Source organism: Phalacrocorax aristotelis, chromosome 8, assembly GCF_949628215.1.
Source record: "Phalacrocorax aristotelis chromosome 8, bGulAri2.1, whole genome shotgun sequence".
NCBI classification, from domain to species: Eukaryota; Metazoa; Chordata; class Aves; order Suliformes; family Phalacrocoracidae; genus Phalacrocorax; species Phalacrocorax aristotelis.
In genome coordinates this window covers 16644669-16763602 of record NC_134283.1, presented here as the reverse complement: position 1 = coordinate 16763602, position 118934 = coordinate 16644669, and the positions used below count along the sequence as shown (strand labels likewise).

General features: G+C 38.7%; 2 protein-coding genes and 1 long non-coding RNA gene across 5 annotated transcripts in view; 1 reads left to right on the top strand and 2 right to left on the bottom strand.

Annotated features, from left to right (window-relative positions):
* The window catches only part of LOC142061055 (uncharacterized), a 104260-nt gene extending 99188 nt beyond the window's left edge, over window positions 1-5072 (bottom strand). Inside the window, exon 1 of the long non-coding RNA XR_012662035.1 lies at window positions 4929-5072. This is a non-coding gene — a long non-coding RNA (uncharacterized LOC142061055). The remainder of the gene's footprint in view (window positions 1-4928) is intronic.
* A 20508-nt stretch (window positions 5073-25580) lies between these two features.
* On the top strand, window positions 25581-43196 carry BRD7 (bromodomain containing 7). Of its 2 annotated transcripts, XM_075101578.1 has the most exons (17): window positions 25581-25741; window positions 26147-26355; window positions 27120-27249; window positions 27632-27689; window positions 29318-29462; window positions 33198-33308; window positions 33656-33840; window positions 34719-34842; window positions 35483-35558; window positions 36463-36570; window positions 37127-37259; window positions 38161-38272; window positions 39456-39512; window positions 40377-40488; window positions 40632-40775; window positions 41877-42020; window positions 42997-43196. In XM_075101578.1, exons 1-17 carry the CDS (start codon window positions 25693-25695, stop codon window positions 43059-43061), a joined length of 1962 nt encoding a protein of 653 aa, XP_074957679.1. In that variant the 5' UTR covers window positions 25581-25692; the 3' UTR covers window positions 43062-43196. The 2 variants fall into 2 exon arrangements, with proteins under 2 accessions (XP_074957679.1, XP_074957680.1); XM_075101579.1 differs by lacking the exon at window positions 39456-39512.
* Window positions 43197-44761: 1565 nt separating this feature from the next.
* On the bottom strand, window positions 44762-109657 carry ADCY7 (adenylate cyclase 7). Of its 2 annotated transcripts, none has more exons than XM_075101576.1 (27): window positions 109572-109657; window positions 78510-79040; window positions 77072-77269; window positions 74884-75048; window positions 73926-74075; window positions 71456-71604; window positions 71027-71138; window positions 68313-68440; window positions 67936-68094; window positions 64245-64377; window positions 62757-62942; window positions 61783-61826; window positions 60866-60946; window positions 59766-59838; window positions 58867-58964; window positions 58057-58141; window positions 56311-56448; window positions 55062-55124; window positions 54424-54462; window positions 52852-53015; window positions 51538-51619; window positions 50845-51000; window positions 49981-50127; window positions 49428-49535; window positions 48494-48608; window positions 47754-47878; window positions 44762-47638 (listed from the first exon to the last, which is right to left on the bottom strand). In XM_075101576.1, the coding sequence occupies exons 2-27, from the start codon at window positions 78678-78680 to the stop codon at window positions 47492-47494; spliced, it is 3216 nt and encodes a 1071-aa protein (XP_074957677.1). In that variant the 5' UTR covers window positions 78681-79040; window positions 109572-109657; the 3' UTR covers window positions 44762-47491. The 2 variants fall into 2 exon arrangements, with proteins under 2 accessions (XP_074957677.1, XP_074957678.1); XM_075101577.1 differs by lacking the exon at window positions 109572-109657 and adding an exon at window positions 105964-106004.
* Between the last annotated feature and the right edge of the window lie 9277 nt (window positions 109658-118934).

Sequence of the window (118934 nt, the reverse complement as noted above, 5' to 3'; positions counted from 1 at the left end):
TGACATCTTTGCTGCTATTGTTACTGAAGCTTAAAGCTAACTTGAGTATACATATTGGGGCTACAAAGGCACCACAATTTTGATGTGCTGGTGTGGGGTAAATCTCACTTTCTCAAGCAATATGAGCACTCACAGGCATAAATGTTTCATTGAGAGTCACTGGGACTGGGACATGTGGGCAGTTTACAGAATTTTTGTTCATACAACCAGTCCACATTTTCCAGTTTCCTTAGGTGTTACATGCTGTTTTACTGGAACCTGTCCTACTTATTTGTTAAAGTAAGCAGAAGCAGTGGTTGTAAATACATAGAAGTTTGAAAAACAGCTAAATATTTCCTCTGTTGATGTCACCCTTGGTAGAGTCACTTTTAAGTCAAAATATATGGAACTTCAGAAAGCAGAAATGTATTCAGTATGTTAATACACCAGAATTTTCAAATTCTCTCCCTCAATAATAAAGCTGATACTGAAAATCTTTATATGATGCATGTTATCCTAACTAGTACTGTATACAATATATGTCACAAACAACAATGCAATTAAGTCTTACTTCTTTGTAGTGACACTTGGAGACTATTTGGATTAAATACAAATTTCCTAATCACCACTTCAGTGAAAAGATTTAGCCACTGTTTTGACATGGTAGAGCATATCACAAAGTATCTTGATCCTCACTTACTAGATTTACACAGCAATGTAGTGGGTAAGAAATCACGATACACAGACATCTGGTATCCTCCTCATTCAGACAACTCTAGAGGGAAATTTTCAGAGCAAGATTTTCAAAGGTAGAAAGGGAGTGAAGTATTCAGTTAAAAATTAATTAAATGAATTCAGTTAATTCTGAATACTTCTAACTGCCCTGTGTAGCTTCAGAAATTTGCTCATACATATGGTATTTTACAAAACAATGAAACATCCTCATCTGAGACAGTGACCCATTCTGGCCAGTATCCAAAAAAGATAACAGATACATGAGGAGGTTCAATGGTATAACAACAGGGTCATGGACACAGGTAAGAAAAGAAATGAGGGGATGACTCAGAATTTGTTTTCAAAAGGAAACAAATATCAGCTAACATGACAAAGATTTTAAAGTAACGTGGAAAGAACTCATTCACTGCTCTGTACCCTTTTCTTTAAACAAAAGCACTGTCTCACCCAATGAAATGGAAAGGCAACATATCTCCCAAAGGCCATATTTTTTCCAGGCGTTTTTTTCACAGTTGTGAATTGATCAATACTTTCCCCTGACAGTGAGAAGCTTAAACTTGGAACCAAAGACAGTAACATTATTTCATGGAAGGAAATGTGTCATTATTTGGTTTTAGTACCACTGTAGCAACCACACATCAGGATTTCAATAAGCAAGGAGCTTCAATTTTCTGTACCTTTTTGTAACCTGTCCCCAAAACCTTACACCCTACAGACACATCTTTAATAGCAACTCTGCAAACATAACCAACATTGCTTTAAACTGGTTAGATTGAAAGCAGAAGATCTACCAGTACAAAGCACAGTACAAGTTAACAATGAAAATATTTACCCTGAACCTCAGCAGGTGCTAGAGCTTCCCTAAGTTTTGTGACTGAATTAATGCCCCAGGCCAGCCAATTTGGACATATCAACACCACACCAAAGTCATTAGTCATTATAAAAAACAATTGCAACTGTATAACACTACTTTGTGCCTTATCATATTTTTTGTAGTTATTACAAGAGGGCGTTTAGCTGAATTCTAAAAACCAAAGCAGAAAAATTTCTAGATGTTTACAAGTCATACATATCTCCTAATCACAAGGTAGTTTGGAAGAAATCATAAAGGTTACATCAGTTTTACTTAAACTCTTTCTTTTATGAAATAACAAGTTTGGTTGATGAAGGTGGGAGGTACAGACACAATGCACTTCCACTGCTGAAGATCTTTGATGAATAACTGTCTTAATTTCAATTAATAATTAGTGAGAAAAAAAAAACAGGCAAACATAAATTATTTAAAAATTGAATCATTATTAGGACAAGATGAATCTGTGGTCAGTGGTATTTCATCATTCCAACAGCAACAAAAAAGAAAATATATAAATATTGATAAAGTTTGCAGGTAACAATTGATGGAGATCTGAATCATAGTAAGATTAGGTCATTTATATCCAATTAAAGAACATATAAAAGAAAGCCAAATTTGAGATCATATATCTGTGAACATGGATGAAGTATTCTGGGAAGCAGTAACCCTGAAAAGAACCTTACAGTCATAACAGGTAGCAGATAACCTAGTAAGCACGGGCTCCCTGTGTCATGCTGTGGCTACAAGAGCTACTGAGATAGCTCTTCAGGTGCATAAGCAAGGGGTAGGCTCATTTTTTTTTTTTAGATCACTACTGGAATACAGATCTTGAGGACCTCCTCTTCAAAAGGATTAAATACTGACACACTTGTCTCTTTTTATTCCTCCAGAGGACAGCTAAGTGTCCTTATTTTGAAGCAAGCAAATGAAAATTTCCATATAAAAGAACAACAGCACTTACAAGAGAAATACATGTGATTACATGCTAAAAAGCATTGTGGAATTCTGTCTTTTGGGCTATTTCTTAAAAACAAAGAAACAAACATGCTTTTACAAGTAAAATTAGTAAGTGGAAGTTAAGATACAATTTCTTTAAATAAGAGCAAAACAATTGATCCAACTTATTTTTCACATCTTCAGTGCAGACCAAGAAATGTAATAGTTTGCTGGAGGTCACAGACCACCTGATATAATCATCTATATAGAATACTGTTGGGCAGGGTGATTACTACTATATGCAGATCTAGAGGGTTCCCTGTTGTCAGGCAGATTGTTGTTGAGAATTTTAGGATGCTTAGAGTAGTTAATTAAAGAGAAGCACTGGGAGCATTGCGAGGCTATAAATTCCTCCCTCATAGCTTATGGGGCTCAGTGCTGGAACTTTCCATATGTCTGTTTTTAACTGGCATAAACTTGTTTTGACCTTAATCAGCATTTTAGACTAACATTACAGAGGGAGGAGAGAGAGAGAAAAGGAGGGATGAAGTTATTATTTAAAGAGGCTTGATTTAAGACATATATAATGGGAACATCAGCACTCCTGATTTATCCACTGGTATGTTAAAAGATTCAAAGCAAAGACAACACGGAATTTTATAATCTAACTGTTCTACAAGAACATAAATTAATACACATTTTGCAATCAAACCAGCAAGCATTTGAAGAACAGGTTTGTTGTGTCTGTGGGTATCAAATATCATAAAACACATAAATTAACGAGTCTGTAGATTATTAAATGACAGTTGAGATGCCAGCTTTCCTTTTTTTATCATGGAAGATATTCCCAGGATTTGTGACATCTGTGGAGGCTAATCCCCCATAGAGAAACTGACATTAAAAGGAATTCACACTGTGGTAAAGCCATACACCATTACAATGCCAGCTATGGGTTTCCAAAGCTCTCCTGGATTCTAGGCTGTGGAGCAGAGCATGAATGCAAAATGACAAGGTTCGTTTCCATATTTGCATTGCAAACAATAGCTTTATAAACTGTGACTTTGAAGTACTTCACTGGGGTGAAGATTTCCAACATCTTTCACATGAAAAAAAAATATTTCTATATGCCACTGTTCTCATCTGGTATCCCAAACGACTGGCATCTTTCAAGAAATATTTCTTTCCAATTGCTACCCACATAATTTTCAGCATATGAATTAAATGTGATTTTTAAAAATTTATAAAATGGGAAGATATCACTGTGAAAGATCACTGCAATCTCTTCAAACAAATTGTGTAGTTGACAAATTTATGTATTATTCACAACTTTTCAGAGAAAAAATTACTAAGAACAAGGAAGGAACAAGTCTACTTCCAGCCCCACTTCATCCAAGGTAGTTAAGAAGTATGGTCTTGTTTCCATTCCAAAGTCATGCTCTGCTGGTCTTCCATTCCTGACCTCATTTCTGTTCTTGCTTCCTCTCATAAAACCCTCCATTTTAACCACTTTTTTCATTCAATTTCTGATAATGACAGTATCATGATTTTTCTTTTTCTATCTTGTGCTTTTGGGCTGCAAGTCTTATATCTCTGCATCACCTCATTCTGACTTCGTCAGATCCTTGCTGCACCATAAGCGTTCCGGTACAAACTAGCTCAAAGAGTGACTCTTCCTTTTGGATAGAAGGTTCATGTCATTCAATGATTCCATCACCATTCTCCCAGAAATACAATCTATATAATCAATGTAGTTCAAACTATTTTTCACTATCACAGGACCACAGAGAAGAAACACAGAAACTAGCAGATCACTTAATGAAAGACCAGTTTCAAACTGCAACGTCATTTGTCATTTCTTCGCATCAGGTGTAAACAGCCATCTGCTTGTAAGCAGCTGGGATAGCAGCTGTAAACAAGAAACTAGATGGGACAGACACTGTGAAGGAACTACTAAGGAACCCAACTGAATTTGCATTCAACATTTGCCTCTGCTAGAAAGATTTCAAAAAGGAAGCTATTTCTGCTCCATTACTTTTAGAAATAAAACTCCTAAAAGGGTCATGACCTTTAAACATGTCATACAAGGAGCTGTAGGGCTCAAGCTCATTTACAACCCAGAACTAAGTCTTCATAGTGGTATGGCAGTATTGCCACACATAAAAACATCCAAAATCATTCATTTCTAAAGCATTAATCATACTTTCCACTAGCCTTGAAACACAGCATTCTTTCATCCAAAATAACATCCCCAAAGTAATGTTACATATTTTTACTTTGATGCTATGATGAGAATACTAATTACTGACTATGCACATAGTTTCCGCTTATATTAGTCAAAATTACTCTCTTTTAAAAAAAAGCATTTTATACTAGCTTATATGATAGTAAACATATAAATAAGAACTTTCTATAGCATAATACATACCTCTCGTATAAGTTAAATCACCCATTATGTTCATCTGAACTGCAACACTGTCGCACCGTTATATACTTATATCTCACTAGACCTTCATCTCTCCTTCAGTACATCAAATAGCCTTTCAATGAGTGCTTCACTGGGCACTGTATAATACCTAGGATAAAAGAATAATTAATTATCACTGGGGAGAGAGAATAAACTTGAGTAAAAAGCCCCAAATAATTAATTAATTAAAAAAAATGTTCAAGTTACATTAGAAGAATCACATTTAAAGAAAGGCTGACATATGTCATTCCAAAAGAACAGAAACAACGTAAATAAAACACTGACACAATTTCTCCCCCCTCCCTCGCCCAATCATCTAAGTCATCTAAGAAAGGAGACACTTAGTCATTGGGTGGTTAACACTGTAACAACATCAGATTTACAGCTCAATCCTAGCAGTATCTTTTTTTCTCTATTCCCAGATACTGTTTCCTTCAACAATATTCTGTCCCATTACCCTGAACTCTTTAAGTAGTATAAACAAAAAATGAGCACATTCAATGCTTCTCAACTACATCTGTTGAGTACAGCGACAGTCCCAGTGAATCAGTAGTCCCTGAAAGCACCTGTCCTACTGCACAGAAACACAACAGCAACCCCATGCAGTACTACAGGTTCTGTTTAGTCTTTCTGTTTCATTTATTTTTAATCCAGGCACATATAGATTACACAAGTACAAATCTATAAACAAATGAAACTGTGAAATGGAAATTCTTCCTCAGTTTTAAAAGCTTTCAGTTTCTAATGGGAGCTGATGTATATCACATTTTGAGCCACTCAAAATATGATTAGCTAAAGGTATAGAAAAATATTCTGAGCCATAACATCACCAAAAAACAAAAAGTTGCAGCTCCATTCTGGTTCGCATTTAGATGGCAAGGTATTTTGCATAAGGACCATGTTTCTATAGGTACCTCGCACAATGAAGCCTTGACCTCTATAGCAACAAAGCAGCCACCAAGAGTATATATAAACAGACAACCTTTTAATGTGTTATATTCTAAAGTTAATCAAAACAAAAATGTAGGTCTAAGGCTATCAAATTCCATAAAAAAAGAAGTAGCAGTTGTCACATGAACATGAAATCCAACAGGCTGCTAGTATCAGTTTGATAATCACAGTGTATAAGAAAATTTCTGTTATATTTCTCTGTGAGATCAATATTGATATAGATCCACAAAGCAGATTCTCCCTACTGTTAAGCAAATGTATAGCTGATTGTGGAACTAAGACAATGAAATATGGAACTTCAGATCCATATAGAAGCAGGAATTCCTGTACTATCAAATCTGCAATCATGTCAGATATCCTTGCATTTATATCCACATCTCAATTCTATGCAGTATTGCTGGAAAACCAATGCTGACTGAAATGCTGAATAATATGTTCAAATAAAATGAGTCAAAAAGGAGGTAGCACAACATTGGCATTCCAAGTGGTGTAAGCCGTACACAAAAGCCTTCTAGTTGTCTTCCCGAGGTCTTTTGGTGCATGAAATAGGCATGCATTCAAGCTTTTCAATGGCTTAATGGCTAAAATGTTATAATGAAGATCAGGCAGCTCCCTAGGAATGGGGTTTTCTGCCCCATTAAAAAGTAGTCTAGAAGACTACTGGTAGTCTTGTAAATTGACTTCAGGCTAGCAGGTACAGTAGCTACGTGCTATTATGAGAGCAGCTTAATGGCCGTTTTTTCACAGTAAGAGCTGAACAAGGCAGCCACGATTCCCAACACAGTTTCTGCAACCCTAAAGTTCTATAAGTTGAGCCAGGTGGACTGAGGCTTTCCTTCATATTTGAATGCTAAAATCCACCTGAAGATTTCTCGCAGAGTCACACACAGCTATATAAAGCCAACTTGAGGCAGCCAGAGGCAAAAAAAAAAAAAAAAAAAAAAGTAGTCAAGGACACAGGAAGAAAAGCATGGTAATACACCCCTGCAAGAAAGCTTGAGAGAGAAAGAAAGGGAGCAAGTGCACTTTCTAAAACAAAGGACTAGGAACTATAAACAATTATAAGAAATTATTTGCTGCCATTTGATCCCAACTATGTTTAGATAAACAGTACTGTCTGTGAATAAGGAACTGCTTCTATGTGTCTTTCCACATAAAAATTTCTCTCTTAACAGAAACAACCTGTAAAATTTTGAACAAGTAATAAAGTTGTTCTGCTCTTTATATCCTGCATTTATGAAGTACCAGTTGTCATCAAGAATACTCAGTGTACCAGTCACTCCCAGAGAAACGAACCCCATCATAAAGTGATCAGCAAGTGGTTGCATGATTTGTAAAGGACAGTGAAACATAAATCTACATTTGACTAAAAATAAATAGGGAAGAAAGTACACAACCAAATTTGCTACGGACACCAGAAACTCCTACAACTCTGCTTTGGAAGATGTTTTTCCTAAGCACCCAAGTAAATGGCCAACAATCTACATGTTCTAATATATTTAGATAATTTATTTTTTAAAAAGGCAATGTGATTCATCATTGCACCTGCAGTAGATGTAACACAGAATTCACACTGAGAGGTCACTTTAGCATTTTCCTTCAGGAAAATTCTTTTATCCAAAAGATATGATATGCTCACTCTCATAACTCAGATATTTAAGGGACTAGTCACTAGCAGTAGAACTATGCAGAACTCCCCCTTCCACGCAAACACTGCCCAGCCTTCCCTCCTCTGCCTTTACATTACATTGAGCCCTAAACAATGGCCTTGTCAGAAAAATTTGATTTTGGTGGACATCCTTATAGCCTCTGCATCATGCAGTGCTTGGAGTGTCTGGAAATGTTCTTGTAAATGGAAGTGTTATCTTTCTTTTTTTTTTAACTATGTGAGTCTTCTGTATTCTTAGGGAATCATATTCCCCTGGTCAAATAAAAAAGGTCCATCACTTGCAGAGTTCTACAGATGCAGTCCCCATTAATAAATATCCTTCCACCCAAAAGATTATCAGTGGGACTAACCTGAGAAGGAAGGCTGATGTTATTCAAAAGTATTAACTAGAATCTGTGCTAAAATTAAAAAGGAACACAACAACCCAGAGGTCCGATATAGTTGCCAACATTTTTCCCTTTCATATGTCCTCTAGAAAAGGAATCAAAACTGAACTGTAACCAGGAAACCAACATAATAGCATGAGCTGTAGTTTCTTTCATCTAAAATGACCCAAAATGCCCTCCTAGGGAAAAAAAAAAAAGCTTGCCTTGCCACACTACTGCTAAATCTCTGCGTTAAAAACCCATGCAAATCTAATGCAATGAAGAAATACGACAAAAATGAAATTAATGTACTTTTGTACATTTGAAGATTTGGAAGAATCCCCCTTTCTTTTGAACATATAAAATGAAAAGATCCACAACACCCAGAAGGCTGTGAATAATTATTTTTACTAACAGGGCTGCCAGAAATTTTTAAACACTTACTAAGCACAAGATTTCAAGATTAAAAAAAATTAACTTTTAAGTTTTTTTCCCCAGATTCCTTGCCTCAACAGACTTCCCATAAAGACCTTATTTCAATTTTCCCCTCTATTAAAAATAAATGACATTAATATAGCCAAGGAGGCGGCATTTCTATTCATCTAAATTCTGCAAGGCAGTCTATTTATGCAGATGGATGTGGTAGTGAATAGTACAAATTATTCAGAATTGTGGCTGGAGCACTTCAGTTTTGGCCTTCCTCGGAAATAAACAGATCGATTCTGCTCTGTTGACTTACTGATTGCAAAGGGGTCGGTCACTCAACATCATTTTTTCACAGCTGATACAAAATACATGTTCATCTTATGTCTTCTGACCATTCAGTAGCTGAAGCTCTGCATCAGTCAGTAGCAAACGGAGACTATGGAACAGAACTCAGAACTATTTATAATGAAAGCAAACAGGGAGCTCAAATTTGTCTGTTGTCTGCACTGAAGTGATCCTAAAGTAACTTGATTTCTAGAACAAAATTGAGTTTTGAATGGATTTTGGCTAAAATACTCCAGGAGTTGCCCTAACAAATAACTGTAAAACAGACTTTTTCCACTCATGGGCTAAGCTAAACTCTTCGAAGAAGGCAGCATTTTGCTGTTTATGAACTATAGCTTTCCTGGAAAGAAACAGTAGTCCTGCCTATTTTGCTCTTCTCTCTTCCTGGTCAGCCAATATTACTATCAACCTCTGATCTCTCGAACATGTCAGTGTGGTCTACGAAATCCCCACCAAGCCTGACATCAAAATTTAAGTATTTTTAACCTTTGTAAAACCTGCTCTCAGTTCTCCTACATGGTAGCCAAGATGGTAGTATTACAAAAACAGAAGCTCATCCTGGCTGCCAAGTGCCTTGAACCTTACATTCACAGAATAAGCTTTCTTGGTTTAAGGAAAATAACATAAAGGCTACAGTCAAAGCATGTTACAATCTGTTTCTAACACAAAGTGGCTTGAAATCTATTAACAGAGCTCATTAGAAGTCTAACCTTATTTCAAGGTGTGAAAAAGCAAGCATTTAACTGAAAAGTTTATTATTTAATTAGCTGCCTGTTGGCTAAGAGAAGTCATCACATTTACACCTTTACTCCCCTATTTAGCTGAATTAGATAGGAGCACACCCTAGCCTGGTTAAGCCATATATGCTTTTTTCCTTTGGTTATAAATGTAAAGGCTCCAGATATCTAGCTGGGTCATACAGCAAAACATGCAGAACTTTGTCAGTGAATAACTGCCAAAGAATTAAAGCAAAAAGTGTTGCCTGTAGTCAAGAATAGCCCATGCAAGTCCTTCATTATAAAATGAAATGTACTTGAATGACATTCAAGTCAACTATTCACCTGTGTAAACCAGGTGAAAATATCGGCACTGTCATCTGGATTTCAATCCCAAATTTACCCTAGAAAAACAACCAATGTTTTTTTAAATCAGTTTGTTAAGGTGTATAAATAAGCACCCTTCACAGAATGATATAGTTCTAATGAAAGTCTGAAATAGCCTGGGGAGACTGCTAAATATGTCATTGTGCTAAAGAAGTGCTGTATTTTTGTGACATGCTTTAACACTACAGAGATATTGACAGGACCATGAGAGCGTAAGGTAAATAAATATTGTCTCCCTTTTGAGAAAGCTGTTTGCTTCATGTTATCTTCATCCTTAATAAATGCTCAGACTCACTTCATGTGTTACACCTTTTTTTCACAAAATAAAACTTATTTTAATCACTTCAGTGGAATACATCATGACACCTCCAGGCAGGTGGGAAGGTGTTCAGGCACTGTTGAGTGAGGCATCAACAAGCAGCTGTAGAACACCTGCATGTTAGTTATAAAGACCAGAACTATATGTAATCTTTACACATCCAAAGAACAGGATAAACCAAGAAATTGAGATTTATGTATCTAGCATTTTTTTTCTGTAGCTCTCCTGAACATGTTATTTGTATAACTGGGAAGTGGTAGTAAAAGCAGAAAATTATTTAAAAACAACTAGAATAAAGCTATTCTACTTCACATCCTTCAGTTTTTAGCATTTCACAGAACAGGCTGTTACTTTTTATTTAGATTTAGTGTTAGAAATCTTTCAAGACTGTGTACTGAGCAACAATCTAAAATAAATTAATATATGCAGCAAGAGATGACAGGAAACAAAAATAGTGAAGAGGAAACATGGTGTAGTACTAGTTCTAAAATAAAGAGTTCATGAGATTAGAGGGAGAAAAAAATCAGTGTAACTAAAGGTTTATGTGAGATTCGGGGTCAGACTATACCTCTCCTTGAACTGTCTTTTCTGGACAGACCTGTGGCCCCACTATATAATGTGTGCTTAAGCCAACCAATCTCTGTAATTAGAGATGCTGTAGTCCACCCAGGCTCCCTATCCATGCTAGGCCTCTGTCCCTTAGCTCTTGACTGTAAGTCCTCATCCCACCACTCCTTGACAAAGTTGATTAAATACATAGCACCTTAATGGATTACTGCATAAACACGAACTTCATTTTATTGTATTGCATACAAAAACATGAATCAAAATACCTAAAAAGCATTTTTTTTTTCTGTAGGAAACATCATTAAATATTCCAGCACATGGAAACCGTTAAGAATTCCATGTACGAAATCTCCAAAATTGCACAGCAAAATTGCACACCCTCCTTTCTCCTCCTGCCCCAAGAAAATAACAGCAACACCATAGCCAACGTTGCATGTACAATTCTACTTCTTAATTCGGAACCCTGACTCTTAAAGTTATGCTTAAGTGCTATCTTGAGCTGGGGGTAGAGGACCTAAATTAAATATTATTAGTTTTGTCTGCGCTCCTTCACCGTTTATCCCCAAAGCAGCATGCCAGTTGTAGCTGACCATCAGGGGATGAGGGTGGAAGCTGTTACAATAGAAGCTGTTGTAAATCTTAGGTAGAGTGGCTCCTAATGTCACTATGGTGATACAGCAAAATAAAGATGTGACTGCAACACAGATCAACAAAAAACTCTGCACAGACACAGGTTCATAGTGTCCACATCATTTCTGTCTTCATTGCTGCCTTAGATATACCAATACAGAACACATTTTGGGAGAGGTATTTATAGATACATAATATCCGTTCAACTTTTGTCATGTATGTGTACTCACACCAAGTGCAAAGTTACTAATTTCTGTTCCTTTTTGGCTATGAGGTTGGCTTAGCAATACAACTCTGGAAAATGTAGTTTCAGCTCTCAGTGTACCACTTACTGCTATACTAGCATTATCTCTTCCCATGTTATACATCATTAATTATGTCAGAATAATAATGGATCAAATCAAAACAGTGAATGACAGTGTTTACTTGATGTGAACATGCTCTGAGAGCAGAATTAGACTTGCTAAATGCACATGCATAAAACTATCATCATTTATATATATCATTTAGTATTCTTAAAAATATGTAACTACATATTATGAATGAAAAGTAGTTCAGCACAAAATGAATCAATGTTGGAACTGCTAAAATTTCAGTGTCTAACAAGAATCAGTTTTTACATGTGTGCTGGTTTTGGCTGAGAAGGGGTTAATTCTCCCCACCGTGGGGGGTCAGCTACCTTTCCAGCCTCCTGCACTCTGCCCCGTGGCAGGGGGGCTGGAAGCGGCAGGGCCATGGTGGGGGCGGCTGACCCCGACTGGCCAATGGCAGGTTCATTCCATACCATGTGACACCATGAACAGTATATTGGGGGGGGCAGTTTACAGCTCAGGAGTGGTGTGGCATCAAGTTGGTGGGTGGTGAGCAGCTGTCTTGTGTGTGGTTTTGTTTTGGCAGTAATTCCACCACCCCACCCCCCGGAGGTTTTGCGCCTCTCATTGTTCTCCTTTACATTGCATTTCTGTTGTTGTTTCTTTTAAGTTTAGTTATTAAACTGTTCTTATTCCAACCCATGAGCATTACCCTTCTGATTCCCTCCCTCATCCCACCGGTGGGGGAGTGAGTGAGCAACTGTGTGGGGCTGAGCTGCTGGCTAAACCACAACAGTCTTTTTTGGTGCCCAACGTGGGGCTCAAGGGTTGGAGATAATAACAGCTGTGGGTCTGGTGTTGGTTTGTTTAGTCTGCTGTGTTCTGCTGTGATTAGTAACGTTTTGCCAACAAGATTTGTTATACAAACACTCGTTTTCAGCTTTATCTGGTATTTGGGGTTTTTGCTGAAACAGTTACTGTACTTTGGATACCACCTTGTTGAGGCAATTAGCAATTATACCTCCTCCTCTGAGAGACTTTATATGGAGGAAATACAGAATAGTATCTTTGCAACTTTGTTCTATGATGTCTGTGCCTTTGTTACAACAACGTTTTTGTATCTTGAACATCCTTGGGTGGTTAAGGTGCACTTGTTGTTAGTTTTTGGGCATGTTGTTTTGGTTTTGACTGAGCAACTTAAGAATATCACCCAGAAATCTCCCCAAGGCTTGATAGTTACCAGTGGCAGGGCATGTGGGATAGCATGGGCAAATACCTAGGGCAGTGGGCACCCCCAGTGCTTTGGAATTTCACCCCTGAACAAGCGCAGAATCCTGAAAAACTAGTAGAATATTTGGAGAAAGTATGTTGTTATGCTGGGAACTCCAGAGAGACACAGACCACTGTAATGTGCTGGGGCCTGGCCCATGCGTACCGAGCCCTGCTCAACAGTATTCAGTGCTCCCAAGGGGAAGAGAAGGTCTCTGGATTGAAAGGCAAAGTGACTGGCACTGCGGCCACTCAAACCCCCACGACAAGTACTGGAGCTGGCTCAGATAATCAACCTGTGCCAGTATCAGTTGCCCCATACACAAGACGAAATATTGGAAACGGACATCAACTCGTTTAGAATGGGATGATGAAAAAGCAGGGCCATCACGGGGAGAGGAGGAAGAAGTAATAAATGAAATAGAGACCACCTGATCCCTGTCCTTGGGTGAGTTGCGAGATATGCGAAAAGATTTCAGCCGTCGTTCAGGTGAGCACATTGTGACCTGGCTGCTCCGATGCTGGGATAATGGGGCCAATAGCCTGGAATTAGAGGAAAAAGAAGCCAGACAACTGGGATCCCTTTCTGGGGAAGGGGGCGTTGACAAAGCAATTGGGGAAAAAAACACAAGCCCTCAGCCTCTGGAGGCGACTCCTGTCTGGAGTGAAGGAAAGGTATCCCTTTAAAGATGATGTTACATATTGCCCAGGAAAATGGACAACCATGGAGAAAGGCATCCAGTATCTCACAGAATTAGCTGTGCTTGAGGTGATTTATGGTGACCTGGACGATCAACGGTCATCCAAAGATCCAGATGAAGCTGAGCGCACATGACCCACGTGGTGGAAGTTTGTAGAGAGCGCACCATCTTCGCATGCAAACTCATTGTCAGTGATGTCCTGGAAAGATGACGAGACACCAACGGTGGCGGAGGTGATTGATAGACTCTGGGATTACGACACAAATATCTCTTCCTCGCTAGTCTCTGCTGTGGAGAAACTATCCCAAGAGGTCCAGCAACTCAAAGAAGGTATGTCCTGCTCCCCACCTCTACAGAGTAGTGTCTCAGCTATTAGGAATAAGCATCCTTTGGCTCAAAGGAGGGGATACACACCACGGGCCACACTCTGGTTCTACCTGTGTGACCACGGAGAGGACATGATGAGGTGGGATGGCAAGCCTACCTCGACCCTACAGGCACGAGTGCATGAACTGCAAGGAAGAACAGTCACTCAGGGAGGCTCTTCCAGCAAAGCTGCTGCTCCAATTTCCAGTGATCCAGTCCCCAGACAGAGGAGTAGAAGCGCAGATTTTATTTCTGAGCGTAATAGAGGGACTCTTGATTCACATTTACAGGAAGTGAGTTGTGACTGCCATGATCAGGACTAGAGGGGCCCTGCCTCCAGCCACGTGGCGGAAAGGGATAACCGGGCTTACTGGACTGTGTGGATCCGATGGCCTGGCACGTCTGACCCAGAGGAGTATAAAGCTTTAGTGGACACCGGTGCACAGTGCACCTTAATGCCATCAAACTATATAGGGGCAGAACCCATCAGCATTGCTGGAGTGACAGGGGGATCCCAAGAGCTAACTGTATTGGAGGCCGAAGTCAGCCTAACCAGGAATGAGTGGCAAAAGCACCCTATTGTGACTGGCCCAGGGGCTCCGTGCATCCTGGGCGTAGACTACCTCAGGAGAGGGTGTTTCAAGGACCCAAAAGGGTACAGGTGGGCTTTTGGTGTAGCTGCCTTGGAGACAGAGGAAATTAAACAGCTGTCTACCTTGCCTGGCCTCTCAAAGGACCCTTCTGTTGTGGGGTTGCTGAAGGTCAAAGAACAACAGGTGCCAATCACCACCACAACAGTGCACCAGCGGCAACACCGCACCAACTGAGACTCTCTGATTCCCATTCATGAGCTCATTTACCGACTAAAGAGCCAAAGAGTCATTAGTAAGACCCACTCACCCTTTAACAGTCCCATGTGGCCAGTCCGGAAGTCTAATGGAGAGTGGAGACTAACAGTAGACTACCGTGGCCTGAACGAAGTCACTCCACCATTGAGTGCTGCTGTGCCAGACATGCTAGAACTTCAATATGAACTGGAGTCCGAGGCAGCCAAGTGGTATGCCACAATTGATATCGCTAATGCATTCTTCTCAGTCCCTCTGGCAGCAGAGTGCAGGCCACAGTTTGCTTTTACTTGGAGGGGTGTCCAGTACACCTGGAATTGACTGCCCCAGGGGTGGAAACACAGTCCTACCATTTGCCATGGACTGATTCAGACTGCACTGGAACAGGGAGAAGCTCCAGAACACCTTCAATACGTTGATGACATCATCGTGTAGGGCAACACAGCAGCAGCAGTTTTTGAGAAAGGAAAGGAAATAGTTCAAATCTTCCTGAAAGCTGGTTTCGCCATAAAACAAAGTAAGGTGAAGGGACCCACACAAGAGATCCAGTTCTTAGGAATAAAATGGCAAGATGGACGTCGTCATATCCCAATGGATGTGATCAACGAAATAGCAGCCATGTCTCCACCAACCAGCAAAAAGGAAACACAAGCTTTCTTGGGCGTTGTGGGTTTTTGGAGAATGCATATTCCAAATTGCAGTCTGATCGTAAGCCCTCTCTACCAAGTGACCTGGAAAAAGAATGATTTCAAATGGGGCCCTGAGCAACAACAAGCCTTTGAACAGATTAAACAGGAAATAGTTCATGCAGTAGGCCTTGGGCCAGTCCGGGCAGGACAAGATGTAAAAAACCTGCTCTACACCACAGCCAGGGAGAATGACCCTACCTGGAGCCTCTGGCAGAAAGCACCAGGGGAGACCGGAGGTCGACCCCTAGGGTTTTGGAGTCGGGGATACAGAGGGTCCGAAGCCCACTATACTCCAACAGAAAAAGAGATATTGGCAGCATATGAAGGGGTCCGAGCTGCTTCAGAAGTAGTTGGTACTGAGGCACAGCTGCTCCTGGCACCCCGACTGCCATAAGACAGGGTGAAAAACAAAACATGAGCTTAAAACTCCAAACAGTATTGGATCATTCCATCCTCAGCATGCAAGACAAAGTCCTTCAGAGAAAATGTTCAATGTCAGGATGTAACACCAGGACAGAATCATGCCACCACACATTTAAGTTGCCAAATGCAACGCTGTGTAAACTTTTATAACCTGTTAAGCCATTTTTAGAATCAGTAGTCTCCTTAGGAGACAGCAAGACTGCAGAAAGGAAAGAAGGGTTTACAAAAACCTACACAAAAAGTCCATTCCAATGCCAAGATCCAAATCTGCTTCTTGCCCCAAGGCCTACAGAGTGCTGTAATTCACCTAACTTTCTACTAGAGAGGGAAACAAGGAAATCACTGCAACAAGAGGCAGATCTCCTAAGAACGTGTTGATGACAGAACCAGACACATCACTGATCTGATTGATTTCAGTTCACAGGATACATACAAATCCTATGAGAAGTGGCCATATTGTTGTTCTCATGTTTTAAATTAATAGAAAGAATAAGTAAAGCACTAACTGATCATCTACTGTGAAAAGATTTGGAGAAATACTTAAAGCAGCAATGTGAATACTCTGTCACAATAAATCATAAAGCATGCATTTCCATATATACCTCGGAGTGAATTCTTCATGCAGTCTGACAGGGCCATTTTGAATTGATCACATCCACTTCTTCTCAGACACTCATGCATAAACACTTGGTACAACAACATTAATGAGCAATGACATAAGGAATGTAGGTCTAACCAAAAAGACTCCATCTGAACAGTTACAGGCTTAAATCCTTAAATTCCTTCCCCCACTCCCTTGAGCAAATGAGTTATTTTTTTCTTTAAAGATGATAAAAAAATTGATCATATAGTTGTCATTTAGTACCTTTTTTTCACCAAACCCTCTCAACAGAAGAGCAGCACAATAAAGAGAAGCATAAGAAGAGTACAGTGGAGCCCTGTTCCTCCCCACAGATTGCATCCATCTCTCCTCTCATTCCACATTAGGCTTGTTATTCACACAGACTTTGGAAGACTTAAAATCAGCTTAGCCAGACAAATCTCTTGTAGTTTTTACTTAATTTCATCTCTTTTCTGCAACTGTCAACTTTCTGTTCCAAGCCAACCTCTTCTAAAGAACTGGTATTCTACTGAGTGGGTTCCAAATAAAAAAGAAAGCAGAAGTTTAAACCAAAAGTAATTTCTATGTAGTAGTAATTTCTAAGACATTCATAGCTTGTAACAAGTCCTTAATATTTAGATATTGAAATAGTATTATTTTGGTTACATACGATCAGCAATCTGAAGGGTCAAGTGACCTTACAGTATGCTCTCTTTATGCTGCCCTCCTCCAAGATTTCACTCAGAGAACAAAATTGTGGAGGATACCACAGGAGCTATAGATGTATGCTACATATCATGTGTTCCCCACCCACATTACATCTTTGGTCATCGGTACCACTTGGAAGTTTCAGGAGATAATATGTACAACGTAAGATCAATTATCTGCCACCTGGCTTCTTACGGGAAGGTTAAAAATATTTCAGGTCTAATTTATGTAAAAATCTGTGGAGTGCTGAAGGTATTTCAGGAGGACATGATCCAGCATGTCATCACCCACACCAACAAGCACAACGAGCAACAGATCAACCATCACCAATGCTGTCTGCCTCCCGAAGCATGGGAGTACGCTCCATACCAACGTAGAGTCAGCCCCTTCTCACTTCAGGACTGACAGAGGAACAGAATAATATGACACAGATAAATTCTCCTAGGCCAAGGTCCCAGTAGGTTAGTACCCACTTGGACACTACCCTGGTCACTTGTTCTTAAAATTCACAAGTGGCTGCTACTTCTTTTAGTACCTAGATTTGATATAATCATCAAGGACAAGGCTAACTCATATCTTCAGTTTAATCTGAACAGCTCAGGCTTAAGCTGTTCTTAAATTTTACTTCATTTGTAGGATGTAGGCTAAAAACCCAAACCAAACTCAAGCTAAATGCTAGTCAAAACATCTTTATTTTTTCCTGCCTCAATCTGAAAATGAAATTTAACTGTTACTTTGATGTTTCTGTCAAAGCGGAAACTTCCCCTTTTTTTCCTTCATTTTTTCTTTCCCCCAGAAGAGAAAATTCTGATTACCATTTCAGAATAATAGTTTGACTAAAACTGACATTCCTTAGTGGGCCCCACTTAGCACAGAAAATGTTTACTTCTGCTAGAATCTACAGAGCAGCATTATAATGATTCTTTTATCCTCACTTTACTCCCTTGACATGAACACCAGTGCACAGAGTATAAATTTTTGTCTCTGCACACACTGCTCTGCAGACCCTGTGGCATGCTGCTGAGCTCGGATATTTTGTATCAGCCTAAAAGAAGTTTGAACTAAAAGGTGATGGAAGGCTGGACCTTTCAGTCTTCTTATTGCACAGAGGGAAATAAATGGGCCCCACCAATGTGATCTTCCACACATTACCCTCCCTTTTGCTATTTTCTGCACAAGCGTTAGTGTGTTTCAGTACCACCACACAAACTCACGTGTATCTTTAGCAGGTGCATGCATTTGCAGGAGAGTGCACTGGTCTGTTGGCACCCATTACTCCTGCTTTCTTGCCAGAGTTTGTGCAGTTCAAGATATCTCCCAAAGTACCGCAATGCCACAGCTTCTCCCAAGCTTCTCAGTCATGTATAAAACACAGAGTTGATGAGAAGCTGCTGCACCTGTTATTAATGTGAGGGACGCCAGACTCTAGCAAATGAAAACTAGAGCTGTTACTGAAGTCACACATAGGGGGTGGGGGCTGCAGATTCCATGTGGCCCTCTACATTTTTAAATTATAGGTTTTCCACTGTGAACTGGTTCAGGATTTCTTAACCAACTACCAGACCATTAATAGCTTGAACACAAACACCTTCAGTAAGAGCTGAGCTAAAACTGGAATTTATCCTACAAAATGTACTCGACTACCTGCTTGAAATTAAAGGTCTTTAAAAACTAACTATTCATGGTAGTGTCTTGTACTGTGTTTAATCAGATAATAAGCACATGAAAATGGTCTATTACTTACATTTCCTTCACTTGAACAGGCAGATTTGTTTTCCTTTGCATATTACACCACCAAGTGGCCTAATGGTCTTATTTTTTTTGTTGTTCACTGTGTTTCCTCTAGAGATAACACTACAAGAAACAAAATAAAATTAAAAAGCTGAATTGCTACCTAAAATAAAAAATTAACTGGAGCATAATCTGAGAGACTCAGCTAGACACTTGTATTCATCTTTCTCCTATTATAGCTTACCAGTGCAAATTTAATATAGGTGTAAATATTATTACCTGCTTCTCCTCTTACAGCAACTTAAAACTTAGTAGGAAAAGGTTCATCTCCACCTTTGTTTGGGTGATACACATGTCTAATGGAGTACTCTGATGCGTCTGCTATGAACACAGGTACTTTCAGATACCTCATTAAATTTAAAATATGTCATACTGTGGAAAAAAAAATGTTTTAGGAGTTCAAATAAAGTCTGGTCAAGCAAGTGAGTCAAGGAAATGCATAACAGGCTTGTAATATCTTAATTGAACAAGCAAAGCTTGCAAGTATTTTAAGGGAGCAGGACTACACACACAAGTGAGGGCAACAGGATCAGACTCAGAATCAATAGTAAATATAATTTGGCTGCAACTCCAAAAAATATTAGGCTGCACACATCAGTGAAAACTACAGCTCAAACTTTCCATCCTAATTTTCAATGGCCAATCTTACACTGCTACAACATGGCATGGCTTTATCTGGAAATCTGCTCCTTATTTAGACAGTATTAACTCACCATTTAGGCAATGTTGAGCTAGAATTTTAATGTTAATGTATTCCTTAAACTATCTTACTGAGAGAATCTTATTAAAAGTTAAATACTCCTCCAAGCCTGAGGGAGACACTTCTTTCAATACGATTATAGCAAATGCCAAGCAAAACTTCGGACCTTGCTGTTTCAAGCACTGTAGAAAGACAGTAGCCAGGTTGCATGCAGCAGTCACATAGATTTGAGCTAGACATGCACAGAAGTAGAGCTACTTCCCTGCTATGTGGCCACATGCATACAGAGGGAAGCTTCTGTTTCTTATTTGTTCCAGGAAGACCACTCAATGACAGGTACTGCCCTAAAGAGCTTAGAGTAAGTTTGAACTGGAGGGATATAACTACTAAGCAAAGTAAACACCACAATGGGATGCAGATTTCGGCTATACCCACCCAGGTATATAAGTGTGATTTGCGTTCAGAAAGGACTAGCTAAATGGAAAGAAGGGGGAAAGGGCATGAAGATAAAACAGGTAGGGCTGAAACAAGTCACCATAGGAGACAATGCTCTACATTGAAAAACAGCCTCTGCCAGTGACATCTCTGCTCCTTAAGGCTCTGTAAATTACTTGCTGCAACTGCTAAGGCAGGCTTCAGTTCCACCTTGTTCGCTATTCAGGTTTCTCCCTTCGTTCGCTCCAAATCCTCCACTGGACTACGAAGTAGCAGGGATGATGGATAAATCCCGTTTGTCCATCCATCTCCACTCATGAGGGAAACTATGTGGACCCAGCTGAATCCTGTTTTATTTTCCCAACCTGTGTAGCAATAGCAGCCAAGAACCAAGGTCATAAATGTTTAGATTTCATGCAATTTCACACATATCTAGCAAAATTTTTGCTATTTTAGTTGAGAGGTGTGCAACCAGGTATTTCTTCAGATGCATAAATTCACTTCAAAAGAGAGTTATAAAAGAGGTGCCCACAGGATTTGGACAAGATCACAGGAAAGTTATTTGCAAAACACAGACTTACACAAGTATACCCACACACATCTAACAGCATAATCAATATGGCTGCTCTATGGACAATGAGGTAATCATCCATAATTATGATTGAATTACAATCTTGTTATAAAGTTTCTTACAGTCTTAAGGATCTTGGGGTAGAAACAGATATCTGCCTATTTCCACGAGTAAATGAATTAGGTTTACTTTTCTTAGATAAAGTGTCATGTCTTCACCACTAATAATTCATGATGTGCTTCCAGATAGGACTTACACTCCACAATATGCAGCACTTCAGTGCCAAAGTAAAAAAGAGAAAATGCATCCTAATGATGAGACAGTCTAGTCAAACTAAGGGAAAAACTTTCATCTGCCACACTAGATTTTGTCAGGCCATATGCACGTGGAAAATAACAGTGTCCATTTAATACTCACAGAATCAAGAAAAGTTATATTGAATCTTTCAGCTAATGAATACCTGATTTAAAAGTCATATAGATAATAATACATGAATCAATAAAATACTGACTACATTCTTTAATTCAGCCATATGTGTTTGGATAGTTTTAGAAAGGTATGCTAATGTAAAATACTGGTTTTAAATATATGTCTGTCGCAAAAACTGTTAATCCCAATTTTTCTGTGTGTCATATGCTACAAATTAAACCTGCTCATGAAAAACTCCCAGTGACTTTAGCATCCCAAGCTTCCACATGCTTGTACATTCACAGAAACCTTCCAAAGATTTTAGTACGCTTGCCTCCTGTGCTTTGCAGTGGTCTCTGCATCTTTCTGCTCCTACCAGAATCTACCTCTTCCTCCTGGACTACACTAGTTTCACCAAGTCCTTTATACCTCCATTAACATATTAAATTATATTGGTTATGCTATATACACACTGATCAAAGACAAACCTAGGAATGACTGTGTTTATTGCATCCTTCTTTGCTCTACATCTCAAAAAAACCCTATGACCAATTTAAATAAGTACATTATTTGATGTCTAGTGAAATGAATATACATTAACATGATCTTACGCTATCCATAGGTCTCAATCCAAGTTCTTTAAGAGGTGGAAGAAGGTACATGTGAAAATACTTGAACGACTATTTTCAAACATTTTCTCCGTTACTTAGTGGCTAACAGTGATAGCAACGCACATTATTGTCTCTCACTCTTAAATGCTAGTTGCTGTAGAAACTTGACGCTGATTAAGATGAGGAACATGATCCTCAGAATATATGCAGTGAAAGGAAATTATTAATTCTACACATTCAACCAACAAGAATGAGACCTTGCATTTCTAATACCAGACAGTGATAAAACTCTTCATAGGCTTATAAATGGCATTTTAGAAATTATGTCCCAACAGACTTTTTCTGGATAATATCATACATGGAAACAATGTGATCAGAAGCAGGTTTTTACCTGCTGATAGTTACTGCCAGCTATTTGATTGCTAACAAAAAGTATTTCAAAGAGCATAGGTAAGACCTTTCAAAACAACTGTTCAGAAGCAACTGTTCACACAGAGGTTCTTATCCTAGCCCGGCTCGCATTTTTTCTGTACGTAAGCTGCAACAAACTTCCTTCTTACTCTGTGATGCAATTCTGGAATCCATTCAGTTGACAGCTAAAATATCTTTGTTCGTACTAGCAAAACACACGTACGCACTTCAGTTTGCAGTCACAATAAGCATTCTACCATTTTTTTGCATTAGCAAAAATCGTACAGCCTCAGCTGACATGGAGATCTTGTTACCAAGCTACATGTAGACCAAGTAACAATAAAAGCTATTAACTTTCCTAGGTGACAACATATTTTGACGTCCAAAGTAATATTGTCTTTTTCTTTGTGATTAACAGAAGTTTCTCTATTTGTGTTCCCTTAACCAGAGTGTGTATTTTGCTCAAAAAGCAGATCATGCAGGGAAGGATAAATTTACTTCAAGAAGTCCCATATAAGAAGTGATAATCTTTATAATCAACTCCCACAACCAAGTTCTTCAAATGAAATAAAAGTTTCTGTAACCTTCAGAAGAAATAGAAGACCTCTCATCCACTTAGTCCTGCTCTAAGGCTGCCTACACGGACAGCTCAGCTGCTACAGCACCACGCATACATTGTACTAGCAAAGCTTTTGCAATCTTGAGTCAGCTCTGAAAACCACCAGCTTTCACTTTTACCTGGCAAAAGTATAATTTGTAAACAATGTGATTTGTTGTTGAAAAATAACATATTTGAAAATATAAAAAAACATTGCTTGGAAATAGGAGGTCATAGTAAGGCCTCCTTTTTATGATGATATCACAAATTCTTTTTCAAATATTTAAATGACAGCTGTTCCAAGTCGTATCCAGCCTCTCTGTTGATTTGTAGGGCATTAGGACTTCCATTCTTCCTCTTTGCACACCTAAGTTTCCCTGAAATTGGAAGGACTGCCCCCAATCCGGGCTGAGAAGACATAACGTATTGGAAGAGGAGGCAGGGATAAGATTCCTTTAGCTTTCCTTTGGTGCTACAGGTAACAGCAGAGCCAGCTGAGTATGAAGGAACACAGGCTCATTTCTCAAGGAAGTGGCAAGACCCAACAGCAATGCTCTTGAACATTGCTGAGAAATGCAGCATCTTCTCTTTCCAAGCTTGCCCAAGCTGAACTGTGCTTTGAAAGGCTGCACAAGTGTTTTTAGGAGAAAGAAATACTGATCTTTTAATTGCAAAGGAGAGCTACAGATGAGGGTGGCAAAAATTATATGTATTCTACATATATGTGCCTGCGCTAACAGTTAAGAAAAAGCATCGTTGTCTGATCCAGGGGATGTTATTCAATGAGACACCTAAAAAGGGCAGCTTTCAATGCTGGTAATATCTCACATTACTTGTTTGTGTATAATTCTCTCAAATGTCATTAAATTCAGGACAAGATTAAGCAGGAAATTTTAAGAATAAGAATTGAACAAATGGTCTTGCCATATAACATTTAAAAGAAAAAAACAGAAAGTCTGCCAATCCTCTTGTGGGAATAGAGGATATAGCCACTTTTTTTTCTTTCTATAAAACATGTCCTTTAAATATTTACAAGTCTTGTGTTTTCTACGTGTGGCCACATCCCAGGCAAAAGCCCTCTACCTCTCACTAAAATATGCTTAATAACATTCACTGCATATGTAATGAGTATTAAAGGATCCAGATGTGAATTAGAAAAACAACTGTGTCTAGTATAGTTGAATTTCAAACTACTGGAGTAAGATCAAGCAGGAAAGTTGTGGTTTATTACAGAGCACCACCCACTCAATTCTCTGAGTATGTTACTAAATGACAGTAAATATAACCAGTAAAATGCAAAACAAATCTGTCACATCTGATTAAATTCCCAGTGACTGAATGGACAATGGACTTCTCTAACTTCTCAAGCTTTCAAAATAAACCTCGTGTAGAAGTACAGCCACACATATAATAAATTTCTAATTAACAGCTATTATTTTCTTTGGCTATAAAATATCACATGTGATTCAACAAGCTTGTGGAATACAGGATTATTGTGTGGGAATAAAATTAAAGCCTCTCTTTTGGAATAGACACGGTTTATTTTTGCACTCCAAACTTCACAGAAGTGAAATTTCAAGACCTATTACAGAATAGGTGTTAGCAGAAAACAATACCTACACTGTTGTTGAAACAGCGGTGACTGCAGTTTAAGCAATATCACCAAATACACTATTAACTTTGAAAGAATATATAATCAGTGTTATATGTAATTTTTAAAAGCATTTGCCTGCTTTGGGAATTACTACCAGACAAGGCAAATGTGTTAACTTCCACTCTTTCTAGCAGGTCCTAATTTCTATTTAAGTTATTTTTAACCTGTAAAGGAAAATAAACAGGTATTTTCCTTAAATCTGTAAACTGATTATAAAGCATTTTCTTTCAAGACCAGCTGGCAAATTTAGGCACTTAGTCTGTAGGGCTGAGCCTGGCCCAGCCTGCGCAGGACAGGCACAACGATCATTGCTACCCTTTCATCAGTACATACCTCAGCATCCCCGTGCTTCTACCCTTCCTCAGGCATATACAGCCTCTGCTCTTCCCACCAGCAAAAATTTGGGCACAGGTTCTCAAACATTTGGGACTAGGGGGCCGCTCCTAGCGGCCTTTATCCCAGATTGAAGGTCTGCCACGAGCTGGAGCTCTACCTGGCATGCCTCAACAGGCAGCACGGCCAGGAAGCAGGCAACCCTTGCAGGCCTCTGTATCTAGTCAGGTGCAACATAAACTACACTTTTGGGAAAGCAGGCTTCCCCAGCACTCCTTTTGCTAGTATTGCACCTGACCCCTGACACCGACAGCGACGGCCGGGGAGATTCTGCAGCACAGGCTAGTGTAAATACAGGAGTATTTAGGCTGCATCCCGCCACAGCCACTGAACCGCTGTGCTGCCCCAGAGACCCAAGGGTGCGGGACAAGAGGGACAGGGCCGTAGGCACAGATCATCTCAGGTAGGGCGCAAGGAGCATTTCCAGGGGAGCAGGAGGGGGCTTACTGGCGGCTGTGCGAGGGGAGAGGGGCCGCGGCGAGCTGCGAGGGAGCGGGGGGCTGCGAGGGCTCTGGAGGGGCAGCGCTGCCCGAGGAGCGGAGCGGAGCGGGGCTGGGCCGGCCAGCCAGCACCAACCCCGGGCTGACCGCGGCCGGGCGCAGCCCACGGCAGAAAAACGCCTACCGTCCCCGGCCTCTAGCCCGAGCACAGCTCGCGGCAACAGGACGTCTCCGCCCCGGCCCTGCCATCCAACTGCCGCCGCCTCTGCGCCTGCGCCGGCTGCGGCGCCGCTTGCCGTACCTCCAGCCCGCCAGGGGGCGCTGCGTGGTCCCCCGTTCTCGCCGCGTTGTCATTCGGCCGGCCGGCGGGGTGGTCTCCGCCACAACAGCGCGGCCTGTCCGGGCGAGCCGCCCCCACCGTCGCCATGGGGAAAAAGCACAAGAAGCACAAGTCGGACAAGCACCCCTACGACGGTGGGTGGGAAGGGTCTGCTGGGGAGGGGGGACTCAGAGTGGGTGCAAGCCCTCGGCCCTCGCCGCCGTCCGACCCACCGCGGCGCAGCGCAGGGCAGGGTAGCGTGGCCCGGCCGGGCTGGGCCCACCCGCCGGTGCGGCGTGAGAGCGGCGGGGCGAAGCGGGGGGCGGGAGGGCGGTCTTGGCGCCGCCGCGGGGCGCGGGCTGGCGCCAGTCCGGGCTAGCCCGGGCCCAGCTTCGCTGCTGCGGGAGCAGAGGCAGAAGCAGTCGCAGGGTCTGGAAGGAAAATGAGATCCTGTTTAGTGACAGGATTTGGGGGGGTTCTAAGGCGGCAGGGAGCTGGTGCGGACCGTAAGGGTGCTTGTTCTGCGGTACTCACACGGCGTATTTTTCTGCTGGTTTAAGAATACGTGGAAAAGCCGCTGAAGCTGGTGCTGAAAGTTGGAGGAAGTGAAGTTGCCGAACTCTCTACTGGAAACGCAGGACTTGATTCGACCTTATACGAAGACAAATCTGAACATGAGAAACACAAGGACAGAAAAAGGAAAAAGAGAAAGAAAGGAGAAAAACAAGTTCCTGGAGAAGAAAAAGAGAAAAGAAAGAGAAAAGTTAAGGTACGTATTGATGCGAGTGCATTTTAACAACAAAAATGCTCCAGCTTTCTGTAGTCTTCACCTCAAAAGTTGAGCAGTTATGACTGTAACTTGTATCCTTGAATTGGAATACATTCAAACTCGGTATAGTAGTTTTGCCAATTCCTTTTCTCCAGGTACCTTTATTAGAAAAAGATTAGTGAAGTAATCTGAAATTTCTCATCTTTGAAAAAATATTGGCAAGTATAAGAGCCAATTAAACATAGAAAATTAGAAAGGGGAGGAAATTCTGTGTCTAAATCAATTTATATAAAAAAGAATGAAGACTTTACAAGTTCTTAATTAAAAAAAAAAAATGTATTTCTCAGGGTTCTTAACGTGATAAGTAATTATAATGCCTTTATTTGAAGCATGATGGCTACCTCTAATTTTAAATTTCCTGACTCTTTCTTAGTTGTTTTTCTAAAACCTTCAAAAATCATCATAGGACCTCCACTGGAGACAATTCTCTGTGCAGAGAATAGTGCAGGGTCATTCCTGTCACACTATAGGTGGCTGCCTGTCACATTTTTAAAGAAAATAATTCTGTGATAGATTGCATTGGATAGCTGAATTACCTTATTGTCCAGCAGATGGAGACAGTACATAAAGAATACCAAGTTTTTAAAGACAAACTTTTTTTAAACTATGTGAGGTTGTCTTGAAAAACCCAGATAGCATTATGTACAGTAATAGTGCTGGGTTTGCAGGTTCTAAGTTTCTAGAACAGTCTTTTTTCTTTCTAGGAAGATAAAAAGAAACGAGACCGAGACCACACAGACAGTGAGGGAGAACAGGAAATGAAATGTCAGACCCCTATCAGATTGGAATTGCCATCAGAGAAACCATTGACAAGTACTTTATCAAAACAGGAAGGTAGGGGAAAAAATTTCTTTTGCTGATTCCGGTTTTCTTTATTTGTCTCACATTTTATTGTTCTTTCTGTCTATTGCAAGTGACTTGACGCTTTTTACCGTCTCAGTGTTTTTCCCCATCTCATAGAAAATTCTGGAATTATGTTACTGTGTACTGCAGAATGGTACCTGTGGCAGAGTGAGCAGGATGTTAAGGAAGGCCAGTGAGAAAAGCAGATACCCTATATGCATTGTGTGGTTTGCCACTGTATTCTTTTCATTTATGATGAATTCTCAAGTTGCATCATTTTTGTTTAGTTGATTTCTAGTATCTTGGAAGTTTAGTACCTCTTGCAGTCAGTTCTGTCTCACACCCTTTCTCCCCCTGCTTCTTTTTGGTCTAGAGGTGGAGCAGACACCGCTTCAGGAAGCTCTGAATCAACTCATGAGACAGCTGCAGAGGTAAATGTCTGTGCTGCAGGCTTTCAGAGCTATGAAATGAAAACATACGTTAAGGGAAGAGGCATATAAAAAGATGAGTTTACAGGACTATTTTAGGAATTTAAGCACTAGTTTAAAAATGCATACTTTACAATTTCTCCTCAGTTTAGGCTTCTTGTAAACACCTCCAGTTTCAAGTTTAGAGTACTTTTAAAAAACTTCCTAAAATGGGACCATTTTCCAGTAATGTGATGCTTTCTTTATAAGAACCTTTTTTCAGAGAGGCACAGGAGTTTGGAATGAACTTGCCAAAACTTCTTTTACCTTGAGTTCTCCCATTTTACTGTAAAGGATGTACGCACTTGAAAACTTAAACTATGTTTTCTTAATGTCTTATTAACCAGATGTCTTTTGATTAAAACAATCAGATTTGCAGTTCTTTCAAGTAATCTGTGCTTTAAGATGTTCTTTTGACTTTAATAATATCTACATGACTTGTACAAGAGCGGTTGAAAGATCTTTCGCTTTACCTGTTTCACCAGATAAAGCTTGAAACTTTGTGAGTTTTCTCTTAACTTTAAATTATCAAGACCTAGGTGTCAGTTTCAAGAAACTACCAACCATCAAAAAGTGTGTGCGTTTTCGCTACCTTTCCATGCATACAGAAAGCAGCTGCCACTTTTTGTTTCAAGTCCTGTCTCAGTTGGAAGCTGTTGTGCAAGTGTTCCACGGGTGTTGCAGAATATCTGCGCTGTGAGCTTCCGCAGTATGTACAGAGAAATGCTTTGCACTGTTCTGCAACAACTTGGCATAGAAATCCATAAGTTGTAAGTGAGCCTCAGGAAGAAGGCCTGAAATGCCAGGGGTTTCACCAGTGTGAGTCGTATCGACCCTGGCATAGGAGGCCAGTCTCATGCTACAGAGTTTAGTGAAAAACAAAAAAGGGAAAAAAACTAAACAAAAAAAACCCAACCAATCAAAAAAAACAACAAACAGTGGTTTTGAAGGAGAGATTCTTGCCAGCTTATCAGCTAAGCCTGATCAGAAGGACAAAAAACCAACCAACTGTATTTGATTTTAATGCTATTTAGAGCACCCAGGAACATCAGTGTATGTCAGAGACCACTGAAAGTCTTACGAAATTTTAATGTAAAAAACTATAATATTACGTAACCTGAAAATGAACATAATTGTAAATACGTACGTTCTATCACAGTTTTTAGCAACAAGCTTTTTCCTTCTGTTAATTTCAGAGTAAGCAATGAATGACAAGTATAGATTCGTATGACATTTGTTCCCTTTATTTTTCAATGACTTAATTATAATAGAAAACCACTTTTTGAAAAGCCAAAACCTTAAAAAAAAGGGTCTGGCTTGTTCTGTTTTGTTAATTTTCTTGGGATGCAGGTAGTTATCAAAGTGTAGAACTAACTTCTTAAATGTGTTCGTAGGACGTCTTTGGTATATGGGCTTGCGTGTGGGATCTTCTCAACCTTCAAAAGTGAAAGTTTTTGCTGACACAAGCCATTTCTAGCTTTACGTTTTTGATTCCTTTTCAGCTTAGTCCTTTCTTTTCTGTTTAATTTCAGGCTCAATATGTTCTTTGTTATAAGTTCAAACACAAAAAACCCTGTCATTTTCTTTAACAGAAAGGATCCAAGTTCTTTCTTTTCATTTCCTGTGACTGACTTTATTGCCCCTGGCTACTCCATGATCATTAAAAACCCAATGGATTTTAGTACCATGAAAGAGAAGATCAAGAACAATGGGTACCAGTCCATAGAAGAATTAAAGGTAATTCTGTAAATCTTATCTTGATGACTACACAGATGTATTACATGCTCAGTTGACTCGAACTCTGGTATTTCATGAGAATATGAAGATGTCAAAAGACCCAGTAGTTCTGCCTGAAGAAATGTTTCTTGTTGAATGTCTGTGAGCAAATAAGTTCTGGAAATGAAAGAGAAAGCACTCTTGTTTGTAAATATGCATCTCAAAAAGATGTGGATAGTTTCAGGTTTTGTGCAGGATTAAATAGAACTTGTCAGTTTGTCCTTCAGCACGTCGTTTTAGATCTTTACTTAAGAATGAAAATGTTAGCATTTCTGTCAGACTGCTCTCTTCTTTTGAATGTATTGCCTCTCAAAAAACGAGTCTCGTGAATTTACTGGCTTTGCCAATTGCTATTTCGTCATTTGCCTCCTGTCACCTCTGTGCTAACCAGGATTATCTAGTCATGTAGATCTGCTGGAAGAACAATACAGCAGCTTGCATGTCATCCACCAAGTTCCTGGAATGTATAGAGGACTGTTTCCTGATACAAATGTTAGATGTGCCAACCAGGAACGAGGCGCTGCTGGACTTGCTATTCACGCACCAAGAAAACCTGCTTTGTAATATCTCGGTTAGTGATAGCCTTGGCTGCAGTGACCACAATTTTGTGGAGTTCGGGATCCTGCTGAGTGTGCTGAAGGTCAGCTCTAAGACAAGGGTTCTGGATTTTTAGAAGAGCAGACTTCAGTGCACTCAGGGCTCAATTGGGAGGGATTCGATGGGAATCCTCCGTGGAAGACAAAGGAGCTAGTGAGTGCTGGGAGTCCTTCAAGAACTCTCTATTGGAAGCACAATGCCAATTTATCCCCTACAAAGGAAAGGGAAGTAAGCGGAGCAAGACGACCCCATGGCTCAACCATGACCTCCTGGGTCTACTCAAATCCAAAAGAGAAGCACACCAGAAATGGAGAAGTGGAGGATTATCTGTCGAGAGCTACAAGGGCATTGCCAGAGCGTGCAGAGATGCAATTAGAAAAGCAAAAGCCCAATTTGAATTGAAACTGGCTGTAGACATAAAAAATAACAAGAAAGGGTTCTTCAGACATGTCAACCATAAGGAGAAAAAGAAGGAAAACGTAGGCCCACTGTTAAACAGAAAAGGAGAATCAATCACCAACGATACAGAAAAGGCAGAGGTCCTCAACACCTTCTTCACCTCGGTCTTTACCAGCACTGTAGGGTCCCAGGCTTTGGGAACAAAATTGCCAATTGAACCAAACACTGACCCACCATCGGTGAAGGAAGAGTTAGTATATGAACTACTACAGGATCTTGACCCCCACAAATCAATGGGCTCTGACGCCATCCACCCAAGGATGTTGAGAGAGCTGGCTGACATCATCGCAAGGCCGCTCTCCATAATCTTTGAGAAGTCATGGAGAATGGGGGATGTCCCAGAGGACTGAAGGAAGGCAAATGTTACCCCTATCTACAAGAAGGGCTCGAGGGAGGATCCGGGTAACTATAGGCCCATCAGCCTTACTTCAATCCCTGGGAAAGTTACGGAACGAATCTTCCTGGGGGCCATCGCAAGTCAATTGAAGCACGCAATTGGGAAAAGCCAACACCGCTTCACTAAAGGTAGATCATGCTTGACAAACCTGGTGGCCTTCTATGACAAAGTGACTTGCCTGGTTGACATGGGGCGGGTGGTGGACATTGTTTACCTGGACTTCTTCAAGGCCTTTGATATGGTCCCCCATAGTCTCCTCCTGGAGAAATTAATATATTATGGCCTAGACAAGTGGTCTGTGCAGTGGGTGGGGAACTGGCTGACAGGCTGCACCCGAAGGGTGGTGGTAAATAGCTCTTTTTTCAAACTGGCAACCTGTCACAAGTGGAGTCCCCCAGGGATCGATATTGGGCCCAATGTTATTCAACATCTTTATAAGTGATCTGGATAATGGCATCAAGTGTAGCCTGAAGAAGTTTGCTGATGACACCAAGTTGAGTGGGGAAGTAGACGCTCCAGAAGGGAGAGCTGCTCTGCAGGGAGATCTGGATAGGCTGGAAGAGTGGGCCAGCAAGAACCTTAATGAAGTTCAGCAAGGACAAGTATAAGGTCATGCACCTGGGAAAACACAATCCGGGAGTGTAGTACAGTCTAGGATCCACCTGGCTGGAGAGCAGCTCTGTGGAAAGGGACCTACAGAAAGCTCAACATGAGCGAACAGTGTGCTGCTGCGGCCAGGAAGGCCAACAGGATGCTGGGTTGCATCAAAAAGGGCATCGCCAGCAGAGAGAAAGAAGTCATCATCCCACTCTACTCAGCGCTGGTCAGGCCACACCTGGAGTACTGTGTACAGTTCTGGTCCCCGCTGTACAAAAAGGATGTGGACAGGCTGGAAGGGGTCCAGAGAAGGGCCACCAAGATGATCAAAGGACTAGGAAGCCTGCCAGATGAGGATAGGCTGGGAGAACTGGGTTTGTTCAGCCTTGAGAAAAGGAGGCTCAGAGGGCATCTCATCACCATGTACCAGTACTTAAGGGGTAGTTACAAAGAAGATGGAGACTCCCTTTTTACAAGGAGTCACATGGAGAGGACAAGGGGGAAGGGACACAAATTGCTCTTGGGGAGATTCCGATTGGACACCAGAGGAAATGTTTCACAGTGAGGACAGTCAACCATTGGAATAATCTCCCCAGGGAAGTGGTTGACTCGGCCACATTGGACACCTTCAAGAGTCGTCTGGACAGGGTGCTGGGCCATCTTGTCTAGAGTGTGCTCTTCCTAGAAAGGTTGGACTAGATGATCCCTGAGGTCCCTTCCAACCTGTGATTCTGTGATCCACAACTAGTGAAGGAAAGATGAGTTCAGTCCTGTTAGCAGCAACTGCTTAACCCTGTGTTGTAGTGTCTAGTGGGTTTGAGGGCCTGTTTGGAAGGTCCCTAAAGCTTTTAAAAGGTGGGGGGGCTTGTTTTGTTTTGCTTTTTTCAGCAGAAGTAGTCTCTAGTTCTTTACTTGGCTAGACGAGGACCTGAGAAGTATAATTGGTGTGTAATTATGAGTTGAACTTATGCAGATGCTAGTTAATAGTAGTGGTTGTATTACCTTGCACATTCTTCTTCAGAGCTCCAGAACTTAAGAAGAATATTCCCTGTTGTTTCAGCTGTTTCTGGTTAGTTTTTCATTTTAACTTTTGTCTTTGTAAATAGCTGAGAGCCTGATAAAACCTGTAGAGGCTCTGCAGTGAGTTTAGAAGTTAAGTTTCTAGCTCAGTCATTCAAGAAATGAACTTCCAACAAGCATACATTTTTCTTCATTGTAACCGAAGCTTTGGCATATTCATTGTAATGATTTAACTTTGAGTTGCAGCTCTCCTATTTTTTAAGTTACCTTTGTTCACTTTTTTACATTGCTTCACTCTGTTTTTCTTTTAATGCCTGCTGATTGGTCAGGGAAGTGAGTAATTTTAGATAAGAGGACTTCCATTAAAACTTTAAAGACTACGAACAATACTGAACACTTAAGAATACTTTCAGGATGTTTATTGGGGTGCTAATTTGAGACTTGAATCTAATTTACATACTTATTTCTGTGTAAGTTTTTAATTAAATAGATTTCTTAAATTCATTAATTAAAAAAATTCTTTGAATTTTTTCCCCAAAGCTCAAGATACTGTGTGCAACAAAGATCTTAATATGGTATATGATTAAATTTTAACTGTCATTCCAAAATTATTAATGTCTGTACAGGATAACTTCAAACTGATGTGTACTAATGCAATGATTTACAACAAACCAGACACCATTTACTACAAAGCTGCAAAAAAACTGCTGCACTCAGGGATGAAGATACTTAGCCAGGTAATAGAAAATACAAAACAAAATATTAAAAACTGTGCTCCTTCATTTTTCCCCCCTCTTTCATTCTACTTGACAGGGATCTCATGAAAATAAATAAAAACTTGCTTAACATTTGTAAAATGCTTGCACAGTAAAATTTTAGTAGTACATTATTTAAGGCTCATGCTTTAGTACTGTACCAGATCACTTATTGGAGAAATATTTGTTGCATTTACTGTTTCATTTTCTAAAATGCCTTTATACTTGCTAGTATAAGAAAGAAATAACTGAAATAATTTTATCCTCTGTGGGTAGATTAGGAAAAGATTTGTTGAAGTAGCAGATAAAAGGATTCTGGTGTTTTTTAGGAGAGAATTCAGAGCCTGAAACAAAGTATAGAATTCATGGCTGACTTGCAGAAGACAAGGAAGCAGAAGGATAAGATGGAACTGCAGCAAGCTGGGGAAGATGAAAGTGGTCCTGGGAAAGACAAAGGAGAACCTGTGGATGGCGACATCAAAGCGTTCAAAACACCTAGCAAAGAACACAAAAAGTGAAGTATTATCTCAACAACCATTGTAGGATACACCCTTTAAATGCTACTGAAACAAGACAACTTTTAGGGACTGATGGACCTGGGTTTCCCTCTTTCTGGTAATGCATATACAGTAAGACTTCTTCACCTCAAGGGAGCAACATTTCTACAAAGTGTCCTCATATAGCAAAAATAAATAAGTTTAGAATCTTCTATGATACCATCATTTTGTTTTTATGTCGCTAACCCTGTACTGCTCATCAACTCCATTCTTTCAATTATTTGCTATTTTAGTGCCTTTCACATGAGTAGTACTGTTTTGGAGAAAGCTTGCAAACATGACCTTTGGTACAAATAACTATAGTCAATTTCAAGCACCTTTTTTTTTTTTTTTTTTTTTGGCCTAAGCAGTTGTGTTTGAAACATGTATAGCTACATAAAACATTGAACATTGAAACATAGCATAGCTACAGAACATACACTTCCTGAAATATCTTTTAATGTCTAGAAATACCGCTTTCAATGTTCTGAAATACTAGTGACTGTATTACAGATTTGAAAACATAGATACTAAAATTCAGAATATCTAATATTTCACCAAATATATCCTTCTTAGTCTTACGGGAGTGATGACATAAAATCTGGCAACATGCTAGACTAGGATATCAGTATGGCTGAAGTAATCTAAACACAAAGACCTTTACAGTTACTAACATAAAAAAGCATTTGTGGATATAAATCTTTTTGTTGTTGTTGGTTGTTTTGTCCACAGAAACAGTTTGCATAGTTGGCAAAAACATTCCTCCACTGTATCCTTTCGTGATATGTAGCCAGTTGGTGTCTGTTAAATCTATCTGTTAAAGCTAGTAACTACATCGTGTGGGCTTTATTCACAGGAAGGATAAAGATCCACTTGAAGACAAATTACGAAACAATAGTTTGGAAAGGGAACAAGAGCAGATTGATCGTATTGTAAGAGAATCTGGAGGGAAGTTAACAAGACGACTTGCAAACAGCCAGGTAAATCTTTGTGTATTGGTAGCACATTTGACTTTTTTGTAAACCAGGCTTACTTAGCATCTGAGGCCAGCTGAAATTCAAGGTACGCTTTTACTACAGTTTACACCATTTTGTACGTGACTGATCATCTGTGTAACATAAGGTTAAAAAAGGCATGTGAGTTGAATGCTGAATTTCATCAGCAGAGCAAGTTCAGCTTAAATTTTCAGAAATTTTAGCTAAAGTAGGAGGAAAGGATGACTAGTAGAAATCTCAAGAAAATATCTCAAATCTAACCTGCAAAAACCCCTGTGGTTCTGAAACAGCCATGTATCTGATTAAAGATTATTAACGTTACAGGAGAAGGAACCTAGTGTGGTAATACTGGGCCCATTTAGTTTTCTACATGAGTTACATATTTGATCTCTTAGCCTCTGCAGAAATGTTAGTATTTATCATAATTTCTTAATTCCTTGTGCCTCTAGCAATAATGAAGTTATCTAGTAAAAATAAAAAAGTTAGAGTGGCATTCACTTCTGAGTCTGACCTTTCCAAATCACTTTCTGATTCCTACTGATAGGACAGTTTCATTAAATGTTTTAGTTTTAGGACCATGAATTTCAACTAATACATAAATTAAAATAGTCCGATCTTATTTCAGTGTGAATTTGAAAGAAGACGACCAGATGGTACAACAACTTTGGGCCTTCTTAATCCTGTAGACCTTACTGCAGGAGGTAAGTTGGCATGGTTTGGGTAACAAGCCACTTTAATCTACCTGGTCTGCTGTTGCTTTGCTAGGGCAGAGCAGCAAATGCTGGCCAAGAACCTAATGCTTCTTCACAGTCTGATAGACATCTGGATTTAAAAAGCTGCAGCTGAGGGAGCATGTAGATGGGGGCCAGTTGTGGGGGCTGTTAGGAGCAGCTGGAGGGAGCCCTCAGTGGCTGTTGCTTCTCCTTTTAGCATCAGCTCATTGTGGGAGCTGCAAGAGAAAGCTTTTGCCATTGGAAAAGAGGCTACCTGCCCTATGTTTGGGCTCATCTAATTCCTGGGCTGGTCCACATACAGAGTGCAGTATCTGCTGACACAGAAGGTCACAGATGGCCACTGGGAGCTGTCTGACTCCCAAGCCATTTTGTCATGTCAGTGCTATCTATGGAGTGTCACTACCTAAAGGAGTGCAGGTGCTTGACTATTTAAGTGCCAGCTCATTACAGAGCTGAACTGATTAAGTCTAGAATAGACAGAAACCAAGCTGAAAGCTTGGCTTCTCCCTTGCCCTATTTGTGCAGTAGAAAACGTCAGCAAGAATGAAGTGTGGTCTTTCACGTTAAGAATCAGATCCTCTTTAATGATGCAGCCTCTGTTGGGGAACAGGAAGAGGGAAGACTAATAGTAAAAACATTTAGGCTAAATCTTCTATACTTAACTAGTATTACCACTTACTTGGCCTGGATTCATGTTTAAGACTACATACAGCCTTTAGTGTGAAGTGTTTGGAGAAGAAAACACAGTTCGAGAGTTTTATCCTGTTTATTCTGAAGTTTCTGGCTGTGAGTATTCAATGAGTTTGGACATCTTCCCATGTCACTTAATTGTGCCTTCAGTATTTCTGTATCTTGATACATCCTATTGTAGAACCAGGTTACTGCCCTGTAAAGCTGGGTATGACAGCAGGAAGACTTCAGTCGGGAGTTAATACTTTACAAGGGTTCAAAGAAGATAAAAGAAACAAGGTTACTCCAGGCAAGTGCTGATTTTCTTAAAAATATAAATCCTCCTTATTTGAACAAAATATGTTGATCTCATTACTAGCACACAGATGTTTGGAACTAAGTTGTTTTTTATGATAAAGCACATCATTGCATGTCGCTCTCACATGACTGAACAGCACATCACAAAGTCTAACTTAATTTACACATATAGAAGGGGAGGTGTACTGAATAAAATGTTCATCCATATTGAGAAAAGGAACTATACCAGGTAGGTAAAGGTTTTTGCCAGCTTTGAAAAAGCAGAGCAGGGAGCCTGAGAACCTGTTACCAATACCAGACTGAATTTTCATATTGTGTTAAGGCATTCAGTACTGCTAATAAAACATCTGTAAATAAAAATGCATTTGATGTAGCTGTTACTGGAAGATGTTACAGTGTGAAGAGATGGTATTCTGTGAAAGTTTGTTTTCACCGTAAGAAATATGTTCCTAAAAGTTCCTTTTTGGGTATTGTTTTACACCCCCTTCTCATTATTTTCTGATACACGCATCTCAGAGGTAATAATTAGCACTGTTGTTATTCATTAGTGACGTACTTGAATTACGGACCCTATAGTTCCTATGCTCCAACATATGATTCTACATTTGCCAACATAAGCAAAGAAGACTCTGACTTGATCTATTCAGCATACGGGGAAGACTCTAATCAAGGATCTTTCAGGTAACCAGACAACTAGGGTGCGTATTACAGCTGTCATGTACAGAGGTAGTTATGTGTAGCACTGCAGTATGGGCTGGGTCTTTGCTGCTGAATGGGGTTACTGCTGTCTTTATAGCCTACTGAGGTTTTTTTGTTTAAGAAATACTTCAATAAGAGAATGTGCCTGCAAAGCAGAGTTAGCCAAGAAGGAAGGGTTTTGGTGCTACTGAGGCATAAGAATGTACAGTCTAAACCTTGAATATATTTATGACTAACTCTGAAGGACTTATGTTCAAAGCCAGAAGAATGTTGAGTGGCACAAATGTTTAGATAAACTGGATTTTTTAATGTTAATGAACTTAATTACTACTTTGAGTGTTAATGTCAAATACTGACCATGGTACTGTGGTCATAGTGGAAGAGCTGAGTCCAGAGCTAGCAATTCCCAATTCCCTTCTCAGTGTGTATACTGCTTCACCTTCATATTATTTACTATGGTAAAAATAACGAATTCTCATTGTTTTTATTCTTCTTGATTATCATAACTTCAGAGTTAAAGTCCTTTTGTTTTATGAGAATCTCAAAAATAGATCACATGTGGTATAAATCCATGTGAAATACGGGAATACTGAAGTACAGTGCAAAAGTTAAGTGCCTGTGCAAGTTTGCTTTCAGTTTGCTGAAGCTGTAAAACTAGGAGAAGTATGCTGCCTCAGGCAGTTTTTTTTTAAGGAATCTGAATGGGTTCCTTCGCTACAAAAGGTGTGGATAATTAAACTAAGGCAAGCCATTTAGATCAAGTTCTGTCCTACTTTTTGTGTGTTCTATGCTGTACATACTGGTTTGACTTTACATTTGACTTTTTTCCCCATTGAATGTTTGGTATGAAAGTAGTTACTGTAACTATCTTTTGATCTTTTAGTATTCATGATTTCTTGATGAAATCACAAGATTATCCTTTCTTAATGGCTGATAGTTTGCTTGATGTTCTAACTAAAGGAGGACATTCTAGAGCTCTCAGAGAACTAGAAACGGTAAGAGTGGATTTGAGAACTTGTCTGGTCTTTCTGTTCAGCACAGAAGCTATAAAGCTAGCAAACGATGATTCTGATCCTATTGATGGTCTCCCTTTTAATTGGTAAAATTTGGAAGCGAAGACTGATCTTTGTCTCCACAAGGTGGATTTTCTGGAAAGGGATTAATCTGGCTTGTTAATTAGTGAAACAGGAAAATTAACAAAATATTGTAGATAGTCACATGTTCTTTCTCTGTCTACTCTTCCACTCCCATTAGCACTAGCTCCTGTTCCATTTAGTAAGAAAATATCAATAAGCAGTTTAGATATGAGGTGATTTTAGAGGGGGTTTTTGTTTCCATGGAAGTGCATCCTGTTCCTAGCGGCCACTGTTTATTTGGTTCAGGAGAACTGGTAACTAGTTACTCCCTTTATCTGGTGCAGTGCTTTTAAACTCAAATATGTGCTATGTAAAAAACACTAAACGGCTACCCTTCAACTTCTTAGGAGATTTCAGTACCTGTATATGCCAAACATGACAGGAATCAAAGGGGCTGATTTAACGATATTAACTTAATTGACAACCCAAGAATTAGTTGAGAACTTCCACAAGACAATTCCTATTAACTGAAAGTCTCGATTTGACTTTCAGATTAATGTGAACTATTGAAATAAGCATTTAGCCTTTTACTAATGGGTCAGATATTAGATAAATTAGAAATAGGTCATGGATCAAAGATCAACCTTTAGCTCCAGTTCAGACCTTCGCTCAGCATTATTAGTTTAGCTCTTTTCTAGTACCCAATAGTGACACTGACTGACAGGGTTCAACCACTGCTGTTGCAAGTATTAAGAGAAATATATTTACATATAGAAACCAAAATACATTCTGGCCTCTAATGATCCTCCTTCCTTTTCTTCCTGCCCCCCAATAAATAATCTCTGATATGACATCACTGGGAAGAAGCATGTGGACTTGGCAAAGAGCAATAAAATGTGTGCTGAAAAAATTTATTTTAGTAAACGTTACTATCTGATGAAAGCCTCTAAAAAATAGCTACTTTGTAACTTGGTTTACAGAGAAAGCTCATTATGACACTGTATATTTACCTCACTTGAAAATTACTGCATTGTGTAAGGCTTGGCTCTGAACGTAAAGAAAAGATTAACGCCTTATTTAAAAAAATCCTTCCTCTATTCAGCCATTGGAAGAAGTGGAAGGCCCACATGAAAGAAGTGATATGATGAAAGATTTAAAGGTAAAATCTTTCTATATCAGCTAACCACTCTAACCAACCTCCCTGATCCCACAGTTAGTTATCAAACTGCCTACAAAGCTAAGGCCTGTGCAGCCGCACTGCGACTTGGGCAAGCTGTAAATCCATGTGCTGTGCATCGTGACATGGGCATGCTGGTTTGTAGGCATTTGGAGAGTAAGAATCTCCAAAAAGTTAAGTCTTAAATGAGACTATATGTCAAGAAACTGAAAGAAAATGCTTCTATATTTTTATTTGTGATTGTTTAACCATGTGTTAGATTTTTGGTTGGCAGCTATAGTTGTTCTATTCATATTTAATCTGATTTGGCTTAATGTGAACTTGTAAAACATCACATGATATGTAGCTGTCTTCTAGAAGTTTTCTCAAATACGTTGTGCCCCTCTAGGCATACAATATATCTCTCAAATGATTCCACACAAGCTTTGTTAAATTAGAAAAAGCACAGTCGTAGTTCTAGAGAAAGGGCTGCCAGAAGCTTTCATCTGCAGCCAGTTCCTGGGTTGGTTTTGAAGTTTGGCCTTTGCTGTAGGTGAGCTCCAAGTGTTTTTTTCCTGTTTGTTTTTTTTTTTAAAATTGGGATGCTGGTCTTTAGTTACTACTACAGCATTTGTGCATGCGCCCAGTGTTTTTGGCAGATGCCATTGGAATAGAACAGTAACCTGGTGACTGTAGAACACTGAAAGTGTCACAGGGTGGCTTTTCCACTTTCCCCTCTGTATATTCACTTCTTTGGTAGAGCAGACTGATTTTTAACTAACTTTGTGTTCTGATTTTCCCCAAACAATTCTGTGTCAAGGCTGGTTTAAATATTATCTAAGTTATTACTTGCTGCTTTTTTTTAAGCTTATGGAGATTGATATTGCCGCCAGGTTGGAGTCTGCAAATAATGACAGACTTGCAGCACTAAAAGCAGTTACGAACTTCGGCATGCCTGTAGAAGAGTTTGACTCTGAGGGTGAGTTTTCTTAGACATATCAGAAGAGCAAGTACTGTAACTGTTACAATTGCTCAATCCCTTCCCATAGTCAGCCTTACCCTATTTTATATCATGATGTGAGTAAATATACTCTTACTATTAGGACTTTCTTCATTAAACAGAGGCTGAAATCTTCCAGAGGAAACTTGATGAAACAACAAAGCTGCTGAGAGAACTCCAGGATGCTCAAAATGAACGACTAAGTACAAAACCACCCCCTAATATGATCTGTCTTCTGGGTCCATCTTACAGAGAGATGCACTTGGGTAAATAGACTTTTTCTAGTCATTCTTACAGAATTGATCAAGTCCCAACTTGCTCAATCCAACTCCAAGACAGATCAAGGTTTATCACTTGGAGTGCAGAATACATGCCCTGTTAGGCCTAGAAGATTAATTTAACTTTTTCTCCATGTAAAGCCAGTTGTAAGTTTTGAAGAGTACTTACAGGTATTTCCTCTTCATTAATTTCCCTAGAACTTATTGGGAGCTTTTTCCATGCCATGGGGCGGGCGATAGCCAAACACCTCTATGATTTATTTTTTTTTTTACAGTGGCTTTGAACAGGAGTTGCTTAAGTGTTACCAAGTTCTTAGTGTAAAGCTAGCTTCATTACAGGTTTGATCTAGTTATCAGTACATTTTATTATACCAATTAATACCCATCATTCATCCTATTATTTGAGCAAAGCGCAGCGCCTTGTCTCACAGGTCAGTTAGTTACGCAGCCTGTGCTACTGGCCACCTACTAAGACAGGAGTATGTGCAGAGGGTGTTCATTCTGCAAGTAAAACTAACTTGTGCAATGTCAACGACAGCATCTGCAGCCTGAAGTAACCACATCGCTGCAATATGATGAATTCCCCACCATTGGAGAAATATTACCAAGTTGATACGATACCAAGTCTAAACCAGATCAAATACCACCTTTCTTATAAAGTTTTTAGTACTTACAGCTTTCTTCTTGAAGGAAAACCACATTTGTAGCAACAAGAACAGTCTCTATACCAAACTAACTGCTGAATCCTGAAAGCAGCTGCTGGGTGGTGCCACCAGATCTCTCCCAGCTGCTCTGTCCATGTGACCCAAGCGTGACTGGCTTACTTCTCAACTTTGGGTGTTTCTTGATGGCATCAGGCCTGGGTCAGCAGCTATTTCATTCCTCCTATTCTTCGTGGCCATCTCTTTTATAGTTCCCAGTATGTCTTGCATGACTCCACACAGTACAAGGAGACTCTTCTGTTGCAGAAACATTACTGAACATAGTTCCATTTGTACTTCAATAATTAAACAGTTTACAGGGTGAAGAGCTCGTATCAGCTATTTTGTGTCTCTATAGCATACAAATACACCCACTTATCTTTTCTAGCGGAGAGAGTAACCAATAACCTGAAAGAGCTTGCACAACAAGTGACACCAGGTGATATCGTTAGTATGTATGGAATCCGGAAAGCCATGGGAATTTCAGTTCCTTTACCTGATACAGAAGACAGCTGGGTAGATTTGACAGAGGGTGAGTACACAAACATGTATTGTAGTATCTGCTCGACTATAATAAAGCCACACCTGCAAGTCATTAGACTGGCTACTGGTAGAACTTGCAGTAATTTAGTTCCAACTTTCAGTTCTTCTCCCTTTTTTAAAATTCTGATTCTAATGGAAAGTTTGTGTTTGGTCTCAGTCCAAAATTAATCTTCTGGATGTGTGGAACTTTAGTTAACTCCTTTATGGAGCTGATTTTACCATTCATCTTAGAGCATTGCCAAACTTTAAAGCTTGGCAATCCATTCAGTTTTATTTTTTCCATTTAGCATGAAGTTACAAGAGAAGAGTTATCCCTCACTTGCTAAAACAAGGATGTCAGGCGTCCTCCTTCTCCAAGCTTTTGGCTGTGCACTCCTTTTGCTTAATTTGGCCAGCTGTGGTGCTTTGGAAGGTGACAGCATCAGGTCAGCTCAACTCATCCAGCCAAAAGTAACTACTGTTTTTGCTGGATTAAGGCGTCAGGTCAGTGGAAAATTAAGTGCCAGAACCAGATCTTCCCCTTTTGGCACACAGACAGTAAAAGCATACCCAGAGTTTGTGTTCATCCCCAATTTTTAAGGCAGGTAGGAATTTCCTTTCAAGAAATGTAATTTACACAACAGATTTACTCAATCAGTGGTTTATAAAAAGTTTCAGTTAAGATGTTATTTAATGAAAAGAGCAGGATTACTTCAGGAATTTACTTATCTTTTCAAGGAAGCTACTCAAGAAATCTCACTTTCAAAATTGTTGAGCAATTTCTTTTTCCTAGCCCCTTTGGTACAGTGCTGTCTAACAGAACCAACTGAAACACAGAGTGAACTCAAGACTGTGTTCTGTAATTGTCAGGAAAATACTATCTTCACAAATGGCAAATTGCTTTAGGAGGACCCTATAGTAGATGCATTTCTTTTGCTTAAAACTTACACATGGTAGTTGACCTGTTATCTTTTGTAAACTTTCAGACTTTCAAGAACCAAAAAAGACTGTCACCATCCCTGAAAATGAGTGTGGTCCAGTTACAGTCTGAAGCTTTGGTTAAGTTTACAACCGTTTCTTTGATTCTATTTAAGAACCAGATGAACTTCCTTCAAGTGCATTCACTGAGCGTGTGTATATTGTGTGTTAAACTACTTTTGTTTATTAAATTTTGGAACTGATGACATTTGAAGTGTTTGTTATTAGAGTTACTTCTGCTATATAAATGCACTTAATTATTCTTTTTGCATTCCTTATTATTTTAAAGCACCTCTGCAGCATTTAAGTTTTACTAGATTGTGAAGTGTCTGGAAAAGTCAATGCGTAAGTGAAAATGTGCCTGTATCTGGTGCAGGGACGCAACTAACAGTTTCTAAAAGCAAGGTATAGACTCCTCTGTATCTGAATCTGGTTGGGGCAGAAATCACTAGTGTCTGAACATGCAAGTTTCCCTTTTTCAAATTACTGTGCAACTCTTACAATCATGAGGAAGATAAATAAACTTTTTTAAAGAAAACTGCTGTAGACTGGTGAATTAACAAGAGATCAGCTTTGTGAGACTTTGAATAGAGATGAATCTCCTCCTAGAGAAGAAACACCATCTGCTCACAGCATTCAAAAACTTGAGGGCAAGCTTGGAAACGTATTGTGACGATAAGTTGAGACTTACAAACCAGCTTGCTGCCAGTAAGTAAAAATACCACATTAAATAGTACAGTCAACTCTGAGACACTCACATAGACTTACTACTTGGAGGTATTGCTAAACACTACCATGATAATTGGTTTAGGCTTATCAGAAAGGAGAGCGTATTTAGAAAACTCCTAGCATTAGAAGTCCATTCCCTATTCACCAAGAGTGCAGACAAAGCTGAGCGACAGCACACCATTCAGGCACAGAGGAGAATTCAAGCACATTTGCAGTGTTAGATATGGAGCCAGTGACCATTGGACAAGGGACTTCTCACTGTGCATGTTATTTACCACCCAACCAGGCAGTGCCATACATAGGTTCCACCACAGGCATCAGAAGTATTTTTAAATGTTCCTCCTTTTTACCCTGTAGTTCCAGTACAATCCTGAACTTGAAGAGGAATGACATGCAGTGGTTCAGTTCTGGCTGGTTAGCAATGGCTAGGGATCAAACTAAGAGGTAACTTAAAGGCAAAGCAAAATCATTAATTCCATCCCTCTATGCCCAGCCTTATGGCCACCACCTCCCTTCCTGGCTGCAGAAGTGTTTATTTCATTGTTTTGAACTTTCCTAATTCTTAAAATTTGCTCCAAAAGGCTGAACCGTCAGCCTGGATTTTTGTCCAGTAGTTGTCCCATAACAGTTCTTAATAAAGGCACCGCTAGAATTTTTTTTGCAGTTCTAGGTAATTGCATGTGAAATAGTACTCCAGGGAATGAATTTTTCCATTAATATTTGAAGTCATTTTTTTTGCTACTGGAGAAGACAAGGTGCACAACCACCCTGCCAGCCAAATCATTACTGGCTCACGATACAGCATGTCACTTCCCACCACTTACCTTTCACAGAGTACAGTGGAAGGCCACAGATGACAGAAAACTGAGTATGGAAATTACGCTTTAGCTGTTGAACCTAAAGTCTCTCACTCCACAGATTTTCCACTTACACATTTTTTAATATCGAGTTTATGAGTAAAAACAATATCATTAAGTCTATAGGGGTGTAAGAAATACATGTCTTTTTCATGGTAATCTTGATCAAAATAATAGCAAAACCAAATAAGTTCCAGGAGTTTTTTATTTAATGTTAAAACAAAAGTTTTTCTTTATACTAGAATGCTAATTCAAGATGTTATTAGCTCTTCAAATTAGATACAGTGCCATTTTTTCAGTTTAGAAAAACAATGCTGTAAGGAAGATTTTTCTAACCAGGTTATTTCCTCTATCTTAAATTTCACCGTTCACTTTCTAAAGGATGGCTGAAAACAATTAAATACAGTTGAATCTCAAATTATACTACTTCTGTGGTTAATGTAGCTCATGATATACAGTTCCAGTTCTGATGAGAAATGAGGTGGTCATCGTCAGGTACAACCCCTTTTTCATTACACATGGTTGATATCTTCTCCAGGTACGCCTGGCACAGTACACGAACATTAAGCAAGCGCTGTAAGCGCACACAATTCTTCTGAAACTGCAACAAACCCCAACATCTTCCAGTCTGAAAGCTACAGCTCTTCATACCACTTCTGTCTTATGGTTACATTGGAGTTAACACCCAAACAAGTTACTAGCCTGACAGGCAATATAATGTAAACAAAAGCATTTCAAAATTCTGTTGCAGACAGCAAGTTTTCTTTCATAGATAACTTGCATCTACACTCCACTAGGTCTGTGAACAGAAACACTTCAGAGCCAGCTCTATATATAGGCATAATGCACTTTTTGTCTCATGAATATATTTTGAATAGTCACTTTATCTTACATATGACATCAAAGACTGCTGAAATGAGCCTTTGACACATGCATGGTCTTTATAAAACAATAAACAGATATCTCAAAAGAAATGCTTGCTGAGCATCTGCTACTACAAATATACAACATACAAGGGTAGCAAAAGCTGTTTGAACTACAACACTGACCTTATAACTGACAAGTCACTGAGTATGAAACTTCCTCTTCAGCAGAGTCCACACATGAACCAGACAGCCTCAAACTAAGAGTTTCTAACATGCTCTTTTGTTGGAGATGTACTACGCACACAGTTTTGACCTACCAAATTGACAAAGGCTATAAGCACAATTTTTAATCCACAGTTGGACAACATTTAGATTTGTTCCTGTCCTGAAACATACTCGCTTCATCTTCTAAAAATTACACTGTAATTAGAAAGCAGCAGTGATGCATAGGACTGCTTGTTAAACACTTCTCCAGTACGGTTTAGTACTAAACCCAGAAATACTAGTAAATGCTGCTTTGTTTGCAGAAGGGTAAGGCTTAACAAAACAGATGTTGAACTCATTAATCACTGTGCTGGTCAGTCATACTACAGGTGGCATATCGGGGGGATCCATCCTTACCTCATGCATGGGATTGGGCACAGGACGTTAGCCTTACAAAACACTATCATCTCCACCAACAGAAAACAGATTGCTTTAAGTCGAAAAATGCTAATTTAGAAATTAGCAAAAGCCATTAACAGCTTTAAAACTTTACAAACTAAGCTAATTTACAGCAAGCCCATTTCTGTGATCTCCTCGCTATTGCTCTGTGCATACTTCCAGTATTGAGGCTCTGCTGAAACACATCCATTATGAATGTTTTCTCCATGCATCGTTTTCTAACCTTCAAAACCAGTTTGTATCAGAAACTGCATTGCCTTTAAAAACTGCATTGCCATAAACCAGCCAGTGGCCAGTCAAATTAAAGCAACAAGAATAGAAAAATCCCCCAAAACCCACCTCAGATGCAGTTCTGTTTAAACGGTATCTGCTACTGTTTGTAATACTATCTTATTCATTCTGTTCTTCAGTTTCCAAACATTCAAACCAGATTATTTTTTCTTCCATAAGTGCCCTCAAGAATGCAGTCAGCATGCAGCATTCCTGCCGGGTGTCAGCGACAGACACTGCTATCAGAGCCTGTCTAATGCAGCATACAGGATACACTGCAGATGCTCAGTGCTCCTCAAGGTTGGGTGTATTTTTTAAAATTGAAAGCCAGAATTTTAAAGACATTCTCTTAGCGACTGTATAAAATGTGCATGCAGATACTAAATACAGAGGCACAGAAATACAAAGGAGAATATGTAATATAGTATGAACACTCTTAACTGGATCGTAATTATTTCTGAGCAGCTGTTGGTCATGAAAACAACTGTGTAATACAAGGTACTGCTGTGGAAGAGGTGAAGATAAGTGATCTGACACTGTTCAATTAATTTTTTTTTTCCCCAAAAGGAGCTCAGCACAGTTGTTATATGATACATTTGAGTTTACTTGCATTCCTTTTTCCATTACTCAGCTGTCTTCTGCCGTAAAGTCTGTTTAGCATTAGAAGCAGGATATGCAGTGCCCAGAGGATCATCTCACACATCTGTGACGAAAGCAGTACTGTAAGCAGGTCTGTGTCAAAGAATGAAGCAGTGGAATGTTTTAACGTGGTAATGAGTTCTACAGTGCATCCACGTATGTTGTTACTAGAACTGTTAAGACTCCCACGGTGCAGGTAAGGAAAGAAGCTAATTGAAAATGCTTCATGGCAATTCCAGGTAAATCCTCAAATTATTTCAGGAAAAGGCAGTCTTTTTCAGACTGCTGTTGGCATGTCTTCTAGGAGCTTTTCAGAACTTCTTTCAAAAAAATAATCATTCTCTTATCTTGAGGTGTAGAAGAAATAGGAATAGTATATATATGTTTTTAGAATAAAGTCCTTCACATAAGGAGGGAAATTCTAAGTCTTCACAGAAGGGAGGCAGTTCTAAGTCTATTTGATTAACTTCATCGTAGCCTCAGTTCAGTCCGATACCCTGGAATTTGGCAGTTTCAGTGCAAACAAAGTAAGTCCTCAGTTCTCCCTTGCCTTTGACATTAATGAGTCCCCTACATTCACATGAATATCCCAACTCCTGTAGGATTTTACTCGTTTCTTCCGTGACCTTTGTGTGAAAAGAATTAGAAACTCTTGTGAAATTCTTCCGATTATTCACATTTTAAAAAATCCGTAACCAATTAGAAATAATTTCCTAGACATTCCAAGGCTTGTATGTTTACCTGGATTTTCCCAAGTTCCCCCGTACTCTCCATTCGGCTAGCAACATTAACAGTGTTGCCCCAGATATCATACTGAGGTTTCCGGGCACCAATCACACCAGCAATCACAGGGCCATGATTTATCCCTGTATAGACAAAAAAAAGTGCCATTAATGAAGTAGAAAGTTACATGATATCTAACTTCATTATTAGCCATAAGTCACGTGCTTGAGAGAAAAGAATCCCAAAACTTAACCCTGCAACACATTTCTAGCAGTCAGTATTACCACTATTCTATAAGTATTAGTACTGAGGCTCAGGAGATGTGAAGTGACTCATTAATTGTAAAAAGGGAAGTCTGAGAAAGAGCTATGGCAAAGTTCATGCTAAAACAAAGTTCTTCCTTTTCTCCTTTTAATATACATAAATAAACATTTGTGTAATGACAATACTGTCTGTAGTCTACAGTTAATAACAGGGTAATTCCCTCCTCATCCGCACCTGTCATCTTCTCCAGACTCATCCAGCTGCAGTTTCCATATCGCTCCCTCCAGTGACTGGAAAGGCCCATCATGGCAGAGCTTGGCACATGTACAAGCTAGACTGGACAATGCTACCTTCGGCTGTTCAGCATTTCAGAATCATCCAGATGCTGTGTTCAGTGTTAAGAAGGGCTCCACAGCAATTTACCTAAGATATCCTACCTCATTTGTAATTTTTACAGAACTGCAGAGTTCATGTTCTTCACAAACTGAACTTACCAATACGTAAGCGGAAATTGTTAAAGGAATGTCGGTTGATGCCATCCAGCTTGCTCATCAAGGCAATTCCATATTCCACCATAATCCCAATGTGAGCATGCTGTCTTTCCTTTTCCTATGCAATTCATAACACATATTAATGATCAAATTACAAGAGAGAAGGTTGTGTCAGACTACTATTCCAACCCAGTACTATTATTGAATAAAGTATATATTTATAAGAAGTAGACCACTCATTCTTGTAACTGTGCAGAAGTACACAGTTCTAACATACATTCAAAATGGATTTTAAAAAAAACACATTAAATTAAATTGGAATGGCTAGGAGGCAACAAGCATATGATATGATTAAATTTTATAATGAATTTATGTCTGTCCTTTAGGTATTCCAGATCTAATTTTACATGTTTTCTATATATTTCACACGTGCATCCTAATGTCATACAGGGACCTGCTGTAGTGAAAGTGAGCATGAGTATAGAAGTTGGTTTTAATTCTTCTGGGTGGCAAACAGTTTCAGATTCAGATCTAGTGTGGCACTTAAGGATTCTCTTTTTGTGCCAGTTCTCAGGTATCACAAAAAGCTTACTGTGCAGTTCTGAGATGGCCTTTTCTTTGGCAGCCACTCCTTGACTCCCCTATTATTAGAGCTATTCGGTTATGCATCTAGAAATGTTAAGATACTAGAATCAAAGATTAAAGATGTAAAAAGTATGCTGGGATTACAGACTTAATACCTGCTTAGGAAAAAAAATGGAACTAGGAGATCAATAGTGAATTCAACAGGAGACAATACACTTTTATAATCTTTTTCCACATTTCAGAAAGTCACTCTTGGTGATTTACTTTCTCTTATTTCACATTACGTTTTGTTACTTTGAAACGCACCTATGTACACACAGAATACAGAAGGCAGGTTTCAGAGACAACGTACCTGGTTGTTCTCTTGGCCTGGCATAACACTGAGACCAGCTGCTGCCATGTAAGTGCTTCCAATGGTTTTTATTTTTTCAACACCACTAAATTTAGGTTTTAACAAGAGCTGTTTGAAAGAACACAGAAACTTGAGACTTTAGTACCATATTTCAGTGTGGGATTTAACACTGAACGCATTTATCTTATACTGTCTACAATAAGCATTAAACATCTCTAGGGATACTATCAATCACATGTAGGTCAGAAAAGAAAGTACTGGAGATTAGTTTCACAGTTTTGCTCTACCTGCTTATAAAAGAAATTAATCACTGAATTACTGAAACAAAGTCCTGAAATTCAGGACTTTCGAACCATACTATTAATGCATTAGATTGTATAACTGAAAAACCCCATCAGATGGGAATATATCTTTCCAGATTGCAGGGCTGAACTCAGAATATTAGTTCAGCATGACAGTCTTTTTCCCCCCTCTAATGCTCACAGATCTAGTGAAACATTTTATTTGGCAGTGAATAAGTAATCTGGTCCGTTTTTGCCAGAAGCTTAATTACCTCATCAAAATCAGCAATGATTTCATTTAACAGCCGCAAGCATTCCAGGCCTTCTTTATTGACATCACATTCAGTATAAAACACCTTAAAATCAGGTACTGATGCAAACATGACACACACACAATCGTAAGATTGATGGTACCAGTCCTACAGGAAAACAATATAGCCACACATTGTCAGCAGTCACCTTCCACCACAGGTATTCAAAACTATGACTATTGTTTGTAACCAGTAATCAAATTATGGTTTTCCTATGAAGTGAGCTACAATACTTTACAGTGGGCATCTCTTAGTCTATTAGAAACATTAATGAAGTTGATTTGCCTAAGGAAAAGCTGAGATACCTACGTATCTTCAATATTCTCATCTATTCTGGACAGCGCCAGTCTTATAACACTTACCATGGCTGTGAAATCAGCAATATTTATTCTGATGACATGCTGGCAGAGTAAGATGGATGACTTTAAAAAAAAAAAAAATCATTATCAATGAACTTCTCACTGGGGTTGTTACCAAGGAAATACTACCTGTTCCTCAAGTAACTTCTTTAAAAAGAAGGCCTATCTTCTCTGGTAAAATACCATCTTTGGACAGCAGTAAATCCTTTTTAAATATTTGCCAAACTCAAAACGTGACCTGAAGCTGAACTACCAATTCTGAAAACCGATATCAGAGACTGACATTAAAGTTTGCATTTTTTTGAGGCCACCTGGATAGCAGATTCCTGGGTTCACAAAGGTCTTGGGATACAAACAAGAAGCAAAGAGTACAGAACCATATAGCCTTCTGTGTGTTTGTTAGCATGATGTTCTACATCACAGAAGCCCAATTCACTGTCCTTCACATAGTACAGATTAAGCACACCTCATTTCGTTTTTCACCAATGAAATAGGCAGCAACATGTGCTGGAAGTACGTTTTCCAGCAAAAGCCTGTTAACATTCTCCATCGTTTCAAACTGTTCATGTTCTTTTTTAAACTTATTCTTCCACAGACAGTCCAGTCGACAGTAATAGTCAATCTGCAAAGGAACCAAGTATGGTAAATTAAATCCATATAATATATTTCTAAAAAATATTAGTCAATTTATTCAAAAAGTGTAGTAGCAATAAAGTTTCTTCAAGCCTACAGAGTTATGAAAAATGTGCTTTGAGAATGAAGGTCATAAAAATAGGAAGAAGCCAGTATGAATAAATGTCATTTGGGAACGACCAGGTGTATTTACCAAAATGACATTTTAATAATATGGTGATTATTTTTATCTTGAATTACTGCCTTGATTTAGGATTAATATTGACATATAAATACAGATAGATCCAAATTGGAAGAATTTTAAAGTTTTGACTTCTGTAATGCAAACACTATCAAAAATATAAAAATGTTTCCACCCTTTCACAGTAGAAATTCTTGCATTATCTATAACTACGTACAAGCATATAAAAAATTAAAATATATACTAATTTAGTGCAAAATTTCAATGAACAGTACTTTTGCATTTTATTTAAATCAACTTGCTGCAAGTAAAAAAGAACTAACCTATTGCTTTTTTAATACATACCCATTTTGCAAGTAAAATTAGGGTTATGTAAAACAGAACCAGATATAAATTAGTCATCATCCTTGGCTTTTTGATGAAAAGCCTGAAAAAGAGAGCAATACAGAGTCATATGTATCTTTTAAGAAAATCCACATGATTAAGGGCTGGTGGGGGGAAGGGTGAGGAAAGAAGAGCATAGAAGAAGAGGGTGTCTTTGTTCAGACATACACCACCAAGGCCATCATTCATTCGTGCCAGTAGCTGTCCGGTTACAGTTCCTACCCTAAGAATGATAAAGGTTTGTCATTCAGCTCAGTAGATGAACCGCATGTCATGTAATGACAAAATGGGTGCTGAAACCTTGTTAAGTAGCTATTGTAGTGAGATGTTCAAGCAAACACAGTTTTATCATAATGGAGCCATCTTAATTTCCTTTGCACTGGGTTGCAGCTTTTCTCCCCACACTGCCCCACAAAAACAGAGCCAACAAAAACTTGAAGTAGGAGGAGAATCTTATTTGTAGAAGTGAAGAGGATAACAAATGAAACCCTGAATTGCTAAAACGAAAACAGCCATTAAGTCACACCTGTACGTAGTTGCATACAAATCTGAGACACCACTCATATTTCATGGTAAGATCAGCCTGTCTTACCACATCTACTAATTTTCACAAATGTATCAAACCAAATTCTCATTATATGAATAGCCTGGGATGAAGAAACTAGATTAAGAGCTCATTTAGGCTTTTTTAAGCTGTGCTGACAGCTCACAGCCTCTGCAAAATAAATTTATCCTAATCTTCAGCTATGAGACTATACTGGGAATCTGAGAAACAGACTTACAAATAAACAGTAAAACCCTTCTACATATGATTTCTCTTACGTATTTTCATAGTTTCTTCAATTCAATCACATAAATTGCTGTTATTTTTCAAAATATGTGCACTTAGTGAGATAAGTAAATTAAGAATTCACTATCCTATTGACTAGCAAGGTCTTGCAAGCACAGCATCACACTTTTAGCAAGGCTTTTCTTCATAGCTTAACAGAAGATCAACCTTATTATGAGATTAATATTCTACCTCCTAGTCTCTAATATAAGATAAGCTTCCAGAGATCTCAGAAAGCATGACTCAATTCTTCAGAAAACAAACCTTCTATAAAAAAACAGAGGTGATATCATCTAACATTATTTCCATGTCATTAACTTTACAGAAGGGTTTGTAATGTCTGACTTACATGATTTTGAAATTTCAATATTTCAGTAAGTGTACAGAAATCTAAAACCTGCATCAATGAAACATTATTGTCAATTATAAGAAACTTTACACTGCACCTGGTACTGTTGCCATAGAAGCTCAAGTTTCTGTGCTGAAGGGTATTAAAAATGATGAGGTATACAGTCACAGCAATGGACAGGAGGAGAACTTTGAGTTCGAAGCTCATTTGAAGAAATACCGAACAAGCAATGAACCCCAGAATGCAGCAGTAAGCATAATACTGTAAAAGAAGAATTTAAAGAGCAGTTGCATTTTTCAGACTTTAGTCATAAGAGACTTTCAAACCATAGCAAGTGTTATAAGTTCATGGACATTTTAATTTAAATAGAAGAAATTACAATCACTTGCTAAATACACCTAAAGCTTTGTTTTTAATTGCACTACAAGGCTGAACTGAACACTAGTTTTTGTTTACTTCCTTGTTAAAGACAAACAAAAAGATTTAAACAAAAAGCATCACACCAACATAAGCAGTGTCAGATAAAAACTGACAAGTGCTAAGAATTTATCTTCTGAAGTCCATTAATTTAAGCAATTATTTATTTAAAGTTCACAACTAACGTGAAATAGGTTCAGTCTCCAGTGAACAGGCTCTGAACCAGGAACTCCAGCATTCTGGTCCTGTTTTTGACAGTGCTCCCCCTTTGTAAGCTTAAGCAGACACCACATTCCCATCTCCCCCACCTGTAACAGGTGAAGACCATGACGTGTTCTCCAACCTTAGAGAGCCTTCTTCATAAGAGCTTTGATGCTAATAAGCATTATCAAGCTAGGGCCATTATACAATGGAACTACTGAAAAATCTCTCAGGGGGATGACAGTCCAGGGGTGGTGTCCAAGGTCAGCATGCAGTTGGGAGCACGAAAACCATCAGGTGGTACAAAGTGTGTTGTGCAGACAAGTGCTCCCTGCAACCGCAGGCACAGGTATAAGATGCCGAGCTAGCATACTTTAGTCTACAAACAATTAAAAAATTACGTCAGCTTCTGCTCCTCAAGAGTTTATTTCTCTTATGTACAAAGCACAGTTTTTCACCCATAATAGGGCAGACCTACCACGGAACTGGGAGATTCTTAGCTAATCAGTTAACATTTCTATCGAAGTGAATGAAATCAGACGAATTATTGGGGCAACTGAAGATCAGAGCCCATATAGTCATGTATTATACCAACTCCATCATCCTAAAGGCACTGAGTCTAACCTCCAAAAGGTAATGAACACTCACAGTTATAACCCTGAAGTGCCAAATCTCTGAAAAAGAAGTCACTAAGTAGAGAACACTGGCACAGGTCTGTTGGCCATTCACTCTATCAAGATACCTTAACAGGGACACTCGCAAGTACAGCTCTCCTCTCTCAGACACTAACATAATCATCATTCTGTTCTACTGCTTTTTCCTCAAAGTTTTAGATCTACTTTTAAGCCTGAACTTTCAAAAAAAAAAATGCAAAGCCATACTTTATTTAGCACAGCAACAGCAGCTGAAACATCTTGATTTCATGAAGAACTTTTCTGATGTCAGATACCTAAAAAAGCTGTTTTATACAGCAACAGAAACTCCCAGCTGTCAGTAACATATACAATATTCAAAGATCTGGGTTTTAAAGTAACATGCATTCACTACTTACCATTTCTTCAACACAGAATTGAGCTGTGTTTCCAAAAGGCTGGTTTACAGACATGTAAGAACAGAAAATTACCAGATGAGTACAATGTGCTTTATATATGTGTGACTTATGATGAATGATAAGGACTTGAATGAAAGGGGCCTCCCACAACATGCTGCACATTGTTCAAAAGCATGTCCATCATCTAAAGGGGTGACCAGGTGACAAAGGAGCATCTCAAACATTTGGATGATCTCAAAATAGAATGCTACTTTGGAATTAGAGAGATAAAAAATTAAACCCTCAGAAATAATCCTTTTGTGTCATTAGTAAGTACTGAATCTATCCTTATAGAAATGCTAGAGGACACCTTTCAAAGATGCTGAGTAACCAAAATAAGCCAAAACTCCAGCTTTATCGCCGAGTACTCCAGACTTTTGAAAAATCCTATAAGATGCACAGTAAAGCCATAGCTAATGATAGAAAATATCCCTAGAACTGCCTTGTGGCACAAGTAAGTCCTTGAGTTCAATGATTTAAAAATCTGTCTTTATAAAAAGATGAAAAGATATCAAAATGCTACCATCCATCTATGTTATACACACCATCCAAGACTCATTTCATTTTAATCTTAGAAATGAAGACAGTACTCTACTCACAGAGGCGGCAGCACACAGGTCATTTGATCCAGTAATGTTTTCAGGTTTGTTCTTTTCAGTAGTCTTGAATTATTGGAGAAAAAAAAACAAAACAAAAAACACCAAACCACACAATAACAAAGCCACCATATAAACTTGTTAGCAGGTAGTCACTAATTTTAAGTTTGTTCTTACATGATGAGTCCTGACCTGGTTGCCCTTTCAGTGCTACTGGAATATAAATGTTGAAATACGATGATGTCCCATATAGTTGTATTAAACAGGTATGCACACACAAGGTGCAAGAAGGTTAAAATTGACAAGTATTTACTTATTTTTTAATTCAGGGTGAAGTTTCACATTATGGCTATGCTAATCTAACAGCTACCTGGCACAAACATGTGGTTCTGTCTCACCCCCTAGTTTCACAGCTGCTGTTCCCTTCTTCTTTTAGGCTGCCTTTGGTGGTGTTCACATGACACCACTGTGAGTCAATTCTAGGACCAAAGTCAGCAGAAAAGAAAATTAAGTATTTTCTGCAGTATAGCTTTCAGAATAAACTCCCCATGGAACCAGAAGAATGGCAGACCAAGCACGTGGGATCAGAAGGACATCACTTTTAATAGCTAGCTATCAGATAGGTTTACTTGTTAACATGATATGTCACATAAAGCTTTTTTTTTTTTAAAAAAAGCAAACCACCAAATAAAAAAAAAAAACCACCCAAATTCCACACATCAAAGGGATCTTGAATATGAGGTTACTCCAAAGGGTTGTTTTTCAAACTTATGTACCCGAGGTGCAATACAATACTCTAAGTTAAAAGACAGGCACCATTTGCATTTTAGTCTAACAGTAGCTACCCAGAATGTCTTCAGGTTTAAAAGAGAGCCAAGCTATATTCTTCCCTCCCCCAACTGCATTATTACTAGCTACTGCAAGTAGCTCAATGAATTGCTCAATAATCATCTTAGTGATGAGGGTTACAACCAACATTAATTATAAATGCCATCTTGAAAGCAAGAAAAGGTGGCATAGACTAGAGCTCAAGTCTGTCACATGCACTTTTAGTTCTACAAAATGGGAGTTTTTACTTTTAATGCTTTTACATGATGTTGTGCATTATCCTTGTGTAAATTAACTCAGGTTGCAAATCACACATTAGAAAAAGCAGCATAAAGCATGGTACTTGACGAAAAGAATACAGGAAGTTGCTTAAACTGTGGATGTTACAGTAAGTTCACAGAACAAAGATAATGTTATTCCTTACCAAATTAAAAATGGCTATAATCAGCAAGGCACCTATAGTGATGACTGCTAAAGGAAGCCTGAGTAAAGGCATTGTTTCTACCTTTTCTGAGATAGCACAAAGATGGTGCACGAAGGGACACTGTTCTGAGCAGCACTTCTGTAAACAAAATTAGTTTGTTTCAGTAACATGGATAACACTTTGATACATGGGAAGAAATATTTCTCAATATAAAATACTTTTTCTCAGCAGGAGAGTGTCAAGAGTCTTCACTGGAATCCTAATTTAGAACCCTGAATCTAGTCATTCAGATTAAATGCCTAATGCCTTTCCACAACTTAAAACAGAGATAATGCTTCCTTATTTCAAAGAGGCTGGGTGCTAAAATTTTCTGAATATCTGCTTTAAAAATACAAAGTTATGATCCGGTTGAAAGTTCTAGAGAAATGTGACTAAAAATATAGTGAAAACTTATGTTATATTTTTTAGTTACAGAGCTATAATGTTGTATTCGGAACTATATTTTCAGATGACTAAATTGAAACCAGTCACAGTCCCCTGTCTTGCCATCCTTATATCCTCCATTTGTCGCTATAGAGAAAAACCTCTTAGTAAAGCATACACTTTTAACGATCACAGGCATTATTCAAGGATGCTATACCAAAACACTCCCAGTGTAAAACTCTAGTCTGACGCATTTGCAATCTTGGAATTTTCTTTCTTTTCTCCATGTGTTTTTACATATGTAGAAACCATATTCACATACACATACTCACACCTCTCTCTCTCCATAGACATATATAGATACACACACATCCACTCATATGTATATATTAAAAAAACCACACATGCATAAACTCCATACATGCTATCTAACTGTACTTTTAAATTAATCATAAAACTATCCCATGTACAGAATGCAATTTTATTTCTTTTTCTTTCCCTTTTACACAACTTGATCTGGACTCTGTAAGAGACCGTTTCTTTCCGTGGCAGTTTTCCTGGGAGACCACCATCACCCATCTGAAATAGGATGATGGTGGCATGTTCTCAACACGACTTCAGTATTCCCTCTCAACACAGATTCAATGAGTGTAAGGAACTCTCTGAAGTCCCTTTTCTATCCCACCCCTGCCTTCAGAGTTCTTGGACTAGAGCAGGCTTTTTTTTTATTTTGTATTGTTGAACTCTATGTCATTATAAATTTTTAAACAGTAATTGCATACAGTTAATAATAATGCAAAGAAAAAGGAACTACAAATGCAAAGTGTCCTAATTGATGTAACGGTGAATTTGGAATTCTAACAGCTATGGAACTGTTGCCAATAAATTATTCAGATATTTGTAATTTTCATGGTGCTTTATAAATGATTATGAAAACTAATCTTGCATTCAAACTTATTTTACCTTTAATATTTTTCCAAGATAGAAAATATCAGTATTTACAACCGAAATTACTATTAAGGACAAATATTAAAATAAAAATATATTTTAAAAACCCAATCCCACTTAGCAAGTGTTAATATCATCCTCCTCCCACCTACCCATCTATTCTGGCACCCAAATAATTCTGAATTACAGTGAGAATTTTCAGACATGAGTATCTGTTTCAGGCAATGAAATCTCCTGGTAACCTGAGGTTCAGGCTCCTGTAACTCCTATTGAAATTAACAGTTTAATTCATCATGCTAAAAGATAGACCAAGTTGCTGAATTACATCCATCCACTTTTGAAAACAGGACTTTTTTTTTTTTTAAATAAACTTACCATACATTTCTCAGCAAAGCACACAAACAAAATAATTACAATGATGACTGCAACAATTCCAAAGGAAATTCCTAGTTTTGCAGTTCTAAACAGAAGAGAAAGCAATTAAACAAACCAGTGTTAAATGAAAAAAATTTTCAAACCACAATTCAGGCTAATGTTTGCTAACAGTGTTTCTCTAAATTTAAATAGAATTTTTGTCCTACTACCACTGGATGACCATAACATTGCACAGATTATTGTTACTCTGTTGCACAAATACTACTTTAAGATATTCTACTCCTCACTGACAGCCTGAACCACTATCCCGTGTATGAACCACATGGAAATTGCACTGCAACAGCTATGAAAGAGTAATATGCCATAAACTTCAGAATTATCAAGTATCTGCTTTCTTGGGGGTATGAGAAGAAGCTCAAAGTTCCCTCTTTGTATCTCTACAGACAAAAGGATCACTGAGCACATTGTAACCAGCTAATCACATTTTTCTTTTGCTCACTCAATGTGCTTACAGCCAAGTATTCTTAGAAAATAGTATTCCTCACTTAACTGATCATCTCCGTCTGTGTACTAAGCAAACACAATATTAAAGAAATATTTCTATTTTATTTTCATACTGATATATCTGCTCTTATGTCAACAACAAGAATGCACTCCTTTATTAAGCAGTAAATCAGTCCTAAGAGGTGTATGTTTCTTAAATGTAAACCCTTAGGAATTCCAAAAGACTTTAAAAAGTTTCATGCACATGAATTTCACTTCATCTATTGGTTAATTTGAGTTATAAATTATTAAAATACTGACACTTACTTTGGCATTATAAACATCTGTATCAGAAATATACAGAGGAACACAAAACTGGCACATGCGAAGTAACTCTTCAGTTTTAGGATAGGAATGGTGCGATACTGAAATGAAGATTATAACAAATCTTCAGTGTAATTCCAGGGGGTTTTAAATTCTGTTACATTTTTGTAATAACATGTATGTGTAAGTTTATACTGTACTATTAAAGATATACACAGAACTAAAAAAGAACGAAAGAAAACCAAATAAAATTCACTTGAACATCTGTCAAGAAAAATAAGCAGCCCAGACCAAAGGATAATTTCAAACCTAGAGGAAATCCACTGAATATGTAAATCAGCTCTTCACAGATGCACATAGTCAAAATCCTTATAAAAGAAGGATATACACAGAAGTAAATCTAAAGTGTATATATACACACACCCACCAGTAATGACATACAGTACACCACAGCATAGTAAGTTAAAGAACAATTATTCAAAGAGAGAAAGTCTGTACCTAACAAACAGCAGCATTAGACTTGCAATGAAAAACACACAGAAAGCAAAGTACTTTCATTATGGATGCAGAAAAACTTTTTTTTTTCTTAAATCTTATTAGTATGTGAAGAACTTCTCTCAAAAGTAAAGTTGCCAAACCCCTACTAACTCCCTTACAGCAAGAATCTAACCACTGATTAGAGACAACCTCCTTCAATCTACAGACTTAGCATTCTCAAGGAAGAATGACCAACTCAAAGGAATCATGAGATCTGCTTTCCATTAGTTGCCAAAAACCTCTCTGGATGTGCAGTCGCCTCCAGAATCCAGTTTCAGAATGAAAACAGACAGTTTCAAATATTTTCTTATGCTGCTCAGAAGTGCAAATCAAAGACCAAAATTGATTATTTTGCTCTTACCAACCTCTTTTTCAAGGCCAGGTTCTGCAAAAATCAGTGAAAATCCACAGAAGTCATCTGATTTGCCACACCACGGACTGCATGCAGAGAGACACACATTACAAAATGTACACAACAGGCCAAGGAGAGTATGCAAAAGCATCGTTACAGCTGAGACTGCATAGTATACAGGGTGAGAGTGCCACTGTTTTACACACATTTGACAGCTCTGCAAGGTCTTTATATTTCATAGCATAACATATGGGCAGTTATGTGTTGATGTAGCTGACAGGCAGATCCAGAACACACTCACAGACAGCAGCATCTGCCAGTTACATGCAAAATGTAACCCCAGACCTTCCCTCAGGTTTACAAATAGGAAAGTATAATAGCAGATGTTAAAGATGGCTCACAGCCTCCAAAGACTTCCCCTAAATAATATCAGGGCCCTGTTAGGAACAGCTGAGGTACTGTGATAACAGTCTTGTTATAATTTAGATAAAATAAAGAGTTTTTCTTCTCAAATTCACTGTTTTATATTTGCTAGGAATTTAAATATTGTATTTTAAATTTAAAAAGAAAACCAAACAACATTGCCTCTGCTTGTCTGCTCTTAAATTCAAACACAGTGCTAAATGCACCACCAGCTCTTGATAGATCATTTACCTTCAGTGAACCAGACACTAAAGCAATTTTATTATTACCCCTAAAACTGTGCTTTGACGCTATACATAGGTTTTGTTCAGGACTGCACCACATTTCCTGACACTGCTTATTTTAATAAGCAGAACACAAACATTAACTGCCTATCCCATCCTACACTGCAGTTCAGCTCATTACTTTGGACAGTCATAAGAAACAAAGCAGTAATTCTGCTATTTTGTAGTACTATGCCACACTGAACAGCAGGACTAACCATTGGCTTCTTGGTATAATAATACTCTCATTATGTTCAAATTAATACCAAAAAGGAACTAAAATAAGGAAAACACAAAGACCAAAAAAGGCAATTAAAAAATCCTTGTAACTTAATTTTTGCAAAGTAAATTTTATATCTAGACTTAAAATTGAGAATGCAGATTATTCTTAAAGAAAAGATGAAGAAAAAAGTAAAATACTGCATACTTAGTTGAACTGAGGCCCTCAATGGTTGACATCATTTCATCATAAATATCTTCCTCTATCCTTCCCTTTTGAGATGAATTTCTGAGAACAAAATGAAGTCCGTGTCAACAATGCTATTCAGAAATAATTAACAGCTACAAAAGACCATACTTTATCATTACACAAGTAGTTAAGCTACCAGAGAAAAGTTAAACAAGAATGCTCCAAACTGATAAACTTACACATCCATACGACTTTACTAAGCGTTTCTCTAGATGCTTAAATCATGCATTTTTCAAGACAATATTTTTATAAACTAAGAGAATGTTTCACAAGTGAAAATCATCTACTTAGTTAACTCAGTGGTACAGGTACCATTGTAAGCATTCCTACATACAGTGCCGATTTTTATTATACTACAGTGTTATACATTAATACTACTAACCAAAGAAATATCTTGTAAAATACAATATATATTTCCTTATTTTGTACTATAATAGTTACAAACAAATCTAGGATCTATGAGTAAGAAAAGTAAAAGCTGAGGGTAGCACAAGTGGTTACAATGTATACACATATACAGTATATGAAGTGTTTTGATTTGTTTTCCGCTGCTCTGTAGATCTCTTACTTCCCTACTCCCTTCAATCCTGCTACAGCCCATGAAGCAAAATGCAACCCGAATGACTGAGCAGCCAGTAAGATGAAAGGGGGGAAACTCCTTTTAGAGTCTGCTAACAAAAACAAACATGAATTGAGCAGCTTTTTAAAGGCCAAAGATTTAGCTTAACCTTTCTAATGCAGGAATATCATACACGCAGTGATCGATCAATCAAAAGATCACATGCTTACAGTACACTGAACTGCAACAGGAGCAGAGGATCAAGTATTTAAAAAAAAAAAGGGGGGGAAAAAAAAAAAAAGAGTACTGGACAAACCTATCTGAAGTTCTCTGGCGCCCAGCGGAACACAAAGGTATTTCCTAAATCAAATAAGGAATTAAGGATAAGTTACACTCTCAGTAAATGACAAACAACTATTGAAAATGAACTTCAGGAAGCGGCCAAAAACATTTTTATTCACAAATTAAAAAAAAAAAAAAAAAACAAACACACGGCCTACCCTTTCCAAGCAACTTTTCCTGCTTTAACAAGTAGGGACTTTCTGACCCAAAAAAAATTGTTAGAAAATAATTCAACAGATCTTCCCTCTTATTATCCTCCACTTACTGAAATAACTAAAATCAGCAGAGGAAAGTAGACTGGACACCACTTCCACAAACCTGGATGGATAGATACTTAACCTAAAATTTACTGCAGCTATGTGTCCACAGAGAATGGTACCAGCCTTGCTTCGCCTCCAGGAGCACACCTAAAAGCACATCTCTACATGTCCTCCTTCCAGCTTTCAGGAAGGGCAGATGGAAGGAAAAATTACTTTTCTTAAATTTTAACATCTGAAAAATCTTAAGAATTCTTAATATTAAAAATTCTTTACTGATAAAATCCTGTTGCAGGCAGAGCATGCGAAGGGACTGTTTATTTTCTATATGTTTTAAGTAAACATTGAGTGCATCTGGAGTCTGGGATAAATTATCTTTTTTCCAAAACCACATGTAGCAAGCAGGACCCCAAGATGGAAAAACATCAGGAAAAAAAAGATAGTTTTCAAGGTTTTACTTTGAAGGTTTACTATGGTATAGCATGCCAGAGACTGGCAGAGTTTGAATACTGTTAAGTTCCGACAGCAATAGCTGTTGCACAGATACTTTCCTAGTTCTGTGTACACACTTAACAACAAGAGTAACAGCAGATATTCAGCCACAAAAAACATGTCAAGTTTAGAGTTTCACACCATAGACACAAGCAGTAATTTGCAATTGTAGGATGACAATCACTACTTCAAACCTCACCTTTCTTCGCCTTCCTTGTGAACTTGAAGAGTCGCTGCTCACACTTTCTCTGTGGTTCAGGTGGGCAAAGGGCCTGGCTGCTCCCCAAGACTCTAAATAACGTGTCATCCGAACAGATGCTCGCATCTTCAGCCCATCATTAACTCTTGTTTTAGGGAGATGATTATTTGATGTGCATTGTTTGGACTAACAGAAAAAAACACTCATTTACAAAACAAAAAAATTATACAAATTACAAAGAAATGAAGGTCTGTGTACTTGAGTAGTTTAGGACTATACAGTCTAGCTATTTAGTAGGACTCGAACACATATCAGCAACATGTCAGCTAACCACAATTCCTTTACCTCATTTAATTAATGTGAGCTCCAGCAAATCATGAGTTAATGAATTTGCTTCAGCTGCCTTTACAAGTCTTTGCTTGTACCACAGCAACATTCAAACTTCCTGGCTTATTACAATGATGCAAGAGGTGGCAGGATCTTACGTATAGATACAATTTCCTCGCAGTCAGCACAACAGCAGGGGAAAAAGATTCCCAATTCCTGAGCTAGGGCGTATCAAAACAGTGGTTAGGAGAAGAACCCACAAATTACAGACTCGACATTAGATTATACCCCTACACCACAGGTGAAGTGTCAGGCAGTAGAGACAGGATATAAGGAAATGCTTTTGTGGGTCTACAAGGAAGCTAAAACTGCAGAATAAACCAATACATCAATGACTGGTTAGCCTCTAACATCTCACAGGTATCTTCAAGTGAACAGGGACCATTTTAACAGACTTAGATCTTTATTCTGAGAATATATGCTGTGTACATCTAGGGGGGTTGCAGTGTTGACTACGTAAAATGTGCAAGAAAGAGAAGATTGAGTTCTTGCTAGTTAAAAGTGGCTCTATACTGTTCCTTCCTGTAAAGGTCCTGAAGGAAACAAGTTTGTCATTTTCGTACTTTTTCCTTTTGAAATATTTTACTCATCAACTACAAGCCAATTCAAAATCACAATATTCCAGTTACCAGGCTCTAAAGGGGCAACCAACAGTTGCTAACTTGACACCTAGAGAAGAAAGTGAATCTCACATCTAAGATAGTGAGGAAGAAGATGTCAGAAGCGATTTTACAGGGAATATTTTATCTGAAAGCGCCCTCACAGTACAGGTATTCTTTCATGACTTCATCCCACCTTTGGGCCTGGATTTGAGACACACACACTTCTTGTAAATAGGTAGTCAAATATGTATTTTTATTTTAAGTGGACCACATAAGAGGCTTCAGCATAACACTTATTACCTTCAAGCTAATAGACGTATCATAAAACAGCAGGACGTGCTTTCAGATCTGAAGTCCCACATCCAACCTACTCAGAAGACTCATACCATGCTTTAATTCTCTCCCTGAATAAAAAAGGTGTACACACCACAGACGCCTACACACTTAAAGTGTATGTATATATTTTAATAAATATCCATGTTTAAAAACATACACATACCCTTGGATCAACCACTAAGTAGGTTTTGATATTCATGGATTCAAGGTAAGGATCCCTCAGGTGTCCGTTCCCTTCTTCTACTTCATAAGCTTTGCCTAGGTGATTTAATGTTGCTTCAGTGATGTGTACACGGCTGAGAAGGGGAGAAAGAACAAGAGACCCAAACACAGGTCACATTAAGCATTTCATTTACATTTCAATGGCCACTGCTGACATTTCTGCTTTTCAGCCATCTAGTGCTTTGGCAGCCAACTGCAAAATCCTGCCAGTACTTAAAACCATATCTGCAATCCTTTACTCCAGTTCTTCATCACACATCTTTCATAGCAAGTATGCTAAAAAACACTTCCCAGAATGACACAGTATAAAATTAAATTGAAATAAGCAGATACATATAAGAAAAAGAAGAAATGTGATCAAAGGAGATCTGATGACAAGACAGACAGACTCACAAGCAGGTTGTTTCAGATGGCAAGAGCTACAAGAAAAGCTCACAAACAAAACACAAATGAGGACTCTCTCATGCTAGAAATCCACAAGGGGAGGAGGTGGTTACAAAGTCTGGACAAAAAAAGCTGAAAAAGGCTTTTTGTCACCTAGAAGGATAATTCTGAAAGTCTGTCTTTTCTGACTGAAACAGTCAGAGGAGAGCATAATACAGCAACAACAGCAACACACTTCTAAGGGGAACAACTAGTATTTTTCTGTACCCATTCACACTCTCCCTTAAGCATTACTTAGGTCAGTATCCCCAGTCACATAGTTCCATATAAATTATAACCCATGCCTTTCCACAGAATTTCTCAACAAGAGACTTGAGTGAGTTCATAAAATAGTATTTCTTTTCTTATATTCTACTTTCTCACTGTTCATCTTCCCACAGCATTTCTCACTTTTCTTTGGCACAGAAGGGTTAAACACTCTGCTGTCAGTTCTACAACCCTGTCAGCACAGAGCTGGGAATAGACCATTTCCAGAATGGAAGCTGACAGTGTGCAGTACTCCTCAACTACAGAGAGCAAGGGGATCACTGTCCTATCTGCCTCTACTTCCTTATGCTCCATGTAGGTTTGCCTGAAGATAATTTAGCCAAAACAGAAACCACTGGCTGTGGCTTCCCACAAAGAAAAAAAAATCCTCAATACTTTTGGAGGCAAAAGGTAAGAGTTTTGGAATATAGAGGATGCATGTTTTTATTTGTTTACTGCTAACAGTCTCAAAAAAAACAGTTTTTTTTAATTGTTACCTTGACTACACAGTTTTGCAATTGAGGTGAAACTTCAAATCTGAAATTTTAAAGCTTGCTTTAAAACATCATTTTCTCCCATAGAGACTGAGGCATGCTGTGTAATGTCTGTATTACCTGAGCCTTAAAACACAGTCATTTACTGCAGCAAGTTTTCTGTGGTTTTCCACTTAATCGCAAAAGGCAGTTCGCTATCCACCATTTTCCATTTTACCAGTCTAGTCTTCCTCCCTCCCATTCCCCAAACCACACACTGCCGTAATATATTTCAGACCTTACTGCAAACTCCTTTCCACTGAAATTACTATGCCAATGATGTCTCAGCAGTTACTAATGCTTACTGGATTCCAGAATCAGCACATATGCAAAAGCTGCTACCGCTAAAGCTGCCTCTCAAAGGCAAGCTGTAACATGCACTATTGCACTCACCATGCTAGTATAGAATACCTAACATATTGCACTCATTTTCCTATGCTAACAGGCCTGAGAATAACATATTCTGATCTTTCGGGCATATACTTATTAGAAAAAATTAGTCATAAATGCATTTTTAATTTTGTTTTTATGCTAGTCCTTTCTGCTTTACTAGCATATTACATTGTTATGAACGCAAATAATTTTAAAATCAGAAAAAATATTAACAAGGATACTCTGGCAATGGAAATAAAATATGCATAAATCTAGAAGTTTCCTGCATCCTATAATGAGTCTTTAGAATTCCTTCTTTTACAGAAACCCAAAATATATATACTCCCTGTTTTAAATAAAAACCTCAAACTGTGACAAAACTTCTGCTTCCAAAGGAGCAGGACTAGCTAACAACATTGGAATGGGGAATCTCAGACACATCATTTTTCCACAAAGCAGGAACCAAATATAACATTTGCATAACGAATGCAAACCCTTCCTCCCTGTGAGGCTCAGTCTTCCACAAGTGGAAGGTTTCCTGTGGCTAATTTTGAAACACATGGTAAGCAAGTGCTAGATATTTATAGATATAGGAAGTATTAAGTGTAGTGTTTCAGAATCAACATGCCAACCTAAACCAGCTTTATTCTTTAACAGTTTATCAAACACAAGCACAAAGAATGTAATGGAATAATTGAAGTTTTCAAGATTAGGCAATGGTCCTAAATGTGACTCAGTAAAGTATGTTTTTGTGCCATATTCAGAGTCCTGTTGTTTGCTTTACCAACAAAAGAAACTTGACAACTATGTACTCTTGTTTAATCATGCTGAGTCAACACACTAAAACACTTAAGCCTGGACAATATTGCAACTGTTAACCAGGCTCCAATTAGTTTTCTTTCTGTTTCGGTCACCAATGCAAGAAAATAATTTTATATTCATATCCCCTTATCACTTTGCAGAAATTAATTTTTAAGTTACAAGCATATACCTAAAAGCTGTCTGAGGCATAGAAATAAAAATAAACCCTATAGTGTCACTCGTTAGAATCACTTTCCCAGAGAAAGCAATACTTTAATGCTTAAACATATACCCATATGAATACCATTTAATTAATAAGTACTAATTGGCACAGACTACCAAGAACCTACAAAATGAAGATCTCATTTGGAAATGGAAAAAAAGAAACTCTTAATATGGTCTTTTTTGGTACAGACAACCAAAAAACCCCAGTTTCTTAGCTAAATTCTAATCCCCAAGTTCAACTTGGGGGGGGGGGGGGGGGAAGTATACTTTCCTAAATGAGGAAAATACAAAATGCTGATTTTTTAAAAATTTCTATGTTTGTCCTTTTCAATGAGCATCTTTAAAAAGGCAGCCTGAGTATCAATCTCAGACCCAAACTTCTGCAGTGCTGAGCAGCACGTGGCAAGTTACATTACTGTTTTGCCTCAGCACTTCCACTCAGGACTTTCCTTCCCGTTCTGCCCATGACAAATGCTATACAGAGAGAATATGCGACAACCAACGGCTCCAAACTCATTGCTTGGGTGCTCCTCGTCAAGCTGCATTTTGTGTTGTGTATTTTGGGGCGGGGGGTGGTAGTGAAAATAAAGCTAATAAAAATCAAGTGGGACTAATCAATATATGAGCAGAAACACTAGGTAAATATGCAGCTTTGCCTTGTCAACATAAGTAGCATATCTATTCTTTAGCTAAAATTAGAAATATAGTATTATTCCTGTGGACACCATGAGTTAAGTCAACATAATGCACTGCTGAAGACGCACAGGTTTCTCCAATGAAGGGAAGGTCAAGAAGCATTGCTTACCTAAGAATAGAATTTTATAGTTTATTGAAAACAGAATCAGAAAATATTAACATTTTACAGCTCTGGTAAGGACACATTTGTCCTATTTCTATCAACCCATTATGAGGATTTGTGTCACAGCACAGTTAGAAATTCCAGACTCATAAACCAGGATTACGATAACCATGATGACAGAGTGAACCAGCACTGACAGGAAAAATCCTCACCCAGGTATGCCCGCGGACTCCATGCGGTTCGCTAAGGACACATCATGAGACCAGACGTCATACTGCCACTTCCGGAGGCCAATCACACCACACAGCACGTTCCCAGAATGAATACCAACCCTCATGTTGATGTCCACTCCTGTGGCTTCTCTCACCTGCCTATGGAGGGAGGAGGGTATTAGATTTACACTTTTGATTTTTCTCTCCTCCTTCTGAAGATCTGTTAATGTTTAGTCTCATTATACACTTAGTGCAAAGACAAATTTACAACCTTATGCATAACTATCCAACTACAGCTAATAAATACACATTTAATGTTGTCAAAAAAACCTAAGAATTACTTTGATACATTAAAAAGTCTTCTGTGCCATACTTACTTTATTGCTTCACACATGTCAAGTCCCATTTTAACACAGTTCCTGGCGTGAACCGGTAAGGACACAGGTAAGCCTGAGACACAGTAGTAACAGTCTCCCAGGATTTTTATTCTCATGCATTCATTCTCCTGTGAAATTACAGTAAACATATGTAAGAGGAAAAACTGAACTGAAAGTAGGCTAATGACACCAAAACTAAGACTTGTCTATATCATTCTGAGAAAGTCAGGCTTCATTCAATCATTGTTCAAGCAAAGCTTACTTCTCTTTTCCCACATCCAAATGCCTGGATGTTGCTCACTGGAGGGTAACAGAAATTACCACTTCAAGCATTTCTGAAATCAAATCATCTTACTAATTTCTGACTTTATTCTTGGAACTGTGTGCAATTAAGAAACTATAAATAAAAATAAAACTATCACAAAAATTACCATCTAAAGGATGAAATCTACTTATCTATCCTTTTAATCTTGGTCTTTATTATAGGCACCTGAATTATAGGCAGCTTGTTCACCTTTTCCTCAATTTTGCATGGCAGCCCCATAAGTAACACTGTGCAGTGTTACAAAACCTGCACAGAATTTAGGGAGAAATTAGGAATTAGGATGCCCAACCTGGTAGCTTTGCAGAAGCAAAATGGGATTTTTTGTTTCAAATATGACTGAAGAAGTTGGCACACACTACAGTTTGCTATTGCTAATAAAAAAATAGGCAATACTATCTGGCAGCAGGAAACTTTTGCCTAACTGTGCAACAGAGGATACTGCTGCCCATGACTGCCTGGAGATAGGAAAGAGGAAGAGCAAAGAGCTCCCCGTACTGTCTTTTCTTTAAACATTACTCAAGAATTTTAACTACAAAGGTTGCAAGCAAGCCAGGCCTATTTCTGCAAGGGTGTAGAGTGTTTGATGAGTAGAGGTGGCTTCATTTGGGCCAGCTGACACATTCAGCTGCCCAATCCTCCCTGCTGTGGGAACAGCCCAGCAATTCTTCAATCAACTCCAAAATCAGCAATTTACCAAACTAAGCTGTTCTTCCTCATCAGTCAAAGCCTTAAGAGAACATTCATCATCCTCCACCATCTTAAGCCATCCAGTAGGTTGTCAGCATTGGAGCAACGACAAGCTTAGATAGCCCGGTGCTTCAGTTTCAGAGATCAGCAGGGGAACCTAGTCCTAGATTAGAGCTGTCAGACTTCAGTGTCCAGGTTAGCCATCGACTTTTATTAGGTAAATTGGAGTCTACAACATTTTTACATTATGGAAAAGATGACTAAGAATACTCCCCGGGAGAACAAAAACAACACAAAAAGTAGAAATCTCTTCTTATGGCTCAACCACAGAGTTGTAAGAGACCTTGACTCACTAAATCCAGACATTCTTTAAACAGTGCAATTTGCAGACAGGAGCGAGAAATTAAAATATATCACTTAAAATCTGGAATCTTTTCTATTTTTGTATCTGAGGAACAGTTGCAAAAAATGATGACGTCTTTAACCTCAGCTTCTACTTTGGCACTTAAAGCTCATGGCAAGTAAGATGACATGACTTACTCTGTGTGTTCTTAATAGCTGCTTTGCAACAAAGTTACAATACAGTTAGTATGACTCCCTTATTTGCCAGTACTTAAAGTTTTAAGAGGAACTGAATTCATATAAATACAAAGATTAGCAAAGTAATTCAGTCAAAAATGTTAACGAGAATTTTAGCCAGGTTTTAATCAGTGATATATTTAAAAATTTATCCAATGACATCCACAAAGGTTTAATTAAAGCAATTTCACTCCTCTGCTATATTTTAGAATTTCCCCACTTTTTCTGAAGAATTTTTAGAATTTCACAAAAACAAGATTTTCCAATTCCATTAATTTTCTAATTTTCATTCCGTATATCCAAATATAGTCAATTATGAAATCAAACCAACATCTTTAAACCATGGGAAGTTTTGATAGGTAGTCACTAGACTTGACTCATGCTTTACCAATGCTTAATTCCTAGAACCAGAGTTTGGGTCAGTATTTGTTTTTTGATGTCACATAGAATGTAACAAAATGCAGTGTTTTAGAAGATAACAGAAATCACCACACAGAGTCAATCATTCAAACGTGTATGATACAGTCCCTGTAATCTGAGACCTCAAAAACTGAGTTTGCGATTACAGTTGCAAAGAAATTAACCTCAAGGCAGCACTTGGAAGTTGTAAGAACAACTGCCAGCCTGAAGGGCCAGTGGTGAGGGTATGTCTTAATAGGGACCATTTTAATCCACTTCCCATTCTTACAGTTTTCTGTAAGCATCTATTACTAATTATTACTCCTGAGCTAAACAACTCCTTGGTCTGATGCAATATGACTGAATATATTCATTTAAGTGTGCCTGAGAGTTCTGCATTTGTAGATCCAACAAACAATTCTAAGCAAACACAGCAAAGCTCCTCAATAGAGCTTGTATACAGTACCTCTTACAGCCCTATTTAATCATTTATTCCCATCAGACAATAGTTAAGCCTCCAGACTTGAATTGGAATTACAGTAAAAACTTGCTAAATTTCCCTTTTTTGTTTCAATGTTATTTTGCTGTTTAGTTTTAAAGACAGGGCAGTCTTCCCTTGTTGACTTCAGAAGCACTGACACCAACTGCCTTCTGTCTTGTGGAAAAGACTTCTTTTTCCAATGGTGGCCTTTATCCCTACTGCACAACAAACTGCAGCACCTACCTTTGCAATCTGATCAAACTTTCCAAAAAGTTCATTCAGCATCACTACTAGTTCCTTAGGAGAGCAGTCACTGGCAAGTTGAGTAAATCCTACAATATCTGCATAAAGAATGCTAGACAAGAACAAAAGGAAAAAACAACATAATTGAAATATTAAGATATGTCTATTCCACAGTCAGCTTAATATTAAAATGCACTTAACAGAAAGCATCTGTCTCTTTGGAAAACAACTCCAGAAAAAAAGGGTTAAAGTATCTCATCTGATTTAGAAGACAGCCCATTAGTTCAAGACACATTATCTTCCCACAACAGGAAAGCAGCTCACTTCAGCCTGAAAGTCTACCTCCATATTTTAATTTCTCTGGACCACATAGACTGTTAAGAATCAGCAGCTTATATTAATACAATTACTTCTAAAGTTTCCACTTACCTAACATTTTGGTGCCTTTTTACATATAGGCTGTGGAAGTTGTTGTCATGCATTTGCCTGTTATCATTAGTTTCCTTTAGTCGCTCTATGATTGCTAGCTTCATTTCCATAGAGATATGAGCTGGCAGTATGGATAAAAGCAAGTTTTCCTAAAGAGGGAGAAAAATTAATGACGCAAAATTCTTCATGCAGCAAATAAAATTGAAACTGTAGGATTTTAGTCTCTGCAAGAAGGAATTAAATAAAACACCTTTATTCTAATAGCTTTTGAGTAATGAATGTTAGGTTTTCCAGAAAAGACTTTTACATTTCTGTTCTCAAAATCACCAATTTTACAGTTAAGTGAAGGTGTTGCATATTTTTTTCTTCTGTTTCTTGTGACCTAGATGTGACACCCCTCTGTAACCATGAAACACACAAAAACTCAGTATTCGGTACTACAATTTCTGGATAAATGAAAATTTATTTTGTCCACCAATCTCAGTGTTATGTTAGCATCATCTGATAAGGCTTCTGGTAAAAGCTTATATTCTATAACAAAGTATCTGTTCAGTATTAAAAACCTTTTGTGAATTCTCAAATGCTGGAAAAGCAGCAACAGATACAAGAGTGTCAACAACATGCTGCTATAGCTTAAATGAGCCAGGAACTGATGCCCCTGAAATAAAGTCTTTTGAATGGAGTGAGAATACAGACTCTTCAAAAACCACTTACATTGTTTGACTATTCAGTGCAGTGTTTTACACTGGCTTTGACTTAAAAGCCTGTTCTTCAAAGATGACCCTGCTAAGCTCTTGGGCAGAAGAGGAAGACAAAAAAAAAAAAAAAAAGAGTACTTTTAACCCAGGAAGGGCTCTATTGCCCCAGAGACAGAGTCACCACAGAGGAGGAAATGTTCTGTGGAGCAGCTACAAGCGGGAACTTTTTCAGATTACATTGGCAGCAAGGTCAACATATTGTACAACTGAGTAAAATGCTGTCCCTTCGGACCAAATCTTTGCCCCCTTTTCCTGAACACCCAATGCAGCAGTACAAAGATGGCAGTAAGCTGCCAGGGTTACTTAACCAGTGCCTGCCACCAAAAAGAAATGCCTTGGGATCACAGTGGGAAGAGGGAGTCCTTGAGCATCAAGGACTGGCCCACACTAGGTGTAGACAGCAGCTTAGTTTGAGACTGCCCCCAGAAATAGGAATACCTCCCTTTCCCATCCTCTAGCATTTTAATACTAGGAGACTCAGCCTTGGGGAACAATTTAAACTGACAGCAGAGCCCCAGTGAAGGTAACAGGGCCAATTGAGGCTGACACATTACACAGTTTAAGGAAGTGATGATGAACCCCGAACTGCATTTCTCACATCGTTTTCACAGAGAAAAAGTGGGTGGCAAAAAAAAAAGACTCAAAATTGTGTGACAAATTAGACACAGATGAAAAGAAAGCTGTCCATAAGACTTAAGCACATCTACACTTCAAACAACCAACCATAAAAAAACAGCCATGCCAGTTACCACATTGCCCAATGAATGAGCACACACTGCGTGTGTAAGCTGATCAGATGTTTCCCTGGCTGCTACATGGGAAAATTCTGCCAGGGCTTTCATGCACATTTGTCATCTCATCTCACAAGATTAGCATCAGAGGACAGATCACACTAGCATTGTGGTATTTTCTTCTTTTCAATTTTCAGCCCCTTCCTTTTATCTAATAACTGGTAGGCAGAGAACTCGGTACACATTAGCCTTCTAGAGCTGCTGTTCTTCACCCTACTTATACCAGGATAAAAGAGGAAAGGCACCCTAGTTTCAAGCTTTGATACTTCTTTACAATCCTTCCTCAGTAAGAAATTTATGTTCTTTGCTTATTCTTTATATACACATATTTTAATGTTCTTTGCTTATTCTTTATATATGCATATACATACATTCTTTATATATGCAGTTTATGGAAATAACGATGTCATACTCAAATACTGTAATCTATTATACAACTTTTTTTCTCCCTTAGGCTCCAATTTTCTCCTTCTAGCAAAAGAAAAATAGTTTGAGACAAAAAAATACAAGAACAAATAATACTTTAGAATTCAAAACAAAAAAAAGCAACCAAAGGAAGCATGAAACAAACAGCTGAAATTACCTTACAAGTATTTTTCAGGGCATTAAAGATATGTTCTTCTAAGTTACCTTGGGCCAGTCCCAGTAACATTTTATACTGGGGAAAAAGTAACTAAAATAACTGGCAATTACACTCCTGTTACAAATACTGTGATTTTCACATAGACAAGCCACAAAGAACAGCTTCCTCCCTTTAACTTCCTTCTTTTGTTACAAATGGCACAACATTTATTTTTGACATTAGGTGGGTATCACAAAGATTGGACCAAGACTTTCAACATGCATTAGTCACCAACCTTATAAAATTATACAGACTTCAGAAATGAACAAGCAATTTATAAGCTGAAGTAGTTCACTCACTTGTTGTCTCTTTTCAATCTTCAATTTCATTCGGACCTGAATGCACTTTAACGTGTATCTATACAAATCCCATGAAGCAATCTGCATTTGGCGTTTGTGGAATGCACCCATCAAGTTACCACAAAGAAAAATGACAGCATTGGCAAGTAGCTGCAGAAGAAGAAAAATATTTACCTACTGCAGAACAGTCATTGATACTTCACTAATTCACATACTAGTCCCTTAAAGACAATCAATCTCAGGCCACATTCAATTTTTATTTTACCCTGTCACACACTAACACACAGTGTTGCAATTAGCCAGAGCGTAGCCGGGAAATACAAATGAACCTTCACAGTCACGGGCATTCCTGTATGAATGTCCAGTAGTATAATGAAACAGAAAATTCTGCTATATCATTTAACATTTATGTGCAGGCACCAGTGATTGACTTAGGGAGAAACCAGTCTACAAACTCATGCATCAGCATGCTGTGTGAAGTCTGACACACACCAGCATCAAAAGAGCTGAGGTGCTCCTTTGAACACACCCTATTAATACGTGTTGGGAACCCAGAAAGCACCCAGTAGCACTCCCAGGCCCTGCTGACTCCCCAGAGCAGCAACAGCCCTTTTGATCCACCCTGCAGGCAGTGCCAGGTGAAGTTAGACAGACCCATCTGAAACAGCACAGATTAGGAAGAATGATTGTGACAAAGTTGGTCGTATTTTGATTAACTTAGTTAAAAAATTAAAATAATAATTCTGCATCTTCCACTTAGGTCAGAAAACCAAAATGCATTACAGATTAAAATAACTGCAATTTTTTGAAAAGCATGCAAAACACATTGGATCCAATTCCATGAATTTGGAACGTCCATGTGGAAGTCTGGAACTTATCTAAACAGGATAGTTAGGCCAATATCAAATGGTAATATGACTAGGGTACTTAATTACTTAACCACATAGTATTTCCTTACCTGCAACAGAATTGATTCCTTATTTTCCTGAGAAGTAAGGCTTACCACAGTGCTTAGAACAGTAATATGGGAGAGAGCAGAAAGAACACTAACTGTGACAGCACCTCTCATTCCAAAGGGGAGCATGGTATAAACTGTGAAGATTATGAATAGAAAGAATGGCACCTTTGGAAAGAAAGGGAGAATGACAGACAAAAAACCAAATACACATTATTAAGTGCCTGCCAAAAATCACTACAGAACAAAGCAGCACGATTCTTACTCGTTTTCAGGCTGAACAATTAAATATCAATGTTTCAAAAGCACTATTAAAAACATAAGAACCATGGTAGTCCTAAAACCTTTGAGGGAATTAGCAGCTATAGGCTCATAGATATGTTATTTGAAACTGTCTTATCAGCTTTAAGTTCTTCAGTTGTCCTTGCCCTTCATCCTTAATTTATCCATTACACCTGAAGATACACTTTGTACATCACATATCAGGAACAGTATGTAGCAAGGATAGCAATATTACATAGCATCAGATTTCTCACCTCCAAGTTATTATTCTAACTTTAACATCGCATGTGATATGTTTACTCTATATTTGATAAAAACAAAACTCCAACCAATACTTCCTGGTGTTGACACATGAGAATAATCATCAATGCTGGTAACTACATCTTTAGCTGCACAGATTTTACAAAATGCACAATGGACCACTAAACTGCTAGGGATCAGAAGGAGGGTCTATAAGACTTAAATCTGTATTTATAGATTTGTTATAGTGTTTAGCTCATATGTATGGAAATTAACAACCCTGATCAGAGGAAAATATTGCAGTGTTTCTGGCTCAGCTCCATCTCATCACCACAACTCAACTTGTGCCATGCCAGATGTGAGCTTCCTTCAAGGAACTCAAGGCCCAGACTGAACCTAAATGTTTTGCCAGAATAGATAGCTTGGTTGGGACAACAATAAACAAACAAACATGCAAATGAAAGTTTTCATTCAACAAAAGTAATCTTTTCGTGTTCACCTTTACTATTTTAGCTGGACTAAAAGAAAAAATATTTTTCTGCCATGCATACAACCCTTATCAGACCATGTTCTTAACATTGTGTAATAATTTTATAAGCATGGACAACCAAAGGTCATACCTGCCTTGAAATAGTAGCTTTAATTAGTGGTAAATTCATAACTGGAGATAAAGTCTGAAATGAAGTTATTCACTTTGGCTTTCTAATCTAGGGTCTCCTTATATTTTAGACTTCAAATCAATATTAATGAATTATTACCACATGACAATGACACAAGACATTGGCTTGCAGCACTGAAAGCAGCAAAACCAAATCCTGCTTCGTTACATGTTTGTACTTAAGAACAGTAAATTTTGTTTTTTCCTAAGGTAATAGCTTCTTCCTTAAGTTAAAAAATACTAATAGCAACTGTAAATACATGATGCTGGATCCAGGCCATAATAAAAATCAGATTTGGTTGTTTAACTGATAATTTATACCTTTCTTCATTTTAAATAAAGAGGGGAAGGGGAACAGTTAGTAAAACAAGATAAAAAGTCATTTTTATGTAATTAAAAACTCTTACTGTTTACATTATGAGAGCTTAGGAGGAGTTTCCTACAGATTATGATATTTTTGGCATCATGAAATCGCCAGTCTTCCGATCAGAGATACTCAGCAATGAACCTTAGCCACACCCAGCTATGCCAGGATGTTATCACTAATTCTTATTGTTCACTTCACCTCTCCCATTAATTTGAAAACATGCTCCCTAGGGCACACCCAGCTCTAAAGTCCTTTATACATTTCTTAAACACCATTTCGACGCACATAAATTAACAAAGCAAGTATTATTTACAAGAAATTATCTTAAAGAACTATTCATAGTAATTAAGCTTTAGTAAAAATCTTAAAAATACAATTAAATGACAACTTAAAGATGCAATTCCCGCATAGATTTAAGCAGTTATCCAACATTCTCAGCTGAGCTGTATTTTCACTATAATAACGAATACAAACTAAAATTGACTATAAGAAACCAATAAAACCAATTTAGGAAAGTGAACCTAAATCTCAAGGAAAAGTTAGTATGCAGTTATAACAGTCAGAAAAAATAAAGTGCATACACACATTCATATATACTGATTACCAGTTCTGTGAGAGTACTGGCATGAACAAGATATACATACCTGTTCCCACAGTTGATAATTTTTTTTTTCAAAAAGAGACACATATCCTACAATTAAGAAGCAAATCCAAATCGTAACTCCAAATAATGTTAGCCACCTCCGAAATAGGGATCCAATACATAAAAGTAAGTACATGACTGCAAATATGACAAAAGCAGCACATACTGCAATAATGAAGGCAAGATGATAATGTGGTTCCTGCAAAAGAAAAACAGTGTGTTATATTGGGTTTAAATATCCCCGTTAGAAAAAGTGGAAAATGTATCTATACTGTCCTGGAAACAGATTAGCTAGCTTTAAAATATGCTAACCTGAGTTCCTACCTGTGGCAGCATGAACACTTCCTGACATTCACACATACAGAGGTAATATAAATACTGTTATAGATACCCAGTCTACCCCAGCTCCACCATTATTTCCAAAATTAGTGGGTTTGGTTTTGTCTTTTAAACGGAGGTTTAACTATGCTATATTGTACAATGCAGATGTACCCAAAGAAATGCATTTAAGGAGTTCAAGCTTTGCGGAAAGGGAGCATAACAACTCTTTTCCTAAGTTTTACAGGAGATGACTTGTAACATGCAAATACTGTTGCTACTTCTTTTCTTTTTTAAGAAATAAAAGCTAAAAGGGACATAAATGCAATTGGTAAGATTAGATTTATTGCTGAAAAGACTAAAAGACACTTCATCACGAAACGCAATATTTGGAAAGCAGTGTTATAAGGCAATGAAGAATTATAACAGCTCCTTATTACATTTTTACAACATTATCTTCAAATCAACTCCCCATTTTACAAGCTATCAACTGGGCTGGCTTGAGGAACACCTAATCTCTTTACAGAAAATCATATTACACTACACAACAAAAAATTCTTTAAGCTGCATCTTCCTACACCTATAGAATCCCTGCTCTTTGCTAACTAACTATTGATTCAACAGATCACCCGTTGTACTGGGAGACTGCTGTTGTGTTTTTTCTTAGTGGAAAAAAAAGGAATTAATATTTACAAATCCCTAAAAAGATCACCTTCAGGAATTCATAACCAATGAACCTATTATTTTACATTTCTTCAACGACCCTAAAAAGAAAATATAAGAAATGCAGGGCATTTTAACTTACGTTCTTGTTCCTTCCTTGGCCCCTTTATTACTTACTTATTATCATAGCCACCATTTAGTCTAGATTATGATTTGTTCATAGCATATAGGAAGGAAAGAACAATCATTATGTGTCTGACAACAGTGTCTCCTCTTTTCCCTGTCCCTTCAAAAACATACACAGCATTACATACACAATTACTTGATTTCTTTCAGCACTGCAACTTTGACACCATGTAGCTCAAAGAATAATTTAGCCAGAAATGTTCTGTGTGCTGTTATAGTGATTCCTCATCATCTTTGAGAACACAGAACACAAAGGAAAAAAGTATACTTACATCAGTGACAAAAAAGATTATAATTAGAATAGTCCAGAAGATTATTGCAATGAAGAGCAACAATAGCAGAAGTGGGTGCTGCTGGCTTGTATAGCAGTACTTCTCATAGAGCGGGTCTGATATCCTGCAGTCGTCATCTTCATTGAAGAAGTATTTACCTTTAGCTGGCATTTTCTCCCAGGTTGGCTGCTATTTCTCTTAGTTCCCGGTGTACACAGACACAGCTGAAGCTACTGCTTCAAAGAGAAGGTTTTTCTTTTCACTGCTGCCTCTGTGATCTTTAGGCACACCAAGTAACCCACGTTCTCTGATTTTACTTCTCAAGAGCATTAACTTCAAATTTCCAATGCAATCAAAAGCAAGAGTTAGCCTCCCCAAAACCACAGGCAATTCATCATCAGTTTTATGCATTAATCTCTAGATCAACTTGTGTTTGTGCAGATAGGAGTTCTTGGCTTGTTTCTTTATTTATTTGTTTGCAAGTCTCTAACTCCTTTTCATAAGCTTGACTCTCACTTCCTGGGATGAACTCTGTAGAGAGACAGTATTATTAAATTCATGTATTCACTTAGGTGCACACAGTGTTCCCCAAGGGGGAAAAAATACATTCCTTAAACTTCCTATCTGCATATGGTCTAACCAGGGAGCAAAAGCTATTTCTTGCTGTCGGGGTGGAAGCCCAAGAGCCCCAGCAGCCACAGAGGCAGGGCTCAGGCAGCGCTCGCCAATTGCTGCTCTGCACAAGCCACAACACCTTTCTCTAGCAACTGAAACATTTTCATACGAAAAATGTACTAAATTTATTTTGTTTCCTTTTGAGCAAATGATAGTTTCTATGAGCATGTTGTATAATTGACTACTAACAACTCTTTTGAAGTGGTATGCATGCCTGTGTGTGTATATATATATAAAATCCCTAATCACAATACACTTTGTATTCTTTTTCAAAACATGGATCTTAAAAATTAATAAATAATTTTTTTATTCCTTTCACACTAATTAAAAGGCACAGAAAATGAGAAAAGGATACAGCTGCCAAAGCCAAAATTCATTTTTTTAAAAATACTTAACATTTAGTTCTATATATTTAATTCAACTCTAATTAATAGTGTTTCCAAGGCAATGGGTGTGTTTTGTTAACAATGAACATTAAGGAATGAACTGTATTGTTAATTACTAGTGACCAATGTTTTTCAAATAGATCCATTAATATAATTCACTCAATGCCAAGAGACATAAAACAAAAAAGCAGGGGGATGGGCTAGAGGGAAGCATGAAAAACAGGATTTCAGAAGAAGTCTTATTAAAACTTGATACCAGGACAACAGCTTCTTTACCACTTGACTGCTGTCACCATGGTACCCAGGCTATTGCTCTGGGGAGAAAGAACCCAGAACCGCCCCCCCTTTTTTTTTCCCCCTTTTTTAACATTACTGGCATTACCTCTTTCCATTAACATAAAAGACAATGATTTTTTAAGAAACTTCAATAGACATAGCTGAAATTCACCATTTTTGTGCCCTTCCCCTTTCTCTGAATTTTTTTCAGCAACCTTCTGAAAATGTAGAAGACAGACTTGAAAGAGAGAAAAAGATTCTGTCTTCTGGGTGGCATCACACTAGTAAAATCATCAATTTAACACACTCCTGTTTATATATTTAAGGAACGCATGAGCACTGTGCACCACAGCATCACTTTTACTTTTTTTGGTCATTGTTTCTTGGAGATTTGCTGTTCTGACACCACAGGAGAGGTGTAACCCTCAACCAGAAACAGGCCACAAAAACCAAAGAGCACTCCCAGAACCACCAGTAGCAAATACACAAAGCTAAATGGGGACTGTGTCTGGGCTGCTGCTATAAAACCATGGAGCTCTGATCATCAGTTTATCAAGAAAAGGCCTCATTTCTTTAGAAGCCTTCACTGTGTTCTAAAGAATTAGAAGGAACAAATTGTAAACAAGATTAGTATACCTAAGAAACAACCCCAGCAGTATGGGTTAGAAACTGCACTGAAAACCTACAGGAGCGTCTATCAAACAAACTAATACAATTTAGTCAGATCTGGGTGAGCTCCACTGCCATCTGCATGCCAATTAACATGAAAAGCGTTTGATCAGATAAAGAAATTTGCCCAATGACTATCTAAGAACACTGGACATGTGATAGGCATAAAAAATTGGACAATAGGATTCCTTCCAGAACATGAATGAGAACAGCTACAGCCAACCAAATCTACTCTGTTTCAAGCTACTGGGAACAAGGTTGTGTTCAGATTCAGCAATAGAAACTTATCTAGGCAAGTACTGGGCACACGCATAGCCACCTTTCACTTGCAAGCAAAACACACAACATTTCTGTCTTCCACAAATCTGGGTATTTCTGACTGCTCTATGCTTTCCTACCCATAGATAGGATTTCTCAAGCATTGCTAAACTCTCCAGTCTCCTACTGACAAAGCCATAGGATTTTGTTACAAAAATATGAAAGCAAACATTTCATTACGCTACTAAACTTGCACTGAAGCTTTTTTGCTCTCCCGGGCTAGTTAAAACTGTCCACAGTGCTTTGTGTCAATACAGAACATTTTCTTAAGATTTGGCCTGGACTCAACAGTTGCAGAACAGACATGACCATACTACAGAGCCTATAGAGACCAAATGTTTTAAAGAAAACTAACTGAAACATGATAGCATGGGCTACACTAACAAGTTATATTACATCAGTCAGAGAAGCCTCTTTCTTTTGCACATTGCTCAAGATAACTAACTGCAAAAGCAAGTCTCTTCACAAGAAAAACTGGTCTGGGGACATGCATCACAGAAACCAACCCTTTACTGAGGCGAAGCAGAAAGTTCAGGGCAGACGAAGCAAATCAGCTGATGGGGTGAGAACACAAGTCCTTGTGCCTCTAAAGTATTGAGGACTTCCCTCATTTCCCATCTCCAGCCTTGTCATAAAGAACGTGCAGTGTATCACTAGGTAACAGCCTTCCCCCCACGCACTGCAGGCACATTTTCATAATTTATTTTCATAATATGACTAATTTCTAAACAGAGCATTCTGCCTCCCATCTTATTTTCTAAATAGGCTACTACTACTTTCCAAGGCACATCAGCACTGTATTTTCCATTCTAATAGCCAACAGTCACCCAAATAATTTTGTTAGCACCTCAAATTTCATTCTCTGGTCAGGTGACCATCTGTAAAATAATGTAAATCTTTGCAAGATGGAGGTGATTTTTGCCTCCCAGCAACTTGTTTGGCCCTACTTGTGCATACTCCAACCAGCATAGATGAAGCAAGAACTGAATAGACAAGAAAAATCAAGTTGATTTTTCTATCAACTGGAAATAGAATCACACCAAATTTTTGCATTTCGTAAGCCCCTTGAATCTTCTGGCTGCAAAGCTTTTATTCCTCTGAAACAATACTGAATGGGCAAATGCTGCGAAGCTCCAGGCTTCTCAAGATGCCTCTCAAAGTATATTGAGATCAGAAGTTTGGCTTGAGTCTTTGTCCTGGTAATAACTACAAGGTCTTACCCCTACGCCCCAGCTCCTTCGACCAGCAGTAGTTAGTGAACACTATCCAGCAGCTCTTCGTTTCAGTTCCAGCAACCTTTCCTGCTGCCTGGACCACTGCCTTGCCTCCAGAAAGACCCTAGTTCCCACTGCCTGCTTGGAGCCAAAGGTAGGAGTCGCTTTCCTATGCGCATCCATCCCAATTATGGCTTCGTCACCTACTTTCCACCTAGAGCTCACGTACGTAGCAGAGGCCCATCAATTTTTCCCCACATCATGCAGGTGCATTTGTTTCATGCACACTGCATTGGGCTTTTTTTTTTTTTCCTCCCCTCTTTAAAGCACTGCAGGTCATACCTCAGCCCAAAGGTATTGATGCATGGGGTACCTTCAGCACCTTCCTCCCCAGCAATTGTCTGCAAGGAGTGATGCACGGGCAGGCAGAAGAGGGAGAAACGGGAAAACATTGAAGGCATTGAGAGAGCAAAGCAGAAAGCCACTCGTCACAGTGTCTTCTCTCTTGAACTGTTGCACAAAGAGCATTCTCCCCCCTGGCAAGGCAAGGTGGAACAATGGAAAGAATGATGTCCTACCTGACACAAAAATCAGACTGACAAAACAAAGCAGTCTTGGGATAGCCCTCCTTTATTCTCTGTATTTGCAGAGCACAGTTTTCAGGTGCTAGCTCAGTTGCAGGCTGGGGAGTGGATCTGGTAAACCTGCACCCTCCTGCCCGCTCAGTCATGCAACAGGATGCACAGACGGGCAGCGATCACATCCTTTCTCCCCTCTCTTGGGAGAATTATTCACAGCAGCTACTGACCAATTTAATGCATTTCTGAATGGGATCCGAGTATGCTGCAGTTCTGTTCTTCATTTCGAAAGTACTGATGTAGTCACAAACACAACCACAGTAACCACCTGGACAATTTTAAAACTATTTTTTCACTTAGCTGTTCATTTGCCAAGGACTGAAGTCTTGCTCACCTAATGCTGTCTGTTTACTAAAAAGCAGTCTCACCCACGAAATATTAATACAAACCCTAACAGCAAGAACCAAGTGAAGTGATACATGTTGCCTTATTCCTCTCAACTGCTGCACAAAAGCAAGCAGAACCAGTTTTTCCTTCTTTAGCTACTACAGTACCAAAGACAGAGGGTATAGTTTTGATTTCCATTCCACTTTCATTTCACACAAATGACAACTGTTTCTGAAATAACTTTAGCATAACTGAATAACTGAAGGAGAACAGTAGATAAATTATGAGTCTCAGGCAAAAATAATCTCCTGTCTGGTGGATTCCACAGCTAATTAATTCTAGGAAATGAATGTCAGCAATCCAAATGTATTTCATAGCAGTCATCATAGGAAATACCACTCATATTAAAGACAACACTTCTTCCTTTTAGAATTTGCTTTCAAATGCTAGTCTGCAGTTGCCTTAGCTTCTTCTACTTGTACAAAAATATTAAATGATGAACATATGCATTTTTAACGATCTATCTGCTAGCAGTGGTAAACATGTGACATTTCACCTTCCTTAATGACACGTAATTTCTGCTATACAGAAAAATCTTACTTATGTTTACCTTCTATTTTCTTACAAGAAGTGAGCATACCCACTTCCAACACATCACTCAAAACTATATTTACATAAAAAAGCCAAATCAATACAAAAAACCAGTCTGTCATTTGGAAGAAAAAAACAGGAGGCAGAAGAAATCCCACCACATGTCAGAACAATCAGGGCAAATTATGACACTACATCACCTAGGCTGTGCCCTTCAACATTGAAAGCCATGGCAATGATAGTAATAAATATACTGTAAAGAAAGTGTTGAAACTGAACTTTTTTTACTCATATTCTTAATTCAGTAGATTGCTGCTTCTTGTGACATTTGTTCCACAATAGCCTTTAATATAGGAATAACAAGGTGTGTAATTTGAAAGCAGTTTTTCAGTCACTAGCAGAAATAGAAGATGTGAAATAAGAGAGGCTGTGCTTTCACAACCACCAGAGCCCAACAGCCAGCTCAGACCACCCAAAAGAGGAAGTTGCACCCTCTCAGACCCTGCATCCTGTGCCGGCTGCATGGCCTGCCTGCCCGGCACCAAGCTCCTGCACCCACAGGGCTCTGTTTGGAGCCCATTCACCAAATACAACAACAGAAAGCTATTTTTGGCAGGTAACTTCTCTGTCAGGGTGGTGGAGTGCAACAGCCGGCAGAAGTATAGGTGAGCTCTGGAGCTGGTCCAGTGTTTGGAAAGGAAAGGCAAACCAAAAGTAGGAAAGCAAGGGTAGCAGTGAGTCATTAAACTAACTCATCACTTCTCACAGGTCCATAGCCTAAAGAAAAAGAATACCAAGATCTCACTTCTAGGGTTGGGGGGGTTTGTTGCTCATTTTGAAATACCACTATTACTACAGGATGTGCTTTGGGGAAAGAGATTACAGTCATAAAGAAACCTCTATGCTACTGATCCAGGTAGGACAGAGAAATGGTGACAGAAAGCAGCTCAGGAAACTGAAGATTTATAATTTAAGACTATCTCACAAGCTAAGTTAGTAAAAAAGAAAGAAGAATCCATATAACCAGATTAGTGCAACTGAATTACATGGGAGGGTTTGCTACTGTTCTAAGGTAGTTTGTTGTGCAAACACATGATGGTTCAAACAACAAATCATTAAGCCTCATAACTAACTGCTGGGTTTGGCTCAGAAGGGGGGAAAAAAAAGTCCTTTCATAATACTGGTTTTCATAATCAGCGAACTCCAGGGTGTAAAAAGATATATCATACCAGAACAAAATTAAGCTGTGCTTTGCACCTTTCAAAGTCCAAGGTGTGTGATTATTTCATGATTCCCAGACTCCCTGTCACATCTTACAGATAGATTTCCTGACTTTAGCCAGTTTAAAATTGAACTTACCACTATAAAAGTAAATATTCCACTTACACTAAATTTTCAGTGACCTATTTAAAATTCATGTCTTTGAACACAACAGCCTCAGAAGTCAGGACAGCTTTCATTGTGTAATTTCGGTTTAATTATTTCAAAAGCAGAATGCTTGTACAGTTATTTATTGCAAAAAAAACCTGCAATATTAAGCCATAGAAACTACAGAAAAGAAAACCCTGAAACATAGAATATTTAACTTGAACACTATGGGGATAAACAGACTTTTCAACTGAGATATGAATAGGGATGGAGTACACGTAAGCCTCAATAATTTCTACTAGAACACCCGATTTTTAAAGAAATTAAAATCCCTGATATTTTCCTAAGATTTTTTTAACAAAAAAAAAATGTATTATGCTAGGTAATACTCAGCCTATATTGAAATTAGCAATAAGTAAAAAAAATAACTGCAAGAAAGGTATGTTTAAACTGTCAAGAGGTTTTTTTCAGACATTATAATTTAGGATGCAGAGTTATAAGCATATGGCAAACGAAAGTTCTCAGACTGACAAATTTACTAAGCTCAATTACTTAATTACATCTAGAAAGAAATCCCTCTCGTTTGTATACCAATATTTTAAATATGGCTCAACTTTTCTATCTCACGAAAGCAATCAAGAAGCTTAGACTGCTGATGTGACAGAGCCAGAGTATAGGGATGCAACTTGACCCTTGTAACTATGGCTAGATATGCCAACAGATGTTCAAAAATAAAAAATAATCACTGAACAGAAGCATAATGGGCTTCACACATTACTCTGGTTTTTCCCGTCTCAGTTATTTAGGAGGTGTGTTACAGCACAACATAGAAATGCAACTTTCCCACCTCTAGGGTAAATAGTATATTTGCACAGAACAGGTGCAATCATAATATGGCAAGGGATAAGGGCCACACCAGGGGCAGAAAGAAGATAAACCTGTCCTGAGCAAGATAAGAAATCATTTGCTTAGGTTCAGTCCAATTAAAACCAGTAAAACAGAGAAGGCGGCTCAAAGATAAAAACCACTCTCATATCTACAGTACTTTCACACTACTGCAGGGAGTAGAAATACATATGGGCAGCTGAAATTCAGCTAATGCACTGACATCAACAACTTCAGTTTCTTTGGCTTTTTCCCCCCTCCCAGTCTCTAATTTTTCAGATGAACTAACATTGACATGTAGAATGAAAATGTGTCACTGAATAGCAAGTAATGGACCTTTAAGGCAGCTCAAAGCATAAATCAGCACTATATTCCTCCTGTACTCTGTTATCAGTACAGAGTTCTATCACAGAATCAAGTATTTCTAAAGCAATTTTGCCAAACATCATAACAAAAATGCAAGAGTAAACCATATATGAGAACACCGTCACTTGTGTCTGCTGCCAAAGGCCAAATGATTGTCTCTATCTGAATTTCTGCTTATTCAACAGTATCATCTGTGTCATTCTTCAGATTAGTATTCCTCCTGAAGCAATCAGACCCACTGATAATTTCACTTTGGGAATAAACCTCAGCCCAAGGCCAAGAGCTGGACAATGCAAAGAACACAATTGCGCATCAGTACCCGGAGCAGTGTATAACAGGCTGATATTACAGTACAAATATTTTTGTTAAGGTATAAAATGCTCTTTAAGAAAGCAAAGCCTTCATACTAGTTATGAAGCAAGGGGGGAGGGAAGGAGACAGATTAAATCCAATCCCCACTTAGCTTAACAACTAATACTTCAAGAGTAAATCCTATCAACCACATGTCTTAAAAATCTTATTTCTATATACTATTTATTACAGGGAAATTTAATGTTCCCCAAACTTCTTCACATGTCAAACATGCAACATTTGTTACACTACCACATCTGTACTTCACAGCCAAAAAAACTAAAACTAAAACTAACACTTGCAATAAGGAAGTTCCCTCCCTTGGAGGTTAAGTATTAAAAACACCACCAAGGAGACATACCTACACTTCCAAGAGAAGCGTTGTTTCTGCAGTCATACCCTACCTCAGGACACAACAGCAGTCAAACACACACAATTTTTTTTTTAAAGTTTCCAAAATGTAACATTAGGTTTAGGAAAGGTCCTTTGCTGACTCATTCTGAAATAAAACACTGATAATGGGATGCAAACCTCTGAAATCTTGTATTTTAAGTCCCACTTGAGAGCAGTGTACCCTTCAAAATTGTTCAGAGCTGTATACATATTTTTCACTGACCCAGATGACATGCCACATGAGCTAAGCATTCATGAGTGCCTCGGTAAGCTCTCTTGGATCACAGGATGAACCAAGCTGTAAAGAAGCAGTGAGAGCTTTTCACGTGTCTCATGGGACTTTTTTCTCCATGCTAAGTTTTGATTGTCTATTAAGATAATGGAATGTCTGAACACAGATCTAATCACTATAATTATTCTCGTTTCATCTTATCTTTCACCTTACCATTTTCAGAGCTTTGCTTGACAGCCAGCCCTACTGTTCCCAACACCAAGAGGCTACTGGAAACCTGCACCATGTAAAGCATCTACTCGCCATGGGAAACATTTGTATCTCACCCGGCAACAGCGAAAATGAAGTGGAGACTTTTAAATTAGATTCTCCTTAAGCAGCTTTATCCTTTGGATCGCTGATACTAAGTCCAGTTAACTAGTATTAAAACAGAACTAGTTAACACCAAAAACTTGAAATAATACGATAGTTGCAGCAAAACATCAGAATATGACAGAAGTCACTTTTCTAAAAAGCTATGCAGCTACTGCCTCAGAGCAACATGAAGTCCACAGAAGAACTTTCCAAAATATCGAACTATGCAGCCACTACCCCAGTGAAGGTTATTGCTGATCAGTACCTAAGCAATCCCCAGGGCTGTGTGCAGCCATTGAGAAAGCACATTTTCCCTGGGCTGTAATGCTGAACTGTGCGTAACAGATTACTCTGGGGTTTTATGGTCCTAAATCTTACTGAGACTACTGACAAAAACCACATGCTTGTTGTTTGCTTACTGTTACAGGCCATAGATTCATCATCAAAAGTTGTATTTCTCCACTCTGCTACGGTCTGTTCGATCATTTTGAAATTTCTGCAGTAGAATGAGTGCAGCCCACTCAAGTATGATCCTTGACACTACATCTTTTGACGTATCACACACACCAACCTGCAACAAGACAGGGAAACTTTACTCCAAGGACCACCGTAAGCATTAATCATGCTTCTATTTCTTCCCCTCATAGGTTAAGGGAGAAAAAACTACTCAGTCTCCATCTCCACATATTATGAATGTTTTACCTACACAAACAACAGAAGAAAAATTACTTAACTATACTGTGGCAAGTTGCAGCATGAATGTAACTTGATTGAAATAATGATAGATGGAAATGTCTGAGAAGGTTGAAGACTGGTGAGAGGTATCATCTTTATGCTAACTGATCCCAATGCTTTTCAAGCAAGGCCTGTGTGACAGCAAAGGATACTCTGCTAAAAACAAAAGAATGTTTTACTAACTTTTACAGCATTCTTGATAAAGAAAGCCCTAAGTTTTTCTGTATGTTTTATTACACACAAGATAACAGCAATTAAAAAAAACACCCCAAGAAGAAAAATTTGAACAACGTATAATTCAAATCAGCATAAAATATTGTTTGAGGTTTTGGATCACAGATCAGCAAATATGACAATATGGCAGGAAAACCAGCTAAACAAACAAACAAAAAAAACAAACACAAAAATCCCCCCAGAAAAATCCAAAACCAAGCATTACCGCCCTGCACCTTGCAGCTTTGGATAAAGGCTTATCTACTGCTAGTGTGGAAATGAAGAGATTCTGCTCACTAGGTTTCCTTGTCTTAGAGCACGAAAAGGGCAGAAAGGCACATTCCTAGGATGTCATGAATGGGTATCTCCAGGTACACAGACTATGAGAAAACATGGTCAGGTTGAACTTAGTGCACCAGCCATCTAGTAGGGGAATCCATATCACACATAACAGCTCTTGCCTTTGAAGTAGGAGGAAAGGAAAACATCTTCACATGTATTATGGGAACAACTGTTTAGATGTGACAAGATGCCAGAGAAGTTCAATACCTCAAGCAATGTGCCAGGCACCAGGAGGAAGCATGGTTGCTCACTATTTGTTGTTGGAATCCAGCACACACTCACCAGGGACAGGAACCAAAGAGAGTAAATGGTTATACAGCAGTGTTGAAACGATGGCCCAGAGAAGAAGAGGCCGAGAGCAGGAAATTGGAAATTAGATGTCAGTGGGAAACTTGATACAAGTTAAATAGCTCTGCTGGGAAGGGAACATATCAACACCTACTTTGTTGTTCACCCCAAAGCTCCGTCACTAGAGACCCACTTTGGAAACAGAAAGGCAAGTGAAACTGCCAAATAATCTGGCACAAAATCAGAGTGGATTAAAAGTATTTTATTGCAAAAAGAATTATCATAAACTATAGTAACTTTCAGTTAAAAATTTTTGCTCAGAAATACAAACTACTTTAATCATTACTCCAAATAGGCACTCCATTCTGTCACTGTGGGTTAAATGTCCAGTTTGTACCTAAGCCCTGGGACACTTGTGATCAAATCCCATTACTTTTGGGCCAGGAGTTAGCTCCACCTAGCCAAGGCCAACAGGCATCAGTATTTATAAAAGTTAGGTGGAAACTGGAGATGGTTCTTAAGAAAAAGGTCAAGTTCCTGACAAAGCCCCTGGCAGCCTAAGAGATAGATAAGAGAAAGGAAAAAACAGTAAGACATCTTGCAGAATTTATCTGAAAAGGCAGATACAAATCTGCTGTGTTTGTGCCTGTGTAAAAGCCAAAAAAAACCCCATCAACCAAAAACAAACAAAAAACCCGTTTTAACCTCTGTTGCATGTTCAATATGGAATGCCCAAATAAGATGTGCCTTTACTTTCACATTTCTAGGTATCTAGTATTAAGGACGAGTCCCTGGTAATCAGCAGGGCATGCCTCATGTTCCTTTGAAACAGTCCGGTGCTGTCTGGAGAGCAATACGGGGCAGCAAGTTGCTGGTATTCAGTTGGGAAAGTGAGGAGGATGCCCAAATAGTTAGGGTGTCCCAAAATTTCATAACGCCTTTTAGAAAAATATACTATGACAGTTTTTAAACAGCATCCCAGAAACAACATTTTTCAGAGGTTTTAGAAGAGGAGCTAAAGGACCTAGAATTGTTGCTCTCAATGTTTATGAAAGGCCATATTTGTATTAATTCATATGTGCACTGTAGCTAGTTAACTTTTAGAGGATTAAATGAAGGACTTTATAAAATAAAAAAAAATTAAAAGAATCAGTGAAACTTTGTGAATTTGGCAAAGATCTGTCTGAAAACATAACTTTTGTCAGAGCCCCTGATAAACAGTTATATGCAAGATTCACTGTAGTTGCAGAGGGATCAAGCTGCTGCTCCCCCAGAAGTGTTCTCAGGATCAGGTCCTGAGGACAGTGTACTTCCTATCAAACACAGGCATTATAAACAAAGATAACAGTGAGAGAAATACTGTATAACAAAATGGGGGGGGGGGGGGAGGGGGGGAAGGGGAGAGAGGAAAAAAAAGATCCTTTCTATATTTGTAACTGAAGCTCCTCAGAGGCAGACACACCAGTCTGCTGCTAACCAGCAAGTTTCCGGAAGTAAAGTGATACATAGACTAAGTACTTTAAGCCATTTTTTGTCTGCAAGACAAACCCCTCTGCATTCAACACTAACCACAGGCGCCTATTACCCTAGCAACAGCTTGCAGGCCATTTTCATTTTGACTGAAGAACATTTAACCAGTGACATTATGAGCACTGCACCTTGCTGCTATAACAGCAGTTGCTTTTCACGCCTACCAAATTGTTATTTGTGTAGTATTGAGCTGGTGGATCAATGCCGCACCTGCAGCAGAGGTCTGCTTTATTGTGTTTTTTTTTTAAAAAGTATCTAAAAACTTTATCAAGCTAAAAGTGTTAAAAGGTAGGAAAAAAACCCTACAGTATTAAAAAAACATCTTCCTTTTTTTTCCTTAGTAACACATCTGTCTATTACTATTTTCAAGACTTTTCCTTTGTTTTAGGTTTGGACTATTAGAGCATAAAGAAGAGGAGGACATGACAATAGTTCTTGATTAATTTTAGGGAAACTTCATTAACTTCAAGATAAAACAAATTTCATATAACAGAAACTCCAGAACAGAAGGATAGATTTTGTATTATGAAATCCCAGATTTATCATACTTTGCCAAATGTAACACTTGTTTAGAGCAAAGACTTCCAAAACTGTTTCGATTCTTTCCAGTTTTATTTTATGCAGTAGTTCACTGATCATTCACCAGCATATTAAATGAATGGTGGAAATCCAGATTTCACTCTGGTTATGGAAACAATAAAGAAGTTAACAAAACATCAATTTTGTTTGACTCCTTTTTCTTTTTCAAAAAAAGCAGCCCCCTTCACTTTTTTCTTTTGATCCAGTTATGAGATTTACTTTGCATTCTGACCAGCAGCTTCATTTTTTTATACATTAGTCGAAATTATTTATAACAACAGCTTTGACTACTATTTTCAGAAGTGTTCACACTATCCTTACTCAGACTTTCTGACTAGTTCAGTGGACACCTCCACAAACCTCTGTGGAGAAACGCTGCAGTGTACCAAGGGCTTCTGGTTATCTGTTTAGTTTATTTATTAACTGAAATATTAAAAGTATAAAGTTACCATGAGTCTCAGGAGTTTACCCTGCTAGTAGGCATAACAGCAACACCAATACTGCTGGAGCTCTAATTTGAATGCCTATCCTGAATATCCACAATTGCAGAAATATCTTAATTCAGTTCAAATTAATCACATTTACACTGAGAAGTGAAATATTTTACAGGAAATCTCTTGTATCATTTTTGAATGACTTTACTAAGAAATATTCTGAACTGAAATACTAACACTGATTTGAAGTCTTTTTGGACAAAATATAGTAGCACCATGTGTAGCTGGTACAGGTTTGGAAGTATTTTACATCAAATCGGTAAAAAATACACATCATTACAATAATTTTAACTGAAGTATTTTAAAACAAAAATTTAATTTGTATTATTAAAATACCATGCTATACTTCAACGATATCTTAACAGGCAGATCCTTCAGACACCCTTCTATAACACTGAGGTGTTATATGCTGAAGTTATTTCCCCCTCAGCTACAGATAGTCCATATTTAAGAACTCTATTTTTTCAGAAATGTTTAAAATATCTTTCATATTGTCTTTTTTTTTTTTAAATAAACGATAACTTACAAATCAAACTAAAGTTATTACAAATACTATGATGTTTCTTTCTACTTTACTGCCTGGCTAAAACAGATCTAAAAATCACTTCCAAATGATAGTATAATGAAATAGAAATTGAACTGCTGCTTAGCTTAAAGTTTACTTTATTCAGAAACATCCAACACAATTTATTTTAGAAACAATACACAAGCTCAGGAACAAAAAGAAAGTTAAAACAAAACAACAATATTAGATAGAACTGGCACTGCTTCCTCTCCAAGACCACCTTAAAAATTACATTGAAAAAAGCGTATCAGTTTCTCCCAGAAATTGATTTAAGAATTTTAAAACTACACTATGAAGGAGTATGCTGACTGTACGTGTTACAACTCACTGAACAGTCTTCAGTTCCCTTCTTCATTTTACCTCTTGTTGCATTTGAACTTGGCTACCACTGTCTTATAAACTCACATGAAATTAGTTACCCTTAGAAAACTGGATTTCCACACAAAGATTGATTTCTGGTCTCTTGAGAGTAATATTTAATTCATGCATGAACTGTTTCCTGAATGCATGAACTGCTTCCTGAATATGGGAAGTAAGGACACACACATGCAGAGCCAATCTTAAAAGTACTGGTAAGATGGTCTCCAAGTGGTTCTAGTTCAATCTTTCCTGCTCTGACAGGTCGAGAGGTTATGTAGTACTGCTGGAGTGGTCTTCAACATCAGTGATTAGGGATTTTGTAGCCAGTACAATAAGTTAGTTAAGAACTTAGGAAACACTAGTTCATATTTAAACTATTTCACATCTCAAATTGCAGCTTATTTAATAAGCAAACGCAACAACAGAAATATCATTACTACAAGACTTTTTCAAAGAATACATGGCTTCCACTCTTGCAGCTGCGGCTCTCCAGTTCAGTGGAAGCTATTTGGCAAAACTCAGCGCTAGTCTGTCTGAAGCTCGCTTTCTCTCAGCACATTCATACTACCGTCTGGTTTACAAGTGTACCTTGGCACGGCTGGTGGTGACAGGGATTGAATCCAAAACTAGCCTAAGTGAAAAGCACTATAGAGTTGAAACCCTATAGGATCAACCAAAGGAGACAGGAAATGTTGCAAACCCATTATGCAGCAGTGGACTTCAGCTATTCACCTTATAAGCAGATCAAATGGCATAATGAGATAAAAAAGTAAAGGTGACAAGATTTCAGAAACTACAGTCTGGGAAGTAACCATTCAAAATTGAGAAAAAGCAATATACTTTAATGAAAATGTAATTAAACTATACAACTAAATTCCATAAAGTCCCTGAGTTTGTCTTTTAATGTTGGGGGAGGAAACAGTTTTTGTGAACACTACACACCAACAAAATTCAAAATAATAATGGACTTAAGCTACAGCCCTAAGATCTTACCTGCTGGTTATTCAAAGACTTCACATTCTACACAGAAACACATGTACACATAGGGAAAGTGCTCAACCAAAACTCATGGCATGAAGCACCTCAAATGCAGATCTGGGAAGAGAACTGAGGCTTGGTAGGTCACTGGCCAAATCTTATCTGGTAGATCAGGGAGCTCCTGTGGAAGCACAAATCACTCATTTACCTAGCGTCACAGCCATTTCCCTGCATTTCAAAATTCTGATTACTTTTAACTTTCACTGAAGTTGTCCGGTACAGTTTAAGAGCAGGCCTGAAATCCAAATATTGCCAAAACCCCAAGAATGTATTTCAACAGCCACATCCTCTGGTTAAAGCATAATAAACTCCCAGATATATTTTTCTCGCCTGTAATCCTGTCTTTCCATCCTGTGCGCATACAAATTCTCAAGACCTTCTTGAAGCCCTTAGCCCTTGTATGAGAAGGATGACCACTGTGGTTAAAGCAAAGAACTCAAAACCCATTTTCTAACTTCACCTCTCCCACAGGATTTCCAGCTGGCTGGCTCTGTGTGTGTGGTATCCCTTTTTCTCTCCCAAAGGAGCTGACATAATACCATCATCCAGCCACAAAAAGTGCCAGCAAAATCATGAATACTCACAAGACATTTTAGGAATACAGTAGTCCCAAGCTTATAAAACAAATAATTTTGGACTACAACAACATATTACAGTAAGCATCTTCATTGGCACTTAAATCTTTTTTGGAACTTTCTTCTCATACTTCCAGAAACTGATAAAATCCCTGGAGGAGAATGTCTGTTCAGCTGTGGCAGGAAGCAAAATGCTGGGCTTTAAATAGCACAAAATAATAATTAAGTTATTATGTAATATTATTTAATTATATATTTATTTAATATAATAAGAATGCATGATGTTAAGGAGAGCAGAACATCAGTCCTTCAGCTCCCACTGACAGACATTGTGGTTACAAAAACACCACTGTGAATCAGCGCTGTAGATTTGGTTACGGAAGGGGGGATTCTTTAATTTATGTTTTGACGATCTGAGAAATAATGCCATTTTTTTCAGTAGCAAATGAAATCAGTATCTCTGAGCAATAGCAAGACAGAGCAGTGGGTGAAATAATGAAGTGCCTTTTTCATTCCTTTCATATGATTGTAACACAACCACTACCTTTTCATGTATGCTTTAAGCTAACACATGCAGCATTACCCCCACTTCCTTATTTCTGAAGTACAACTCATTACTCAAGCAGACAAATCTAATATAACGGGGGAAGGTCCTATGAGTGAAGTGAGAGGTATCGCTACCAGGAATGTGTTCAAACACATATCTACTACAGCAAATGCTGTAGTAGATAAATAAATTACCACCCTCCCTACACACATTTTAAATTGGTTTAATGAACAGAAATCTAGAGAGGAAACTTCTGCTGCTCATTTTAAACAACAAAACCCACAGGTCTTGGCTATGGATCTGCAACAGGGGCTTCTCCAGTAATATTCACTCAACGAGTTTCTCCTCTTCCCCTCTCCACCGCTCATTCCTATCTTGTTATCACACCATGCCATTACTTTGTTGCAGGTTGCGGTTTCTAGGCCCACATGCAGCCAGATCAGCTCAAAAACAACCACTTGTGTCTCCTAGGTTGTTTCTTTTTGCCTACAATGCAGCGGGATCAGCGAGGGTGGGCAGCGCAGCTGAGGGTGGGCAGCTGCAGAGCAGAGGCAGGACACAGAGGTGAGGGCAGGAAATTAACACACAAATGCTCCTGCAGCCATCACGGGAAGAAACTGGGCTCCCGTGTGTACCCCAAGATGAGGGACAGCCCAGAGAGATGCTAGGCAAGAGCCAGCAACAGAAAAGGTCAACTTCTCGGGGCAAAACAGACACCTCAATGCCTTTGCTAAACAAGTAGTCAGGGTGGTCTGTAATTCTCTATTTTAATGTCTGACAAAAGCCATTAACAGTTTCATTATACCCAGTCCATAATTTCCAGGAAATATTCAAGAATTTAAAGAACAGGGACCAACAAATTACACACAAGCAGGGAAGGCTCACCCCAGTCAGGCTGCCTCACGCCATCTCTGAAAACTGGAGCTGTGAACAAGGAGATCCAAGATGCTTTCCCAGACTAGGGAGGAGAGTCATAATTGCAACATTTTTCTAGATGAGCAGTGTCAGTGATTTAGGCTCTGAGTCAGAACCGAGCCAGTCAATGCCCTGCAGTGGTCCCTGGGGCACTGTGCTATTAGAAGTGATGATTTTCACAACAGATTGCTGAGCAGGATACAAGCTGACTTACACGTATTTAAAAGAGAAAAAAAAAAAAAAAAAAAAAGAGAGAACTGCTACTTTATTTTTCAGTAAGAGCAAGAACATACTGCCAGTACTTTGGGCAACTTCCAGCAGCCAAATTACTGTTAATGTCCAGAACGTTTTCCACTTCTGTCTGGGGGCCTCCAAGATAAGTAAATAAAACATCACATACTCTTACTTCTATCAACATTTTGCAGAAAGACAAAGCCAGAAGAAAAGTCTGACTTGCTAAAATCACCCTAAAAACAATATTCACATCTTCTGACGGCCAGGGTTATGCTTCCACCACTAAATCACTCTTCAAGTTTGCTGCCTAAAAACACGGTAATTTCATGTGGGGAGAAAAAAAAAGTGCTCTTTACTTCCAACTTAAAACAGTTGTATGGCAAGATGTACACCAAAAGTATCTGTAGACAAGTGCAGGAAAGGGGGTAGTATTAATCGAAGTAGTTTCAAGATAAAAAGAACCATTTAAAAGGCTTAGTTCACGCTTTTAGTCAAAAGAGAGTTAAGCACACAAACTGAAATAATATTCTGTGACCATTTTGCAGCTTGTAATACACATTTTATGTATCTTACACACCTTCCCTAGGCAAATCTCAAAACCAAGTATTTTTGCATTTCATTACCAGTCTAGAAAGACATATGAGCTCCCAATGAGAAAGAAAAAAAAGCCAAACATTTATGTGTAGAATATTTCTGAAATAACACAATCCCCAAATACTTACAAATCCAAAAACACTTCCCTCAGACATTTCTGTCGGTTTTAAATTGCCATTTAATTGATTTTCACAAAGTTTCACTACGAAATACCATGATGCTTGAAAGTATCTCAAAGGCAAAAATTTAACAAATTAACAGAAACCACTGAAATACAATATAACGTACAATATGACAAATCCTGTATTTGTATCTAGCACTGAGTCAGCCCACTTTGTCCAAGAGCTAACAGCCAAATGTTTCAGGGTGAGGAAAAACATAAGCCTTATGTAACCCTTCTGTGACCTAAACCATGCGCAGAACAGGCATGTCTACATTTTTAGCTACTCTACATATTACACACAGACATAAAAATGCTGTAACACTTATTTAAATCATAAAACACTAGTTTACACCTAGACTTTTACTACTTTATCACCAGGTTAAGTCTAGGCATACAGACACCACAGCAAGTCAGAAATGAGGAAGGGAAAGGACAAAATATAAATGAGAATGTATGTATTTTTGTTTAAAAAAATCTAATCAACTCCTTGAAATAACTAAGTAGTTACCATCTGATGATACACGTATTCAGGCACATATATGTTAGACTAGACCAATAATTTCATTACCATCTCTTTGTTAAGTACACATACAAGCATATTCAAGCACAAAAACCAGATGAGAAAATAAGTTGCAATTAAATACAAGCAAACAGTCAAAACGTAAGTTTCACAACATTATAGTTGCTCCACAGTGTTTTTACAAAAAGACCCAACTGCTTGAATATGCTCAGTGACAAGCACAGAAAAAGACTGTCTTTCACACAAACTCTCAGCTTTAGATGGAGTTTAAATTAAGTGTGTGTGGGAGACACAGCAGAGTTGCAAGAAAGGTACTAAAGGGTCAAGTGATGTTCCAAGAAAAAAAAAAATCAATAGGGTAAAGAAAAAAGTGTCCCACTGAGAAACAAATTGTACAGTCAGTAGCAAGTATCAAGCACAAATTCAGATAGCATTAAGAAAAGCTCTTTATATTAGGACAATAGCTAGGGACAATGAACAGAGAAACTAACATTCACTGAACTCTCCGCCCAAAACACTGATTTATGAAATCCTGAATTCTTAGGATGATGCACAAAGTAAAGTCAAAGCTGTAATCAAGCATCCCAAGTACAAGGAATATTTTACATGTACTAGAATACTAGATGTCTGCTTTGTCAATGCCACAGCTGAAAAGAAACTTGTCCTGTGAACATAAAACAAGGACTTAAGTAACCCACAACAAACAAATATTAAAGACTTCCAGAAAATTATGTTAATGATAGCAAATGCAATAAGGAATACATCAATTCTTTCAGGTATTGTTTGATTATAAAATATCCCTAAAGTATCCTCCCTTGGCTGAGATGAAGCCAGGAAGCTGGCACAAAAATGTGTTTAGAAGCCTATCATTTAAACAAAAAGCAATACATAAAAGTCATAAATGTGAGAAAAAAATGTTGAATTAAGTACCGCTACATATCTCATGTTTCTTCCTGCAGTTTATACTGTGAAGGCATACTGCAGCACCAGTGTGGAGCCCTCCCCACTCCCGAGGAACTGCGATCACTGCCGTGTGTGACCTCCCCAGAGCAGATACAGACGGGACCAGAGGTCTGATCCTCCCCCTTTACAGACAGGGAGCAGCACTTGGCCTGATGACTGCTCACCTCCAAGCACTTGAGTGACTTTCCCAGTTTGCCCTTCTTTCATGACCCTACAGAAACAATTAGCAGGAGGTCAGTCTAAGGAATAGGGACTCTCCAGTGAATGATGCATCAAGGAACTCAGAGTGCATGGTAAATCCAAGTCAAGAACTTCCACATAAGTAACAGTAGATTTTCACTCGGGCAGAAGTCAAACAAAAGAAAAGCCAGGAAGCTCATCAATACAAGTATATGTTTGTGTCAGTACTCCTACTCTGAGAAGGCTGTACCTCTAGTTGTTGTTCACAGAAATTAGTCTCTTGCACAAACAAGCTATAGTGAAATACAAAACCAAGGTAGCTGCATCAATACGAAACCATATGGCATATTCCAGAAGCATATAATATAATCTTAGCCATATATTCCTTCATTTAGCATGTTTGAAATCTAAAATTAGTATTATAGGGGAATAGATGTAAAAATGCAAGTCACAGGCCCAAGTAAAGGGCTTAAAAGTTTGCTGACTTCTCCATTAGGACAGAAAGGAAGCTATAAGAGTGATTTAGCCTGCTGGCTCACAAGGTTAGTCCTTTATCAGAGTATTAATGATAGTATCCACTAAAAATGCCTGCTAAGTCACAAAACTGTATTTAAACAAGGCTTTTAGCACTTGACCACAGAAAAACTCAACTTAGGCCAAAAATAGATCAAAATTCTTAAGGCAAGTGAAAGATGAGCCTTACAGTTTTGAAATGCCTTTTGGTTTTTTGTTGGGCATGGGTTTTTGGGTTGTTTGTTTTCTTTTTTGAATGACATAACCAAAAGCTATGTTTGGCACTATTGCAAGGAGGGGGCTCCCCTGCCACGTTACTACCTTGTAAAAAAACCCTGGGCTTTTTATAAACAGAGAAAGGGCAGGTGGGCAAAAATACCTGTTGCCTACCATTCTATCCTGATAGCTATACATCAACATAGAAAGGAATTAACAGTAATGGACAGTTCATGGGAATACATACAAACATCCCAAGCAGCTTAGAACTACATACAACTACATCTTGGGGTCATTCTGACACAGGTACAATGCAGTTTATGTTCTATCCAAATTATCAAATTATCCAGATTTTAAAGATTTTTTTTTTAAAAGGCTACCATGGTAAAGGTACCTAGTTACACAAAATAATTATTAGTAGATCGATTAAAACATGAGGATTAATAGCACTTAAAATCTCCCATAGTAACTGCCAATGTACAAACTCACAGCCTTCTGTAAGGGAAGGTGGAATAACCTGTCTCACATTCACCTTCTGTAGGATAACATCAAACACAGGTAATAACTAAGGCATTTTAGCTTGTTCCCTGGCAACATTTTGTGCAGTGATCCTCCCAGGTTAGAACTTCAAACCTGTTACCTGCTCAATTATTGCCTAAAAACTAGCGTGGCCATAATTACCAAGTTGCTCCCCTGATGTAAGAATATATGTTTATGTTAGAAGATAGACACACAGCCTGACTGCATAGAATTCTGGAGAGGGTGAGGAAACAATGCTATCATAAGCAGCTCTGCTCCATAATCACAAATTCCTTATGACCATCACAAGAACCTACATACATAATCTGAAGTTCAGCTGGACATTACTAAAGCTTTTTAAGCGTAAGATTTTTTTGTTCAAGAAGGGAAACACAGTTGGGGCGGGCTGATTGTATGGCATTGCACAGAGGGAGGAGCAGCACTCAGTCTCCGTTGCTGATCAAGACATCATTAAAGACCATCTGCAATTACCTGGGCCATTCTCTAGCAGAACAGGTGGTTAGCGCCTGTAAAAAAGTGTTTTTCAGGTCTGAACTCAAACTGTGCAGTAACAACGCAACAGACCACCCAAGGGCTTGTGACTGAACACAGGGTCACACAGCAGCAGAAGAAATGGCAACAGAATCAAAGTCTGCTTGGATCCTTCTCACAGAGCAAAGAAAAGCCTGCGCTGGGGCATCAAGGACAGGAACATGGATATGGGAACCCTGGAGAGCCAAAGAACACTCCAAAGAAGGGAGATCCAGGGAACAGCATGCAGTATGGTTTATTTTGGACTGACCAGCAATCACCAGCATCACCTGGAAAACTGCTTTAAAAATTCTCCCCACAACCGTTGGGCAGCTGTTCCCAAGGTCCAGGCTCAGTGAGCAAGCCCAGAGACCAGAACCCCAAGGTGCTTAAAGCAGTCACATACAGGGTGGACACAAACACAGCTAGCTGGTGTCTTTTAGAGAAGGAACAAATCATGGTGACACCACAAGCTAACATACAGGAAGATAACTTATTAAAATTCAACCATGACACTGAAAAGAGGGAAGGAGTTGTTCCCCACTTGGAGTGGACATGCTCCCCCTGCCCACTGCTAGGCCATGGCTCTGAGATCAGAGCTCATGTCGCAGCAACTCATAAAAATATTTGTGGACAATTTGATCTCCAACACATTAGGTAGCTGCATGCAAAAGTGCTTTTAAAACACACCCGGTTTCCAGAAGACATATGCTGCCTTCTCCCTTTTGGTATGTCCAGAGTCCCCATCTCAATGTTATCCCTAACCTAGCCTGACTCTGGATTGGGCAACTTTTTCCAAGGTCCACTATAGTATTATTATACAATATAATTAGGTCTGCACTGTCTGCAACCTACAGTTATCTCATTTCTATAAGTGCAGTGCCGCAGTTAAAGAAAACCTTTGTCCACCCCGCCGACCCTGCTTTCCCCCCCGCCCCACGAAAGCCCCTCTATTTCTAGTGGAAACATTTTTATAGCACGAAAGAACTGCAACACCTCACCTTCTTTCCAACTAAACACTACGTTACTCAGCATAGCTTTCAGCACACTGAATACACTGCACTGGAGATGTGCCGCCTCACTCCCTGCTTTCATTTAAATAAAAAAGCAACTTAGCTGATCCCCAGCTTTCCCACACTTCCTACAGCCAGCACTCCTCAGACGTACCAGCAAGTAATAAGTTTTGTTTGGTTTTTTCTTCTTTTTGGTAAGTGCCTCTTAAAATATTGGTTATCCATTTGTAAATGGACAAGCCCAAAGAATGACGCCTGGGATACTGATACACAGAATGTGATGAGAAGCCATCCAGAAAGATAAAAAGAAACAAGCACAAGTATCTCTTAGATTCTATAGCCTCCAGAAATGACACCTTAGTTTTATTTATACATATACGTGTATATGTATCTTATATATACGTATTTCATTGGCAGCAGAGACAACTCCAAGAAAAGCCTAACCATCACTGATTAAGGATCCGTATTTCAATGCAGTTCAAAACAAGTGCAGCAGAACGCATTTCTAAATACAACAGCCTGCACAAATGTAGGAAAAAAATTAATTCAACATGCAAAACAAGTGATTAATGCTTCTCTGGTAAACCAGGTTAGCTACAAGTACATGCTTGATAAACAGTTATGGAACACACAACCAACACAGAAAAAGAAAAACTCTTAATTCCTGCCTAAATCTGTCCAGAATCTTGAAAAACAAAACTTTCCCCTTCATTCTTTCAATATATTATTCCTAAATTCTAAATTAAGCTCCTTTATCTAGCAACATTGTTAATTTATTGGTCTGCACCTGACCAGAAGCAATTAACACCCACACACAGCTCTGCTCACACTGACAACCTGTGTCACTAGATCATATTCTACAACTCTGCAAGTGAGTTCTGAACATGCAAGTAATCAACATGTCAGCTCGCCAGGGAAAATAAAACTGCCTGTGGGGAATTTTGCCTATTGTGGCACTGTAAGAACTGCATCAAATGTTTTTAACACAGTAACTATACTGGGCTTTTTCCTATTTCTTCAAAAGCTAAACACAGTGTTGAAAGCTAAACATGGTGTTTATACTGTTATCAAATTAAATTTTTACTTTCTCATAGCAACTCCTAGCTTTGACTACCTTCCAACAGCTATGAACATTGTATTATGTTACGAGCAACAACACTGCACTTTAAGCAAATCACAATATATGCCAACACAACTGTCACTATAGCACTGCAACGTATCCTCTGCCATATTTTAAAAGTGCAGCATCCTGAGGAAAAAGGGAGTCAGGGCTTTGTAACAGTTACTGTATTACAATTAGCAGACAAAAAAGTAAAAACTACTAAATACAAAACAGGATACTCCTAACGAACTTACAAAAAACTACAGGTGATTTTTTAAAAGTACTACAGTGAAATATTTTTCAAATTCATTTCCTGCTGCACAAGTAAAGCAGAGGAGCAGAGCTCTTAATAAGTACTGAAATTGGACTAACAATTCATTTGGCAATACCCCAAATTCAAACACAGCTCAGGTCACTTTTCCAGCATGTCTGCAGAAGCATAACTTTCTACTTAGATGATTAGGAGCACAGTTTTACAGTACAGCCACCGCCAAAGGAGGGAACCTTCCGCGCCTGCCTCTCCAGAAGTTCAATGGTACATTCTTACCACTTCCTCTAGCCTGGGTGTTCTGTTCCTACAGAGTGGGGGTGGGGAAATCAGAGTATAAAAATGCTTATCCTGTTAAAAAAACAGCTTTTGCCCATTTAATTTCATGAATCAGCTCACCAGCAGGTCAGATGAGCACCAGTGCTGACTTCGAGAGTGGGAGCACAGGGGCAGGAAGCAAGCAGCACTGCCCGCTTTTAATGACAGCTGCTTGTTGAGCCAGCTTAGCTACACCCTAAAAATCACACCCTTCATTGCATTTACTCCTGCATTTATATTCAAAGTCATATAAGATTATTTCTGGAAAAAACAGTATTATAGACAGCCATCATTAGTCATTTTTACATAACTAGTGAGCAGAAAGGAATTTAAAGTTCCCAGGTCATTCCTGAAAGCAGCTGTGCCCTCCTGTACATAATACCCAAGCCTCTGCTGGGGGGTGGGGGGTGGGAAAATCATTAAATTAATGAACTACATAAATACTTCATAGCAGAGCAAAATTGGACCCCAAAAACCCAAACCTTAACCTGCTCAGAAGACTGTGAAGTAACTGCCAGATTATGGCAATTCTAGAGGAAGAAAAAAAGATTTTTTGAGGTTAGAAGTCCACGGCTGGAAGGCTCATGTGGGAGAGAGACCTTCCAGGATCCTCTCACTCCCAGCCAGGCTCCATCAGAGCCTCAGCTGTAGAGCTGTCTGGTCAGTCAAACCACAGGGGCACGCTCCTCCCCACCTGCTTGCTGCTGATCACTGCCAAGGGCAGATATAGCTACACAGCTCAGGATCACAGCTTTAGCTTGTTTTTCCCCCTCGCGAGCAGAATCCAGATGCTCATCTGACCCAACTTGAAAGAAATGGCTCACACACCTGCAATACCTACCCTCCCTTCTGATGGCAGACTGAAATAAATCAGGCCAATGACCTACAAGTTATAAATCCACAGAAGTATTCTTTGCCTCTATTTTTCTCCTGTCTTCTAATAAACCACACATGGCCTGCACACACTAGTATATGTACTACACATAGAGTAAGCAGGACAGTAAGAACTTGCACAAACGAAGTATCAGAATTGATTCACTGGCTTTACCCATGATAAGAATTTTTAAAGCACTTTCACCTCAAAATCCAGTTCCTGATTACAACATACTAGCAATGACTACATATATTTCTCATGTCTTCTGTCATTTATTTTAGTTTATTCCAATAAATGTGTATCTCACAAATATATAAATGTTTGTTTCCCTGGTGTTGAAACAGCCACCTACATGGCAGCAGGCTGAAGTCACCAGCAAAGGAGGCACAGATCAGGCAGAAAAGTGTCAGGAAGTGCAAAAGTTTTGATAGCCGTACCCCAGCTTCCTTTCAAATGAGGAAATTGAAACTGAAATTCTGTTTTGCTATTGGAAATTTATTTTTTATTTAGTCCCACATAAAGTCAGTACCAACAACAAAGATACAGACAGACAGAAAAGCCCCAGTACAAATTTCATCCTCTCAACTTGACCCAGCCTGTTTCTTCCCTTCAGCCTAAGTCTGAGTTTGTTTCAGCAAGCAGGCCCTGCCTGAAATATCATAACAGATGGACTCAGGCTGACATGAGCCAGGTGCTAAGAATATCTGGTATTTAAACGATCAGTTTTATTGCTCATTTCCATTAATTTCAGCTGAATTTGAATAAATGTCAGTGAGCTCAGCCTGCTTGAATCCACCTTTGACAGCTCCTTCCCTGCTGCACTCAGGCCCAGCCCTTCCATGTGCTTTGTCACTCTATTGGCATTCCTGTTTCCTCACCATTTTGGTTACTTGGATGGAAAACAGTATCTGAGCAAGAATTAGTCACTGCTAGGTGGTTTGATCATCAACTAGTTCTTTAAAAGAAGCCCCTAGCATAAAAATATTACAATTTTATATAAAATTAAGCAGAAAACTTAATGTTGCAGACTGGATGTAAAGTAAATAATGACTAAAACCCAGGCTGTATTACAAATTGAGAGCATCTTACTGAAATATTTCATTCAACTCATTGAAATGCTCACTCACCATTATTAATCATAACAAGACTTCATAGAGACAAGTAACAAATAAAAAACAAAGTTATACAATCGTATGTAAACTATTTCTACATTTGTCTACCTATAAAATGCTTCCTATATTGTTTCATTCCTTGAAATATAAAGCATGCACTCCTTAGACCTTACAACTTAAAGTTCTTTTAAAACATTTTCACATTGATTATATTGCAAGAGTATGCTTGCGGCTTTACAACCATCCATTTACAAGGCAGATAAAAGAATTTATTGCTATACTTTTGTTGTGGGCTGAATGACAACTTGCATGTCAAACAGTACTTGTTTCTGCATCACAAAGAACAGAAGATGGTAGAAAGACCTACCACTACTCGTAAGCAACCTGCAATGCAGGATCCAAGAGAATGAGACTGAAAATTATCTCAGAAGGCCTGGCAAGCTACCTGAGCAGAGCAAACTACAGCAAACACAGACATACGCATAGCACTGGGGCACTTCAGAGAGAAGTTGCCAGAAACAGACAGCCCTATTCAACAAAACTTGTCACCTTTCTCTGACTTACACCATTAGTTATAGCCTCAGCAATCTTTGTTATTTCTGCTTTTTAACTAGAATGCATTATTCACTTCGTTTTATGCCCAGAAACAGAAGTCAAACACACCCTGTTTGTTCCTTCTCTCTAATTACAGACCAGAAGCTACTTTTAATGCTGAAATCAGGATTGCAGAACAGCCATTAAAGAGAGGAACATTTTGGCCATTAGCTGTGAAGGAAGCTTTTAGGGAAAGTAGTATATGCAGTCCCATGTCATACGAGAGCCAGCTTTGACTTTGTTTCATCTTTAAAGCACCAACAGACCTGAAGCCTCCAAACTGCAGGGCCTGTGCTGTAAAAATCACAACAGCAGCCTGGTTGCCACAGAGGAGAAGGTTTATTTGATTTTTATAAAAATGCTACTGGAAACAAGCTACACAAAGCGAGTAAGTTTGAAGCATACATTTTGACACAAACTCATGTCTTATCTCCAAGCTATGGAGGTAAAGCAATGCCTTGATTAGAAAAGGAACAGCAGCCCCTGGACAAAATTATTTCACATTTTACACCTTACCTTTACTAACTCTGAAGACGTAACAGTCAGGAGTAGGAACCTACAGAAGACGTACAGGAAATATTATTACAGCATATTTACATTATTTACATTATGCTTATTAAGCAAAGAAAAACACTTCCAAAGGAAAGATCAAATACATTGCTAGCTCCTCTGCCTGCATATATGGACTACCCTGCTGCTTGGCGCCGCAAGACAGAGCCTGGATTGTACCCAAAGCAACTCAGGAAGATAGGATGGTATAAGAGGCAAAAGGCAAGCAACAGCAAATCTGAAACGATTTGCAAGTCTCTGGAATACCAATGACAGTGATATTAATTACAAGACAAAAGTGTTATAAAACTCCTTTTTTTTAAAGACAGCATTTTTTCCAGGTGAAAATCCCAGATTTCCTCATATTATTATTTTAAAAACCAGCCTTTACTGTTTTCAAAATGTAAATATAAAATATGTTTTCCAGCAAACACAAGACATTGACTATTTGTGAAGTATACCATAAATACTTAAGGCAGAAGTTGCACTTCCTTATTTCAATACAAGATGATCTAACTGCACAGTGGTTACCAACTATTTCACATTGTAACATCCTGTCAGCTTGGCAAATAATCATCTTGAAACTTTGCAGATGCTAGTTTAATAGATTATCTTCCTATTTATGCAGTATTGGGTCTTTGAAAGAACCGCCACCTCAAACGGTGCTTTACAGAGACTGCATGTAAAAATTTGAATACTGACTGGGCTTTAATGTGAGAAGAAAAGAGTGATCCCTGGATCAGCCAGGTCCCAGTCTTCGTCTGAAAATTTTTTTTGGTTTAAGTAAGGTCTGAGACTCCACTTTAACCATATGCCTGAATCTTTGGAACCATTTGTGAACATTCATGCTTCTCACACAGAGCATCAAATGCAGCACAAAAGAACAGCGGAAACAAGCGAGCAGCACAGACAGCAGCCAACCCGCCCTCGCTGCTGGTGAATACAGATCTTCACACCTTGGTAAGTCAAAGCAGCCCTGAAGCAGACAACTGTGTAACATCAAGAACACCACCAATTCCATTGGCCATCTGCTCTTACACACCTCAATTCCCAGGTTGATTTCTTAAGAAAACAATCTTTGATTTACACAAAAAAATATATATCTATATAGGAAAAAGTCCCAAATGACACTTTCAATACAGAAGCCCTGCAGGTGCTTAGTGCAGTTTGACTCTCACATTTTGTTAATCCAAACCACCAGACAAGTCTAGGTAAACTGGATCTTTTCCCAGAAAGATAAAATGTAGCTTCAACACAAACCATGAGACTAAGGGAGGAACTGCTGGGTGAAGTACTTCAGCCTATGTTTTACAGCCTTCATAATAAATTAAAATCAGAATGAGTCACGTTGATAAATTCTTTAATGTTAAACCCAAGTCAAAGCTGTAACCTAAGAATAAATCTAAGAATACAATTTAGAGAGATATATTTCTTTTGTAATTCCATGGGGGATATTGTCTTTTTCTTTTTTTAGTCTAAGAGCACTGGCAATTGACCAAACACCCACATTAACAGAAGACAATGATCATCTGTCTCCAGACTAACACCTAAACTAATTAGTTCTCAACCAGCACCTGCTCTTTCACTTAGCACAAACCATGAGACCATAAATATTCACATATATTAAGGAATGAAGTCTCTTCCTTGCTTACTCTTAATGGTGCTGACATTAGCTTCATTAAGAAAAATATTAAGAAGTTTAATGGCTGCTTTACAAGAACCCCCAATGACTCTAATTGCTGTTAGTAATGGCTGCTGGAAGCATAAATAACATGCTATAATGGCCATTACAAACCAGTATTGGCTTACTGTTCTCAGAGCTGTATTCCACATACTCCTCATTTTCCATTCTACGTTTCTGGAGAGGGGAAACTGTCAATGTGTCTTTGGCAAATAGTGGTTTTAATGTCAGCCATTGCAATGAGGATTTTTTTTTTTCCAAAAGTCCTTAGTCCACTATACACAGAGACATACCGTGAGTACACTGTATCCCAGGCCTTGACATAGGCCTGCAACACATTCATCTTCCACCTATAGGGGATCATAAAAAAAACTTCCAGATCAGGACTTCAACATTTGAAAGGTCAGGATACCTAAACAAACCGCCCCAACACACACACAACCACACTGTTTGTTTATTTATTTCTGACCTAAACACAATCATTAAACTCTCCTAGAAAATTTGTCTTTCTCTCCAGGAATCCTGGTTGCTTAAAAAGGATATTTTAAAAAAAAAAAAATGACCCTACCACATGACTCTTATTTATCCTGAAAATATGTAATAGCTTTAGAATTTCTTTCTAGTACTTTTCCTTTTTAGACATAAAGTAAACAAGTTTTGGGTGGTTTTTTTTTTGCTGCTGTTGTTTTTTGAAGAGTTCCTTTCAAAATTCCTAGCTTTTTTTTTTTTTTTTTTTTTTTTTTGAAAGAGACCCCCACGTCATGCATCTTAGCACAAAGCAGTAAGGTCACTAATGCAGGTACAGTTACATCCTACTTCCCACTATTAAGATATCTTCATACTGCAGCATCCAGCACAGGATACTTTATTTCCTATAATAAATCACAACCACCTCAGAATCAAACCCACAGTTTTCACATGCACTTGCATGGATTTTCCCCACCTTATATTTGCACAACAGTTAGCACAGCATGGTCTTGGTCTACGACCAAGTGTTTCAGGCACACAGCAATGCAAATAAAACCTAACACATCTGACACGGGAAAAGCAGACTTCTATGCTGAACCTAATTAAAATATTACACCACGTATTTACTTTGCGTGTCCAAAAACGCTTTCCAAGTGTCTTTGCCAGTCTTCAGCACTTCTGCTGACCACATCCATAAAAGAAGTCTCAGGTTCAACAGACTTCAGTATCGTCCTGGGCAGTCGATGATATGCCCCTGCTAAATGATACACTTTATTTGCCACCCTCAGAGAGAGAAGCCTAGCAATATCAAATGTTGTACTATATGTATTAAAACATTTTAATCCCTTTATTAACACAGGGCACTCTAGAAACGCCATAACACGGCCTACCACGATTAGAAGCGACTTCCCTATTCAGCAGTAAATAAAGGTACAAACCAAACTTCTGCAGATATTTCAAGTTTTCCCTGGATATTAAAGTACCTCTTTCAGCAATTTAAACTCCTATTATGCTAAAAAAAGTACAAGCAAAAAAGGACCTAAACCGCTCTGTAAGAGAAGAGTTGGCTTTTGGCTTTCGAGGACATTACTACACAAAAGACGAACCCAACAAATAACTTCTCCATTCATCCCGTGCGTGGGAACACACATAAATAAATAATCAGGCCTCGCAGCTCACCAAATCTGCCTTTTCTAAGCAAAATAAACTTGGAAAAAAGTTTACGTGCCTGAAAATTAGTCCGCTGTTCCCATGCGTATCGAGGGGTGTAATATCGGGTAGCAAATGGCCATTAGCTAGGAAACTTCGACGCTTTTAGTTTCGTGCTCCGCCGACTGGGTCCCCGCGGCCCCACCCCGCCACAGCGGGCTGCGACCCCCGTCCCTCGCCCTCCTGGGGTAGCTCCCCTCCCGCCGCCGTCTCTCACCTGCAGCCGGCGCAAGAGCCGGCAGCGGCGGGCTGGTCTGGACCGGGCGCTCCACCTCCTCCTCCGCCTCCGCCTGAGGTGTCTCTGGGGCCCGCGGAACCTCCCCGGCGCGGTGAGGGCGGGACGGGGAGGTGGCGGTAGCAGCGCCCCGCCTGCCCCCTGGCGGGTGGCGGGGCGGCCGCCGCCCCCTCAGAGGCGGCTGTGAGGGATGCGGGATTGCCCCACGCGGGATCGACTCAGCCTCGGCAACTGGCCTTTAACATCCCCGGCATAAAGGGGAGCTCTGCGGCTGTCCTGCCCCTGAGGCCGGAGGGGTCCGGGCAGGGTCTGCAGCATCCCGTCCCTCAGAGCTCACGAGGGTTTGGGGGGTGCCCGTGTCCCCGCAACCCGATTCATACAGGGAGAGAGAACATCCATTAGCATCCACGCCACAGAGGTGTGCAAACAAACTTCTGCCCAGGACCGTAAAAAAAAAAAATGTTTACAGCCAGCTTCTTAAAATCTGGCCGCTGTTGGGATGCTTTTGGCAGGACTCCAAACGTCCCGGCAGCCATGCTGCACCCAGGGACGAGGGACCTGTCCCTCACGGGACATCGCTGGGGCCATCCCGCGGCACCAGTTTCCCATTCCTCCATTTACTTGCTGCTTTAGTCCTCTTGGTGTGTTTTGGGCGAGTTTCACAGGGCTGGCAATGATTCCTCAGCATATCAAGACTTGAACATCTGGCTACTAATTCTTACCAAGCCTGGGTCCACCGCACAGAAGTCTGATCCAAAGCTCATTGCAGGCAATAGAAAGAAATACTGATTTCCATGGATTTTTGGATTAAGTTTATCTGGGGAGGTGTTAGTCACAGGTGACTGCATGTAGCCCATGACAGGCAGACATGCCTGGCTACCTACAGCTACAACCACGTGTTAGTCATCCATGGTCAAACCTTTACTGCGATAATATGTTAGTAACTAAATACAACAATTTATATTTGTGTACTGCTAGCCAGCTGGTATTTTCTACACTCTGTAAGCACAAGCTCTGTGCTTGAACTGACCACCTCAGAAGGAGCAGCACTTCAGTGCACACACCACAAGCATGACAACTTCATTTGACTCTCTAAGCTCCTGTTAACATGTTGGAGGGCAAACAGGAAACACATTTGCTGAGACTGCCCCGCCATTAGGTTGCTCCTGGGCTGTTAGGATGGGGAATCTTGCAAAGGAATTTAAATCCAGTTTTAGCAATTTGAGACAAGTATATGAGGAATACAGCTGAAGAAGAAGCAGTTACATACCTGAGGCACAGGACTGGGCAGCAAGTGAGATGGATTCTGCTGCTCTTCCCTGCCCTGTGGCACTTCTATGCGCTGTCTTGAGCAAGTTACTTAATCTTACCTAGGTATTCCCATTCCTGTTTTGGACATCATGTGTTTGAAAAGCACTAGGAAGTTACTGGAACATTCAGATGGAAGCAGTGCATATGGTATTCAGACCATTTCTTAGGGGAGAGAAGAAAAACGATCTTCCAGTAAAACAATTGTTAAAAAGAAGTCCTTGTCTTCACTGAAAGTTGGATTAGATAACAAGATTTAAAAACTGCAGGAAATGGAAAATACATTGTTGTGCTGAGATCATAAATGGAGTTGTTTCAGAACAGATGGACTCCATTTACCACTTCATCAAAATTTTGTGGACCTTCTGAGTACACAGATTGCTTAACATCATTTCTTTATACCCACACATATTTGCTACCCGAGAGTAAGATCTAAAATTCCTGCATGGTTCAATGTGACTGATATCGTAACTTTTTTTTAATGGCAGCAGTTCCAAAACACTCTAAATACATGTTGTATGTACACTGTTGTGCAGATTATTCTTAAGCTATCACTAATTACTATAACACATTTCTAGCAAAATGGATGTAAAAGGAAAAGAGTAACATATGGAAATTAATACCCAGTTAATTAGCTGCTGTACATGCTACGTATAGGTTTCCCCTTTTTCTGCTGCTAATTTTTCTCTCGAGTGCTGTGGAGCTGAAGTACAGTCAGGGCTAATTTTTCACAACACAGATGCTATCACCACCCCTTCCTGGAAAGCACCTGACGTTGCTGGGAACCCTCTCAATGCCACTCCCTAAGCGTAAGGGTCTGTCCTGCGTGAGAAAAAATGATGACATCAAACCTGTCATTTTAATGGTTTAATGGTTTTTGCACCTACAGATTGATCTAAAATAATTTTCTGATGTGTATGTGATAACTGCAAATGTTTGATATTGTGAAAATGTAGCCCTTAATTGAAGATCCATCTGAAATTATGTGGTCTGAATTAGAATAAAGCAATCCCTAGGGTTTTACTTGCTTCTCAGAGTGTTAAGCAAGATGATTTTCAAGCTCTTGCTTAGGAAAAAGTCCAGCAGCTCTACAATGATGCATACATACTGAATGTATAAAATCAGAGTATTAAACACACAAATCTAATCTTTCCAAAGATCAAACTGGATAACCATAATCTATAATAAATAATTTTAGACTTTTAGTTAAAATAAAATGCAACACATTAGCTGATAAAATCTAATACAGAAAATTGAAAAATATGTTGAATTTTATTATTTAAATTATTTGGAGATAGGGCGTTCATACCAAACCTACTTGCAGTGCCATTTCCAAACTGAGTTATAGAGCACTACAGAAGTCTGTTTTGTACAATTCAGATGTGTGCTTCAATGTCAATTGCCATAGTACCCAGTGCCATGAAGCATTATGAAATAGGGAAAGAAAAATTCTGTCAAAAGAAGAAGAAATAGAAAAACATAGTAATCTTCAAGTATAACTCGTGAGGGTTACATTTTCCTCTTGGTAAGTCATTGTGGGTTGAATCTGCCTTCAGTATATACATGCTTGTACTGTGCACAGTAGTAAAGGAGGTGACAGCATTTGGTCCCAGCAAGTTACTTCTAAATCATTTCACTGGCATAATGTTTCAACATTCAGGTTTTCAGGGTTTCCCATAAATGAGTTAGCTAGGGCTCAGAGGATGGTTGCTTGCCAAATAAGTATGTGACAAAAGCAAATCAGAAATGTAGTTATAGCCTCAGAAGATATTATTTTAAATCTGTAGAAATAATTTGAAAATTAATGTACAGTAGACTATTTTGTGGGTTAGATGTCGTATAATCTGAAGTAGCACAATATGTTAAGTAGTACTTTTAAAATTAGCAGGTAGACTTTTAAATATATTCACTTCTTTTAAATATTCTTTTGACATACTGCAGTACCACAGCAGCTAGCATTTAGGAAAGCACACTTTATCATGCTGCCTTTTTGCAGTTCCTCAAATATCCAGGAACAGCGATCAAGACAACCTTAACATCTGCTTTTCTTTACTAGTTTCCTGATTCTGATTCAGAAAGTCAGGAGTAAAATGTTGTCTTTAATGAACGCTACAGTAGGAATATTTATTAGAACAATTTTGTTTGGTTTGGATGAGATTTAGCATCTATTTACCAGTGTGCATTTGCACACAATACTCTGTGGCCACTGATCGATTTAGAGAATGAGACAAATAACTTGAGTAAATTATTTCCTATTTCCTGTAAACTTATGAGCTTGAATATCTCTAATAATAGAGCAACCCCAAAATGCTAGGCAGTACATGATTAGGAAGGATGTAATGAGAAATTATTTTGAGCTGCTACATTGCAATCACCCTCATTTACAGGGAATATTAGAATCAACTGCTGAAGACCATTAAGTTTACGCTATTAAATGCATAAGTATCTTACTGCATCAGCCAGGCTAAAGGGAAGGTAGAGTTTCACTGCTGTTACATAGTTTGCATTTCTAAGGCCCTTGGATCAACTGAACAAACTTTTGGGAATAATTTGCTGCTTTTCTGTAGATAAAGCAATAAATGCCACACATGTTTATTTAGAGAAATGAAAATATGTTCAGGTCTCTTGTCCTATTTCTTTTAAAGTTGTCCAAGAGTCTAACTGACTTGGAATGATGATCATATTTTCTAGCATTCCACATTCCATGGAGGTCAGTGGGACTTAATTTACAACAGTAATTGCTCCCAAGAAAACTTCAAGCTCAATGCAAACTCACAGCACTGTGAAATGATAGAATAAATTAGGAAAAGTACCAACAGTCAAAAAAAGTATGGGACTGAGGAGTTAATATGCTGTTTTCTAGAGGAACTGAAGGACTTAGGAATTCAAGTCCCACTGCCTACAGCTCCAGAGACTGGGCTAGGAGGTTTTGTTTGACTTCTTGGATTAAGAATCGGCAAAACATTTCCTCTCTTGCTCATGCTTACAGTTCTTTCTCCAGAGCAAGAACATGTATTGTGCCTTGAAAAATCAGTGCCTGGCTAATTACCTGTACTTGCGGGTGTGATTTGGACTGCACTAAGGGCTAGAGATCAGACTTGCTTTAAAATCTTTCTGTATACTCAAGTTGACCTGTGTTAAAATAGAACATTTTCTTCTAGAAATTGCATTACTCTCAACAATGTTGAATGACAGAAGATCTGGTCCGTGACTTCCTAGAAAACTGTTAGATGGTCTTATTGAGGAGTCACTCTTTCCTTTTGTTAATTGGTAAGTTACACAAGGGAAGAAAATAAATGGCAGGAAGGCCATTTCTCTGTTAGATACCATAATGCTGCTGGTGGAGTTTATAACAAAATGGAGATATTACTGATTTAAAGAACACAGTAAAGATTGTTTTATTTTCACAGTGAATGATGAAACTATTCAGCTAACTGTTTTAAATTTGCACTTCTGATATCTTTGCGTTAGTAGCTAGGAGGGCATATTGGAAAGAAAAGAATACTTTGGAAAAAATCAGTAAGAAACAAATGGTCCACGTATATTCGGGAAAAGCCCTTTTATGTAAATTGGAATCCAATTCTAGAACAGAAGGAGGTTCCTACAGAATCCACTAGGAAACATGGCTTTACTGAAAAAAAAAGGAAAAGGTCTGTTACAAGGCAATTTTTAAAATGTGTGGACAAACTTCATCTGGTTAAATCAACACAGCCCTATTATGGTGAAGCTATTGGGATAAAAATTATATTATCCAAGGATCTAGTCTTTTATATTAACTTACTTAAGGGAGAAGCTGACTTCTTGAAGATTAGATTATTTACATGGCAAGAGACAATACAGAGCAAGTATATACCCCTCCCTTTATGCTGAGAATGGATGGTGTTTTCCTCCAAGTAGTTGGAATTTTCAAACAAACCAATATAATAACTACCCCAAAGCTGAGAGGGGCTAAGATGGGAAATGCTTTAGTTTCTTACTGTCCTGAAATCACAGAGTTCTGCTGCAGCTGTGATGGATGGTGTCATTTTTGCACACAAGACCAACATCAAAAACCATTCTCGTACCACCAGCCATCATGATGCTCTTAAACATGGGGCAACGAGGTTTTAAGAGTCTCTCTCACCTCAGCAGATCAAACAGCGGGCAACTGGTGGATCTAGCTTGTGAAGGCAAGTGTGGTCTCGGCCCTAGGACCCCATCCCTGGTGGACTCCGTGGTACTGGAGGTCCTTCACCGGGAGCTGGAGGAAGGGCTTCTGGCACCACCTTCTCCTTCACCCATCCCCCTCTAGAAGGACACAACCTGTGCACAGTTACACAGATTCTGGCATTTCGCTGTTGTCTTCTAAACAAGCTTTAACTGAAGACAAGTCACTAAGTGTTAAAGGTGGTCTAGAACTGAGCGAGATGTATGCATACGGATGTCTGTATGTTTGCATCTGCCTAAAAAATGTTACAAGTCTTTGAAGCTCTGAAATCAAGAGATTGAAAAAAATCAGAGAAAAAACACAGGATAAAACTTATCTCACTGAAATCAGTAGGAAAACTTCCCTTGAATTCAACAGAACCAGGCTCTTAGTGGAGATTCTTAGAGTAAGGCAAATCAATTACCTCAAATTTGCAACAGCAAAGGCTTCCCTCCTTTGCAACAAAATCTAAACATTTTTACTGATATAGTAATATTAAAACTGTGTTCATACCGTGTCTTCGCTATTCCAGTACAATGCACTATTAACCAAAATCAGCTGGGAGGTGATTCATTTCAGCATAAGGATTATCTAGCGCTTTAGGAAGTTCACATGGTAGCAGGTTGTACTGGTATTGTTATGATAAAATTTTTCCATGTGGATAGCCTACTGAACATGGGAGAAGTGTAGCTAGCTTCTAACACGGTTGTATCAAAAATGGGTACTTGATGTTCTTGAACAGTGATCCATCCAGATCGTAAAATTAAGTATTAATGGATGCCAGCAGCCACCTAGAATACAGCTGTGATGTCCTGTGCAGGCCAGATGAGGCACAAAGGTAAGCATACAAAAATTGAGCCATTGATGAGAACATGAAACGAGACATGAAAATAAGTAACTTTCTAATAATGACATCAGAAAAGTAAATGTCAGTTCTGATTTATGTCCGTTTAGTACTGTACCAGCTCGTCACAATTGTTAATTGTAGTTTTGCCTTACTAAGCAGCAACAGAACATTCAGACCCTCCCAAACGTAAAAACACAGTAATTACAGTTTACAACTCCTGTTTTTTGTGGACAGATTTTACATCTAAGTGGTGATAAATTGAAAAAAAAGTACATAATACAGAAACTATAGAACTACCATTATTTCATGACTTGTTATTGTTTTCTATTGCTTTTACTTCAAAAATACTCCTCTAAAATCACCACTGTAGTCTAAAATATTACTTCATTCAATAGAAATAAAGTGCAGTAATGCCATTTGAAGATTTAGGGGTTGTTTTGGTTTGTTTGGTTTTTTTTAAAATCACACTATCCATGAGTGGTGAAGTAACCAGACCAGTGTGCTCTCTGTAACTGCAAAGGTTGAATTCCTTCCCTTTTATGTTAATGCTTCAGCTTCCAGATTACCAGCTTCTGTATTTGCCTATACTCTCCGAGAAGTCTGTTCTGGTTTTGTTAGACCATAATGTGACTTTGTTCTGAAGAATTTAGATGTACTTAGCTGTTAAATGTACTTATATAAAGCACTTTATGTAGGAAAGCGGGTCCGGGGCAGCGAGAACTGGCCATGGCGGTCTCTGGCCCATTTTGCTGGGAGAGGCAAAGGCTGCCTGTCTGCACAGCCAGAGGTGACAGGGCAAACCGCCGCATCGGCTCCTCTTTCTAGTAGCAGGTACCACTCTTAATTGGCTTTTGACCCTACTAGCATTGTTCAAAATTTTTTTTTTAGGCAATAAAATTCAGTTTTGTCAGCTATACCCTTAGAGTAGTGGGATTCTGTGGGACTGAGGATGCACAAGTGCAGGCAGCAGCTCAGCAACACCAGGTAAGTTACTACTACCTGAAGGTGCGGGTGCCTGCATAGAAACAATGTTATAAAACAGAATCCTTCAAACTACCTTTTGTCATCAGAGTATGTTGCTTAGACACTGCATGGAATTGATTCACTAGGTGGCACACACTCCAGCTCAGAGATATTTGATGTTTTCAGCAATTAGATTGCTTTGTTGTGTTTTCTTGATGGATGAAAGCTGAAATCATAACATAGGTATATAAGACATGCTTTGGGATGAATAGAAATCTTACAGAAAAGATTACATTCTTTTATAAATTATTCCTCCCTTGCACTGTCAAAAATTTTGAAAAGAAAAAACAAACAAGCCAGCATTAAAGGAAGACAAGATGAAAGATTTCTACCTGCTGTTGGGCTAGCCATTGGTTTTTCTAACCGAGAATGGTCTTTTCATAGTTAGTGATTACCAGGCAACCATGAATTAGTTTGATTCAAAATCCACTTTAGTGAAGAGGCAAAAAACCCCAATCCAGCCTTAATCAGTCCCCTACTTACTATAAGAACGAGCAACAGTCTTGTTTGGAAATAGGCCACAGAAGGAGGGAAATGCAAACAACAACCATTAATGCACATTTCACCTAAACCACATAATGTTACTGTTGTAAAAAAAATATTTCTTCATACTCCTGGTGCAACCATCTATTGCATACAGACCAGCAAGGTGGAGTTGTGTGGTGGTTTTTTGTTTGGTTTGTGTTTTTTTTTAAATATAGGAGCTTTAAGTTCTGGAAAGATATCATTGCATTACGTTGCCAGGCAGCACAAACAAGAAATTTGAACCAGGGTTATTTTCAGATTTCACTGTCACCAATCTGGTACAGTATATGAACTTTAGACCTGGCAAAATGCAGCTGAGAGCACAGATTACTTTCTCTAATACCTATTCAGAAGCATTCGATTGCTTAAGGATCTTTCAGCTCAAGAGTCAAACACTGCTTCATACATAATCAAACGCAGTTTTCTATACCTGTACAAGAGCATTTTTTTTTACTTTAAACACGCAAAATACTCACCAAATCTGCACGCATGGTTCCTCAGACTTCTTTCAGCACCACACAAATGCATTCTTTACAAGCCAGCTCTTGCATACAGCCAAGTCGTTTCTTCCTCAGGTGTTTGTACTATAGGAAATCAGGACTTCATTATATGGAAGAAAAAAAAAATCAAATCAGCCTACCATCGAAACATTAGACTGTTGAGTGATTTGCACAGAAAACAGCTTCAAATATGGGTATATGAAGGCTAGGGGACACATTCCTACTTCAGCCTGCTCAGTTAATGAGGTTTGTGGCTTTTTAGTTTTTCTTTAAAAAGCAGCTGTAGCAGCAGGAAATACTCTTTTTAAAGCACTATCAATCTCCATCCCCTTCCTGCTTCACTATAGCCTGTTGGACAGGATTTGATAAATGCCATGTTCACCACTAAATCTCTGGGCTACAAAAAATAAAGGGCGGACTCAGGGTTAGAAAGGGATTAGGAGACTCAATTCAGCAAGTTTAAAATATCAAAAGCCATCCAGGATTAAAAAGACATCTTTTGAAGGTCTCCTAGCAGGAGAGAGCAGAACCAGGACATACCAGTATCAGCTGAAGTGCCAATAAACACCTTTACAGCTATTTAAACCTGATGCAGAATATAGAAACCTTCAACATACTTCGATGGTGAGCAGATTCACTGCTCAGGTCATTCAGTATCTGACAAACAGTAGTGTCTGAGCAAAGTGACTCACCAGAGGACTCGCAGCACCTCATTGCTCATGCAGTTTGGAAGGCAGAAAGATGGCACTCCTCCAAAGGGCATTTATGTGGAGGATCTCCACGATCTCTTCTTTGTCTTCCCTTAATTATTAGTGTACATAAGTGATTTTCAATTAATTTACAGCAAACTAAAGATTCATGTTCCTTTGTTTTTTCCAAGCTTCATAAATACCCAAGTTCACCACTGGTTGCACTGCTATAGAAAGGAGCAAATGGGAACAGACCATTTTTAAGCT

Excerpts from the sequence above, each read along its gene's own strand:
- BRD7 (XM_075101578.1), top strand. The coding sequence starts at position 25,693 with ATGGGGAAAAAGCACAAGAAGCACAAGTCGGACAAGCACCCCTACGAC. Across the intron at positions 35,559-36,462 it reads TGTAGACCTTACTGCAGGAG|AACCAGGTTACTGCCCTGTA; the intron begins GTAAGTTGGCAT and ends ATCCTATTGTAG. Across the intron at positions 40,489-40,631 it reads AGAAGAGTTTGACTCTGAGG|AGGCTGAAATCTTCCAGAGG; the intron begins GTGAGTTTTCTT and ends TTCATTAAACAG.
- ADCY7 (XM_075101576.1), bottom strand. The coding sequence starts at position 78,680 with ATGCCAGCTAAAGGTAAATACTTCTTCAATGAAGATGACGACTGCAGG. Across the intron at positions 64,378-67,935 it reads GAGTCCGCGGGCATACCTGG|CCGTGTACACATCACTGAAG; the intron begins GTGAGGATTTTT and ends TCCCCTTCTCAG. Across the intron at positions 59,839-60,865 it reads GAGGGCCTCAGTTCAACTAA|TCCGTGGTGTGGCAAATCAG; the intron begins GTATGCAGTATT and ends CTCTGCATGCAG.